The sequence below is a fragment of the Capricornis sumatraensis genome, chromosome 13 (assembly GCF_032405125.1).
Source record: "Capricornis sumatraensis isolate serow.1 chromosome 13, serow.2, whole genome shotgun sequence".
NCBI lineage: Eukaryota > Metazoa > Chordata > Mammalia > Artiodactyla > Bovidae > Capricornis > Capricornis sumatraensis.
Genome location: NC_091081.1, coordinates 74,472,300 through 74,616,478, shown reverse-complemented (window position 1 = coordinate 74,616,478; position 144,179 = coordinate 74,472,300). Strand labels below are relative to the sequence as shown.

At 44.8% G+C, this 144,179-nt stretch overlaps 1 protein-coding gene across 1 annotated transcript; it reads right to left on the bottom strand.

Moving 5' to 3' along the window:
• Positions 1 to 46,724: 46,724 nt before the first annotated feature.
• On the bottom strand, positions 46,725 to 136,363 carry PPP1R14C (protein phosphatase 1 regulatory inhibitor subunit 14C). Its single transcript, XM_068984820.1, has 4 exons — positions 136,046 to 136,363; positions 65,358 to 65,441; positions 63,974 to 64,006; positions 46,725 to 46,799 (listed from the first exon to the last, which is right to left on the bottom strand). The coding sequence occupies exons 1-4, from the start codon at positions 136,361 to 136,363 to the stop codon at positions 46,725 to 46,727; spliced, it is 510 nt and encodes a 169-aa protein (XP_068840921.1).
• Positions 136,364 to 144,179: the final 7,816 nt, after the last annotated feature.

Here is a 144,179-nt window from a genome sequence, read left to right as displayed (position 1 = left end):
CTCACCCCCATGCTGAACCCCATACTGGCCCTTGACAAGCTCTGCATAGAGTCACGTTGGCTTGGAAGGCTTTCTCTCCATATCCAAGCCCCATTGCTATCCCCTCTTGCCAACAGTCATCGCAGGGAGCCATCTCACAAATCTGATCCTCAGCCCCACGGAAGCCCAGACCAACATCTGGACTGCAGCCTCCCAACAGACCCTGAGCCAGAACCAGAGTGAGACCACCTTTGGATTCCTGACCCACAGAGGCTGTGAGATAAGAAGCTTTTGTTGCTCTAAACCACTTGATTTTAGGATCATTTGTTATGCAGCCATAGATAATAGATACTCTAGTTAAACTTTTAAGACACATACAGTGCAAATCCTAGATCTTGGCTGCCTGTTGCCTAGGGATATTACTGAGGATACCCACCCCTGCAGCGGGGTATGAAATACTTGTGTTACAGAGAAGGTCAGATATTCAGAGTGACAGCCGTGAGCGAGATGAGGGTGGGGGCTGGCATAGCATAGCTGGTGCTCTCCACCAGTTTTTACTTTCTTTTCAGAAAGGCTAATTTCCATAGCAGTTGTCAGGAAACCTCGTGGTGCTCCCTGGCAAATATATTCTTGTTCTTGTGGTGCTGGATCTCTAGCATGTATTTAAAATTTCTGGCATTTGCAGCTGACATGAAAACCTGGTCAGAGAAAGCAGCCCCAACTCCTCTCTGCCCCCATAAGTATCCCCATGATTCCTTCCCAGCCTCTCTATTGCCCAGTAAGCTGAGCAAAGTGCAAGTTTAACAGAAGAAAAGCGCATCAAAACCAACTTTCTCCCAATATATCAGGAGGAACACTTAGAATTCCTCTCTTCAGGATCTCATGAGAAAAAGAGACTTTCTTTTTCTCTCACACAACAGTAAAGTGTGAATTGTGTTGAATTATGGCAGAAGAGGTCGAGAAAGACAGCAAAAGCAACACTGAGCGTGAGGGAAGGTTCTTTTCTCCGCGTGGTGGGTGGTCTGCATGTGACAGCGGAAGGCCCTGTGCTACCACGACTACCCTGTCCCCGTCGGCCACAGCGCCTGGCGCTCCGTTCCAAGATGCATGGAGCCAGGGCGTGCTGTGTGGCTTTTTTTGTTGTCATTGGCATCAAGAGGGGCCAGAAAGACATTCCCCTGCAAAAATGTGTTTGCCAGTGCTTCCGAGGGCCTGTGATTATAAAAAACCGAAAGAGAGAAAGTGGCAGGGGAGGGAGAGCAAGAGAAGAGCTTAATAACCGGCAAGGGGAAGTTGTTTAGTCTCAGGCCAAACCCTTCAGGTCTTCTGCAGGCCTGTGCAGGGTGGAGGGTGGAGGGTGGAGGGCTGCCAGCACCAAGGACCTAACTTGGAGGTCAAGAGAGGGCCCCGGGTGGCCTACGTCATTCACACATGTCCTTGGCGAACCCCAAGAAATTTTTGCACAGAGCCTCAGACTTGTTCCCAAAGGTGACAGCTATGAACAGATGGGCCCTCACACCAAGGTACAGGCCCAAGAAAACGGTGAGAAGCAGTGAAGTCATAAAAACCTGAAAAGTACCAGCAATCATTTCAGAAAGCAGCCACCTGGCGGATCTTCTCCTGGAAGTGCCTGTGTGTACCAAGTGGACACCCGTGAAACACACACAGGTGAGGGCGTGAGAAGCTGTCAGGGTCCAGAAGCTCCTCCTGGGCCCCCATCTCCCAGTCATTGCCCTGGTCCGCACTACTCCTGGAGGCAACCGCCATCTTGACTTCTAATACCAATGTTTAGTTTACCTGTCTTCAAACTGGATACAGTATCTAATAATTTCATATATTTTCTTTGTTTCTGGCTTATTTTTTATAATATTATGTTTCTAAGATTTATTTATCATTTTTGGGTAAAGGATTGTTTGGGGCTTCCCTGATGGCTCAACAAGTAAAGAATCTGTCTGCAATTCAGGAGACATAGGAGATGCCTGTTCGATCCCTGGGTGTAGAAGATCCCCTGGAGGAGGAAACGGCAACCCACTCAAGTAATCTCGCCTGAAAAATCCCATGGACAGAGGAGCCCGGTGGGCCACAATTCATGGGGTCACATGGAGTCAGACATGACTGAACAACTAAGCGTGAGCACAATTAATTGCTTTAACAGCCATTCAGGATTCCATTGTATGAATGTGTCATCATTTATTCATTCTACTGATGATGATTGGTTATTGCTAGATAATGATACTATAATCACTCTTTGCATATCTCATTGTGTTCATAGGCACCATTTCTGTAGGGTATATACCTAGGAGTATGTATCTTCAAATTTAATAAGTTAAACTCTCCTGTAATGATGAATATATAGTTACATTCAGAATATTTTAATAATATAAAGGGGGAGCATGAATCACATATAATCTAATACAAATATTAAAAGACAAAAGTGTTAAAAATAATGGTAATTACAATATTTTTAATAGACACATAATAAAAAAGATGTACATTGTGGCACCAAGTCATAAAATGTGGGAGGGGAGTGTAAAAATGTAGAACTTTTGTATGTTTTTGAACATAACTGACTGTTATAACCATAAGATGTTTTATGTAAACCTCATGGTAACCACAAAGCAACAACCCATAGCAGATATACAAAGGATACCGGCACACAGAAGGGAATCAAGCATACCACTGGAGAATATCATCAAAGCACAAAGGAAGAGGGCAAGAGAGGAGAGGAACTACAGAAGAGCCAGAAAGCAACTAACAAGACGGCAATAGTATTTCCACACTTATCAATAATTTGTTTAAATGTGAATGGTCTAAATTCAACAATTAAAAGACACACAGTGGCTGAATGGATTTTAAAAGAAGATCCAACTGTATGTTGCTTAAAAGAGACTCATTTTAGTTTTAAGGACACACATAGGCTCAAAGTGAAGGGATGGAAAAGATATTCCATGCAAGTGGAAACTAAAAGAATGTAGCAGTAGCTATACATGCATTTTTAAAAATAGACTTTAAGACAAAAGCTGGAACCAGAGACAAAAAGGTCAACAAATAATGATAAAAGGATCAATTCCCCAAGAGGATGTCACCATTGTAAATATTTATGCACCAATATTGCAGCAAAACTGACAACCACCACCACTACCACCACCCCTAAAGAAATAAACCAACAAAATCCTCTATTCTCTAAAGAATGAACAAAGATTAGGCTTTGGCTCAATTGCCTGAGCCTAACCTTTGACTCTGCCTGGGCATCCCTGCACACCTGTGTCTTGGGATGATGCTGGTCCACACCGGGGAGGAAGTGAGTGTCACCTTTGTTTTTACTCTAGGGTGGCATCACTGACTCAATGGACTTGAGTTTGAGCAAATTGTAGGACATAGGGAAGCCTGGCGTGCTGCAGTCTATGGAGTCCCAAAGAGTTGGATATGACTTAGTGACTGAACAACGAGGTTCATTTTAAAACATTCTTCACAAGACTCAGGAACCAAAGGTGCATATAAAGAATAAATGCTCACTCTTTCTTTCTTTGTTTTTTTTTGCAATGGTTCAGATCTAGCAGGAAAATGAAATTATAATGTCAAACAAGAAAGAAAAGAGAGATTTTTGCAATGGTTCAGATCTAGCAGGAAAATGAAATTATAATGTCAAACAAGAAAGAAAAGAGAGATTTTTAAAAGTTGCTAGATCACACTACTCGAAATAAAATCTCAGTTTAATCCAAGAGTCCCTAGGTAGGGTCCCTCTTCCAATCCTGCAGACTCACTTATTCTGCTCCAAGTCCAATGCTTCCCACAGCGCCTCCTGCCCTTTATTTCTCCTTTCTTGCCAGGGAAAGCCCAACAATTAGTGGCATCCCTTCTCTCCCCTGTAAACACCTCCTCTTCTTCCCAATTCAAACACTCAAAGCTTCAAAGAAATGAAGAATTTCTCTTCCTTACAAAATAATCCTGGGAAGAACTGACCTGACACACCAAAGTGCAATAAACTTTTTCCATGAAACCTGAAGCAACCAGTAGTATTGAATCGCATTAGACCCCTTCAGGATCCCACCGGCAGGAATACATTGGGTGAGGGCATACCTGAATTCCTCCGGCTTCAAAGGAGCATGTGTGGTATGATCCAAACTCTTCCATTTCATAGCAAATATTTTATAATGTAACCCAAGTGTTTGCTTTTGAGATATTGTATTTCAAACCTTTCTCCCAGGGCTCACCCTTGCCTTTAATATCCAAGCAAAATGGCGTGATGTAATTGGAAAGGCCAGATGCCATGGAGCCCCAGCGAAATACAGGTGCTTCTGATTACTCAACAAAATGGATGCTTTTTGAGGACCTATTATGTTAAAAGTCTCAATGCTAGGTGCTTATAAAATACAGAGAGATTAAAAAAAAAAAAATAGTGATGGCCCCATCCTCAAGAGCTTTTATAATCCAGGGAGTTTTCTGTGTCCTTCACACCAGATCTTGAAACAGCACCACTCCAGGGGCAGGTGGCTGTCCATTTCCTGTAAAGTCTGGAGAGGAAAAGTGACTGTGGACAGCCGGGGGTGAATCTTCTACTAGAAGCTTGTGCCTATTTCTCAGGGTGGCCTGCGGTATAAATAATCACGCAACGCAGAGGATCAATTTTCTGCTGCTTCTGCAGGCATTTGGAACCATGTCACTTCTCTTCTCCTAGCTGTGTTTTTGTCATCACATTTTGCCCTAGTAAGAGTTGGCAAACCTATTCCGTGCAACCAAATGCTTCAGTGAAATGGGATTTAGCTCTTTAGGGCTCAGCTCCCCCATGAGAAATGATTCCCCCATCATCCCTACTAGGTCTCTCCTGTTGCCAGGCAACAGCCCTAAAGCTCCCTGAGCTTTCGGTCAGGGCTCTGACTGTGGGAATGACTTCCTTTGTCCTCATGTGTGCCTTCCTGCTTTCTAAATGTCCTCTGGTGGCTGAGGTCACCCTGCATGCGAGAATGTGTATCCTGATTTGTGTCTACTTCTGAGCTTTTTCCCCCCAAGTATCCCAAATCTTCCTCTTTATGTCATGGATGTTATACCATCTATATGCACACAGCATATATGAACACATTATACATGCAAATGGAGCTAGCTCCTTGGAAGTTCTCTGTTTCTTCCTTGCCAGCTGCCAGATTTGGCAGGCCGGCTGACACCCAGCCAGGCCATTTTATTCATCAAGGCACAAAACTGGGGTTTGGCCCCTCTCTTCCTAAGAATCACAGAATATAAAGGCTGGGAAGAGCTGGGGGTGTCCTCAATTCTCCTTTGACAACTCTGGCCCTTGCCTTGAAGCTAAATTAAACTGTTCTCCCCAGCTATTGTAAACCTATCTTCCTTATGATGGAGTACTTGTGGCTTATTCCTTGGGGAGCACTAAAGACAGTGTCTAAAGAACAGCTGGATATATAAGAAAGAGGGCAGTCTCAGCCTCTGCGGAGAGTGTCCATCAGGACCTGAGGTTTCTTTGTGGCAGGAATGTGTGTGGCATGATAAAAACCCTTCCATTTCATAGAAAACTTGTGATTCAATCCAAGTGTCTGCTTGGGATGTCAGTTCCCAAGTCTTTCTCCTGGGAGATCATTCTTTCCTTTAAGATCAAAAAAAAAAAAAAAAAAAAAGGAAGCTTGAGTACATTGCACATTCTTTATGAAGCCTGAAGCCCAGTGTCCCATGTATCCTGGGAGTCTCAGAGGGATTGTATTCTTTGCAGTGTCCTCTCTTTCTCTCTCTCCCCATCCCCACTCTCCTCCCCACTCCCTGGATTTCTCTGCCTCTCCTCTTTATCTTCCACAGAAGGTCTCTTTAATATATATGAGCTGCTGCCTCAAGCTAAGCCTTTATAGGGTAATAGAGGACATCTTTGCTAGTTAAGTATTTCCTCTGGATTAAAAATAATCCAATCAATACTTTCCCATTCAAAAGAAAAAAATGGGGCAATACATATTTTATCCCTCCATAGAGTATTTTTCTAGCTTTTGTATTAGTTGTTAATGCCCCATGTAAATTACAGCAAAATTTGGTGATTTAAAATAACATACATTTATAATCTCACAGTTTCTGTGAATCACAAAACTGGAAGTAGCTTAACTGGGTGGTTCTTGCTTGGAGTCTCTCGTGAGGTCTGTCAAGCCCAGGACTGCAGTCATCTGAGGGCTCAACTAGGGCTGAAAGATCTTTCTAGCTGGTTCACTCTCATGCCTGATGTGGAGTGGGAAATGGCAACCCACTCCAGTATTCTTGCCTGGAGAATCCCATGGACAGAGGAGCCTGGCAGGCTACTGTCCATGGGGTTGCAAAGAGTTGGACACGACTGAGCGACCAAGCATGGATGCCTGATAAGTTAGTCCTTGCTGTTGACAAGTGGTCTTACCCCTTGCACCAATTTCTCCTTGGAACTGCTTGAGTGTCCTTACAGCATGGAAGCTGGCTTCTTCTAAAATGAGTGATCCAAAAGAGAACAAGACGGAAGCAGCAAGGTCTTTTATGGGAAGTCATACTCAGTCATGTCTGTAACATCCTGTTGGCTTGCGCAGGTCAGTCTTTTTCAATGTAAGAGGCGACACACAAGGGCATGGACATCAGGAACAAGGACCATGGTGGATAAGAAGGGCACCATGAAGACTGCCTGCTGCACTGCTTACAATGAACATCAGACCTCAAAAAACACACATTTCGCCAGATCAAAAATACCATTGGCTGCAAGGTACATCTTTATTTTATGTAACAATAAGAAAGAAAAAATGGCCAATATTGGGAGACTCTCCAAATAAAGCTGACGCACCAAAGCTACACCTTCAGTTTTTGGGTAAATAATAATAAATCCACCCCACAGAAAGAAACAGCAGAAAACTTGTAAGTCTCAGTTTGCATGGAGTGAAGGTAGGGAAAAAGTACTCCCTAGAGAATTTGAACTCAAGTGGATAGGAGCCCCCAGACTGAGACAGCTTTAAATACAACCTAAAATCCCCTCTTAAGAAACTTGATCTCAATCTAGATTAACTAAATTGAAAAGACATTTGAATTTTAAACAAAGTTAAAATATGGGAAAATGTGTATCTTAAACTCAAGAAAACATAGTAAGTCACCTCAGCGAGAATTCAGATAAAATGTACAGAAATGGTTTAGAGTCAGCATTCTTTCGGGCAAAATCACAAAAATGGAATCTTATTTTTGACAAAAGAACAGAACCTCGGTCCATCTGCTGTGTTTTGTTGGCCAATGTTGTGTCTTTTTCTCACGTCAGTTTCTTAGACTCAGCTAATTAATTACAGAAGAAGATGAAGAGAAGCAGAAAGTTTATGAAGGGAATCAGCATAGAATCAGTGGAAATAAAATAAACTTTGAATTAGATCCAGGTCTAATTCGAAGTAGATTGCAGGTCTTTATAGCTGTGCGATCTTAAACAAGCTGCTTTCCCTCTCTGAGTTGTAAGAATTAAATAGCACCTACGAAACACCTAGCACAATGCTTATCATATTTGTTCAAGAATGATAAGTATTATGATAATTACCATATATTTATCAATTTCTAAAACTGCACTTCTTTTCTGAGATTGTTTTTTAAACCTCAACTAAGAGAAAGCCTAATACCCAGGGAAGACTACCTTCCTCCTGCTGCTCATTCAGTAATATCTGTCAATAACTGAACATAGGTCCTGGGCTTGAGTGTTAGTCCAGCTGCAACAGCTAGACAAGGCACGTGTGTCCACATGATTTTATCTCCTTCCCAAGGAGCCTTAAAGGAAGAGCAGTGTTTTGCCAGATTTACTGTTTTGAAGTCTTGCATTCAGGCTGAGAGCTCTGCATCTTCAGTTGTGTCCAACTCTTTGCGGCCTTATGGACCATAGACCATCAGGCCCCTCTGTCCGTGGGATTCTCCAGGCAGGACTACAGGAGTGGGTTGCCATATGCTTCTCCAGGGGATCTTCCCAACCTGGGGATCGAACCCGAGTCTCTTAGGTCTCCTGCATTGGCAGGTGAGTTCTTTACCACTAGCATCACCTGGGAAGCCCCATTGAGGTCTTAGGGGTTCACTGTATAATATCCATTTATTTTTTTTCCCTTCTCCCTTCTTCAGCTGAAGAACAAAATGCAAGAGGTAGACAAAGGAGGTCAAAAATGGCAGCTGTATTGCTGAGAAAGTCAATTAGAGAACATGGCGTTAGACCTGTGATCAAAAGAGCATGTCACAAGAAAGAGGAACTTGACAGTGAAGAAACCTGACAGAGGCTGTCTCAACCAGGTGATCAAGGTCAATATCGACAATTGTAAACCATGTAGATACAAGTACCCTTGGCATGTATGGTATGACAAGAATAACACTTTACCTCCAAGGTCTTCCTCCCCAAAACCTATAATTCTGGTCTAATCATCAGAAAAACTTCAGACAAGTTGAAAATGACGAATTTTCTACAAAATACCTGACCAGTACACCATCAATGTCCTCAAAAACAGGGAAAATCGGAAAAACTGACATAAGCCAAGAGGAGCCTAAACAGATGTGACCAAAGATTGCAATGTGATACCCTGGATGGGATGCTGGAATGGAAAAAGAGCATTAGGGAAAAGCTAAGGAAACCTAAATAAACAATGGACTTGAGTCAATAAGACTTCAGTCAATTTGGATTCTTTAATTTAACAATGAATCATACTAATATAAGATTTTAATAATAAAGGAAACAATACAGATTATACAGCTCTCTCTGTACCATCTTCTCAAATTTTCTGTAAATTTAGAACTGTTGTGAAAAACAGAGTATTGAAGAGAAAAACAGGTGGGCCATGCCAGTATACCCCAGCCCTTCATCCAAGTGTAGATGGTGGGGCAGCTACCTGGGACCGCAGAGCAGACTCCCTGCCCTAACATGGCTCCCCAGGACCGCGGACAGAGGAAACCAAATCCCCAAGACTTAAAGGCATTTCCCTGATTGACCCCATCCGACCATGGGCCACCGGCTGTGACCCCTTATCAGGTCATGAAGACAGCTGCCATGGAGGGTCAGGGAACCATTGCAAGGGGCCAGATATGTTTCCAAAGAGGCACAAGGCAAAGCAGTCAGCTTGTGGATGGATGGGCTCAGCTGTCTGAACTCAAAGCCTGGGTTTGCCACTTTCTACCTGTGTGACCCTCGCAGGTGGCTTAACATCACTGAGCCTCAGTTTTGTGATCTGTAAGATGGTGATGGTGGTGGTATCTACCTCAACGGGCTGAAGAGGATTAAATTAGATAGTATAGCAAAGTGGCTGGAACAGTCCCTGCTAAGTCACTTCAGTCGTAACTATCACTTAGATCAAGAAGTATGAATTTCTAGTACTCCATAGATCCATATACTCCCAGTCACACCTCTTCATCCCACAGACATAACTACTATTTTTAATTTTATGGGAATTACTTCTGTGCTTTTCTTTATAGATGTATCACCTAAATACGCATTCCTAAACAGTTCTATTGCTTATATTCTTTTGACTTTGTTCTTTAGCTTAACATTTTATTTGTAAAATTCATTCAGGTTAGGCACGTGACTGCAGTTCATTCATTTTTGCTGCTGAATAGTATTCTGTTTCATGCTGCTGCTGCTGCTAAGTCACTTCAGTCGTGTCCGACTCTGTGCGACCCCACAGACGGCAGCCCACCAGGCTCCCCCATCCCTGGGATTCTCCAGGCAAGAACACTGGAGTGGATTGCCATTTCCTTCTCCAATGCATGAAAATGAAAAGTGAAAGTGAAGTCACTCAGTCATGTTTGACTCTTAGTGACCCCATGGACTGCAGCCCACCAGGCTCCTCCGTCCATGGGATTTTCCAGGCAAGAGTACTGGAGTAGGCTGCCATTGCCTTCTCCAGGAACAGTCCCTAGGACATAGTAAGCGCCTGATGATTGTATGTTGTTACTATTACTCTCAGAGAAACAGAAAGCCAGGGAAAGAGGGGCCCTCCCTGACTTGGGAGTCGGCATGGGAGAGCTTTCAGGGGGCCCAGGAAGCAGCCCTTGCTGAGATAAGGAGGTGAAAGGCAGTGAAGGGAGCACGTCCATGCTGTGGCCGCAGCCCAGGGCACATGTGGGAAGAGAGGCAAGACCAGACAGGAGTGAAGATGAGTTCAGCCGTGAGGCCAAAGAGCACCAGGTTTCTGTATTTCTCTAGAGAGAGACAGGGCGCATCAGGGCTGAGGTGTGTGTGCTTAGTCGCTCGGTCATGTCCGACTCTTGTGACCCCATAGACTGTTATGTAACCTGCCAGGCTCCTCTGTCTGTGGGATTCTCCAGGCAAGAATAGTGGAGTGGGTTGCCATTTCCTTCTCCAGGAGCTGTGGTAGGCAGACTTTTTCTGTAAAAGGGCTTTACGTGCACAAAGGCAAAATCAAGGATACAGTGCATCTCTGTTATGTAACGATAAATACACACATACCTTGTGTTATTATGCTTTGCTTTGTTGCATTTTTACAAATTGAAGGTTAGGGGCAACCCTGCACTGAGTAAGTCTGTCGGAACCATTTTCCCAAGGGCATTTACTCACTTCATGTCTTTTATACAATTTGGTAATTCTCATGGCATTTCAAACGTTTTCCTTGTTATTAGACTTGTCATGGTGACCTGCCATTAGTGATCTTTGATGTTACTATTGTAACTGTTTTGGCATTTAAAATTTTTTTCTATTTTTTATATTTTTGGTTTGGTGGTACCATGCAGCAGGCAGGATTTTAGTTCCCAATCAGAGGTCGATCCCGCACCCTCTATGGTGGAAGCTAGGAGTCCTGACCACTATATCACGAGGGAAGTCCCTTGGCATTTTTTCGTTTTTACATGTAATAGCCTTCTGAAAATACCCTGATGTTGGGAAAGATTGAAGGCAGGAGGAGAAGGGGATGACAAAGGATGAGATGGTTGGATGGCATCACCAACTCAATGAATATGAGTTTGGGTAAACCCCAGGAGTTGGTGATGTACAGGGAGCCCTGGCGTGCTGCAGTGCATGGGGTCGCAAAGAGTCAGACACTACTGAGCAACTGAACTGAACTGAACTGAACTGAACATATGTACACTGATTTGTTAGACATAAGGCTATTGCACTAGACTACAGTTTAGCATTAATGTGTATATGCACTTGGAAACCAAAATCTTATGTGACTCACTCCGTTTTAATACTTGCTTTACCGCAGTTGTCTGGACCTGAAACTGCAGTGTCTCAGAGGTCTGCCTGTAAATAACTCCTGGGTGAGTCTAGTGCCATCGGATGGCTTCATTCCTCCCCATCTCAAATGCCACCCCCTCTCATACTTTAATGTGAGTATAGGCGTAAAAATTAAAACAACCAATATAAATTGCAGGATTTACTGGTCTAGAGTTGTTAGCAAGTCCATCTTCAGCAACAGTGCATTAGAACCCAGAGCTTCAGAGTCAGTCACTTCTCCTCTCTTGTTCTCCATCCCCTGAAGTTTTTGGAACAGCTGGCAATAAGAAGCAAAATGAAATGCTCTGGTATGGAAGTAGGGGTGGCTTCCCAAATATTGCTGAGTTACAACTGCGCCCCTGAGATTTGCGGTGTACAGAGCAGCAGAGCCAAGTGATGAGGTCACGATTTGGGCTCCTGGCAACGTCTCTGCAGCTATGGCAGGAAGCAAACAAAGACAACTTGCAGACCAATGGGGTGGCTGTGTTCCCATACGACTTTATTTACAGACACTGAAATTTGAGTTTCAGGTAAATTTTACATGCCACAAAATGTCATTCTTCTCTTGATTTTTTTCCAACCATCTAAAAACAGTGGCGGAGAAGGCAATGGCACCCCACTCCAGTACTCTTGCCTGGAAAATCCCATGGACAGAGGAGCCTGGTGGGCTGCAGTCCATGGGGTTGAGAAGAGTCGGACACGACTGAGCAACTTCACTTTCACTTTTCACTTCATGCATTGGAGAAGGAAATGGCAACCCACTCCAGTGTTCTTGCCTGGAGAATCCCAGGGACGGGGGAGCCTGGTGGGCTACCGTCTATGGGGTCGCACAGAGTCGGACACGACTGAAGCGACTTAGCAGCAGCAGCAGCAAAAACAGTGGAAAAAAATAGTCTTGGTTTCAAAACCCTACAAAGATAACAAGATGAATTCAGCTTTCAGGTTATAGTTTGCCCACTCCTATCTTGAAGGATGGTCCTCCCTGGTAGCTCAGTGGTAAAGCATCTGCCTGCCAGTGCAAGAGATGTGGGTTTGATCCCAGGGTCAGGAAGATCCCCTGGAGGAGGAAACGGCAATCCACTCCAGCATTCTTGCCTGAAAAATCTCATGGACAGAGGAACCTGGTGGGCAACAATCCAGGGGTTGCAAAAGAATCAGACGTGACTAAGCGACTGAGCAAGCATGAGCGTGAAGTATAAAGAATGGTTTTAAATAAAGCCTTAATTCTATAAAGTCATCAGCAAACTACAGACCTAAAGCCTCTTCTTTATATTTTCTGGGGCAAATGGTAACAACATCTCTGCAGAGAGGGTTCTCCACATCAGAGAGGCAGTTCACCTTACTCTGTTCATCTGTCTTCCTTGTTTGCAACATCTCACCCCACCTTTCCATAAGCAGTTGCTGTCTCGGACGGTAGGAGAAGGAAACTCAGAGAAACCCTTATCACTCCCAACTGGGTGATTCTGGGCTCCTGCCACCATTACAAAAAAGCTTCTTTTAGCCTCATAACTGTTGCCAGAACTGAATGAGTTCAATTCAGTTGCTATAACTCACTTCTCTGGCACCTCCCAGGCAGGCAAGGTGTTACACTAGACGGAAGCTCTTAGCTCCCAGCCTCCCGGGAAGGGTAAGCTTAGGGTATGCTTGAGAATACGACATGTAAACAACAAGGATATGGTTCAATCTAGTTGTGGTGCCTCCACAGTTAAAATAGTCTTTGGTTTTGTAATCAAGTGGCCTGCATGCTGAAACCGGAAATTTGAAATAGTAACAGTAACGGTAGGTGCTGACATTCACGTGTGGATGCAGAGTGTCAAACAGATGCTAGATGAGCAGGAGTAAAAAAAGAAAAGGAGAAAGGAAACCAGAGCTCCTTAATCAGTCCTGAGATTGCACATCTGGACCATTTTTCAGAGAAGGAGACGAGGCCACAGAGGTCATGGTTCTTCCAAGCTCACCGGCCATTTTGCGGGTACAGTGAAGGCTGGACCTCAGTGTCCCCGGCTGGGATGTTCATGTCAGGCATAGACTTCTACTAACAAATTGGCTGAAATCACAGGATTTATATCTGTTTACGCTGACAGTCTCATGTTCCTCGACTTAAGGAAGAGGGCATTAGTGTGGGCATCCAGGACAGTCTTGTGTATATTTCCATCCTGTAAGTAACAGTACCCTTTTCACTCTCAACAGTGTCTGGCTGAACAACAAATTACACGATCACTCTAGTATTTGGCTGGACAGACAGCCAGTGTCTGCCAGACTTCAGAGACTAATCAGAGGGGAAATGTTCCCTGATTCAGCTTTAGGGTGGCAGGCTCCCCTGGGATGACCAGAAGCCTATGTTCAGAGTGCTCTGATTCTCCTCACCCAGTTCTTAGCCGAGGCATCAAGTTCAAAGAGTCTTTTGTCTAGCGCACTCTGCAGGTATCTTCTTCGTGCTCTGGAGCCTGATCCTTTCAGGAGCAGGAGCCGCTCAATGCAGACATGGCCTTTCAGCACATCTGCCCCGGCCCCTCCCCTCTGAACAGCCCTGGCTCCTCCCTACCATCCCGGGAGAGCAGCCTCAGCAAACTCCAGAAAACCCTTTTACCCGGAAGGTATGGCTTCCAAGTTGGATGCCCTCTGGGAAACAGATTAGAAACTTACTTGGTGTTGAAAAACAAGTACCTAACCATCTGGGAGGGCTTCCCATGGGGAAGTCCATGGGGTCACAAAGAGTTGGACGTTACTGAGCGGCTGGCCTGAACTGAACTGAGGGCTTCCCAGGTGGTGCTAGTGGTAAAGAATCCACCTGCCAGTGCAGAAGACCTGAGAGACTCGGGTTCAATCCCTGGGTTGGAAAGATCCCCTGGAGGAGGGCATGACAGCCCACTCCAGTATTCTTGTCCGGTGAACCCTCGTGGACAGAGGAGCCTGGCGGGCTACAGTCTATGGGGTCGCAAAGAGCTGGACACAACTGAAGTGACTTAGCACTCCCACAACCTTCTGGACAAGAGAGAGTTAGAGGTAAACACCACATGGGCTGAAGAAACACAGTGTGACCCTAACCATCCTGATGTTCAGTTAACAAAGGAAGAAAGGAGGGGAGAGACTGTTTTGAGCAGGTGTCCCCCAAAGTGATCCGAGGACCCTCCTGAAGGGCGTGGTAGAAGGTGGATTCCTGACCTCCCTCCTACAGAGAAGCTGAGGACAAGGCCGTGTGTGCTAAGTTGCTTCAGTGATGTCCAACTCTTTGCGACCGCACGTACTGTAACCCTCCAGGCTCCCCTGTCCATGGGATTCTCCAGACAAGAATCCTGGAGTGGGTTGCCATGCCCTCCTCCAGGGGATCTGCCTGACCCAGGGACAAACCAGTGTCTTGTACATCTCCTGCATTGGCAGGCAGGTTCTTTACCACTAGTGCCACCTAGGAAGCCTGAGGATGAGGTCGGAGGCTGCATCTACCCAGATTCCAGATGATTCTAACGGGCACCACATGCTGGGGAGAAACTGCTTTAGAAACATGTTTCAATAAATGCACTCTGACCAATCTTCTCTCTCTGTAGCGTTTATACTGTCTTGTGGTGGCTTAACGGGCCTTTTTCCTAGAACTGAAAGGGTGAGATCCCCAAAAGACAGATTCTGATGAGAAAAGAACCAGGCAATCAATCAAAGAGGGGCAAAGGAAGCAAGAAGAGGGGAACAATCATGTGAGCATGGGTCTCTGGGAGCTTTTCCAGCTGGCCTGTGCTGAACACCCTTTCCCCTCGCCTCCCCAGGTAATACAACGTGACTGGGCTTATTAACTCAGAATGTTCCTCTAGCGTTGTGGGCTGGGTCGCTGGTCTGATTCTTCAGAGGCCAGTTTGTCCATTTACTCTGCTTTGCCATCAAGTATCTCTCTATGCATCTTGTGAGGTGAAAACAATTGGGAAGCACTGTAATTATTCCACCGCAAGCATATTTATTAGCCTTCTAATGATTGTGCACTCAAATCTAATGTGTGTGTAGGTGTATATGTGGCATGGATTCCCCACCACCAACAGATTCTCCCACACCAGCGGGGTGTTACACAATTCTGACCCTACCTACCAGGAGATAGCATCAGATCTCACAGATTAAAGAGCTCAGTCCTATAAGAATGCCCTCAACCTACTTCAAACGCTAATCACAAGCCTAGGTCGTCATCTGTGCTTCTGACTGACCAGCTATAGACCAGAAGTTCCCATGACCCCTCTCCTCGGGTTTGATTCATTTGCTTAAGTGGCTCACCGAACTCAGAGAAGCATCTTACTTACTAGATAATGGGTTTATTATAAAAGGATATAACTCAGGAACAACCAAATGAAAGAGATGCACAGGGTAAGACATGGGCAAGGGGCGCAGAGCTTCCATGCCTCTCCAGGGGCCCTACCCTCCCCAAACCTCCCCAAACCTCCCCAAACCTCCCCATGTTTACCCACCCGGAAGCTCTCTGAACCCGTTCTTCTGCGTCTCTCTGGAGGCTTCATTATATAGGCATGATCAATTAAATCATCGGCCACTGTTGATGGAGGATTCAACCCCCAGCCTCCCCCTGTCCTCTCAAATTTGGGATTGGGACTAAAAGTTCCAGCCATCTATTTACCCACTTGGTTCCCCAGGCAACCAGCCCCCATCCTTAGGTGACCCAGGGGCTTTCAAAAGTCACTTCGTTAACTTAACAAAAGACAGCTTTATCATTTCTCATCCGTTTTATTTTTTTAACCTTATACTTAATCATCACTTTTGAAAAATCCCAAGGGTTTTAGCAGTTCTGTGCCAGAAACTGGGAGGCAGACCAAATACATATCTTATTTTAATTATAAACCGCATTTTCACCCTGTCTTTTTACAGGTTTACTTGGGAAAGGGGGGTGGGGAGCAGTGATTTCAGCTTGCTTGCTATTGAACGAACGGAATGAGAATGCAACGTTGTCATATCCACGTGTCTCTATCAAAGTCCCACAGTCAGTACAGGGCTGGTTTATCCAGGAACAGCTGGAAGACTGTGCATCCCTTCAGAAAAGGCTGAAGCTCTCAGTGCTAATCTGATCAGAAAACCTCCCATCTAGGCCCTCTCCCCTCCCCTGGCTGGCTTTCTCTCTTTCCCGGTTTACTCCTTCCTCCCAGAGCTGGTGGTGTTTCTGGATGCTTCTGAAGCATCAGCAATAAAAAGGAAAAGCCAGGGGCAGAATCCCGGTGGGGAGAAGGAAAGTGCTGAGGTGACTGCTGCCCCATAGCTGGGTCATTTTACATCAAGTCATTCTCATTGAAAGATCGAGAAGGCCACTCATGTCCTTGCAACACGAATGGACGCACATGGTCTTTCCCCTGAGAGAATCACATTAAGACTGATTTGCCCTTTTAAGCTACCCAAGTGCAACTCTAGAAGGTGTGGTGAGGCTATATTTAACCTCAAACCCAAATTTGAACGTCAGCCTCCAGTGAGGGATCGTTGTTCCCCTAGGAACCAGCCAGACTGGACTTTGCTCTCACCCAGCCTTCACTCATGGGGCCAGGCCTCCTGAGGGGGGCCCTCTGGGGATCATTTACTGGCAGCCACACCACAGACACTCCTTTCCCGGAGAAAGGACTGGACCATAGCAGGCTAGACGGACACACCCCAGCCTGCCCTGCTTCACAGCAGACAGGGAAGGAAAGCCGTCCGCCAACTTCTCATGGGCTTAATAGCAGAGTCAGAACGCATGTCCAGGGACTTGCGGAGATGCTGCCCATTTAGTGAGACTTTGGTCCACACACTTTCTAGAACAAAAGCCCTTGTTAGTTCATGCATCCCTCATATCTTCTTCCCATTCCCCAGACATCTGTCAGACTCCTGACAATTCTACCAAGCAGGTTTTCTGTCTTCCGAAGGAGTCGGTGGGCCTTTCTTCATATCTTCCAGAGAGTGGGAGCCAAACGTTAACCTATCACTGTGGACCTGAGAAAATGGGCTACAACTGCACCAGTTTTAAAATTAACTATTAAAAAAAAAAGAATTTTGTACATACTGCTATATTTAAGATAGATAACCAACAAGGACTTACTGTATAGCACATGGAACTCTTGCTCACTGTTTTGTGGCAGCCTGGATGGGAGGGGAGTTTGAGGGAAAATGGATACATGTGTACGTATGGCTGAGTACATTTGCTGTTCACCTGAAACCAACACAACATTGTTAGTTGGCTATACCACAGTAGGAAATAAATAGAAAGTTTTCTTTTAAAAGAGTTTTCTGAGAGAATGGTGACTATTGAAATGAAAAGTGGTGGTGTCTCCTTGATTATATTCCTTCAAGACGAGAGAGCTCCAGCTACATGATGAAGCCCTCACTCCACTGTTTGCAGATATGCATAGACTAACTTATTTTCTTGGGTTCCTTTTAAAATCCTGTGACCTGTGGGAAAAAAAGAAAAGTGCCAAAATGTGTGGCAGACAGTGTGTGGTACAATTATAGATTCGTTTTCCCTTTCTTCCTATTGGATGTATTTTGCAGTGTTCTAGAACAAGCGTATATTATGCATCAGAAAGAAGGGGAGACACTGTCCTGGTGCTGGGACAGTCATAGGTCATACTGTGCAAATGGATTAACTTAGCGGCAGACGCTTCATGAGGGATGGGGAAGGGCTGGCACAGCGGCATCATTTCCATGAGTCATGCAGCTGGAATCCAGAGTCAAGTCTTCCACGTGGGCAGAGCTGTCCTCTCTCAGGAATATGCCCAAATCCACCTGGGCCTGCGGTTAGATTTGGAAGCAGAGATGGTTGAGGTATTTCCCACCCACCTTTATGCATGCTTGCGTGCTAAGTCACTTCAGTCATGTCCAACTCTTTGCGACCCCATGACCTGCAGCCCGCCAGGCTCCTCTGTCCATGGAATTCTCCAAGCATCCTGGAGTGGGTTGCCATGCCCTCCTCCAGGGGATCTTCCCAACCCAGGAATCAAATCCAAGTCTCTCATGTCTCCAAAATTGGCAGACGAGTTCTTTACCAATAACACCACCTAGGAAGCCCAGCAACATTTATGAAACCAGTTAAATGCCAGCTTCCAGAAACCTCTTTACAAATTTGAGAACAACAACTATGAGAGCTACCATCAGTCATCCAGGCTTGGCTAAGTGGTCCACGAGCAATGGAAAGAGAAAGAAATGAATGGACTGCTTCCGATCCATCTGACTTTGTGTCTTTGGCCCATAAAAGTGACCCTTGTCAGCAATTCTCTTGGAGCTTGCCCCAGCCTGGTTTAGCAAATCATGTCTCCAGACTTTGGTTAGCTTGAGCACAAATTGGGGTCAAGGAACAGGGTAAGTGTTTGGACTTTTCTAGGTAAATATATTAAAAATAGGGAGCAAATGAGAATTCCCCTCCTCTTGCCAGCTCCCAGCATTGATCTTTTTAATGGTATTTAAAAAAAAATTTTTTTTTTGGAGTATAGTTGGTTTACACTGTTGTGTTAGTTTTTGCCATACAGCAAACTGAATCAGTTATACATGGACGTATATCCATTCTCTTTTAGATTCTATTGGGCATTACTGCGTATGGGCATTACTGAGTATTGAGTAGAGTTTCCTGTGCTATACAATAGCTCCCAGCGTTGCTCTTTAATAGCATGCGCTGGACAAAGGACTATTCAGATACTTTCTCAGTGAGGTGGAGATGGTAGCTTGGTAGCTCTTTATCTATTCCAACCCAAGGGCTATCATATGCTGCAATCACTTTGAAGGCTTAAAAGTACAATTTTCCAGACCTTTGATGGGTCAATCCTTAAATCATGCTCTCCTGAAAATCTTTTCTGGGGACCCAGCCTAAAATCCCACATCTTTAGACCTCCCAACAATTTTGTAAGCAGCTAATGGTCTGTGTAAAATCCCTTTGTGCTTAAACTATAATGAACACTGTTATCTGCAACGGAACCCTGACTTTCAGCAAAGATGTGCTGACTGCCCCATAAGACAAGCCCTGTGCTACTTGGTGAATGCACGGACAGTAATTCATCTGTATCGAGTACCTCTTATGTGCCACAGATCACTCCAAAGTTCTTTTCCTCCAAAACCTTATTGATGATAATTACAACTGGATAAACAAATATAATTACAAGTGTACATTATGACACAGCCAGTTAATACTATAACAGGAGCTCTAAACAGAGCTATGTAACAGAGGAGAAGACAGAGATCAAGAGTTGGGTAAACTTTCAAAAGAGGGGCTCCATACTCCCTATATGTAACATGGCTATTAACTCCTAGGCTGCTCCTAAAGCCCTCTTCCTTTTCTGGCTGTCTGTCCACCTACTGAGGCTTAATACATTTCAGTCCTGCGAGGTTGGTCTCCTCATGATTTCTCACCTCATCACCTCTGTTTATTTTATCCCCCATACTTTGAGTGTTCCTCTTTGCCCATCCAATCTGACTCCTTATTCCCCTCTACTTTCTCTGAATTCCTACACCATTTCCACACTTGCTGTTTTGTGTTCAGTCTTCCTGATGTGAGGTCTGGGTAGTTTGTCATTATCACCCATCTGCTTGTCCTGCTTCAGCAGCCCTTGGAAACAAGGAACCTTACACTAAGCACATGGCAGTCGCTGGATAAGGCGCTAGATAAGGCACTGGATACATCTGATTTTTTAACAACCTCTGCTGCCTGATTCACTTGTTTACCCACATAGCCCTCACCCTTGCTGTCCTAAATGAGGTCAACACAAATCAGAACTCAAGGGAGAGGAGGAAGTGGGGTACTCAGTTTAAGAATGAAAAGAGGACAAGAAAGGCAGAAAATGGGGAAGGTAATACACCAGAAATCAAATGAAAAAAGGAAGGGAAAAAATACTTTGTCCTAAGGCTAGACAACACATTTCTATCTTCCTCCGAGTATCATCTCCATTCTTGATGATACTGATTTTCTAAGTGCTTGTTCAGATGATATGAATCATGTTAGAGTCTTCTGATGCTCATGCGAGTGTGACAATAGAGGTCAAGTTCCCAATCATGACCCCAGTCTGCCATTCACAATCCCCACCAGTTGCAATGGTGCATTTGCTTTATTTCCATCATCCAGGTACCAAACACAAAATCCTCTCCATTCTTTCCTGTCTACCATACTGCTGGGGAAACCAATCTGCTTCCCTTCTTCTAATGAACTAAAAAAAAAGCAAAATGCTTTTCCTGAGAGTAAACTAGGATTTGGAAGTTTTTGCAGTGTTTGTTTCCATCTATTTATCTTCCACTTGAGAGTAGATAGATGCATTCATCTTTATTGAGTATCTCCTATATGCCACAGATCACTCTGACATCTTTTCCCTTCAAGACCTTATTGATAATTACATTTGAGTAAACAAGCAAACCAAAAATTACAACCAGCTAGTGCTATAGCAAGAATATACCTGAGAGCAAACCAGGTTTGGAAGGCTTTACAGTGTTTATTTAATCTCTCCACCCTCCACATCTCCCCATACAGAGCAGTACATTTGACCAATGAAAAGGCTGGTCAGCAGCTGAGCTGAATACGTTATGAGCACAGATAAATACCAAACCAGCATGGGAAGATGCATGGCCCTTAAGTGGATCCAAGGTTTTTTGTTTTGTTTTGTTTTTAACTTATAGCTCAATGGCCTTTGCTATTAACACGGAGACTCTCACTCATGCTACTGCGGTTCTTCCCTAAGGACTCTTCTAGACACCATTTATTCACCTAGATGCTCCCAAGATAGAAATTACTCCCTTCGTGTCAGGCACTGAGGGCAGGCATGGTAACTCTCTGCTGCCCCGGGAGACTCGTTCATCACAGGCTGCTGATCATCCGCTTCCCAGAGCAGAGGGATGTCATGCAGGTGCATCCGGGAGCCACCTGCACAGCAGCGCTGGGCCCTGCCCCCTTCAGACTCCCAGCAGGCCTCTCCCCACCCGACACTGATATTTCCCATAGCAGGCTCACAACCTCTCTAGGCAGAGGCTCCTCTTATCTGTCTAATCATGCAAAAGGAAAAGGAAAGTCACTCAGTCATGTCTGACTCTTTGCGACCCCACGGACTGTAGCCTACCAGGCTCCTCCATCCGTGGGACTTTCCAGGCAAGGGTACTGGAGTGGGTTGCCATTTCCTTCTCCAGGGGATCTTCCCGATCCAGGGATCGAACCCAGGTCTCCCATATTGCAGGGTGACAGTTTACCGTCTGAGCCATCAGGGAAGCCCAATCATGCAAAGGAACAGACAAAATAAGCAACAACAAAACCTAGCCCCAGGTGGAGTTAATTCTTTAGCCAAGGTCACACTGCAAGATGGATTCTCAATCCTCAGGCGCTACAATGGATCCCTATGTGGATAAAGTACAAGCTGCTTAACACATGTGTGAAGCCCCTTTTGACCTGGCTTGTCAGCTCCACCCTTCCCGGCCTCAAGCTGCACCTCCAGCCCTGCTCAAATCATTCGTGTCCAGACGCTTGAACCGTGCCATTACTGCTGCTAGAACTTTCTTCTCCAGCTGCCAACCCACCACCTCCGATGCCTCCTCATACTCATCTTTACTCATCCTTAGGGTCCCAGAACCCCATTCACCCTCTCATTCAGTCGATCAACAGGCATTCTTCTAGTCCTTTCCATACGTGGTGTTGTTGGACTCCGAGGATATGACAAGGAATAAGGGGAACTGGTCCCTGCCATCCAGAGTTCACAGCCCAGTGAAGGGGCGTAAGTAAACAGGCAGTGATAAGATGCTGGGGTAGGTGGTGTGAACAGATAAGAACAGGGTGTGTATTCAAGGTTGTCCAGAGAAACAGAGCCAATAGACACTAGAAGGGATGAGTGTGCGTGCAGATCGAAATAAAGATAAAGAGATGTATTATAAACACTTGGCTCATGTGATCACAGAGGTAGGCAAGTCTCCAGTCCTGCAGGGTGGGAGTCATCAAACTGAGACCCATAAGAGCCCATTGGCTCTAATTCTAGTCCATCTCTGTAAGCTTGAGAACCAGGACAGCCAGTGGTGGAGTTCCAGTCCAAAGGCCAGCTGGCTAAAGATCCAGGAAAAACCGATGTTTCAATTTTAGCCCAAAAGCAGAAAAAGATCCGATGTCCCAGCTCACAGGCAGGCAGGCAGGAGGAACCCCGCCTCACTCAGGGCAGGGTCAGCTCTTTGTTCTATCCCAGCCTTCATCTGATTGCGTGAGGTCCACCCACACTAGGCAGGGCCGTCTGCTTTATTTGGTCCACACATTTAAATGTTAATCTCATCCAAAACACCTTCAGAGAAACACCCAGGATGATGCCTGACCTAATTATCCTGTAACCCAGCCAACCTGACACACAGAAGTAACCATCACAAGGTGCTGTGGGGACACATAGCCAGCCCCTTGACTCTGGAAGTACTCTCGTGACCACCCCCTAAGACTCCATCCAGGGTCCTTTCTCTCTGTTCCAACAGCCCTCGCTACACTCCTTACCGTAATTCTTGAGGGCTAGCATTCTCTCTCTCCTGACTGTAAAGTTCTTGACGTTGTTAAAATGCTCTTGAGATCTTGCTCTGAAGTCAGACCTACTAGGCTAAAGTCCCAACTCTTCTACTTTTAGCTGTATAGCTGGGCAATCTTTCTAACCACCTGGGCCTCAGTTTTCTTATCTGTAAAATAGGATAGCATTAGTGCCTACCAGCCACACTCACAGGAATGTTGAGAATTAAATGAAGCAATGCACAGAATGTACTGAGGGTCTGCTGACACACAGTAGGTCTCCAGAAAACAGTAGCTCTAACAGTCATTCTCTGCCTACTCCAGCACCCAGCAGGCTTCCGGCACATGACAGGTTCTTGTGGAGACCTGCACATCGCCACCTGACTCCCTCTCCTATCCTGCCAGCAGCTGCATCTGTGCCTACAAGCATCTCAGGGCCTTGTTCTTGCAGAACGCTGCTAGCATGCCTCCAGACAGGAGCGGTGGGAAGGGAAGTGTCTTGTCTTGCTGGAAAGGTGATGACAGGCTAGATGTCTGTGAAAGGTTGTAAGTGCCTGGAGCAGCTGCCCTGAGGACTATTCCCAACAGGTGACAAATGGTGGTCTTTAGTGACCGGCTTGACCTTCAGTTAACAGTAAGAATGACTTCAGTAGGGAAATTGATTTTTGGCCAATCACCTTCAAAAGATGGAGACCTCGGGACAACTCATTATCCAGTATTTGATTTCCACTTGGAGGAGAAACAGGACCCAGGGGGAATGAATTGACATTGTGCAGTTTCATTTTTCCCACCATTAAGGCCTCGCCTGTCTTTCTGGAAGCTTTTAACAAGTCCTTAGTTAATTTTTTTAAATTGAAGTATAGTTGATTTACAATATTGTGTTAGTTTCTGCTGTACAGCAAAGTGATTCAGTTACACATACATATGCATTCTTTTTATATATTCTTTTCGTTTATAGTTTTGCATAGTATACACAATACACCTCCCTGCGCTATGCCGTAGGACCTTGTTTATCTGTTCCATGTATAACAGCTTACATCTGCTAACCCCAGTCTCCCACTCCAGCCCTCCTTCAACTCCCTTCCCCTTGGAAGCCATAAATCTGTTCTCCATGTCCCTGGGTCTATTTCTGGCTCATAGATAGGTTCATCTGTGTCATATTTTAGATTCCACATAAAAATGATATCATACGATGCTTTCTCTTTCTGACTTACCTCACTTAGTACGGTAATCTCTAGTGGCATCCATGTTGCTGCAAATGGAAATATTTCATTCGTTTTTAATGGTTGAGTAATATTCCAATGTATACAAGTACCCCATCTTCTTTATCCACTCCTCTATTGATGTACATTTAGCTGGTTTCCACATCTTGGCTATTGTGTATAGTGCTGCTATGAACATAGGGTGCATGTATCTTTCAGGATTAGAGTTTGGTCTGAACCAGTCCTTTGTGTAGTGTGAACTCAGTGGTGTACAGACACAAAAGGATTTTTTAAATTAATTTATTTTTATTGAAAGATAATTGCTTTATAGAATTTTGCTGGTTTCTGTCAAACCTCAACATAAATCAGCCGTAGGTATACAAAAGGGAGGGTATAAATCCCCTCCCTTTTGAACCTCCCTCTCATCTATCTCCTCACACCCACCTAGGTTGATACACAGCCCCTGTTTGAATTTCCTAAGCCATACAGCAAACTCCCGTTGGCTGTCTATTGACATGAAAGGATTTTGCTGTCCTTCTACCAAGGTCTTCCATCTGCGGTCATGGAATCAGCCCTGGAATGGTCCTCTATCCTGGCCTGGCCTCTCACTCTCTGTGCATCTCAGTGACCACACCTGTAAAGTAGGGAGCATCACCTTCCCCACAGACTTCAGAGTGACGTCTGAGATAGGACAGATAGAGTATCTATATCAGCTGGGCGGTACTTGTGAAAAAGCCTGGGAGAGTTTGCAGTGTTAGGCACATACAGGGCAGGAGCTTACATAGGAGGAACTCAGCCTGAAGGTCTTCTGTAACCCAAACTAATTTTTCATTTCAGTTCAGTCGTTCAGTCATGTCTGACTCTTTGCGACCCCATGGACTGTAGCACGCCAGGTCTCCTATTCATCACCAACTCCTGGAGCTTGCTCAAACTCATGTCCATCGAGTTGGTGATGCCATCCAACCATCTCATCCTCTGTGGTCCTCTTTTCCTCCTACCTTCAATCTTTCCCAGCATCAGGGTCTTTTCCAACGAGTCAGTTCTTCGCACCAGGTGGCCAAAGTATTAAAGCTTCAGCTTCAGCATCAGTCCCTCCAATGAATATTCAGAACTGATTTCCTTTAGGATTGGCTGGTTTGATTTCCTTGCAGTCCAAGGGGCTCTCAACACTAGGATAAATGTAAAATGGGAGAAATATTTTCTCACAGCATGTAAGTAAAAAACCATGGAGTCGTGCTTTTTAAAAACAATATAGCTTTTTCTCTAAAACGTCCATGGTGTGTCAAGGTGTTTGGACTTCGTCATAGCTTTTTATTTCCAAATCGTTCCAACCCATCTTTCGGCATGAACACCACCAACTAAGCGAGTGCTTATGAGATACAAAAAAGATGTTAAAACGACAGGGAATATTAACAACAGCATGATGGCCCCCAACGTCACTCTGGCTGAGGTTCCTCAGCACATACCACTATGTGGCTTGAAATTGGGTATTTACTCATCAGCTAGTGACTTCACTTTCACTTTTCACTTTCATGCATTGGAGAAGGAAATGGCAAACTACTCCAGTATTCCTGCCTGGAGAATACCAGGGACAGAGGAGCCTAGTGGGCTCTATGGGGTCTCACAGAGTCGGACACGACTGAAGCGACTTAGCAGCAGCAGCAGCAGCAGAGGGCACTGCCCAGGCCAGAGCATAAGCTGATTATAATTCACTAGACCCAACACGAAAGCTGAATGTCATGAGTTTGTGTCCCCCTAAAAGATATTGAAATCCTAACCCCAATACCTGTGAATATGGTCTCACACAGTCTTCACAGATGATCGAGTTAAGATGAAGTCGTTAAGGCAGGCCCTAACCCTACATAGCTGTGTCCTTACAAGAAGTGGAAATGGACGCAGAGACAGACATGCATAGAAAGAAGACAACAGTCATGTAAAGACACAAGGAGGAGCCAGCCTTCTACAAGCCAAGGAAGAGCAGAGGCTAAGCTTCCGAACCTAGGAAAGAAGCATGGAACAGATTTTTTCCCCAGCCCTCAGAAGAAACCAATCCTGCCAATACCGGAACTTAAACTTCTCATCTAATGAACAATGAAAATATGAATTTCTGTTTAAGCCACCTGGTTTGTGGCTGTTTGTCTTAGCAGGTATATTGCTAGTATATTAGCAAACTAATATACTAAGCTACCCTTGGTTTTTTTAATTTAGAGGGACTCTCTTCCATAAGGTAATATCTTCTCAATTATTTAACTAGCACATAGCTTCCAGTGTGCAGTTAGCAGTGGTAACCTAGGAAATGTTTGAGAAAGAAGAACTTGTAGAACTCTGGCCTTCATATAAGAATGTGGAGCTCAAAGCAAAAGAATCTAGGAAGATGTACAAATAACAAAGGAAATTATAGCTAACATTTACTGGCTCTTTCTGCGTGCCAGGCACTGAGTTCAGCCCTTCACATGCATTAACTCATTTACTTTGCACAACAACCTTATGTAGTAGACACAGTCATCACCCCCATTTTTCAAATGAGGAAGTCAGTCAGAAAGGTTTAGCTACTTGCCTGAGGTGGCACAGATAGTAGGTGGGAATTTTGTGAATTTCAGTCCTTGACAGTCAGGCTCCAGAGCACACTCTAATGGCTAGAAAGAGCTGGAAGCCACCAGTTTTATAAGATATGGCTAACCCAGGGCCTTCCCTGGTGGTCCAATGGTTAAGAATCTGTGCTTCCAGTGCAGGGGGCGTGGGTTTGATCCCTGGTCTGGGAAGTAAGATACCACATGCCCTGCAGTGCAGCCAAAAAAAAAAAAAAAGATATGGTTAATTCCATCATCGGCATCTCTGAGATAATGAGGAAGTTTTAAGTACACCCCTTGAGTCCATATTCACTGACTGCCTCTCATGGCTACCCATCATTCCAGGCACTGGGAGAGCAAAGCTGAGCCTGATGCAGACCCTGCCTGCAGGGGGTGCAGGCCGTAGAGCACGGGTTAGGGCCCAAATCTTCAGTCTTATTTGCATTTCTCTGCTAACTCTTGGTTCTGCCCACCACAGAACTGAGACTTATCCTAGGAAAGATTTTTATCATATAGCTGTGATGCTTAATTTTATGTTTTAGCTTGGCTAGACCAAGGTGTGAAGCGAAGTGAAGTGAAAGTCGCTCAGTCGTGTCCGACTCTTTGCGACCCCATGGACTATACAGTCTGTGGAATTCTCCAGGCCAGAATATTGGAGTGGGTAGCCTTTTCCTTCTCCAGGGAATCTTCCCAACCCAGGGATCAAACCCAGGTCTCCCACATTGCAGGCAGATTCTTTACCAACTGAGCTATCAGGGAAGCCCCAGACTACGGTACTCAGTCATTTTATCAAACTGAGTAATCTAGGTGCTGCTGAGAAGGTATTTTGTAGATGTACATAATTTTTTCAAGTGGTTGATAGTAAATAAGGAAATTAAGCTTGATAATAAAGGTGGGCCTCATTCACTCAGCTCAAGGCTTCAAGAACAAAAACTCAAGTTTCTCAGAGAAGAGAAATTCTGCCTCAAAACTGCACCATCAACTCTTATCTGAGTTCTGAACTTCCAGTCTGCTCAACAGATTTTTGGACCTACCAGTTCCTGTAATCATGTAAAACAATCCTTAAGATAATAAAATGATAATATTAATAAATAATAATATCATAATATATAATTCTGAAACCTAATATTTTAAAAATATACAATTATATTAAAAAGAGTACATACACATAAATATAGACAGACACGTTTGTATGGGTATATGCAAATGTGTATTTGTATATGTGTATTCTGTTGGTTCTGTTTCTCTGGAGAACCGTGAGAAAATAATATTCTCATTAAAAATCACGAGATTAAGTGGAAGATTTGGGTCTGAGTCCCAGATCTATCACATACCAGCTCTGGAAATTTCAGAAATTCCTGGAAGGCTGAAAAATTCTCTTCAGAAATTCTCTTCAAGCTTTAAATTCCTTACTTATAAAATGAAAAAAATATAAATGTTTGAATAAAATTTGCTTCACCTGCTTCCTAGAGATGTGTCGAATGACACAGATTAAAAACAGTTTTGAAACAAAATGCCAAACCAGTGTCAGTTATTACATTCCAAGGGCACAATTCTTACAAGTGTAGGTGACTATTTCTTTTTCTTTCCAACTTTGCACAACTGGCCTCAAAGTGGGACAGTAAAAAGACATGCTGGGTATCAGAGGGAATGAATGGAGACAGCTGACTGGAGGTCATGGTGAGTCGGTGCCAGAAGGTGATCAACACACACTGTGGGGCATCCTTGCCGGGGGCACAGGGAGGACAGAGGCAGGCAGGACCTGCATATACTGTTGGCATGGAGACAGAGGAAGAAGGTATTTTCCATCAGCCCTGCAATCTTCTTAGGAGATGCATGACCTGGAAAATCAGCAGGCAGAGGGACTGCTCAGAGTTGTGCAGTGAAACTGCCCTCTGAAGCTTCAGCATCTTGGGTCCAGAGGTCCCTGAGTTCTAGCTGAGCAGCCCCCTGTGATATGAGAGGTGGAGGGGAAGCCCCCCTGACCCTATACAGGGCCTGGAATAAGCCTTCAGAAGCATAGAGCGTTTGGCTGGGTTAGGAGTGATACCCCTCGGAAGAGGAGCCTTCTGGTGCGTTAGACATGGGGAAGGCATGAGAGATGGGGTGCAAGGTGCCAGGGAACCCAGCAAGGGTATCATGAGAGGAGCACTCTATTTGCTGTATTCAGAAAGGTGTAGACAAGCTAGCCACCCAACAGCACCCTCCTCTCAGTGATGGGATGCCCTGCAGTTACTTCTCTGTCTACACAACAAGGATGCCATGATGCTGGTTTGGCTGAGTCCTCCCAGAAGCCCCCAGTGACTCCACCTGCTTCAGCCTCATGTATTACAGAGTGCTCAGCAGTCACCCTCTCCAGTGTTTGGGGGGCAGTCTCCATCCACCCCTTCTCTCTACTCCTCTTTAAGCCAATGACCCCAAAAGCCAAATGACACCACACCTGTAGGGTCACAGGGCCACTATTTCCTTGGTCTTTGGGGTTTTATCCAGGCCAACAAATTATTTCTGAGAACAAAATGTTTGCATCTCAAATCCAACAGAACCAACCCATTCCGCTAATACTGTAGCTCTAACTTAAAATGTGTCGAGTGTGACTGGTGTGAGCTTGTTTGATGCCTTGCAGCCCGTGGTCTGGAATATCTCCATTTTCTCAAAGCTCCTTACCATATACTTGTCATGACAAATATTGATTTTGTATTCAGCCCTCAGGATGTGTCATATTTTTCTTTTGTATTTTCAAGACTGTTCTCTGTTAGTGTTTTCTTTGTCTTCCAGAACATCATCACCATTCCCCATATGTTTTCTCCTCTAGATAATCATAAAAATTAAAAGCCTTCACTAGCATGCACCATTGATGATGCCAAGTTTTCTAAGTACGTTTATGGCTTTGCGTCCAATGAACACTGTCTTCTCCCCTTGTCCCCACGTGGCACCTGTTCTGAGGCTGTAGTTCTAGAGGCGGAAAGCATTTCCACTGTTCCCACAGTTTACCACCTGCCCCAGCCACACACCGGTTTTCAGAAGTGGGATAAACCTCAGTCTGTAAGAATTTTATAGAGGAAGAGTGACTCTGGCACTCTCCTCCTCCAAAGTAAACCTCTGAGTTCAAGCAAGAAGTTTCCATAGAAATGATAAATCATGCAACGCATAACCATACCGGAAGGAAGGAAGGAGGAAGAAAGTCTTGGACTATCAGGGAGACAGGGGAGGCGGCAGATTTTACGGCATTCCAAAGCCATCTAGTCAAGGCTATGGTTTTTCCAGTGGTCACGTATGGATGCCAGAGTTGGACTGTGAAGAAGGCTGAGTGCCGAAGAATTGATGCTTTTGAACTGTGGTGTTGGAGAAGACTCTTGAGAGTCCCTTGGACTGCAAGGAGATCCAACCAGTCCATTCTGAAGGAGATCAGCCCTGGGATTGCTTTGGAAGGAATGATGCTGAAGCTGAAACTCCAGTACTTTGGCCACCTCATGTGAAGAGTTGACTCATTGGAAAAGACTCTGATGCTGGGAGGGATTGGGGGCAGGAGGAGAAGGGGACGACAGAGGATGAGATGGCTGGATGGCATCACTGACTCGATGGACGCGAATCTGAGTGAACTCTGGGAGTTGGTGATGGACAGGGAGGCCTGGCGTGCAGTGATTCATGGGGTCGCAAAGAGTCGGACATGACTGAGCGACTGAACTGAACTGAACTGAATAGGTTTACGGACATAGGTAGCCTCATCTCAGTGGTACTCAGAGCAGGGTCAGGCACAGGCTAGTGGACCAAATCTGCCAGCATACTATAGACAGCCCTCAAATTAAGAACGGTTTTTATATTTTTTTGAGGATTGTGAAGAAGGTGGGCTGGAGGGAATTGACAGGGCCTGTCAAGAGCTTTGTCACCACAAAGCTGAAACTATTTATGATCTGGCCTTTTACAGGAAAAGTTTGCTCTAGAGTTTCCCAGACTTGCCTGATCACCTTGATTCACTTGTGAAGATTGTCACGCACACAGATCCCCTGTAATGATGAATCCATCACAGCATTGTTCATAATTACTGAAAGTCAGGGTCTAAACATCCATCCAAGAGAGAAAGGGCACACCTCCTTTAGAGTAAATGAAGTGGCCAAATTATTAATATTTACACAGGAAATCCTCACACGTGAAAAACAGGTTGCAGACAGATACATAGAATATGATGTTATTTACACGAAGTTTTTAATGTAGTATTATTTATGGATCCTTCATAAGTAGTGAAAGTATGAAGACATACATGGCAAGGATACACACCAAAGTCAGGTTCATAGTTACCACTGTAGAGAGAGGGATCAGCAGAGGGCCATAAAGAGGGCTTCGATTTATCTATGTTTCACATCTTAAGCTTAATGTCTTGTAGATATCACAGGTGATAAATATATACAGATATTTACACAGACATAGATAGATACAAGTATAAAACATATTTTAATATTCTTCCTTGGATTTTTTTATACACTATAAATATTTTGTTATAATGATTTCTTTTTTAAATTACTGCTCAGTAATTTATAGCTCTTAATAGATATCCAATACAGTGTGGAAGAAGACTCTTGAGAATCCTTTGGACTGCAAGGAGATACAACCTGTCAATCCTAAAGGAAATCAATCCTGAATATTCATTGGAAGGACAGATGCTGAAACTGAAGCTCCAATCCATTGGCCACCTGATGCCAAGAGCCAGATCGTTGGAAAAGACCCTGATGCTGGGAAAGATTGAAGGCAAAAGAAGAGGGCTGCAGAGGATGAGATGGATAGATAGCATCACTGACTCAATGGACATGAACCTGAGCAAACTCTGGGAGATAGTGAAGGACAGGGAAGCCTGGCGTGCTGCAGCCTGGCATGCTGCAGGTCACAAAGAGTCAGACAAGATTTAGTGACTCAACAACAACAACAATAGATGTTCCAGGAAGCTGAAGTATTTATTTAAGGGTCAACATGTGGATCACATGAAAGAAAGTGCACATTTTCTGTTCCCTTTTCTTTTTAGATTAATTAATTAAATGATGATTTAAAATATCAACTGAGTTTTTCTAATCATTTTAGGTGCAATGTCAGCTGGGTGGATGCTTGAGTGAGAAGGCTCTGCCACTTTGGTTTTTCTGGCTGAAGGAGGGAGCATGGCTTCCATAAGTCTCTTTCTGAAAGTAGTAAGGAATGCTGGTCAATATCTTGATTAAATACATGGACAGGTGGAGACTAATTCTAGGAAGAGCCGGGAATAAAAGTCAGTAGGGTAGCAATAGGCAGGGGGTGGTGGTTTAAGAGACAAAGCTGGCTGTGGCCTTAGCTGGGCTCACAACAAAGACACACTGGGAGAGAAAAAGAATGCAGCCTGAGGCAGCCAGGGAAGAAATCCTACAAATGCTGCTTCCAGACACAATGAAACAGATTGGAGCTGTCAGAGCACCGTGAGACCTGCAAATAAAACCTTGAGGCTGGGAGGAAGGATTCTGCTAATTGGAGTGGATAATTTAAGAGGTGAACACAGCACAAAGCCTTAGAGGGACTGATGCAGGTTTAATTAAAGATGATTTTCTATAACCTTGTTCTTGATTTAAAAAACACTGGCCCCTAGAAACACTGGGGATTTAAAAAAAAAAAAAAAAGCGTGTGCCTTGTTAGATGGATTTCACCTTCTTTGAGCCTTAGCTATGGAGGGCCATTTTCCCATCCACAATTTTGCCCCACTAGGATGACTGCTGGATTTAGGGTACTGACCCAAAGGCCATCTCCATCCCCAACCAGGTATGACCTCAAGAAGGAGAAGTGATACAAACACATTTCAGTACTAATGAGGACAAAATGTAATACACAGACAGCAAGGATCAACCCAAAGTTCTTTCAGTTCCTCCAAGCTTCTAACTACGGAATTGGAAAACCTGGAGAACCCTGGGGTTCAGATCCTTGTCCCCCATGGGCAGGTGCTCCAGCCTTGCCCCTGGAGACTCTTGATGGTGGCCTCACAGACTTAAGCTGTGCTGTCAACTCCACTGACTTCCCCTGGCTTCACCCTTGTGGTTGAACTGAATCAGATCAATAATGATAACAGATGGAGAAGGAGGAGAGAGGAGAAAAAGCAAGGGCCCTAAGGGTAATGATCATCATTTTTGAAACTGAGAATGAGCAAGAAAGATATTCTAAGTAATGACATGCATGTAATAGTAATAAGGTGCTGGGTGAGATATAAGATGTGAGAGTTGGACCATAAAAAAGGCTGTGCACTGAAGAATTGATGCTTTCAAATTGTGGTGCTGGAGAAGACTCTTAAGGGTCCCCTGGATAGCAAGGAGATCAAACCAGTCAAGCTTCCAGTAGACATTAATGCTGTGGCCGACCTTTAATGTTTATTGCTCATTCCTACTCCGCAAGATAGTTAGGGCAAATATTCTTAATTTTAAGAGGAGGAGATGGAAGCCCAGACAGAATCACTTGCCCAAAGACACCAGGCTGGGTTCTGACAGATCCAAGTGCTTTTTTCACTCTACCAACCTCCTAGGGCCCACATGGGGCCCTCAGTGAACTTTATCACAGTGAAGGCCATACCTGCCCCATCCACCCCTTTGCAAACTTATCCAAGGCCCCTCTGGTAATTTTCTGAGCTTTACCTTTCTCTGCAATATTTGCATCACATGAAACATTCTGTGGACAAAATATTCAGATCCACGTACCAGAATCACAGACTGCTTCATCTAGTACCAAGGCAGGGCCTGCCTCGATACATATTTAGTTTTGCTATTTTAGCATTTTAATTACAAGAGATGCCCTTACTTTGTTTGGTGGTGATTTAGTCACTCAGTGGTGTCCGACTCTTTGTAACCCATGGACTGTAGCCTGCCAGGCTCCTCTGTCCATGGGATTTCCCAGGCAAGAATACTGCAGTGGGTTGCCATTTCCTCCTCCAAGGGATCTTCTCGACGCAGGGGTTGAACCCAGGTCTTCTGCAATGCAGGCAGATTCTCTACTGATTGAGCCACCAGGGAAGTACTTTGTTTGGGGAGCCCTATATCACAGTGGAGGCCAAAAGACATGATGGTCCACACTTGACAAAAGCGAAGATGATTAAAGCTTAAGATCCCAGGAGTATGTGCTTAAGGTGAAGGAGAATGAATGACTGTGGGGCCTCTGATGAATTGGTAGGGGGGGTCACTGTGTGGAGGAAAACAGGGGCCCAGGGACCTTACTATGGCTGCTTAAGCCTCTTCTAGAAGGTGTGTGCTAACCCCATCCCTCTTAGTACCCCAAGCTTGCTTCCTATAAGATTCTTATAAAATCAGCAACACAGCACTAAGGGAACCATATTCAATATCTTGTGAATAACCATAATAGAAAAGAATTTTTAAAAGAATATATATTTATACATATATATGAATTCAGTTCAGTTCAGTCACTCAGTCGTGTCGGACTCTTTGCGACCCCATGAATCGCAGCATGCCAGGCCTCCCTGTCCAACAGCATCTCCCGGAGTTCAGTTCACTCAAACTCACGTCCATCGAGTTGGTGATGCCATCCAGTCATCTCATCCTCTGTCATTCCCTTCTCCTCCTGCCCTCTATCCCTCCCAGCATCAGAGTCTTTTCCAATGAGCAAACTCTTCACATGAGGTGGCCAAACTACTGGAGTTTCAGCTTTAGCATCATTCCTTCCAAAGAACACCCAGGGTTGATCTCCTTCAGAATGGACTGGTTGGATCTCCTTGCAGTCCAAGGGACTCTCAAGAGTCTTCTCCAACACCACAGTTCAAAAGCATCAATTCTTCTGCACTCAGCTTTCTTCACAGTCCAACTCTGGCATCCATACATGACCACTGGAAAAATCATATCCTTGACTAAATGGACATTTGTTGGCAAAGTAATGTCTCTGCTTTTGAATATGCTATCTAGGTTACTCATAACTTTCCTTCCAAGGAGTAAGCATCTTTTAATTTCATGGTTGCAGTCACCATCTGCAGTGATTTTGGAGCCCAAAAAAATGAAGTCTGACACTGTTTCCATTGTTTCCCCATCTATTTCCCATGAAGTGATGGGACCAGATGCCATGATCTTCGTTTTCTGAATGTTGAGCTTTAAGCCAACTTTTTCACTCTCTTCTTTCACTTTCATCAAGAGGCTCTTTAGTTCTTCTTCACTGTCTGCCATATGGGTGGTGTCATCTGCATATCTGAGGTTATTGATATTTCTCCCAGCAATCTTGATTCCAGCTTGTGCTTCTTCCAGCCCAGTGTTTCTCATATGTACTCTGCATATAAGTTAAATAAGCAGGGTGACAATATACAGCCTTGACAGACTCCTTTTCCTATTTGGAACCAGTCTGTTGTTCCATGTCCAGTTCTAACTGTTGCTTCCTGACCTGCATATAGGTTTCTCAAGAGGCAGGTCAGGTGGTCTGGCATTCCCATCTCTTTCAGAATTTTCCACAGTTTATTGTGACCCACATAGTCAAAGGCTTTGGCATAGTCAAGAAAGCAGAAATAGATGTTTTTTCTGGAACTCTCTTGCTTTTCCCATGATCCAGCGGATGTTGGCAACTTGATCTCTGGTTCCTCTGCCTTCTCTAAAACCAGCTTGAACATCTGGAAGTTCACGGTTCACATATTGCTAAAGCCTGGCTTGGAGAATTTTGAGCATTACTTCACTAGCATGTGAGATGAGTGCAATTGTGCGGTAGTTTGAGTATTCTTTGGCATTGCCTTTCTTTGCGATTGGAATGAAAACTGACCTTTTCCAGTCCTGTGGCCACTGCTGAGTTTTCCAAATTTGCTGCCATATTGAGTGCAGGACTTTCGCACATCATCTTTCAGGATTTGAAATAGCTCAACTGGAATTCCATCACCTCCACTAGCTTTGTTCATAGTGATGCTTTCTAAGGCCCACTTGACTTCACATTCCAGGATGTCTGGCTCTAGATGAGTGATCACACCATCGTGATTATCCAGGTTGTGAAGATCTTTTTTGTACAGTTCTTCTGTGTATTCTTACCATCTCTTCTTAATATCTTCTGCTTCTGTTAGATCCATACCATTTCTGTCCTTTATCGAGCCCATCTTTGCATGAAATGTTCCCTTGGTATCTCTAATTTTCTTGAAGAGATCTCTAGTCTTTCCCATTCTGTTGTTTTCCTCGATTTCTTTGCATTGATTGCTGAAGAAGGCTTTCTTATCTCGTGTTGCTATTTTTTGGAATTCTGCATTCATATGCTTATATCTTTCCTTTTCTCCTTGGCTTTTCGCTTCTCTTCTTTTCACAGCTATTTGTAAGGCCTCCTCAGACAGCCATTTTGCTTTTTTGCATTTCTTTTCCATGGTGTTGGTCTTGATCCCTGTCTCCTGTACAGTGTCACGAACCTCAGTCCATAGTTCATCAGGCACTCTATCTATCAGATCTAGGCCCTTAAATCTATTTCTCACTTCCACTGTATAATCATAAGGGGTTTGATTTAGGTCATACCTGAATGGTCTAGTGGTTTTCCCTACTTTCTTCAATTTCAGTCTGAATTTGGTAATAAGGAGCTCATGATCTGAGCCACAGTCAGCTCCCAGTCTTGTTTTTGTTGCCAGTATAGAGATTCTCCATCTTTGTCTGCAAAGAATATAATGAATCTGATTTCGGTGTTGACCATCTGGTGATGTCCATGTGTAGATTCTTCTCTTGTGTTGTTGGAAGAGGGTGTTTGCTGTGACCAGTGCATATTTTTGGCAAAACTCTATTAGTCTGCCCTGCTTCATTCCGAATTCTAAGGCCAAATTTTCCTGTTACTCCAGGTGTTTCTTGACTTCCTACTTTTGCATTCCAGTCCCCTATAATGAAAAGGACATCTTTTTTAGGTGTTAGTTCTAAAAGGTCTTGTAGGTCTTCATAGAATCGTTCAACTTCAGCTTCTTCAGTGTTGCTGGCTGGGGCATAGACTTGGATTACCATGATATTGAATGGTTTGCCTTGAAGACAAACAGAGATCATTCTGTCATTTTTGAGACTGCATCCAAGTACTGCATTTCGGACTCTTTTGTTGACCATGTTGGCTACTCCATTTCTTCTGAGGGATTCCTGCCTGCAGTAGTAGATATAATGGTCATCTGAGTTAAATTCACCCATTCCAGTCCATTTTAGTTCGCTGCTTCCTAGAATGACGACATTCTCTCTTGCCATCTCTTGTCTGACCACTTCCAATTTGCCTTGATTCATGGACCTGACATTCCAGGTTCCTAAGCAATATTGCTCTTTACAGCATCGGACCTTGGTTCTATCACCAGTCACATCCACAGATGGGTCTTGTTTTTGCTTTGACTCCATCCCTTCTAGAGTTATTTCTCCACTGATCTCCAGTAGCATATTGGGCACCTACTGACCTGGGGAGTTCCTCTTTCAGTATCCTATCATTTTGCCTTTCCATACTGTTCATGGGGTTCTCAAGGCAAGAATACTGAAGTGGTTTGCCATTCCCTTCTCCAGTGGACCACATTCTGTCAGACCTCTCCACCATGACCCGCCCATCTTGGGTGGCCCTGTGGGCATGGCTTAGTGTCATTGAGTTAGACAAGGCTGTGGTCCTAGTGTGATTAGATTGACTAGTTTTCTGTGAATATGGTTTCAGTGTGTCTGCCCTCTGATGCCCTCTTGCAACACCTACCATCTTACTTGGGTTTCTCTTACCTTTGGTGTGGGGTATCTCTTCACGGCTGCTCCAGCAAAGTGCAGCCGCTGCTCCTTACCTTGGATGAGGGGTATCTCCTCACTGTCGCCCTTCCTGACCTGCAACGTGGGATAGCTCCTCTAGGGCCTCCTGCGCCCACGCAGCCACCGCTCCTTGGACGTGGGGTTGCTCCTACCGGCCCCGCCCCTGGCCTCGCTGCAGCCGCCCACGCTCAGGGCGCCGGCCGCAGCCGCCTGCGCTTGGTTGCTCAGTCATTCCCAACTCTTTGCAACCTCATAAGCTATAGCCCCCCAGGCTCTTTTCTCCATGGAATTCTCCAGGCAAGAATACCTGAGTGGGTTGCCATTCCCTTCTCTAGGGAATCTTCCCCACTCAGGGATCAAACCCAGGTCTCCTGCACTGCAGGCAGATTCTTTGTTATCTGAGCCACCAGGGAAGCCCCACATCAGCGGCACGATAGCTTTCCTTCAGAACCACCATTTAAAGTGAAAGGGGAGACCAGAGGCCACAGCAGCATTATTGTAAAAACCTGAACCCCGTGGGGTGATGGGCAAGCTCCACCCATCTTCCTAAGGAGATGATCCCCTCTGACAGCTACAGGTAATTTAAAAGCGCTTGTGAAGCCTTGGGTGGAAAACCAACACAACTTCCAGACTCAGCCAATCCCATATAAGCATTTGAAGGGTCAGTCCTAAAGCATCCAAGGCAGACATTAACGCTTACTTTCCCAGTGACCCATAAATAGCCACCAAGGACTTCTCAAGAAAACCCTGACAACACAAACGTGATGACCCTTCAGTAATGAAGTTAGTATCTGAGGGAGTTGACTGGACTGATGATTGGTTATAATCTTAAGAGCTCTTGCTGCTGCTGCTAAATCACTTCAGTCGTGTCCGCTCCTGCTTGTTTTCCTCTGGGCGATCACCACTGAATGGACATTCTGTCTAATATTTGTTGTTGGCAATAAAATGGGAATTTCAATTCTCAAAGGGTTTCTGCCTTCAGGGTCTGGAGCGCATTAGAAATGTTGCTTTGTCTGGTTCATTCTGTACACGAATGAGTCATTCTTGATCTCAGGAGGTGGAAGGGTAAGCAACTACTTAAGCAGGGGCAAATTCTTTTCTGAAATGTGCATCCTGCTTGCAGAGTGGCTTTACGAATCATCTTTCATGTTTCCTCCGCAAAAAGATTGTAAATTAGGAAGCAACACTTTGGATTAAACGAAACTCATGATAAAACATGAGCAAGAACAATTAAGGGTTGACTTCCTCCTAGAAATTAAAAAATATTTTATGGAATTTAAATTCCCAGACCAAATATAATACAATATATTTGTATGCTTCTGGAACAACAGAAGCATATACAGAGAAGTGGTTTGCAGAAGGCCAAAGCATTATTCCTACCCTTTCTTTCCTTGCTTTTTCCCAGGGACAGGATGACAAAGTGTGGATTTTCTTCCATTCCTTCCGGTGCATGGTATACCACTATTCACAGGCTTGTTTTCATGCATTTTCTTGTTTGATGACCTAAACAAGATTCCAGAAGGGACAGGAAGGGGAGGAAAGACATTCCTCCAGGTGTTCCGTCAGCTCAGGGTATGCACTGCTGAGGCAAAGGGCACTGGCTACCGAAGCAGACCTGGGAAGCTGAGCCTGTTGGAGGTGAATCTACATCAAAAACGTGTGATCCTCAGAGCCTATGAGTGGAATTCATCCCACAAAAGCAGAAGAGGAAAGGGACATGGAGCTCACTCCTGAATAAGTCAGTGTATGTGCGTGGTGGGGGGGAGGGGCACAGGACCATCCCCAGCGGCTTCCCTGCTGGGCAGGTTGCTGTTTGCTCTGGGAGTAGCATCTCAGGGAGAAGCTAATATTCATAGAAGCAATTTAGCAAGTGGAACCTCTGAGGATGAGGTGGGAAAGACAGAAACCAGGGAATCAGGGAGGGCTGGGGCCCAGGACGGGAGGCTGGGCTTGCTCAGCTCTTCTGGAACACCCAGCAACCCTGGCTTCCTGTAGAACTATGGCCTCCAGAGCTTGGTTCTTCACCTGTTCTCAGGATGGACACTGTGGGAACCTGAAGAGAGCCTAGACCCTCTCCTGCCCGAAATGTTCCCACCTCTCTGCTCTTCCCTCTCTGAAGCAATTTATATCTCTCCTTTAGAGCACTCTCTCTCTCTCTCTGTTGCTCTGTGTGTGTCTCTATCTCTGTCTGATCTCTTGCTCTCTCTCTTACAAAGTTTCAGAGGTTTTGAAGACTCCCCTTAAGGCCACATGAGCTGTAGCTTTAAGAACTCCTAGCTTAAAGATGTGACTTTCCTGGTGGCTCAAAGGTAAAGAACCTGCCTGCCAGTGCAGGAGACATAAGACACGTGGGTTTGATCCCTGGGTCAGGAAGATCCCCTGGAGGAGGGCATGGTAACCCACTCCAGTATTCTTGCCTAAGAACCCCATGGACAGAGGAGCCTGGCAGGCTACGGTGCATGGGGCCACAAAGAGTCCTGACACGACTGAAGTGCCTTATCACAGCACGAGCTTAAGGAGATAGGCAGGGCGCTCTCAGCTCTGAAAGGAGCACGTGGGACTTCCCTGGTGGTCGGGTGGTTAAGCCTCCACACTTCCAAGGCAGGGGGTGCAGATTTGGTCCCTGGTCAGGGAACTAAATTCCCACATGCTGCGCAGCATAGCCAAAACGTAAAAAAATTTTTAAATGAAAAAAGGAGCACATGTTTGAAACAGAATAAAAGATTTAAAAACTATACTTTTTTTTTTTAAAGCAGTTTGGGAGGTTTTGTTCAACTCCTCACCCATCGTTAATTTCAGAAAGAGATGATTCTTTAAGCCTACACTATAGATTATGCATTTTGGTGCTCCATGTTGGGGTTACAGCCAAAAAGAGTGAGATGCTAAATGCTATAAAAATATTTTTTAAAATTAAGATACTTTGCCTTATTTGTCTCCTAATCCATAGCTATCAGAAAGGGGGTTTGAGTCACTAACAGCCCCCTTTACAAATCTAATCCAATTTCCTACTACTAATAAGAGGAAAACCAATCTGCAAAATCACTTACCTCAAACAACTTGTGACCCCAAGGGGTATGATGTGTGACACTTTATATGGATCACTTTGCTATCTGGGAGCACCAGGAATTCATTCCATGAGCTTGCTTTCCTATTTTCTTGTTCAGAGACCACTGGATTGACTGTGATACTGCAAATAAAGTTTACAGTCACTAAACTGCTTTTGGAGTTTAATTTGAGGATGTCAAGGTAGCATGTGATAAACTGCCACTCATATTATTTAAGTACCTATTTTAAAGAGAAAGATTCAAGACAAGAACTGCCATCTGCCTGTCTTCTCAGCTTCACTCGAGTGTCAGTTTTCTGTAAATTTGTTATGTCTCTCTTCCATCGGCCCATTTCCCCTTATCTCTACCACACAGCATCCTCCTTTTGTTGCTAACAAGGAGAGAGAGAAAAAATAGCTTTTGTGAAAGTAAAAGTAAATTCTGCCAACAGAAAATCATTTCCAGACATGAAATCTCTCTAAAGAAAATTTCTGACTCTCTATAATTGAAAACGATGGATCAGATTAGTGTCTAAACAAAAAAAAAAAGTATCTACTAGTTACACAAATGATGCAAATCATACTCAAAGAGACCAAGAAGACTGATCATTGCCAAGACTTGGGCGGCGTTTGAGATTTGACCCTATTTCCAAGTTGAAAAGTTAGCCTGCCTGAGAGCCAGGAATACATCAAAGACCCAATACTCCTGGGTCAGAGAGAGAGGACAGCTTATTATTCACAAGAATAGTAGCTAGATAAGCAGCATTTTGGAATGATGATTTTGCAAGTCCCAATTCGCACAGGGGGTTGCAAAGAAGGCTGAGTGACAACTGTACTTGCAAAGGGTTGCACTACAGAAGAAAGAACTCTGAACTTAGGGAACCCGTATCTTTTATAATAGGCAGTAAGCTTACCTATTTTTTGCTCTAGAGGGAGAAGCAATCTCTATCCTCCAACACAGTTTGCTGCACATACAATCATACTTGAAAACACTTGTGCAGCCCTAAGGCAGTGTCTGGCCACAAACACGCAGAAACACTAGAGACCCGTATATAACTGTCTCCCAACAAGGATAACACTGAATTTGTGTGCATATGTGTGTCTGTAAAATGTGACTAAGTCAACATAGCACAAACACTTTTTTAAACCCCCATATACTTGATAGGACTTTCTACCTCTAGAATCCACCATAATAAGGTGAACCCAAACCCAGCAAGGTCATTTAATACAGCCTACTTTGAAGAGCTTGAAGCTGAAGGAAATATGTACCAGAGATAAATCTGGTCTTATTTATCCAACGGACCCAACAAAAGCATCAGAAGACCAGATCTCCAGGGCCTAGTTTGCAGTTGTGGTAACAGTACTCCACTGAGATGCTCATCCAGTATGCTGTGGTGGGAACACCCACACAGCTGAGAGAGGTGAAGAACAATCCAGTCTTATACAAACCGTTCATTCCCAGGTGCACGACGCCACGGTGGCATCAGAACACTGAAGAAGTGAAGCATTTCCAGCTCTGGTGTCTGAGTCGGGGAGGAGGGGATCTCCAGGAAGTCTGGATCTTTCTTGCTCACAGAAGACTGGGAGAATCCACCTGTTTTTCACAGGCAAATTACAAACACCAAAGCTAGGTACATCCCAAACTTCAGAGAGTATGTCATCAGCTCTCAGTGATAACTCTCCAGGATCCTTTGGGTTGAAATAAATTCAAAGAAGAAGAAAACAGCAGTGGGGAGAATCACTAGGACCCCTGTCTCTGTTCAGTCTGAAACCAGCTTTCCCAAAGTTCCAGCGCCAAGTACACTGAGTTCTTTGTGTGTTTTTAGACCATAGACAAGGGGCCCCCCCACCCACAGTACTTCCCCCCACCCAAGACCACTTAGGCCTTTTCTGCCATCAAAGTGTCCTCAGGTTAGTGCCCAAAGCAGGGGTGAAAGGATGTGGGTGAGGGGGGTGGTAGGAAGCTCCCCAAAGTGTTGGCATTCAAGGAAGATCCCTAAGGAGCAGAGGGAATCACAACAACTTTAACTCAGAAGCAGAAGCGGGGTGAAGTGCAGGAGTGTCACTCAGCAGTCACACGAAGGGCTGGCTCTGAGCCCGGGTGTCTCGCCGAGCAACAGTGGAGGGACAGGAATAAGAACAAGCCCCGTGCTTGCAGGCCGGCCATGGAGCAGCACCCAGAGCAACACTAGGCACCCAGGCAAACACGTGTCTCCCACTCTGACCATGGAAAGGGATGAGGTCGCCTCCCAGATGCTCTCCCACCTGTGTCTCCAGGTGGGGGCCTGGTGCCTGCCTGGCAATCTCTCGGCATTGACCCCTTCAGCCTGTACCCCTCAGTGTGGCTCGCACAGAGCTCATGTCCCCAGCCACTTCATCTTCTTGGAAAGAACCGGAAATAATGACTTACTCATCTACTGTTGATCAACTGATTTCTGCACAGCACACAGCCTTTCATGGGGTCTCCAGTTTGTAAATGAAAATCAAACATCTGTGTGTGACAAGAGCTGGAAACCACATCACCCTGGGCTTCTCTTTCTCCTAAATTCGCCTTCTCAGGAAACTGAAGAAAGGGTGCTCTGTACTTTGCTGCCAAGGCCAAACCCAGGAGCTTTTTGTTAGGGGAGACAACAAGAAGAGCCTGGAATAGGCTGTGCCACAGCTCCAGAGCAGGCGGGGCCCTGGGTTCTGCAGTAGAAAATAAAATGAGAAACAGTGTGCTCACGTCATGGCTGCCACCTGTCACAACAGCACAAGCTGATGACCTGCCATCAGATGTGGGCTTTGGGTTATACAAGAATGGCCAATGGCCCAGGCACTCAATCGGGGGACCTTAAAAATTGCCTAAGCTCTGCTTCTACCTACAGATGGGGAGGACTGTCAGGAGGCCGAGGACCCCTCCTACCACAGAGCCTCCCCACCGCACCCACCAGCTCAGGGGCCCGGCCCACTGTAGACGCAGTGAGATACTCTGATAGATGCAGATGCAGGGGCCCTACTCCTGTGTATGGGACTGAATATCCCCCTGTAAGAGGCAGGGAAGCCTAATGGTCAGGGGCTTGAATCTCAGCTCTACAACTGTGTGATCTCAGGTAAGCTGCTTACCTTTTCTGAGTTGATTTTTTCTCACCTGTAAAATGAGAATAGCAATCCACCCCATGAGATTAATGTCAGATATAATGAGATAAGGCAGATAAACACTTAACACGGTGATCAAGAAGTGGGAGCCACTATTACGATTGCTGTAAATGGATACCACTCCATTTAAACGTGGATTTCCCAGGGTTCAAGCAATCACTGAGCCAGAAATTGGTTCCTTTGAAGTCATTCCCCAAGTGCTGACCCTTAATTGCTCTCCAGTAGAAAATAAAATGAGAAATAGTTAGCGTGCTCACATCATGGGGGCCGCCTGTCATACAGCACAAGCTGATGCCCTGCCATCAAACGTGGGCATTGGGCTACACAAGAATGGCCAGTGGCCCGGGGTACTCAACTTGGGGACCTTAAAAATGCCTAACCTCTGCTCCTACCTACAGATTCTGATTAAGTTGGTCAGGACTAGGGTCTAGGCATCAGCAGCTTTTAAAGCTTTGCAGGTGGTTCAAACATATGCTCAGGTCCAATATGCACTCTCCAAGGTGGGAAGGAGTCAGTTGAGTTTTCTTGAAGAATCATTTATAATGTTTATTCAATTGGAAAACACATATTGATCCCTCTGATGGGTCAAGCACAGAACCAGGGGCGTGATTGATAAGACCCAGTTCCAACCTCAAGAATCCTAGAGTCTAACAGATGAGACAACAGGTATACAGCCAGTAGTAACAGTGGAGACATGCCACTAGGCTGTACACACACTTAGGAAGGGTCCAACCCAGCTCTCCAGATACAGCCTGTTGGTGGAGAGGGTGTACCAGACCCAGGTAATAATTTCTGCAAAATTTCTGAGGAAAAAAAATACAGAGAACATTTCAGACACCCCAAGGAATTCAGTAGGACCAGACATCAGTCCGAAAGGCCAAAAGAGAAGGCTGGAGAGGTAGGGACCAATTCCTTGAAGAGAAGTCAGAGGGGTTTGGGTTTTAGGTAGGGGAGTGGAGTGATCAGAGCTGTTTTGGGGAAAGATTATTCTGATTACTGGGTGGAAAACAGATCAGAGGGACATAAGACAGAACACAGGGAAGTCAAATCCAAGATAGTTGTAGCAATCACGGCAAGATTTCCCTGGGACAGATTTAAGCAGTATTAACAGAGGAAAAGCTTGGTGACTATGGATGCGTTGGGACCCGGATGAAGAGGCGAGGAGAAGGTCCCAGCTTGTGGCTTGAGTGCTCCAGGGAGTCAGGTGATGCCAGGCCAAGAGCAAGGCCGCGGGGGGTGGGAGGGGGGCAGGAAGTGTGTGATGTGGTAGGCCTCAGAGGCCTTCAAAGGAAAAGTTCAAAGGAAAAGATTATAATTTGGGCTGGTCAAACCCAACAGAACTCCTGCAAGTTTTGATTTTTGTGTACTTATAGCGTGTAAGGCATTCTAACAATAACTGGAATATCTGATTAATCTGAAATCTTGAGAATATACACCAGATGGGCAAAAGGGAGTTTGAATGAAGTTGAAAGATGCATGGCCTGGGGGAGTGCTGGTGTAGAAGGCAGGCAGGGCCAAGGCACAGAGTTATTTTCTGTTTCCTGCTCAAGAGGGGATTCTGTCCCAGCTCCCCTCCTTTCACCCCCTGATGTGAAGATGCCTCAGGTGACGTCCAGGATCAAATGAACAAAAGACCTGAAAATGAAAAGCCAGGGGTGCTTGGTACCCTTGTCTGTGGCTTCTCAGTTGTAAAGAACCCACCTGCCAATGCAGGAGGTGTGGGTTCAATCCCTGGGTCTGATCCTTGGGTCAGGAAGATCCCCTGGAGGAGGGCAAGGGAGCCCACTCCAGTATTCTTGCCTGGGAAATCCCATGGACAGAGGAGCCTGGCGGGCTTCAGTCTATGGCGTCGCACAGAGTCGGACACAACTGAGCATATGCGCACACACCCTCGTCTTCAGAGCATCTGACAAAGTAAAATCACGCCCATGTTGTTTTGCAAGGCAAACGTGTAAGCAGAGTTGTAAGCAGCTTTGTTTATTTGAGTAAATAGCTTGTAAATAAATCATTGGTAAACATTACAAAATTAAATACATTTTCAAAGCTTGCCAGTGTACATAAAATTCACAAACATAGTTTTTTTAAAAAATAAAATATGTTCAGAGCACCCTTGATATAAAATGCCTGACCCCTGTCCTCTGACAGGGCCACCTAGAGACACTTTACAGTAGGGAGGGGGGTTTCTATGGGAGGCAGTGGCAGCTTCCTGGAGGACACCAAGAGTTTCTACTCTGACCTTTGACCCCACCCACATCCAGCTGCATTTTGCTCCTTCTCCAAGGAGCTGGTATAAAACTGAGAGGGGCTCAGCAGGTGCCCCAGGCTCAGCTCAAAGCAAAGGGATCAGATCAGGGTGCACAGTTAGGGCCAGAGTCCTCACCATAAGCCACTGAGAGAAGCCAGAAAGGAAATCTCTACCACACTTCCAAACCAGCCAATGCTCCTGCATCGACCTTCTCCAGAGGAGCCAAGGTTTTCTCAGTTGTACACCCACTCATCGCTCAGCTCACCCACTCTGGTCTGATGCCCCCCAGGCACAGAAGTGCCCAGATCTACTTCTAAGGAGGATGATATTGAATCTGCTCACTTCCTTATGACCTGCTTTCATGGAGAGAGAATAAATATGGTATTTGGTAGAAAGCACAGAATGAATTGCTACACGGCGCTTCCTGGTTCCACCGCCAAACACCCCTCAGATAGTGTGAACGTTTCTCGAGAAATTCAAATAGTCATTCAAAGAAAGGGTTCAGAAAACTTTAAAATACCACAAATGAGGCAATAAGTACATGACCTGGCGAAGCATCCCGATTAACAGAATAATACAAAGTCCATAAATTAAGCCCTTGACCAACTCCACACTGTCGTAGTGTAGCTCATTAAAATAACGGATACGCTGAGTTCTTTTCACTTTCGTGCAGAAAGTGAACATTGGCGGTCTCCAGCACTCACATGAGAAGACCTAGCGGCCTCTTGCAAACACACATGCCATGACCTCCAATTAAAGGATGACCACAAGTTTATTCCATCCATGTGAAATAAAACTCACATCCACATTTTAACTTAGTTGCCTGTAGATATATACAAGTACAAGAAATTGGACCTTTGTGTCAAATGTACAACTCAAGAAAAAAGTATTACCAAACTAGCTGTAAGAAAACCATCATCCCTGTATCATTAGGTCCTTAATATCTGGTTTCTCCAAGAAGATGCTGCCTGGTCCAGCCCCTCCTTGCATGTCTGCCTGATCTGATGCTCTCTGGTTGGGCTGAAGCCAGAGTCTGTGATATCCTTGCTATTAAAATATTACACCAACCAAACCTTTAAAAAGCAAAAAAGGAACACTCTTGAATAAATGTCTAATAGATATCACCCCTCCCCACCCCCAAAAAAGTTGCTCATAAGGACAACAGTTCTTTAAGAAAAGTCTTCGTGAAGTCCAAATTCCTCCCTGCTTCTCCAGCAGAGTTCCACCTGGGCTGGAATTATACAGCCTTCTTCTGTGGGGGGCTCAATTTCCTCATGCCTCTTATCCGAGAGAGCAGCTCCTTAATGAACTCCTAAAAGAGATCAGAAGAAGTTATTATGAGAGAGACACTATTCAAATAAGGGTTTAAAATCTGCTTAAGGCAGCTAACCTTAATTGATGAGCTTGGTTGGGTGTGTTAACCCAACTGGCACAGTATAGGACATTTTTTAAACAAATGAAGATACTTAAACTTCTCACCATCTTGTGTTCTCACTGCTGTACTCTCTCTAAAGAGAAAACCAAGCTGCCTTCACTCATTGACATTATCTACTTGGCCCCTGAAGGCCTATGTGGTTTAGATCAATGCTACGCAAACTTCACTACATCTTTAACACTTGCTTACAACTCACCAGGGAAATGTGTGGATTCTGAATGAATAAGTCTGGTTGGGGCTGAATATTTTGCATTTCCAACTGGCCACCAAATGATGCCAGCGTTAGTCTCTGAACCTCACTTGAAATAGCTAAACTAGACCCGTGGTTTTCAAACTTGAATGCACATCAAATCACAGGTGGGCAGGAGGGCTTATTAAACAAACTCCAGAGTCCTGGGCCCACTCCCCCAGAGTTTCTGATTCAGTAGATACAGGCTGTGGCCTGAGAACTTGCATTTCTGACAAGCTTCCAGGTGATACCTATGCTTCTGGTCTCAGGATCTTACTGAGAACCATGGGTCTAGATCATAGTAGAAGTCTCTTGACTTTTTTGGACTGCAAATCACAGTTTGAAAAGAAAAACAAGACACATTTATATTTACAATTCAGTACATACAAAAATATATCTGAAATAAAAACTTGAAGAATGAACACTTACTATGATGAAAGTGAAAGAGGAGAGTGAAAAAGTTGGCTTAAAGCTCAACATTCAGAAAACGAAGATCATGGCATCTGGTCCCATCGCTTCATGGGAAATAGATGGGGAAACAGTGGAAATAGTGTCAGACTTTATTTTGGGGGACTCCAAGATCACTGCAGATGGTGACTGCAGCCATGAAATGAAAAGACGCTTACTCCTTGAAAGAAAAGCTATGACCAACCTAGATAGCATATTGAAAAGCAGAGACATTACTTTGCCAACAAAGGTCCAGCTAGTCAAGGCTATGGTTTTTCCTGTGGTCATGTACGGATGTGACAGTTGGATTGTGAAGAAAGCTGAGTGCCAAAGAATTGATGCTTTTGAACTGTGGTGTTGGAGAAGACTCTTGAGAGTCCCTTGGACTGCAACGAGATCCAACCAGTCCATTCTGAAGGAGATCAGCCCTGGGATTTCTTTGGAGGGAATGATGCTAAAGCGGAAACTCCAGTACTTTGGCCACCTCATGCGAAGAGTTGACTCATTGGAAAAGACTCTGATGCTGGGAGGGATTGGGGGCAGGAGGAGAAGGGGACAACAGAGGATGAGATGACTGGATGGCATCACTGACTTGATGCAAGTGAGTCTGAGTGAACTCCGGGAGTTGGTGATGGACAGGGAGGCCTGGCGTGCTGCAATTCATGGGGTTGCAAAGAGTCAGACACGACTGAGCGACTGAACTGAACTGAACTGATATGCCACACACTCTTTTTTATTCCACTCTAATTTCATTTAAAACAAAATAGTGGGAAGACCTACAAAAATGATGTTGTGACTATTCATGGATCAGAACCCAAAGAACAATCTAGAATAGTTCTCAGTTCAAGCCATTAGCAATCTTTTGTTGTTGCCTTATGTATTAAAGTTTCTGGCTACTAAATAAGTCACATTTATTAGATAATAATTACTTTGTCTTCCTTTTTTTAGATTTGCTGAAACAAAGTTGACAGCCAATCAGACTTTCTGATCAGCAAGGGACAGCTACCAATTGATATAACTGTGCACAGCAGGGACATCCGAGAGCAAAAATGTTAAGACTTCCTCTCCTTTAAGACCTCTGAAAAACAGCTCTCAGACAGTCACCCACCAATTACAACCCTGAGCCATAGATCCCAGACTAAATGGTTCCTGTGCTTCTATCCAGCTCTAAAACATAATATGCTTAAACAGTTAATATATGATGAGCTGCCATGATTTCGTTTTTAATAATCTTTTTGCTAATATGAAAGTTACATGTGCTTTTTCTAGAAAACCTAGAAAATATAAACCAATAACAATTACTCCTCAGAACGAACCACTATTAACATATTTTCTTCTATGGAAATTATTTTTACCTAATTAAGATTATACTATATAAATATATCCTTTATTTGCACTTAGCAGTGTGTGTGTGTGTGAGTCACTCAGTCATGTCCAACTCTTTGTGACCCCACAGACTCTGACTCCAGCCCGCCAGGCTCCTTTGTCCTTGGAATTCTCCAGGTAAGAATACTGGAGTGGGTAGCCATTCCCTTCTCCAGGGAATCTTCCCAACCCAGTGATTGAACCCGGGTCTCCTGCATTGCAGGCAGATTCTTTATTATCTGAGCCACCAGGAAAGCCCACACTTAGCAGTATGTCAAGTCTTTTCCCCACAACATTAAATAGTTATTTTAAAAATAAATTTTAATAGTTATACAGTCCTTTATTATATGGATGTTCTACGATCTGTTTAATTCCTCCATCACTGGATATTTGGTTGGTTTCTGGCTTTTCAAAAGTATAAACAATTCCACAATTAACATCTTTGCGTATAAATCTCTGTATACAATTTGGATTATTCCCCTTGGAGAGCTATTCTGTAGTAGGTCAAAGGACATAAACATTTTAATCACCACCATTTCTGAACTTGGACAGAAAACATAAATATGGGTATGACTAGCACTGATCTAAATGGCTTTCAACTAAAAACAAAAACAAACGAAAAACCCGAAAAGTCTTGTGATCTATATAGTTATAGCAACCTAGTACAAAAAGATGCAAGACGGAAACAAAAGCTTCATATAAAAATACTATATGTAATACTATATGTAAGATATCTTCTATTCTACTCTATTTTGAAAAAATACAGATCAAGATCACGTAATGGTTAACATCTATCATTTGTAAACACAGGAATCTAGACCAAGGTTATTCAATACATTAACCCCTAACCACATGTGGCTATTTCAATTTAAACTAATTAAAATAAATAAAAATTAAAATTCACTTCCTTAGTCACACAAGCCACATTTCAAATACTCAGTCGCCACATATAATATGTTAAACTAGCTAATGGTTATCATATTGAACAGTAGGATTTTTCCATCATCTCAGAAAATTCTGTTGAACTGCTCAAGATGACAGTACTTGGAATCACAAAACTAGATGCCAAAACCTTGGAGAAAAGTGCAAATAGAGAGGAACAAAAGGCCAAAGACCAAGGGCAGAGGCTCCCTAACAAGTGAGATCTAAAGGCTTGGAGCCAGCAAAGGAGACTGAAAAAGAGGAACCAATGAAATTAGGGGAAACTCAAGAAAGTGTTCTGGTTTCATTTTATTATTTTTTAAAAATTGAAGTTTAGTTGATTTCCAATATTGCGAAGGAAGTGTGTGGTTAAGAAGCCAAAAGAAGGAATTACTGATGAGAGATTAAGTCAAAGACAAAGCTACTGAATTAGGCAAGAAAGGGGCCGTTGTGTCTTGGAGGAGAGAAATTTTAATAGAATGGTTGGGATGGAAGCTCTTAACACTGAAAGGATCCCAGGGACTTTTTTTGTAAACAGCTTCACTAAGATATAATTGATATGCCACAAAATACACATAGTTGAAGTATACAACTACTATGGGCATACTATCTGCACAGTGAATAGAATGGACATTATCTAACACCTCCAGGTGATTTTTCATTTTCCTTGTAATCCTCCCCTCCTACCTACCCCAGTTCTCCTGCCCCAGGAAAACACTGATATGTTTTTGGTCATTCTAGATTCATTTGCATTTTCTAGAGTTTTCTATAAATACAATTATAACACTCTATACTTTTTAGTCTGGCTTCTTTAACTCAGCAAAACTATTTTGAGGTTCAGTAATACTGCTGCATGTATTAACAGTTCATTCCTACTTTGTTGCCAATTGGCATATCACTTTAGAGAAGTATCACAATTTGTTTACCTAGTCACCTGTTGATGGAAATTTGAGTTATTCCCACTTTGGGGCTATTACGGATAAAATTGCTTAAAAACATAAATGTTAGAGAGAGTGTGGAGAAAAAGGAATCCCCTTGCACTGTTGGTGGGAATGTAAACTGATACAGCCAGTGTGGAGAACAGTATGGAGATTTCTTAAAAAACTAGGAGTAAAACCACCATGTGATCCAACAGTACCACTAGGCATATACCCTGAGGAAGCCATAACCGAAAAAGACACATGCACCCCCAGTGTTCACTGCAGCACTCTTTACTATAGCTAGGACATGGAAGCAACCTGGATGTTCATCAACAGATGAATGGATAAAGAAGCTTTGGTACATATATACAATGAAATATTACCCAGTCATAAAAAGGAATGCATTTGAGCCAGCTCTGATGGGGTGGATGAACCTAGAGCCTATTATATAGAGTGAAGTAAGTCAGAAAGAGAAAAATAAATATTGTACATTAATATATATGGAATTTGGAAAGATGGTACTGACGAACTTATTTGCAGAGCAGCAGGGGTGACGCAGACATAGAGAACAGACTTATGGACATGGTGGTGGAAGGAGAGGGAGGGATGAACTGAAAGAGCAACACTGAAACACTGCAGTCCCTTGGACGGCAAGGAGATCCAACCAGTCCATCCTAAAGGAAATCAGTCCTGAATATTCATTGGAAAGACTGATGCTGAAGCTGAAACTCCAATACTTTGGCCACCTGATGCGAAGAACTGACTCACTGGAAAAGATCCTGATGCTGGGAAAGATTGAAGGCAGGAGGAGAAGGGGACGTCAGAGAATGAGATGGTTGTATGGCATCACCGACTGGATGGACATGAGTTTGAGCAAGCTCCAGCAGTTGGTGATGGACAGGGAAGCCTGGCGTGCTGCAGTCCATAGGGTTGCAAGGAGCTGGACACGACTAAGTGACTGAACTGAACTGAACATTAAAACATATACACTACCATACGTAAAATAGATAGCCAGTGGGAATTTGCTGTATGATGCTGAGAGTTCAAATCCAGTGCTCTGTGACAAGCTGGAGGGGTAGGATGGGGTGGGAGGTGGAAGAGGAGGTTCAAGAGGGAGGGGACATATGTATACCTATGGCTGATTCATGTTGCTGTATGGCAGAAACTAACACAATATTGTAAAGCAATTTCAAAGATAGAAAACTACACAAATCATAAAAAAAATTGCTAAAAACATCATGTACAAGTCTTTGAATGAAATATGCTTCCTCTTATTTTGGGTAAATACCTAGGAGTAGAACAGCTGAGGCATTGATCTATTTATGTGTCTATCCTTACACCAATAAGGAAAGTGTAGATTTTTATAATAAGTCTTAAATCAGGTAATGTGAATCAGCCAAATTTATTAATTTTTTTCAAAACTATTCTAGGTCCTTTAAATTTCCTTGATAATTTTAGATGTGTTTTGTTTGTAAATGCCTACCAATGAAAACTGGCTGGGTTTTCATTGAGACTGCATTAAATCTATAGATGAATTTGGAGAGAACTGACATCTTAACAATAATAAATCTTCTCACCCATGAAAAGGGTATATCTCTGTACCCATTTAAGTCTTGTTTAAGCAACATTTTTGGTTTTCAGTGTACAAATATTACACATCTTCTGTCAGATTTATTTCTAAGTATTTAATATTGTTGATGTTATTGTGAGTGGCGTGGATTTATTTCAATTTTGATTGTTGCTAGTATATAGAAATACAATGCTGCATTTTTATATATTTATCTTGTATCCTGCAAGCTTGCTGAACTCATTATTTCTGATAACTTTTGGGTACACTCTTGGATTTTCTACATAGACAATCATGCTGTATGTTAATAAAGACAGCCTAAGTGAATAGCAGAAGAGGGGATAAATATGTTACAGTATATTGTAACATATAATGTTATTGCCTTCTTTGAGAAAGACCTGTGTTTGCGGTGCTTACATTCACTTGAGACTCCAAATAACTCGATTTGGGGAGAGAAGAGGAGCTTCACCTAACTTCTTTGCAGTTAACACTTAGTATTTGAGGGGCCTTTATTTGGCAAGGAGAGTTAGTGAGTAACACACTATTTTAGGAAGATAAGACTGGACAGTTCAAAAATGTTAAATTTTGGAATTATTTAACTCTTAAAAGTCAGCAGAGTAATAGAAAGTTCTGTTGCCAAGGTGCCCACTGAAATTCACAAGGAATTCCAGAAGACACTTGAGTAGGGGTAGAGAGACACATAAGACTATATTGTTCTATAGTATAGACCTGGGAGACCCAGAGACCTTTCTAGGTTTCCTATGAGGTGAAGACATAATGACTAAGATACTAGCCTTTTCTTTCTTTCTTTCTTTTTTACCATTCTCAGATAAACAGTAGATTTTCTAATGAGTAGAAAGCAGATGCCCATAAAAATCTAGTGTCTTAGCAAACAGATCCATGTCAGTTTTTAATGTAGTCATGAATTATAGTAAAGAGGATTATCTATATTTAAACAATGTTATTGTACAGGAAATCAATAAAAATGAATAAACTAGAGCCTTCTGTATGAGCATGGACAAATCTCAGAAGTCTCATGTTGGACACAATAAGCAGGCTGAAGAAGAAATGTTACAAAGTATTATTCATATAAAGGATTCAAGATAATCCCTGCACACTTGTCACTCCTACTTGGCTGCAAGAATCCAATTCCTTCTTGTTTTCCTAGCACGGTGCATAATACAGGAGGTGCTCAGCAAAGGTTTGTAAAGCCAAGAAATAAGTACAAAAAGCAATTAATCCACATAGCGAGGCATTAAAGTGAAGCAACAGGGAGAGAAAACATGAGAATCTTTGTATGTCAGTGGAGAAGGCTGGAACGGTGCAAAGTATCAACTGGCCCCAGCTACTCTGGAGGAAGGTTCCAGAGTTCTCCTTTCAGCTGCTGGAACACTAGGCCTCCTGGGAGAGTTAGGGAAGAGGAGGAACTCTTGGGGAAGAGTGGAGTCTAGGATGCTGGAGGTGGGGAGGGCAGCGAATGGAGGAGAGCTGTGCACAAGCACACACACAGAAGAGATCAAAGAACAAAAGAAAGAAAAGAAACATCTCCAGTGACCCTGGAAACCTGACTCAATGACAAGCGGCCACCAGATTTATGAAGAGACTCCTAGGAAAGAAAAAGCAAAGCAGGCTTCTGAGGGGACCTGGCAGCTTCGTGAAAACAGAAGGTCCCTCCTTGCTCTGGAGTTTGGGCGGTGTGGGCTGGCACGGGGCATGGCCTTGCAGTGGCCACACTCTGAGCTCTCGTTCCTAATCCCTCCTGGGCCCTGTGGCTTTCAGCTGCCACCCCCTCTCGCCTGCTGGGGTCTGTGCCAGAGGCAGCAGATGGATGCGCGTTTTGCAATTATCACCAGAGCCAGGCGTCTGCAGCCCTTCCCTAGTCGCTCAAAGTGACTCATCTGTTAGTGAAGACACTGCGCTGCTCTGGGTGGGTCCCTCGAAAAGCGGGAGAAGGAGAAATCTGGGTGTCACTACAGACCGCTGCTGTGGGCATGACTAAGCTGCACTCACTCATGTCGCTCTTTCAAGCGTTTCAAGTCATTGGAAAAGATAAACAAGATAAATGGATATTATGATGCAGCCCCTTGATGAGAAATATTTCCCGACAAACAGATTTTTCCAAAGAAATGCTTAAAACTGCCGCTTGGTGAATGATGTCACCAAGGAGAACAATCATGTGCAACATGCAAGTTCTGACAAAGGGCGCCCGGCAGAACTCTGGGGGCTTTACCTGCTTGCCAAAGAACACCACCCACCCCTTAGGTGGCATGAAGAGAAGACAGCAGGGGAGGATTCTGAAGGCTGGAACCCATGAGGATCAGCAACTTCCTGTGTGCCTCCTCTTGGTCACCCCAATCACTGCACCAAGCATTTCCTAAAAAGGCACATTCAGGGACCATCTGTCCCTGAGCCTCGCTGCCAAATGATGGCAAATCAAGTCAGCTTGCACCTGTTTCATGTAGCTACCTGACACTTCTTCCAAAAAGCCTGGCATTCAACAGATGACATGGGAATCAGGCAAGTTGTGATTGGCAGAGATGGAAGAATTTCATTTTTTTAATCGACATATAATTGACATACAACATATTAGTTTCAGGTATACGACATAATGGGGTTCCCTCATAGCTCAGTTGGTAAAGAATCTGCCTGCAATGCAGGAGACCCAGGTTTGAGTCCTAGGTTGGGAAGATCCTCTGCAGAAGGAAATGGCAACCCACTCCAGTATTCTTGCCTGGAGAATCCCATAGACAGAGGAGCCTGGCAAGCTACAGTCCATGGGATTGCAAGAGTTGGACATGACTTAGCAACTAAACCACCATATGACATAATATAAGAATATATCGCAAGATAATCAGGACAGTAAGTCTAGTTAACATCCATCACCACACAGTTACAATTTTTTCTCTTAGCAACTTTCAAATATACAAAACAGCACTGTGAACCATAGTTACCAGGCTCTATGAGAAGAATTTCAAGATCCAGCAAAGATTAGATATGTGAGAACAATGGAAGGGTAGGCAGTACGTACCTCTTCTTAAACATGATGGCAACACCTGAAAACTATTCCAAATGGCAAAATGTACCCCCTCAACAAAACAGCTAAGCATTTAAAAATCATGCTGCAGACTTTCACTGGCTTGACTATCCAGGTCACACAGGATGCCAAAGGAGCAGGCAGTGAATCAGTCCTGATGAACGTGGCTTTGGGGGCGAGCCCATCCCTGTGTGACCCTGGGATTTGCTCTCCTCAGTCACTGGCATTATTCAGCAGCACCAGTGCCTTCATCACTCATCACTGAAATACTTCACTTCTCCGTCTTTTGGGGGAGAAGAGGAGGGGAGAGGGTTTATCTTCAGAGGAGTTCATTTGCCGACAGGCCACACCAGAACTGATCCTATTTTTCATGATCTGAAGGGAGGCTTATGAATCTGTTTTGGGTGAGGGTTTGTGCCTGCTGTGCTTATAATGACTTCTGCCAACATAAATTCCTGGAGGTCTTAACTGCATTCATTTTGTCCATTAATTTCCTTGACTATCCACCATTAAAGATTAATTTGCTCTGCCGATGAGAGCAGTCTCATGAATCTATTTTAGAGATACAGACCACTGCTCTTAGATTAATTTATTTTGTATCCAAATTCTAACCTTTTTGTATATGCAGCAGAACAGTTCATTTGCCCTCACCAGATTCAACCTAACTGGCATTTAACTCTTCCTTCACTTACTAATGGGTTTCTCACATACCGTACACCTGAAATTTATACCACATAAAGTCCACATAAGTAATCCAACTCCAGTAAATAATCAGTGGACTAAACTCAGCAGAATTATAATTTCCCACTTCATAATTCCTAAGAAAACTAATTTCATCAAGGGTCCCATTATCAATGAAGGACAATATTATTTAGTACAAACACCTGAATCTTGTCTAAAGGAAAGAAATCCATTTCTAAATTGTTTGAGACTTGTGTGATTGTGACTCCCTTTGCTAAAGATACAGAAATCAAAAATCATATGTCAAATTGCCTTTAACATAGTTTTTCTCCTGCCCAGATAAATCTAAACACAAGAAGAGAACATAAAGCTGATTTTAATATAGGGTTGATCAGCTTTTAAAACATGATCATGGTGTCACATGATCACTCACTTGAATTTAATAGAAAAGGAAAAGGCCATAAAAGCACAATCAATCACTGGAAAATGCCAACTGTTTAAAGTCACTGCCCTTTAAAGCCTCTACCTCCTCCACTGAGTCTTTTATAAAATAATAATCATTAATGTCTGGGGGGAGGAGGACAGTCCAATGGAAAGATGCATGTGGTTCTTCCAGCAAAGCCAAAAAATAAAATACATAAATAAATCTACTTTAAAAATGGGTCCAAAAGTCAGCTCCAACACATGCTGGCTCTTTCTCCCTAGGCAGAAGAGGTCTGGAGCCTAAAGAGCCCCAATGAAAGTGTGTGAACAACTGACAGACTGGGACTAAAACCCTTTTGGCACTTGATAAAGCGTCCCATGTTTCTGGCCTAATAAATCTGAACTCTTTATGATCTACCCACCTAATTACTCTAACACATAATTAGCCTCTTGTAGCCAACGGCTCCAACCGCTAGAATGTTGTTCCTATCTGACTCCGGTCTTTCTTTGTAATTTCCCAATTCTCACTTTTCAGAAACATCATTCTGAAGGTGACAGTTTTCAGAGGGTAGATTTCCACTCATTAATCTCACATTCAAGTTCTACTCCTCTTCCCAGCCCCAAACAGCAGTCTCTTTTGAGGAAATCCCGTGAGAAGCCAGAAGAAAAGTTTTCCCTGCGTGCAGGCTCTCAGATCCATTAAACAAGCAAAACGGTGGCCTCCTTGGCTTTTTCCAGCAAAGTACAGATCCCCTAAAATCACTCTCCATTCATCAGTTTGATTTCTAACTTAGAGAACCATGAGATAAGCTGACACTCCAGCATTTCTGTCCTTTTATCCCTATTTAAAAATTTTTTGAGCATTGAAATTCTCACCATAGGTGGCTGTGGCCTTTAAAAAGATTGTTCTTATTTTCTATTTGTTATTTAATGTTTTTATTTATTTTGGCTGCACTGGGTCTTAGTTTCAGCATGTGCGATCTAGTTCCCTGACCAGGGATGGAACCCGGGTCCCCAGACTCTGGAGTGTGGAGTCTTAGCCACTGGACCACCAGGGAAGTCCCTAAGAGATTGTTTTTAAACTGGACACACATGTTCGCCACCCTCTCTAAGTCCCTAGATTACAGAAATCTTCTATAAATATTTGTTGAGCGGATGAACAAAGAGAATATAGCAAAACACCAAGCCAAGCCTTCTCCAGTCACTCACACCGATTCTCCTAGTTTACATTTTCTTTCTGTTGCAGTCAGCGCAGTAATCAGGGCTGGGAGTACTTCCATGTACACATAAACTGAACAATAATTAAACGACAGATTAAGATACTAAATGGTGGGTGTGAGTAGGAAGGTGACCGTGGCCGGCACCAAAACCTATCAGCAATATAAGAGTCACTGTGACATCAAAGCAAGGAAAGAGCATCTGCCTTCCTACCCACCAACACACGATGAACAACAGAGCAGGCCTGTCCTTCTGAAAACGCTAGTCAGTTCCCATTTGCAAACAGTAGTTAGACATCCTTCTTCTGTACCGTCACATGCGGCATGACATTTCCATGACCCAGCCGACTACCGGGATCAAAGATGCCTCTCACCGCCTACTCACAGACTGACTCATCCTGCGTGAACCTCTCATGCATATCAATGGACAGACTCTGATGGCTCAGAGTCGCTAAAGTCTCTGCTCCCCCCTAGCCTGGCTAATTAGCCTTGACATCCCCACCCTTGATTTCTACAAAACCCACTGCGTGCATGCTCAGTGGCTCCGTCATGTTCAACCCTTTGCAACCCCATGGACTGTAGTCCACCAGGCTCCTCTGTCTATAGGATTTTCCAGGCAAGAACACTGGAGTAGGTTGCCATTTCCTCCTCCAAGGGATCTTCCTAATCCAGAGATTGAACGTGTGTCTCCTGCATCTCCTGAATCGGCATGTAGATTCTTTACCACCGAGCCACCTGGGAAGCCCTACAAAGTCCACTGGCATACTTCAAATCCAAGTAATAACCAAAGCAAAATTACTTATTTTCTTCATGTTTTACATAGAAATATCCTTTTTCTACCTATCAGCTCTATGTTAGTATCAACTACATCAGAAATGGCTTCTACTGAAGTGGAAAAAATGAAAGCATCACTCTGACTAGTCAATCACTAATCCATTAGTGTGGGAACTTCAATTATACTGCTGTGTTTTCTAAAGTGCCCAAGTCAGGAAAGATTTAAATGTCAAGAGTCCACAGTTTGGCATATCAATCAAAATGGGCAAATACAAGTCTCTTTCTTCCTAACCAGGGAGCCACACAGGATGAAACCACGGACCCAAAGTCTGTGACAGAACAATATCACTTCTGTGAAATCAGCAGATTCTTTCAAACCTGCTCTTCAGAATATCATTATCAGTGCATTTGGGCATTTTATACAATTAATATGTAATGGAGAAATATTGCCTTATATGGAGCCAGATTCAACCAGCCATGTGGCAAGCTTCATGTTATGTGCTTTCCTACGTACCCTGACTTCTCCACTTATTAACTATGTCACCTGAGGCAATTTACACAGGCTGTTCTGTGTCTCAACTGATGATCATAGTGCCAACCTCATAACTCTGCTGTGAAGATGAAATGTATTAGATCAGTGCCTGGCATGTGCTTAGAGATGACTAAGCTATTATTATTGTTGCTATCACTGATAATATTCTCATTGCAAATAGCCCTTACTAAAACCTAAGGAGGTGGTTATTAACTACCTCCATTTTCATAAAGGAAGAAAAGGAGGCTCAGAGAGGTTGAGAAAATTGCTATAAGTCACACAAATTTGGTGCTGGTATAAGACTCTAGATTCAAAGTCCAGTCTTCTTTCCACTCCCCGGTCCCCACCCCAACCGCCAACTCATCCTTTGCAATGAGACTATAAATAGATCTGTCTGATTCAGCAAAGACGGCTTCCTTACATTTCTAACTTCAAAGAGGCATAACAATTGTATGTAAAATTCTTTTGATCAAAAAATAGTACTTCCAGAGAAGGCGACTTGAAAAGGAACATCATTAATTGTCAGGCATTTAGCTGAGATAAGTCAAAGTCCTTTAATGTCTTGCATGTCTTGCTGTGCAAGCAGCTTAGGAAGACTGGCAGGATGGAAAGAAAGAGCACAAGATCAGGTGTCAGAAACTCAAGGATAAGTCGCGGGTCTCTCTGCTCACTGCTGTGAGATCTTAGACAAGTCACCCAAATTCTCTGCTTCAAGTGATGGTTGTGAGGATTAAATAAGATAATACTTGTTCCCTCAGTGTGAACTCTAGAGCTCTCAATAACACAAGCTATTATTTTTATCATCACAATCCAGGTGCCAGTAAACTCTGTTTCTTGTACACATAAGCTTAAAGACAAAACTATCCAACCTTTTCTGAAATGATCCTTTAATACATCAATGACATTGACTGAAATTCCCAGCATTTTATACCATTTCTATTCCTAGGAACCATGAGCTAAAAAAGGGGGCAAGATAGGCTCTCTCATAAACTCCAGCACCTTTTCCCTCCTTCTTCCTTTGGGACTCCGAGGAACATTCAAATACCACATCCTCTCATCTCATAAGCCTCCTCAGAGAGACCAGCTCAGTTCAGCTGCTTAGTGTATGCGACTCTTTGGCGACCCCATGGACTGCAGCATGCCAGGCTTCCCTGTCCATCACCAACTCCCAGAGCTTACTCAAACTCATGTCCATTGTGAGTCAGTGATGCCATCCAACCATTTCATCCTTTGTTGTTCTCTTCTCTTGCCTATACCCATTCCCAGCATCAGGGTCTTTTCCAATGAGTCAGTTCTTCACATCAGATAGCCAAAGTATTGGAGTTTCAGCTTCAGCATCAGTCCTTCCAATGAATGTTCAGGACTTATTTCCTTTAGGATTGACCGGTTTGATCTCCTTGCCGTCCAAGGGACTCTCAAGAGTCTTCTCCAACACCACAGTTCAAAAGCGTCAATTCTTCTGTGCTCAGCATTCTTTTTAGTCCAATTCTCATGTCCATACATGACCACTGGAAAACTCATAGCTTTGACTATATGGACCTTTGTCGGTAATGTCTCTGCTTTAAGGAATACTATTATTGCAGGAGGAAAAGATCCTTCATCTCATTTAATTATTAGGAGTGTAAACACTTTTCTCCTTGAACATTGCAAAACCTGGGGGAAAGGGAAGGAGGCCTCTCATGCATATCCAACCTTTCTCACCTAAATACCAAAAGATGCACTTCCCCACGCAGAAGAACTGAAGAAAAAAGGGAATGATAAGTGAGTACGGGGCATGTCTACACCCACCAGTCTGCACCTACTCTCAGCAGCCGTCCCTCACCCCCACGTCACGTGTTAATTTATCGGCACAATTCATCACTTTTCCTGACTAAGATTCCACTAAGCTTGTCCAACCCTTCGCAACAATTCGATACTGCTCTCCAAATATCTAATTGTTTTAACTCTTAATTTCCCAACTATGTATAAATAAAGGAGTTCTAGTCCCCGAAGAGCTAAAGGGGGACTCACGTGCTGCCGTTCTGTCCTCACTTCGACAAAGCCTAAAGTCAGATTATCAACCCTCTGATAGGAGGTTACCGGGTCAAATCTTAAAAAAAATAAAACAGAAAAACCTAAAAACCTCTCCAGAAAGGAGATGTCCAAACAGCAACAGTGTGAGAAGCCCCCTGTTCCATATGGGTGTGTGTGTGTGTTTGCGCTCAGTCGTGTCTGACTCTCTGCAACATTATGGACTATAGTCTACCAGGCTCCTATGTCCACGGGATTCTCCAGGCAAGAATACTGGATTGGGTTGCCATTTCCTACTCCAGGGGATCTTCCTGAGCCAGGAATAGAACCTGTGTCTTCTGCATCTCTTGCATTGGCAGGCATATTCTTTACCACTGAACCACCTGGAATGCACCCCCTTCTCCATACCCACATACAATGAAAAAAAAAAATCTGATTTGCAACCTGGTCACTCCATGGTGAGACCCACCAATGGACAAATTGTGCTCATACACACATATTCCAATCAGCTTACTGAGTCCTAACATTCAAACATGAATACACTGCCCAGAATTAGCAAGGATGGACAAAGACAGAGAAAAAGGTGATTCAGAGAAAAAAGAGAAAATGCAGAGAGCAGAATAATCTTCAAAAGGAAACAAAACATTGACTGATATCCTCAAAAAGAAAAAAGAAATAAATGCATCCATAATATGAGAAGAAATACTCAAACAAAATAGTGAACAGTGATCAAGAAACAGTTCTTGAATATTAAAAATAAGACAGCTGAAATTTTAAAATATCAATAAAAAGTGTAGAAGATAAAGTCAGGGAAATCTTTCAGAAAGTAGAACAAAAAATCAAAGAGACGAAAAACAAAAGGAAAAAGATAAGAAATTAGAGGCTCCATCCAGAAGATGTAACACCTGAATAATAAGAGAACCAAAAATACAGAATATTGAGGGGAAAAATTTATAAAAATAATAAATAGTAAAAAGTTAGTTTTGAAGAGCTGAAAGGCATAAATCTTCAGACTAAAAGAGTTTACAAATTACCCAGAATATGAACAGAAAAGAACCCACCCTAAAGCATATCATTGTAAAATTCCAAAACATGGAGATAATCCAAGTTAACTGAAAGGAAAAGAATAGGTCACCTAGATTCTGAGAATGGAAAAAGCTTCAGAATTCTTCACAACCGAAGTAATACAACAATAGAATAATGCCCTTAAAATTGAGTTTTAGAAATGAATTTTATTTAGAATTCTATACCGTCCAAACTATCAATCAAGATACACTTTTATATATACAAGGATTCAAAAATTTTACCTTTTATACATCCTTTCCCAGAAAGCTATTGTAGGATGATGTACTCCAACTTAAATGAGGAAGACTGGGATTTAAGAAACAAAGCATCTGACATGGGACAGCAGTGAACAGAAGTCTCAACACAATAGCTACTCAGCAGACCCAGAGAATAACTTTTCCATATTGTTGCAAAGGGGCTCCAGGAGGAAAGCCTGGTGTAGAGTGAGTAATGATGCATTTGAGCATACAAAAAATATACTACATAGACAAAGATTCTGGAGAGTTCAACAAAAAATACCAATAGGCACTAGACAAAAACAAATGACAAGGTACTTATCAGCTCTAGGAGAAACAAACGGCTATGCAAGAAAGAAGCATTGGTAATATTTCACTGTTTGACTTATCAGTGAAAAACATTTGTTTAAATTGTAATATTATTAATCTTGATTACTGGGTTAAAACAATACTGTTATATAATTTTATTGAGGGGATGGAAGGAAATGAATTGTGTGGAGAGTAAGAGATCTATCATATTTCTCTTATGTCAAGGAGTGAAAAAAGTAGTAAATTCATACTTAGCGATATAAGAGTAAACAGCAGGGAAACAGCCAAAATTGTTGTTATATAAAGATACATAAATATAAAATATATACTCTAGGGAGGGGAACTAAGGAATGGGAAAGACATTGCTACTTTTTCATCATAAGCCTGTTTTGGGTTTTCAAAATTATAAATATGTATATCACATTGATTAAAAATATATATGTTTTGATGACTAAAATTTTTAAATCTCTATGAATACAGTATGTAATCAATATAAAGGAAAACTGGAGATTGTAAGAATAAAGCTCAAATAAGTAACTGACCTCAAGGCAAATGACCCTAAAACCTCCCATTCATTTAAATTTTACACACTCTTAAAAGCATGCTTTCCTCTCACTTTGTAGTTATACCACATCAAAAATAGAAGTCCTCTCATTATTGCTTTGATACAGTAAATTAACTTCAAAACATCTGATAGACCTTCTAATTTCTCTTACTTATCATAGGAGCAAAGGGCAAATACCTCTTTTACATATATTTTCATAAATGATCAAATCCTTAATTTGTACACTGGTCATTAGAGTATTCATTAAATGCTTTGGTCTAATCAAACTAATATCCATGTGTTTTACATTAATACTTATGCTCTTGATGAATATCCACACAAAGCATAAAATGTATCCTTCCAATAAAGGCAACCATTCAATTATGAATAACAGAATCAGCTTTAAGCTTTTTAAAAATACATACCTCTACACTAATAGAATGTATTCTCCAGTCATAAATCTAGAATTTTTGCTAAAATGATTCCAAATCTTCTTAATTTCCTTTGAAGTTTGGCTTTTATATGATATAAAAGCATGCAACACACCCAATTCTATTAGTTTTAAGTCTTCCAGAACCAGACATGTTTAGGTTTACAAATACGGAAGTCAGTGTTACTCAAACACATGCACTTCACTTATGGATATAATGGTTACTTAGTGTACACATAATCAAACCACTTATTGTGGTTCTTTCTTAAAAATAGAGAAATTGATTTAATTAAAAAAGATGAAAAAACCAGCTCAAACTTGACATTTAGGGAAAGTGATTTGCTTACCTCTGTTGGTTTGTAGCAGTCTACAAGAGCTTCCTAGAAGAAAATACACAGAAGCTTTATTTTAAAATTCAACATCATTTAAGTGAAATCATTTAATTTTTATAACATTATTAACAGGGTAAATCAATATTTCATACTGACTACCAAGAATCACACTGTATTTCACTATCTGTTAGCCCTCTGAAGACACAAAACTGTACCTTTCACTTTCACTCTTTAGAACACACACATACACATCTGTCCTTCGGGCTGCCTATGTGGTTCATAACAATCTGGGTACACTTAAGTTGAGACAGCCTGTGAGAGATGGTGACAATCACACTGGACGTGGAGAATGAGAGCCTGGCTGTGATTCAATCACAAAGCAGCTTGTCTCACCTCTGCAGGCTTTGGTTATCCTTCCCTGGGAACCAGACAGGGTGACCTGATGGCAGTTAAAGCTTCTTTCAGGTAATTACTTTTTTGATTAAAAAAAAAATTTATGTCATTACATTTTCTACAGAACTGGTGCCTGGGGTTTTTTGCTTGTTTTTGTTTTGCTTTTGTAACTTTCGTAACTGGGATGCTTTCATCTCCCAACTAATTTACCAACAAGAAATAAGAGCCTGGCTCTACCACATTAAATTGAGACACCAGTAATTATTAACACACTAAACACATTAACACATTTAAATATGTCCTTTACTTGCCTCTAGTGATCATTTGTCTTCTGTGATAACTAACAGCCATTAACAGTAATTATCAATGAACAGTGAGAACCATGGCAGGTCACAGGTTAATTGGTTTTAGAAACTCACAAATGCCGATTTTAAAATGATAGATTTGACTTCCTGTGGAAAGGGAAATAAGTATTTTTTTGCTCTGGACAAAGGAAATGGGGGAATCTCAATATCCATTATATTAGGTGAGCATGAACCAATAAAAGATATTTTATTAGAATTATGTTGTAAACAATCTTATCTAGAAATGAATTTCATGAATGGTATAATCCACAACTGCAAGACCGGAATCCTGGGTTTAGGTATTCCAGTTCTAGCTCAGCCCCTCTCCTTCTCATACAATTGTGGGACATGCCTTCCTTCTCTGGCAAATGGATCTCTGGAGGCAGAACCATCCTTCTCCCAAGAAGTTGGAGCTGAAGAAACCCATATCTGTAAGGTGTTGTAAGATCTGACTATAGTCAGGTCCTTTGGGCTGTTTTATCCCCAGATATGCAGTTTATGTGGGTGAATACTCAGCCTCCTATTGATTCCCTCTGCAAACTGCCATTGCCCAAGTGCTGGTGCCAATACCACCCGAGGGCAGGATCAGTGAGAGCCATGCTCTGGAGACCCAAGTGGATTCAAGCATTCATCAAAGAATCGAGATTTTGAATACTACTTACTCGTAATTTTAAAGCCCTCTCTTCTTCACTGTCTGCATCAAGAAGATCATCAATGTCAATTTCCACATCGGGCATTTCTTCTTCCTGGGGGACAAATATGGAAACATTCTATTTAGTAAGATACTGCATTGTATCGAACCAATGTCTTAGTAAGATACGCACTGTATCGAACAAATGTCATTGAGTCATATAGACGTGCTGACAATTAACGGGGGTGGGGGCACAGGGAAGAAACTCGGAGGAAGAGGAGGGAAAGAAGAAGGAAGGGGAAGTAGGACAGAAAGGAGGAAAGAGAAGAAAAATGAAGAAGAGGTGGGAAGGGGAAGGAGGGAAAAGGAACAGAGGGAGGAGTGGGAGCAAAGGAGACATTAGCGTCACAAAGCAGACACTAATGCTACCTCAACAATGAGGATTTCCCACTTTCTGAGAGGAAATTGCCTTTCTGAGTTTTTAATCGGGGGTTGATCAATTATAGGAAGAGTAGCGTGACTTGCAGCTTCCCACCCAACATCTACACTTCCCTTGGTGACTACTTTGTCTGTTTTTGAGGGTCGGGGGTACAGGGGGACATGGATCTGCATCTCCCTTCCTAGCTCTGGGTCTGGAAAAACCTGAGTCCACCAGGGGTTTCTGAGCCAGGGCTCTTGGGTCAGTGTCACCCCAGCCCCAGTTACAGACTCGATGCTCTTTCAACAGCAGCATCCTGGCTGGAGAGCGGGCTGAGGCAGCCCGTTACCTAGAAACTGCTGCAACCATTGTGCAATCATGAAGGGAGAGTCTGACTCATGGTGGGCAGACTGGGGAGAAGTAAGAAAAGAGGGTTCTAGAAAATGTCGCCTCTGAAGCCCACCTACATTCCAGTAGAGCCCTATTATTGTAAATCGAGTTTAATATTCCTGCAGCCAAAGACATCCCGTCCATAACAGAGGGCGAGGAAGTGCAGCGGCAGTGCAGTGATAGACCGCCTGATCTGGAATCTGACCTCCAGCGCCTGATCTGGAATCTGACCTCCAGCGCCCGGTCAACCCCGGCTCCCTCTCCTCTCTGTTACCTGATATTCCCCACGTCTCAGTCTGAGAAAGCAGAGAGAAAGATTGCATTTAGAAGAGTGCTTTAATTTCGCATTTCCCCTTCCCATGAGGAGTCACCTGCATGCCAACTCGTCCCAGCCTCAGGGAGGGCGAGGAGTATTTACAGAAGTCAGAGAGAAACTTGTGCGTGGACACCTGCGCGTCCACCTGGGCTTCACTGCTCGGTGCCAGCTGCATTGTCTGGTCCTCAAAGGCAAGGCTGACTTTCTGAGAATTTCCTTTCTAGCAAAGTGCATTTTTCACTAGCTAATGGTGCTCAACCACTCTTTTTCCTGCTCCTACACAAAAGTGAGGACCCAAGTGTTTTGAGGAAACTGAGGCAGATGATATACTACTGTGAAATAATAAGAAAATGTTTATTGCTGTCTGTATCCCAGTTCCTGACACAGAGCTCTTCAAACCCTTGTAAATAGTGAAAGTGAAAGTGAAGTCGCTCAGTCACCTCCAACTCTTTGCAACCCCATGGATTGTAGCCCACCAGGCTCCTCCGTCTATGGGATTCTCCAGGCAACAGTACTGGAGTGGGTTGCCATTTCCTTCTCCAGGGGATCTTCCCAACCCAGGGATCGAACCCAGGACTCCCACATTGTAGGCAGATGCTTTACTGTTTGAGCCACCAGGGAAATCCTTGTAAATGCTTGTAAATAGGTGACTATTGTGTGTTTTTTTTTTTTTTAACTATTATAAGATATGAAGTCGATATTGGAAAGTTCAGATAAAGCAGAAGGAAAACTGAACCCAAAGTAGAGGGGCAAGTCTAAGACGTTAGTCTTATTAAAGTTAAAATCTCTTTTTAAAATTGTTAATAATACTAACAAAAAATGGGAAGGAAAAAGCAAGTCTCCTTAGAGAAGCCAAATGACCTTAGAACTGGGGAAGAATGATTCTTGCTGGAGGGTAGGGATAGGAATAAAATTAAAACATAATCACCTGGTCTTCCAGGACATCAGAAAAGCAGTACAGGGTTGGAGGTATGTATCTGTCTATGGGAATATTTGACAGTACCTTACAGGCCCTAAGACTCAGTCTACATGAGGCAATGAACACAGCATCACTGTGCTCCGCTTAGAGCTGGCTGGGCTGCTGAGCCTTTTCCCTCCTTCCCTGGAAGCCATCCAGCCCACACTTTTATCCAGCCAGTCTGTCTCTTGGGCTGGTACAGAGCCATTCTTTCAAATGAGATAACCATTTTTAAGCCCTCCCCAGGGCTTTGGAAGCAACAGTTAGAACTGCACATGGAACAACAGACTGGTTCCAAATAGGAAAAGGAGTACGACAAGGCTGTGTATTGTCACCCTGCTTATTTAACTTCTATGCAGAGTACATCATGAGAAACGCTGGACTGGAAGAAACACAAGCTGGAATCAAGATTGCCGGGAGAAATATCAAGAACCTCAGATATGCAGATGACACCACCGTTATGGCAGAAAGTGAAGAGGAGCTAAAAAGCCTCTTGATGAAAGTGAAAGAGGAGAGTGAAAAAGTTGGCTTAAAGCTCAACATTCAGAAAATGAAGATCATGGCATCTGGTCCCATCACTTCATGGGAAATATCTGGGAAAACAGTGGAAACAGTGTCAGACTTTATTTTTTTGGGCTCCAAAATCACTGCAGATGGTGATTGCAGCCATGAAATTAAAAGATGCTTACTCCTTGGAAGGAAAGTTATGACCAACCTAGATAGCATATTGAAAAGCAGAGACATGACTTTGCAAACAAAGTCCATCTAGTCAAGTCTATGGTTTTTCCAGTAGTCATCTATGGATGTGAAAGTTGGACTGTGAAGAAAGTTGAGCACTGAAGAACTGATGCTTTTGAACTGTGGTGCTGGAGAAGACTCTTGAGAGTCCCTTGGACAGCAAGGAGATCCAACCAGACCATTCTAAAGGAAATCAGTCCTGAATATTCATCAGAAGGACTGATGCTGAAGCTGAAACTCCAATACTTTGGCCACCTGATGTGAAGAGAACAGACTCCTTGGAAAAGACCCTGATGCTTAGAAAGATTGAAGGCAAGAAGAGAAGAGGGCAACAGAGGATGAGATGGTTGGATGGCATCACTGACTCAATGGACATGAGTTTGAGTAAACTCTGGAAGATGGTGAAGGACAGGGAAGCCAGGCATGCTACAGTTCATGGGGTTGCAAAGATTTGGACATGACTGAGCAACTGAACAAAGGACAGAGCAGAGAGATGGGGACAGATGTGGCCTCTACTGGGGGAGGATGCCAGAGGACCCCAGGGCTGCACTCCACTCAGTCAGGATGCTGGGGAAGACCACACTGATGCTTCCCTGTGTGGGTGCCAGCCTCCCTGTTCATCATCTACCCTTCACACTGGTATTTTCTTGCTCCAGTGCTGCCTGTGCTGACTTCTTATATTGTGTATATTTGAAATTGTGGTTGAAAGGAAGATTGTGGGTGGAGAGGGGAGCCATTTGGGGAGCCACAAAGAGCAGTGTGGCTCTCAAGGGGCTGCCAGACTTTCCACAGTGAAAGGACTGGTGGAAACTGACACACCAACAAAGAAACTCACTAGATGACGGGACAACTGGCAGCCCATGAACACAGATTGCAGCTGGGAAGACGCAGTGTGGGATAAATGACGCCTGAACACATGGACCCTCCCTGGAGCCAGGGAAGACTGACGCCACGGCACACACGGTGCGGATATTCTAGCAAATGTGGTGCAAGATTAATTCACCTAAGCCCACAGCTCAGCACGACTTTAATAACCACCATGTAGGGGCAAAACACCCAGAGCCTGTTTCAGCTGATGCTATTCAAGAAAAACCAAGTAAAAGCAAGAACCTCACAAGTTTCAATCAGTGTAACAGTCTATACAGCCTCGCCCAAAGTTCCCTGACTCCTCTCTCAAAGCAGTCATTTGGGTTCAGTGATTAGACACGCTTTGGGTGCAAAGTATGCATTTATGTCACGGTTTAATGAAATCAAGTAGAGGAAACAGGATATAGAAACTCGTTCAAGTAATTACAGCTGAGGGGAGCTCCGTGCCTGCTCTTCTGAAAGGAAATAAAAGAATAAATGAACAATGCCCTCGTCAGCACAGCACAGCACAGGTTTCCCCGCAAACATCGTTCAGCTTTGAGGCCAAATTTGGTCAAACAAGCTTTTACTTGCACAGCGGCAGAGTCTCGCCTACAAGGCAGCGTCTGCAATTAGGTGTCCTCTCACCACGACTGTACCGGGCTCCCCAAAAGTTCTGACCTCGTATGACCCATTTCCCCCACCCTTGAGGTCTGGGCCATCCAACGTGGCCACCACATGTGGTATATATGTTTAAATTCACTAAGATGAAATAGAATTCAAAATCTGGTTCCCCAGTCACCTTAGCCACATTTTAGGGCTCAGCTACCACATGTGGCAAGTGACATGGGGTCTTTCATTTCACTGGACACCATGGCCCTAGGGTCCACTCACTCTCTGGCCCAGACAAAGCAAAGCCCCTTCCCCTCTTAAAGGAGCTTGCCAGGAATAAAGAAAACAGCCAGCATCCCAAGGTCACCGCCATGCCCCAAGGGCATATAGCTGAGAAATCCTGGGTTTGGCTTTCTAAGTGGGAAGGTTGATGCAAACCAAGTATTTACTCGTTGAGTAATTACACCGAATCACTAGGTATCAGCATTTTCTACCAACCGATGAGCTTCTCAGGACCCGCACCCGCTTCTCTCAGAAGCCAGGAGGAGGTCAGGTTGAGTGTATGGACAAGGGCAGAGCGTGGAACACAGAGCAGGGTGGATTCTGAAGGTTGGTGATACTGAAACTAAAGCCCCGGGGAGGACAGAGAGACGGGGCCACGGAGGTACAGGTGGGAAGACAAAACAGATCTAGCATCAGGCGTAGAATCCTGCATATATTTGGGGTTTAATCATTTTAATGAGGAGTGTGGACATAGTCCAAATTCAATTGATGCTCTCTTGAGCTCTATCTTCTGTGTAAAGCAGTATCAGTGAATAACCTTGGGGACAGATCAGGTCACTTACAAGGCAGAAACTCCACCCGTGACATACTCTGGTTTGCTAGAATTTAGTTGTGTTCAGAGACTTCCGTACACTAAAAATAGATATGCCAACAGGGGCTCAGGTGACAAGATATGAAACAACCTCTTCAAAGTGGCTGGGTAAGTCACTAGCTAACATCATCCCCACTGAGTCAGAGGTCTTCCTGTTGGTACCCACAGAATGAGGCCCTTGATCACGTGTGTGCATCCTTCTGGTTAAGAAAGTATCCATTGAGCGTTCACCATGCGTGAGGCTCTGTGTGTCAGCCCTGTGAGGCCATGCTCTGGAGAGGCAGCCGACACACAAAAACAAAATGATATCCAGAGGCGCCAAAAGACAGACAAACCAAAGTGCTTTATGATGAAGGAAGGGGAACACTTCCACCTGGGCCAGGGAGGGAGGGTTTCACAGAGGAGAAGCTGGCCTTGTAGAATGGCAGGATTTGGACAGGCTTAGAGGAGAGTGAAAAAGTTGGCTTAAAGCTTAACATTCAGAAAACGAAGATCACGGCATCTGGTCCCATCACCTCATGGGAAATGGATGGGGCAACAGTGGAAACAGTGTCAGACTTTATCTTTTTGGGCTCCAAAATCATTGCAGGTGGTGATTGCAGCCATGAAATTAAAAGGCGCTTACTCCTTGGAAGGAAAGTTATGACCAACCTAGATAGCATATTGAAAAGCAGAGACATTTCTTTACCAACAAAGGTCCATCTAGTCAAGGCTATGGTTTTTCCAGTAGTCATGTATGGATGTGAGAGCTGGACTGTGAAGAAAGCTGAGTGCCAAAGAATTGATGCGTTTGAACTGTGGTATTGGAGAGGACTCTTGAGAGTCCCATGGACTGCAAGGATATCCAACCAGTCCATCCTAAAGGAGATCAGTCCTGGGTGTTCATCTGAAGGACTGATGCTGAAGCTGACACTCCAATACTTTGGCCACCTCATGCAAAGAGCTGACTCATTAGAAAAGACCCTGATGCTGGGAGGGATTTGGGGGTAGCAGGAGAAGGGGATGACAGAAGCTGGATGGCATCACTGACTCGATGGATGTGAGTCTGAGTGGACTCCGGGAGTTAGTGATGGACAGGGAGGCCTGGCGTGCTGCAATTCATGGGGTTGCAAAGAGTCGGACACAACTGAGCCACTGAACTGAACTGAACTGAACTGAGAAGGGGACAGAGAGCACCCAAAAGAGACAGGATGATATACAGGAGGCAAAATACCAGAATTGTTCTAAATACCGGGTACAGAAAGGGAGTCAGACTGCTCTGGGCTGCAAATATTAATACTAATGCCTATGAAAGCCAGAAATGAGAGCTGAGGCAGGTGGGAGTATGGAGTATGAGTGCAACAGGCAAGAGAAAACATGCCCCACGGAAGAGCAGCAAAAGAAAAGAAAACAAAAACAAAAAACTCAAAACCCTCCATTCCCGACCACTGCAACCTTTTAGGAACAAATGCTCAGTGCTACCAGATTTTCCAAGTTTTCAGAAAAGTTGAAAAGATGGATTTTTTAATGTTAAAATATCCTGATTTTTTTTCCAGTTGGCTTACAAGTCCTTAAAATATTGTGAAAGACAAACAAAATCCATCCCCTTCATGTTGCCAGCCTTTCCTTGCAGACTGTAGCAACGGAGGGCTCTAGAGCAAGGGTGGGGAATAATGTTGGGAGAACTGGCCCAGCTGCGCAGTCCCAGCCCAGGGGCCCAGGGGTCCAGGGGCCCAGGGTACGGGGTAGGGTTGCTGCTGAGAGGCTGCTGCACTCATCTATGGGAGCTAACAGGGCCTGGATGCCAGTTGAGGCAAGAACGGAAAGATTTCAACAGTGATAAATAGGAAGGGGAAAGAGACGGAATTTGGAGATGAACTGGAAGTTGGAAGAGGGAAAGAGAAGATGCAGGTTTCCAGCCTGAGAGGTTTTTTGTTTGTTTTGCTTACAATTTCTTTCTTTTTTTTTTAATTTATTTTATCATTTGGTGCTGGGCCAGGTCTTTGTTGCGGCATGCAGGATCTTTAGTTGCAGCATGTGGGATCTAGTTCCCTAATCAGGGATTGAACTTGAGTTCCCTGCATTGGTAGCTCAGGATCTCAGCCACTGGACCACCAGGGAAGTCCCAAGCCTGTGCGGTTTTGAAGAAACACACAAAGACAGGGCACGACTCGGACCCTGAAGACACCTCACAAACCAAAAGGCAGTTCAGAGGGCAGCTATCTCCAGCAACCCCACCCCTAGGCAAAAGGGGGACCCCCACGCTGCTACATCCCTGTGCAGGCAGGACTCTGCAGGGCCTGTGACCACCCCCGGCTCACGCACCAGGACACAGTGATGCAACCTCATATTGTGTTCCTGAAACACAGACGGCCTGTGGGGAAAACACACACACTCATACACTGCTAACCAGAGATTTTACACCATGAACCCCGACAAGTGTGGTGTGAGCCGTTAAAAAGTACAAATGCTCGCCTCCCTCCACAACAGGGAAGGTGGCAGGAAGGAAGATGCTTAAGCAGCTTGAAAACCCTCAAGCACTTTGAAAACGGAGGATGGTTTTTAAGCTCCACCACACAGCCGGAGGGCTTCCCGAAAGTGACAGTGGCTCATTGTTCTCCACAGTCTCCGCCCAAAAATAAGGACATGAAGGGCCGTGAGGTCAGAGTGTTGTGAGCATGGTGCCAGCGAGGGAGACATGGCAGCGGGGCCGGGTGGGCACTCGCCTATTCTGATACCCGCACTCCCCACAGCTCCCCTCCACAGGCTTAAGGGGGAACTGGAGGAGGAAAAACCAAAGAAGGTCCCCATTCCCAGGGACTATGTGAGTGTTATTTATTTTCTCTGAAAATATTTACATTTCATGTTTTCATTAATGACAGCCCCAAACCATTTCTGTAAGCAAGCACATTTCTTCTAAGAATTATCTGGATGACCATCCCATACCTAGATCCAGCTCTGTGTTTATCATCAAGCAGAATTATGTTAATGGCCTAAGGAGAAAAAAGCCAACAGATGGATTTAACACTGACTCATTCACACCAAGTGAAGCCCCAAGCCACTGCTCAAAAGACTGTGCTGCCCACAACTCTGCCTTGCTGTTGAGTTAGTGGCTCAGCTGTGTCCAACTCTTTGTGACCCCATGGACTGTAGCCCACCAGGCTCCTCTGTCCATGGAATTCTCCAGGCAAAAAGACTGGAGTGGGTAGCCATCCCCTTCTCCAGGGAATCTTCCTGACCCAGGTATCAAACCCATGCCTCCTGCATTGCAGGCAGATTCTTTATCATTTGAACCACCAGGGAAGCCAACTGTGCCTAATTCCCCTTACAGAAGGAATAACATCAGCCATCTCAGTCAATTCACATTGTACATTTGAGTTGGTTGGGTACTTTATGTTTAATTTGCAGTTTTGATTTTGTAGTCAGAAGAACCACAAGCATAAAAAGTTTATGCTTGGTTTTAAGCGGCTTATATCTAAATATTATCATATTAAACCTTTAAATCACATCATAGTAAACTTTTAAAGCCCTGGAATTTGTAATAAATTTTTACTTAAAAAGGAGCCCAGCCTACCCTAAGGCACATCACTGTGAAATATCAGAACACTGGAGATGAAGCGGAGATCTGGGAAGCTTTCAGAAGGAAAACAGGTCACACACACAAGGACAGAAAATCAATGTCATCAGGCTTCCCAACAACAGTGCTGTGAGCTGGAAGCCAAGAGAACAAATGTGCCAAGATCCTAAGGGGAAACGACGCCTACATCCCCCCGGAATGTCAACTAAGAGACAGGGAAAAATCACAGACATTTTATGACACATCAGGTTTTATATCTTAATATGTTTAGCTCCTGTTTCAGGAAGAAATGCTCCAGTGAGGCAAATGAACTAAGAGAGTCATCTGTCGCTGTGGACCATGGAGGCCAGAGGGCGTACAAGGATCAGGACTGAGGAGGGGGGCATGAAGAACTGGGAAAGGATCAAGACTGAGTGGGGAGGCGTAAAGAGCTGGAAAGCTGAGTGAAAGGAGAGCAGATGAGCCTCTTTTTAATACGGGCACCAGATCCAGTCCCGGATGGGCCCACATCCACCAGGCACTTTAGAGGAGCTGGGGTAGGAGAGTCCTGTAATAGAACTCAAAGGGTTAAACGAGCACACACCATTCCAGATTCAACACTGACAATCCCATGTCACTAGCACATATCTAATACACGCTTGGTTTTTGCTGTTTTGAGTTTGTTTGTTTACATCCCCTTTTTCTTGGATTGCCTTCCCATTAGGTCACCACTGAGCACCAAATCCAGTTCCCTGTTCTATACAGTAGGTTCTCATTAGTCAGCTCTTTTATACATAGTATTGATAGTGTGTATATGTCAGTCCCAATCTCCCAATTCTTGTTTTGAAAGTTAAATAACCTTCAAAGGCTGAAGCTTGCTCCGAGCCAAACAGCAAAATCCGTCAAACTCCTCCTTTAAAAAGATTAGAACAGCCTGACTGGGCTTCACCCTGTGATAAAGCGAAGGGATGATTTAAATAATAAGCAGAGAGGTTGCCCTCCTTGCCTCCCGGTCAGACATCCCTCTATCCTGCACTCCCCACAGCTAAGGTTCATTTCTGGGGTGTCAGCGCATACACACAGCGGTGGCAGGAGAGAGCAGGAAAGCCACAGAGCAAACCCCATCCCCAGTGCCATAGGCAGCGTGTCTCCCTCTCGTCCTGCTCAAGGAAACACCGTGATACCAGTGAGCAAGACTGACGTTACTTCACAACACTTAGAATATATTTTAACTTTCTGATAGTTCACCAACTTTACTTGGTACTTTCACTATTATCATTGAATAAATTATTTGAGATACATCCTTGTGTCACAGCAATCCAGTTGAGAACTGTCACCCTGTTCTGTTCTTAGTCACTCAGTCATGTCTGACTCTTTGTGACCCCGTGGACTATAGCCCACCAGGTTCCTCTGTCCATGGGGATTCTCCAGGCAAGAACAGTGGCATGGGTTGCTATGCCCTCCTCCAGGGGATTTTCCCCATCTAGGGATCGAACCTAGGTCTCCTGCATTGCAGGCAGATTCTTTACCATCTGAGCCACCAGGGAAGCCCAATCAACAATACAAAACAGGGACTTCCCTGGAGGTCCTGTGGTTAAGACTCTGTACTTCTGGTCTTTTCAGTAGTCACATACAAATGTGACAGCTGAACCGTGAAAAAAGCTGAGCACTGAAGAAATGATACTTTCAAATTTTAGTGCTGGAAAAGACTTTTGAGAGTCCCCTGGAAAGCAAGGAGATAAAACCAGTCAATCCCAAAGGAAATCAACCCTGAATACTCTTTGGAAGGAATGATGCTAAAGCTGAAGCTCCACTATTTGGGCCACCTGACAGCTGACTCCTTGGAAAAGACCCTGATGCTGGGAAAGATTGAAGGCAGAAGGAGAAGAGGGCAGAGAGAGTTGGATGGCATCCCCAATTCAATGGACATGAACTTGGGCCAACTCCAGGAGACAGTGAGGGATAGGGAAGCCTCGTGTGCTGCAGTCCATGGGATTGGGAAGAGTCAGACATGACTGAGCGACTGAACAACAACAAGCTCCACTGAGAGGGGTGCAGGTTCCATTCTTGATCAGGGAACTAAGATCCTACATGCTGCACAAGGTGGCCAAAAAATAATAATAATAATTTTAAAATAATACAAAACAAATGCCAGCCCAGAGATATAAAGATTCACACTGCTGGTCACAGGAGGATACTCCAGATCTAGGCACATTTACACTGGGATCTAAACACCCCAGGCAAATCCATGTGACAGCCGTTAATATTTACTGAGGACCTGCTATTTGCCAAAACTTTCTAGATGCCAGGGTTAGAGAATGAATTATGGACAAAAATACTTGCTCTCAAGGAGATTGTTGGGGAAGACAGACAATAAACACCAAAGTACAATATACACGAATGGTGATAAAGGGGTTTCCCTGGTGGCTCTGGCACCCCACTCCAGTACTCTTGCCTGGAAAATCCCATGGATGGAGGAGCCTGGAAGGCTGCAGTCCATGGGGTCGCTAAGAGTCGGACATGACTGAGCGACTTCACTTTCACTTTTCACTTTCATGCATTGGAGAAGGCAATGGCAACCCACTCCAGTGTTCTTGCCTGGAGAATCCCAGGGACGGGGGAGCCTGGTGGGGTGTCGTCTATGGGGTCGCACAGAGTCGAACACAACTGAAGTGACTTAGCAGCAGCAGCTGGTGGCTCAGACAGTAAAGAATCTGCCTGCAATGCAGGAGACCTGGGTTCGTTCCCTGGGTAGGGAAGATCCTCTGGAGAAGAAAATGGCAACCCACTCCAGTATTCTTGCCTGGAGAATCCCAAGGACAGAGGAGCCTGGCAAACTACAGTCCATGGGGCCGCAAAGAGTCAGATACGACTGAGTGACTAACACTTTCACTTTTAATTCAAACCTCAAGGGGCAAAGTTCTGTACGAGCAGCTGCACGGGTTAACAAAGTGGGCTGAGCCTGAGCGCTTTTCTAGGAGCATGCATAAAGGCACCCTACTGAGCTTGGGTGGGTGTGATGGTGGCTGTGAGCCACTGGCAATGCAGGACACTTGGCGTGCGTGCCCAGGCCAGAGGCGACCTGGATACTAGGAGCTGCCCGGGGAAGCAGCAAGTCAGTGCGGAGTCAGCCGAGGGGTTGCACCCCAGGTCCCTTCCCTCCCCTCTTGGCACATTGCTCCCCCTCCACAGGGCTCTGAGGAGCTGGTCTTCCCCACCCCAAATCTCTGCCCTCTCTAAAACATTTAGCAATTCGTTTGAACAGAAGATTGTCCTTGGAGAGATAATGTAGCTCTCTAAACACAGTTTTAAAAAAGGGCTCTGAGTCAGGGCAGAAATGACATTATGTGTCCCATCCTTGGTCTCAGTGGTGATGAAAGGACATCTGGGTGACCAGGGCTCAAAAGCTGCCTCTTTCCACACAGGCCCAGGTGGCCCTGCTTCTCAGTGCAAATGAGACCCCTCCAGCAGGTGGCAGGAAGTGGCACAGGGCATCGAGTTTGGAGAGAGACAGGCCTAGGTTTAAATTCTGTTCTTGTCTCTTACAACATGCAAATCAGGCAAGATAATTCATCTCCCAACCCGGGTCCCCCACATCCATAATCCTCAGGGATGAATAAGCCGCTGGCCTGAAGGTGCCCGGCTGGGTAGCGCAAACTAACAGATGATAACATGACCTCAGAAAGTGCTCAGTTGACTGGGTGCTTCTGATGGCTGGATTTCTCTTTAAAAAATAAAGCTCAATGTGGAAGTGTCTTCCAAGGAATCCTTCATTCCTGATGCCTGAAAAGGGCAAGTGAAGACCTAACACATTACCAACTTGTTCAAAAGCACAAGGACTCAAAGGAAGAAAAAAGAAAGGAAATATAAGCAAAAATCTCCAGATGCCAAGCTTTCTCAAAACAATAGCACTTGGTTCTGCATTTCTGCATGTGAACATTAAAGATGCATGGCTGGCTGCTAACAGCACCAAACTGACAAGAAGAGGGAGGAGGGATGGCTCCTAATAAGGGATTCGAAACCAGCAATGGCTGAGGCAGATGGCAGAGATGGCAGGGACAACCTTCTCAGCCGTGGCACACCTGAGGATGGGGAGGACAGGACGTCCTAAAGGCTCCAGATACAGCAGGTGGACGGCCACCATCCTCACGCCCCCGTGCTGACCGACAGCAATGCCTCACCTCTGACCCTCACTCTCCACGGCAGCACCTATGTCACGAGGAACACCACACGTAAGCGGGTCCTGAGGGAGGTGGAAGACCCAGACATTAAGACACCATAAAAAGACAAGGGACTGGGCAGCTGCACACTACGAGCAAGGCAACTCAGCAATGACTTCAAATCAGTCCTGGACTGCAGGCAATGACTGAGGACGCTGGGGAAGAATAAAGGAGTGTTCTAGAACAGGGCTAGTGATGCCCAAAGAGAGCAAGAGGCCACAGCCATGCAGACTGTCTCTAGGAAGTCATACTTGTCTGTGTCCCATTTCTCATTTTCAGTGATTTGGCCAGAGCTGTCTTCTGATGCAAGATGGCATACACTCTCCCTTGCAACAAAACTACTTAGGTGCCAAGCCGAACTCTTTTGGCTAGAAATGCTCAATTTATCCCCAGGGTGTTACAAAGGCATTAATAACTCTAAGTCTGGTACAACCCCATTCTTAGAGAAAAGGCAGTTCTCCCATGCTACCAAAACTTTCACTGAATCGTTCAGTAGGAATATGGAGTCACTGTGGTGTCTTATTTCCTGAACACGAACACTGAATCCAATCATTTTCCAGTTCCTATCTTGGGAAGGTTCCTAAATCAGCTATGGTCAAATGTCTCCAGGGCTGAAGGTGCAGAAAAGAGCAAGATGGAGGAGAAAACGATGTGGAAATGCCACTTGGAAGAGAGGCCAGGCACCAAAAAGAAACTGTGATTCCCATATGGAGACTTCCAGGTGCAGATGGAATATGCAAGACTTGGTGAAATGAGCTACCAAGTCATGAGAAGACATGGGGGAACCTTCATGCTAAGTGAAAGCAGCCCATCTGAAAAGACTCCAACTATAGGACATGCTGGAAAAGCCAAAACTATGGAGACAGTAAAAAGACCAGTGGATATCAAAGGCTCACAGGAAAGGAGGGATGAGTGGCTGAGCACAGGCATTTTGGGAGCAGAGAAATCATTCTGAAACCGTCATGGTGGATCCATGCCATTACTGTCAAATCCCATAGAATGGACACACATTGAACCCTAATGGAAACCATGGACGTCAGTTAATAATAATGTATCAATAGTGACTCATCAACTGCAATAAGCACAACTGCATTAATAACAGGGAAAACAGGGAGGGTGGAATTGGTGAGGGGGTGTAGGGGAGCTCTGTAATTTCCGGTCAGTTTTTCATCTAATATAAAGCTGTTCTAAAAGTAAAGTCCATTGATTTTTTAAAAAATGACTATCAGATACAGAGAATAGACTGGTGATTGGCTGGGGTGGGGTGATGCGGGTAAAAAGGGGGGAGGGAGTCAAAACTTGGAAACTTCCAATTATGAATAAATAAGTCATGGGGATATAATGTCACAGCATAGCGACTACAGTTAGCAAACTGCATTGCATATTTGAAAGCTGCTAGGTTTAGAAATTCTCATCACAAGAAAGAAATTCTGTTATGGTGATGGATGTTAGGCTTATTTTGGTGATCATTTTTCAGTATATATATCAAATCATTATGTTGTGCACCTGAAACATAAGGGATGTCAACTGAACTTCAATTTTAGAATGTGCTTATAATTTTAAAAAACGACTACTGTTGTTGTGGTGACAACACAGCAATGTGACAGGCTGACCGTCTCGCTAATAGCCTTGAGAATCCTTATTATAACATATGGAAGTCTAAAACATCCTGATGCAGGGAAAGATTGAAGGCAAGAGGAAAAGGGGCAACAGAAGATGAGATGGTTGGATGGGATCACCGACTCAATGGACTTGAGTTTGAGCAAGCTCTAGGAGACGGTGAAGGACAGAGAAGCCTGGCGTGCTGCAGGCCATGAGGTTGCAAAGAGTTGGACACGACTGAGCGACTGAACAACAAAAGGTCCCGACTGCCATGGCTCAACTGCCAGGCTGAGGGAACAGTCCAGCTTCCTCTTCACCCCTCAAAAGCCATTTAACTAGAGCTTCTATGAGAACTGAGCAGACCAAAGGGAGAGAGAGCTGCTTTGTAAACAATTACCATAATAATTTGCATTTAATGAGGGCTTGCTCCAGGCAGGCAATGCGACTATTCAGAGAGGCCCTGCCCCTGAAGCCTCCTCCCCCTCTGTCCCTACCATCAAATCATCACCAAGTCTATCAATTCATGGCTTAAGTGTCTCCTGAACCTGCACTTTAACCACTTTCCAAGTCTAAGCTAATCATCTCCCCCAGGCTGGAAGCTGGTACAGGATGGATTTCCTTACAGTGCAAAAGATACGCTTGAGTCTGGAGACTTAGGTAGAGAAGGGTTCAAGGTTACAGAGGGGAAAAAAAAGCAACTGTTTCATAGAAACAATTAATTATAACCTTGATGCCATAAGGGGTGGCTGTGAGGTATTGCCTAGTCTCCCATGGCTAAAATCGAATTTCTTTAAGATCTGATATTTGGACACTTAACTGTTTTTTTTTTTTTTTTTAATGTATGTCCAGTAATTTTTTACTATTGTTCTCCTATAAAAGTGTTGGGACCTAACAAATGCCATGATAGGCTTCAGGGACTAAGGTAGGACTCACGGGAAAAGCTGAGTCATTGCCCAGTGAGGTCATCCCCGTGGATGCCAGGACTTGTCTAATCAGCATACTCCCCGTAACCTGGTTTGAGTTTATCAGGACGTAAAAGACAACCCCCTGCAGCCAATAGCCAATTAGTAAATACCAGGAAACCCCTGCAGCCAATAAAGAGTAGCCAATTAGTAAATACTAGGAAACTCCTGCAGCCAATCAGCCCTTGCCAACTCTCTGTTCTAAAACCTATAAATACTGCTGTAAATCTGGGCTCGGGGCTCCTTGCTCCACTCCACTTCGTTGGATGTGGTGGGAGCCCTAGCTCGAGCTAGAAATAAAACCCCTTCATGCTTTTGCATAGCTGTGGACGTCTTATTCTCTCAGTTTTGGGGACTCGGACTCTGGGCATAACATTTGGGGGCTCGTCCGGGATCCCTTTAACTGGGAAGAATAACACTCTCCTGGTAGAAGGGGTTTCCTTACTAGGAGGAAAGATATTTGGACACCGGTGTTAAGTCTGGTTAAGTCCAGCGTAAGGCCGAGGCCCAGCATATGCACTGGAAGGCAGCTGGCTCTTGTTAGGCCCAATCAGAGGTGAATTAGTCGTCTTAGCCAGTGTAAAACCGAGGCCCAGTGAGTGCACCTGAAGGCAACTGGCAGCCAGCATAAGACCGGGGCCCAGCATTCGCGCTGGAGGGCAGCTGGTTCTGTGAGGGATTGGGAAGGAACATCTCTCCCGACTCCGAATCTGGTGGGCAGTGGACGCCCTTCGGTGAGATAACATTGGGAAGCAAGACAACAGTAACCCGGGATAGACCTAGTTCTGTGTTTTCGGCCAATATTTGTTTGTCTTCTGTCTGGCGCCATTTTTGTTCTTTTGTGTGCTCATTGTGAGCTCCGTCATTATGGGTCAAAGCTCTTCTACCCCTTTGTAATGACTGACCATGAAGATCGGGAGAGTCAGAAGAAGCAGCCGATACTCCAGGAATCCTCTTTATATCCTAGCCTGATTGACTTAGACACTGAGATCTCACCTCCCCCATATATGCAGCCACCCTTGCCCCCGCAGGTACCGCAGGTGTCGTCCGTAGAACAAAGGAGGGACCCAGAACCCTCGGCTCCGCCATGGGAAGGGGGGCCGGCCCAAGGAACTCGTGGAAGGACTCGAAGGGGCGGAGACTTGTCTGAGGACGGAAGCGGGGAGGCTCCTTCATCCACCGTTCGGGCATTCCCGGTCCAGGTGGGGCCGGCAAATCCCGGTGGGGAGCGAACATACCAGTACTGGCCGTTTTCTACGAGTAATTTATATAACTGGAAAACTCAAACCCCTTCTTTTTCCGAAAAACCCCAAGGTCTTCAGACTACATCTGGTATACAATCTTGGACTTAAAAGATGCCTTTTTCAGTTTGCCTCTGGCCCCCCAGAGCCAAGAGATCTTCGCATTCGAATGGACTGACGAAGACAGTCAGACTGTAGGACAGCTGACCTGGACTCGCATTCCACAGGGATTTAAAAACTCGCCCACGTTGTTCAACGAGGCTCTAGGCGAGGACCTCTGTGAGTACCAGACTAGCCACCCCGACGTTGTCCTATTGCAATATGTGGATGACCTCATGCTGGCCGCTACTACCAAGGAGGTATGCCTAGAGGCCACAGGCAACCTCCTTCAGACTTTGGGGACATTGGGGTACCAGGTGAGTGCAAAGAAGGCCCAAATTGCTAAACAGGAAGTTGTTTACTTGGGGTACAAAATAAAACAGGGACAAAGAAGGTTGACTCAGGCTATGAAAGAGACTATTTTACCGATCCCCAAGCCAACGACTCCTCAGCAGGTGAGGGAGTTCTTAGGGACTGTTGGGTACTGCAGGCTATGCATCCTGGGGTTTGCTGAAAAGGCCCGGCCTCTATATGAAGGAAGTAGAGAAAATAAGAACTGGACTTGGACTGAGCCAATGAGGCGGGCGTTTCAGGAACTCCGGCGGGCGTTGCTAGAAGCCCCGGCCCTAGCTCTCCCTGACCCGGCTAAGCCATTTCAACTGTTTGTGGATGAAAAGCAGGGAGTGGGAAAGGGAGTCCTGACACAGCAATGGGGACCTTGGAGGCGGCCTGTGGCATACCTCTCTAAACGGCTGGACCCGGTAGCTGCTGGATGGCCGCCCTGTCTCCGTATCATCACGGCCACTGCTCTCCTTGTCCATGACGCCGACAAGTTGACTTATGGACAGCGCCTCCTGGTCTACACTCCCCATGCCATAGAGGGGATCCTCAAACAGTCACCGGGTAAGTGGATTTCTAACGCTCGCTTAACCCATTACCAAGCCCTGCTGTTAGATGCTCCCCGGATACACTTTCAGACACCTTGTTTTCTAAATCCTGCTACACTCTTGCCCATCCCGGAGGAGGATGGGCATCTCCATGACTGTGTTGAAGTATTGGGTGAGGTAACCGCCATACGAAGAGACCTCAGCGACATACCATTAAAGGACAGTGAGCTGATATGGTTCACAGATGGGAGCAGTTATATAAAGGATGGGCAGAGAAAAGCCAGGGCAGCCATAGTAGATGACACTGGGAGGGTCATCTGGGCCGAGGCTTTGCCCCCTGGAACATCCGCCCAAAAAGCAGAATTGATAGCTGTGATACAAGCACTAGAGAGAGCAAAAGGAAAAAAGATCACCATTTACACTGACAGCCGGTATGCATTCGGCACCGTGCATATTCAAGGCCCTATATATAAAGAACAGGGGTTCTTGACTGCAGAGGGAAAAGAGATTAAGAACCTACCTGAAATATGCAGACTCTTGGCAGTGGTCCACTTGCCCCAGGCAGTATCCATAGTACATGTCCCAGGACACCAGAAAGGAGAAGATACCAGGGCCCGAGGCAACCGTGCTGCTGATGCAGCAGCCCACAAGGTGGCCGCTGGATACTGCCAAGCTCATGTGCTGGCTGTAGGATTACCACCGCCGGGGATGGGGACTCTCCCCCCAAGCCCCATATACTCCCCCTCCGATTTAAGCTGGATGCAAGATAACACCAACCGCCCTGCGGGCAAGGACGGATGGTATCGGACCAGAATGACAACCTGTTGCTTCCTGCCAACCTAGGCAGACATCTCTGTACCCATTTACATCAAACCACCCATTTGGGAGAGAAAAAGACTTTGACGTTTCTACAAACAGCACAGCTGCGGTTTCCCCGACAAAAGAAAACCACACAGGACATAGTCCGCACCTGCAAGGCCTGTCAGATGATGAGACCGGGAAAAGGACAGCACACGGGTGTAAGATACCGGGGGGAAAGGCCGGGACCGCATTGGGAGATAGATTTTACAGAGGTAAGGCCAGGCAAGTATGGCTATCGTTACCTGTTAGTTTTGGTTGATACATTTTCTGGGTGGGTAGAAGCTTACCCCACTTAAAAGGAGACAGCAATAATAGTGGCTAAGAAGCTCCTAGAAGAGATAATACCTAGGTTTGGGCTGCTGGCATCTATTGGCTCTGATAATGGACCTGCATTTGTGAGCAAAATTGTTAAAGGACTGGTCTCAGCCCTGGGGACCAAATGGAAGCTACATTGCGAGTACAGTCCCCAGAGCTCAGGACAAGTAGAAAGAATGAATCGGACCCTAAAAGAAACCTTAGCAAAGCTGGCAATAGAGACTGGCGGAGACTGGGTAACCCTCCTTCCCTTTGCGCTTTTTCGGGCATGCAATACCCCCTATAAACTAGGTTTGACTCCCTTTGAAATTGTATATGGAAGTCCACCCCCCATTTGCTCAGTGTTTGAGGGAAAGACTAAACCATCTCTCTTGCTACGCACGTTCCAACAAGAGAGGCTGGCTCTAAGTAAAGTGCATAAACATATCTGGTCACTGATCCGAGAAGTTCATGAGGGCCAGAGTAAAGGAACGATCCCGTCCCATGATATGGGCCCGGGAGATTGGGTCTGGGTTAAGAGACAACAGTCAAAAACCTTAGAGCCAAGATGGAAGGGCCCCTATGTTGTTCTCCTTACCACCCCCACTACCCTAAAGGTGGACGGAATTGGACCCTGGGTGCACTGCAACCACGTGCATCGCGCCACCCCAGAGGAACAAGAAAAGGCCCAAAAAGAATGGAAGGCGACGCCGCATCCCACCAGCCCCTTAAAAATGAAGCTCATCTGCCAGCTGGCCCCAGACGAATCCCCCTGACTCTCCTGTTGGTGGCCCTCCTTCTGCACTCCGGAACTGCTGGTGCTAACCCACATCAACCTGCTAAGATCACCTGGACGCTTCGTAATGGACTAACCCATGAGGTACTCAATTCGACTACTGGAATCCCCCCAATACTCGGTGGCCAGATTTATTCCTCGACCTTGGACCTTTGTAAAAAGAACATATCAGTACAGTTCAAGTGATGATGCTGAGACATATCAGGCAATGTCTCAAAATGAAGAGGAGGATTCCTCTCCATGATCAAAGGACAGGAGGGAATGTTGGAACCTAACAAACACCGTGAATAGGCTTCAGGGACTAAGGTAGGACTCGCGGGAAAGGCTGAGTCATTGCCCAGTGAGGTCATCCCCGTGGATGCTAGGACTTGTCTAATCAGCATACTCCCCGTAACCTGGTTTGAGTTTATCAGGACGTAAAAGACATCCCCCTGCAGCCAACAGCCAATTAGTAAATACCAGGAAACCCCTGCAGCCAATAAAGATTAGCCAATTAGTAAATACTAGGAAACTCCTGCAGCCAATCAGCCCTTGCCAACTCTCTGTTCTAAAACCTATAAATACTGCTGTAAATCTGGGCTCGGGGCTCCTTGCTCCACTCCACTGCATTGGATGTGGTGGGAGCCTTAGCTCGAGCTAGAAATAAAACCCCTTCATGCTTTTGCATAGCTGTGGACGTCTTATTCTCTCAGTTTTGGGGACTCCGACTCTGGGCATAACAAAAAGCACTCAATTTTTAAAACGTCACCTGCTTTCAACAATGTCATTGAAAATTTAAAGTGCACTTGGAGAGAATTTTAGAGTATGCCTCAAGGACTCAATGCAGGGCAGCACAAGATATCAAAGTTTGGGAAACCGCAGGCGCAAGATGAAAGCAGGGCAAGGGCCAGAACTCCCTTCTCCAACTCTTGATTCCCCACTTGGAGAGATTTCTCACTTTTAAAAAATTTAATACTTTTTTGGCTATACCGCACAGCATGTAGAATCTTAGTTCTCCCACCAGGAATCAAACTCATGCCCCCTACAGTGGAAGTTCAGAGTCCAGTCCACCACTGGACTGCCAGGGAAGTCCTGAGAGATTTTTCCAGGGCATGTCCCAGCTAGAAGCTTGAAGGGCTCTTTCTCAAGTCATGATTCATGGAATACCTGCCTGAGAAACCCCTTGTGAAGATGCAGATTGCTGGGCACCTCCCTCAGGGTCACTGGACCCTGACACACAGGGAGGAACTCAGGACCCCCACAGGGAACCGGAGCCCAGGGGATTTAAAGTCAGTTAAAGCTTGCAGGGCTTCTCTTCCCCAGGGACTCAATGGTAAAGATCTGCCTGAAGTGTATAAGACTCGGGTTCGATTCCTGGGTCAGGAAGATCCCCTGGAGAAGGAAATTGCAACCCACTCCAGTATTCTTGCCTGGAGACTCCCATGGACAGAGGAGTCTGGCAGGTTATAGTCTGGGGTGGTAAAGAGTCGGACACGATGGAACAACTAACAACAACAAAAGCTTGCAAACCCTGCCTCAGGAGGTTCTGAGTGTCTCCTAAGACAGTGACAACAAAAAAGGGGAAAGCCATTCCGTGTGCACGATCACTGATTTCCACGGCCCTCGTAGAACCTTCATTCCGCACTGGCTGCCTACTAGGGGCTGGCCAGGGGCTGGGTACTGAAAACAACCTTCAGTAAGACAAGAGACCCACACCCATGCAGAGATGATGCTAATGGAAGCAGATGGCCATGACCCAAGGCACACTGCTGCTTGGCCAGGCACTGAGGCTCAGCTGAGTGAGTGTGGCCGCACCATCCCCATCAAATTGGGCCTGGGAGGTTGTCTCCAGGTCCAAGGCCACCATTTCTCTGCCATTGCTCAACCTCACTTCCTCCGGGACCCTCAATGAAGACATCATCTGAGTGTTCCTCACCTCCTGCTGGTAACCCTATTTTGAAAATGAGCCTCGCCTCCCATAAAAAACAAAATCTTCCTTAGCTTTTGTAATTGTGCAGGTCCTGCACACACACTGATGCACACTCAGTCAAATGCCCAGGGTGAAGGAAGCTGTGGCAGGGGACCCGAGCCATCACGCAGCTCTCACCGAGGAGCAGCCCTCCTCCCCCAGGGGTCAGAGGTCATCTGGCAACAGTGCAGCCAGAGCAGGATCCAACCCATATCCTCTTCTTCACTGACCACAGCAATCAATCAGGGGACAGATGTCACAGGCAGATTGCCACCACGTTGGAGAGTCATCCCATAACAGCCTGGAATTCAGCAATTTGCCAACCTACAAAGCAGCCCTTTAACTTTGGGGCCTCCTTCTCCCTAATTTCACAGATTCTGGGGACATGGTAAACATCAAATGCAACTCAAACACTTGGTGCCTTTAACATGCAAGCCAAGTGCCCTCCTGAGCCACTGCTGGAACGGCTTCTAGAAGCGAGTGCTGGTGAGAAGAGGTCCAGAGCGGAACTTCCTAGACAAACAACAGGAAGCAGAAAGCGGTCTTTACCTGAGTTGAACCTGCAGCGGGTCCAGATTAAATTCTCAGGTGGGGCTGAGGTCTCAGCCTGGGCTGCACTCCTGACTTTCTCCCACAAAGATACCTCCCCACCCTCACTTTGCATGGCCGGAGGAAGGCAAGTCCAGCAGATGATCCTTGTAACCCTCTGCAGCTGAATGATTCCCCCAGGTTACCTGTCAGGGAACTAAAGGGGTAGAGCAAGCAGAGAAGTTCAAGGCTTAGTGGGAGGCGAGTAGAGGGTTACTAGCATTATGTGGTGCCATTGGGAGCGGAGGGGAGGGCACACAGGCCTTCCTGAAACTTGGAAATTCTCATCTGTCTTCCATAAATGCTGCCAGCCCTGATTATGATAGAGTTTCCCCTTTATAGTAACAGCTCTGGGACTTAGACCCTAGGTGAGTCACACACAATTCCAGTAATTCTCAAAATTCTGATTCTGATTCAGCCGCAAAGCAAACTTCCGCTAGTGAGGCAGTAGGTTGCTGCCTCACGGCCACCTGTGACTTCTGCTCCTAGGACAGACACTCATTGGAGATCACAAATAGTGGCAGATGGAAGAGGAGTAGGGGCTCCATACTTTCATTTTAACAAAAGAATTGACTGAATGACAGATTTATTTTTAGAAGGAGAAAAAACGGTGATAAATAATGAGGGGGACAAATTTCTAACACTCTGATTTTACTCCCAGAAAGCTACTGAATGCTCAAATCTTTCCCTGGAGCTTCATTTATTTTGTCGTGAGCAGGGAAAAACTTTGATTGAGGATGACATATTCAAAGCCACCTGTTGTGCTCAGTCCTCAGTCATGTTCAACTCTTTGTGACCCCAAGGACTGTAGCCTGCTGGGCTCCTCTGTCCATGGGGTTTTCCAGGTAAGGATACTGGAGTGGGTTGCCATTTCCTCCTCCAGGGGTTCTCTCCCAACCCAGGGGTCGAACCCACATCTCCTGCAGTGGCAGGTGGATTCTTTACCACTGCGCCACCAAGGAAGCCCCCTCTTTTCTGTATCTGCTGCTGCTGCTACTGCTAAGTCGCTTCAGTCATGTCCGACTCCGTGCGACCCCATAGACAGAAGCCCACCAGGCTCCCCCGTCCCTGGGATTCTCCAGGCAAGAACACTGGAGTGGGTTGCCATTTCCTTCGCTAATGCATAAAAGGGAAAAGTGAAAGGGAAGTCGCTCAGTCATGTCCAACTCTTAGCGACTCCATGGACTGCAGCCTACTAGGCTCCTCCATCCAGGGATTTTCCAGGCAAGAATACTGGAGTGGGGTGCCATTGCCTTCTCCGCTTTTCTGTATAAATACTAACAAATGCCATACACCATTAAGCCTGATCCATGCTGTGCATCTCAGCACCCATGCCCTGGCATTTGCCCTGGCCATGGAAGACACCTGCATGTGCAGAGACCAATTCTGGAAGCCTCTCCCCTCAGTGCACCTTATCAAAAAATTTTTTAAGTCCTTAGAACAGAAATGAGATTCAAGAATCCAATGCCTTGCTCCTACCCTGCTAAATATTGACATAAATGAAAGAGGGACCAGAAGGGCCTCACACCTAGTGGCCACTCCATAATTATCTGCTGAGTGACTGCTTGAATGATTTATTCTGAGTCCCAGTGGGTCTTTGCTCTAGCAAGCTAACTCCAGTGTTATAAAGGCAAGAAGGATGAAGATTTATGACGGCCCAGTTGCCCCTAGGACTATAAGTCTTTGCCAGCCTCTAGCCTGCTTGAAGCAATCCAGCTAGTATTCAGCAGGCATAACGACAGTATACTGTGATGATTCCCTTCTGAAAGTCCCACTGTTACTCCTACTTAGAAAGGGAGGGTCTACTAGGATGACAGTTCTCAGGGTCTATGACACAGGACAGGGGAATCCCGTTTCTCCACTTCCTGAGACAGGTTCTTCTGCCCAGACAGTGACCAGGCCAGAGGGTCTCAATCTTCTCCCCTTGGTACCCAGTGCACATGAGGAGATGAGTGCAACCCATTCAGGCCAGTCACTGCCCATGACCGGACACTGTGTTAGCATCCGGAGTCTCCCATTCTCTGGTTGCCCACGCCCTGTGGTCCTTGGCAGATTCCATCTCCCCACAGTCACTAGCATATTAAAACCCACCAAGATGTATGTCTGCTGTCTCCACCAGCAAACTCAGAGCTCTGGGAAGGTGGGACTGTGCTTCCCTTATTCTTGTAACTTCCTCCCCTGCCCATACAGATCATGGTATCCAACTCACATACACACACAGTGACCTTTTTACAGTCAGTGAATAAATTGAAGCCCTCTCCCAAATAAAATGCTCAGGCCTCAAACTTTACCACTAAACACATTTCTAAACGATTCAAGTTAACGAGGAACCCATATAATTGCATGAGTACTTAATTTCCTCTTGAAATTGACCCAGAATTGGAGATAAGATAATCACGCAGGTTGTATAAGAGAGGCTATAAATAGTAACTCCTCTAGGTATGTAAGTAAAGCTAGTCCAAAGGGAAAGTGGGCATATATTCTTTTTATAACTCTTGCCTTTGTTGAATGATTCAACCCAGACAGAGAACCTCTTGGATCAATTGTTATATTTAGGAACTGGCTCTATCTCATCTTTAAATTCCACGTCAGTAATTAAATTCAACAAGCATCAGAGCTTAAACAAGAGGATTTCCCCTTGACTCACTGAGATGTTAAAGAACAGAAAATATCTACTGCCAAGGAGCTTAATTAAATGAAACAGGGTTTTCAATTACAGAACAAATTATATAAGAGCATCTTTTACATCTTGCAATTCACCAAGGCAGTTATTTTATCAGGTTAACAAATGCCAGAACTGTCTGAAATGTCTGGAAACTCTTGCTGTCTGACATAAAGCAAGAGTAGCCCGCCTCCTACTAAGTAAAGGGGTTAGTCGTTTCAGAGTGAGGAGAGGCCAATGCAACTTAATAAAATGTAAAATGTTTATTTTTCGCTGTGCTGGGTCTTCACGGCCCCAGGGGCTTTTCTCTAGTTGTGTCCAGCAGGGAGGGCCGCCTCTCTAGTTGCTGTGCACGGTCTTCTCACTGTGGCGGCTTCTGTTGCAGAGCGTGAGCTCTAGGGCAGGCGGGCTGCAGAAGCTGCGGTGCACAGGCTTAGCCGCTCTGCAGCATGCGGGATCTCCTTGGACCAGGGATCGAGCTCACGTCCCCTGTACTGCAAGGTGGATTCTTAACCACTGGACTATCAGGGAAGCCCCAAAAATATTTTAAATGAAAAATTGTTGTTTATTTTTCATCACTTCAAAGTAACATTCAAAAAACCATTCTAGGATAATAAAGTATTTCTTGGTAGACAGTTGGAGGGTTCTGCCTTTAATTAATGGAAAAGGAATGATATGTAATTGACATACAAATTGTAGCAGGACATTATGTGGTTCTCGTCACTAAGTTACACTTACCACTTAAAGATCAGGCCAACCGTATCCTTTTGTACACATTCTTTAAAGGGAAAACAAACAGAGGTATGCAATACAAAGGCAAATCTTGGCTCAGGTTTCATCAATCCTCAGTAGGCCTATGGATCGGTTGAGTAACTGTTTCTTGGGATAAGAGAAGGGCAATCAAAATGGAAGAGGGATGTTGAGGGAAAAGAGATAAGGGAACCATGCCCACATCAGGCATACAGTAAACATCTGCGAGGGTGAGAGGCAGGGTAAGGAGGCTTAGGATAGTGGGTTCAGGGGCTCCATCCCTGGAACAACAGTTAAAGGAAAAGGGGAATGAGTTATCATCAAGAGGAACTGTTCAAAACCAGAATGAGATGTGTCGGAAGGTATTCCAGACCTGAATCAGCAGAGGCTGATAGAGGGTGCCATTCCTCCTCCAGAATATAGTCTCCTTGTGTTTATTAATGTTGATTCTTGCACCCTTTCTCTGGCAATGTGACTGAAGCGGCTTTAGAAAGCTCCCCTGGGATGGGTGGGATGGATCAGGAGACTACTACGTACAAAATAGTCAGCAAGAACCTGCTGTACAACACAGGGAACTCCGCTCAGTGCTCTGTGGTGACCTTAATGGGAAGGAAATCCGAAAGAAGAGGGGATATATGTATACGTATGGTTCATTCACTTTGCTGTACAGCAGAAACTAACATAGACAGCAAATATTCCAATAAAAAAATAAAATATTTTGAAAAGAAGGCTCCCCTGATGACTCTGATAAGCATCAAGCTTGGGAAACACAGCCTAAAGGAAATCAGTCCTGAGTGTTCATTGGAAGGACTGATGCTGAGGCTGAAACTCCAATACTTTAGCCACGTCATGCGAAGAGTTGACTCACTGGAAAAGACCCTGATGCTGGGAGGGATTGGGGGCAGGAGGAGAAGGGGACGACAGAGGATGAGATGACTGGATGGCATCACCGGCTTGATGCACATGAATTTGGGTGAACTCCAGGAGTTGGTGATGGACAGGGAGGCCTGGCGTGCTGCCATTCATGGGGTCACAAAGAGTCGGACATGACTGAGTGAATGAACTGGACTGAACTGAACTGAAGCTCTTCTCTCTGTGAATCAAAGCCTGGCCCTTACCTGTGGTCCAGTGGCAGCCTACACAAATGATTTGTACTTTTCAGTAAAATAGGGGATTAAGAAAGGAGACATGCAGAAAATAGCAGTGAGCACTCAGAATATTTCAGGATCTCTCTCCTTCCCACTAAAAGGCTGACTAGGTTTATAACTGTGCCCATGGCATCCTGTAGGACACTCAAGTAACACTCAAGAACAACATGAACAATTCAGGCCAGGACTTAAGAGACATGTAAATTACTACACAGAGAGGCTGGCATCCAGATCAAGCCCACAGAATGGATGGGCAAAGTCAAAATGGACCAGTGCAAACTTAGTCAATCAGATCTCAAGCATTGAGTTTCTATGCTTTGGGTGGACCTGAGGCAAAGTATTCAGGACCTCTCCAAGGAGACACAGCACCTCACACACGGGGAGCTTAGAAACAGACAAAGTGATACCGCAAACCAAGTGACTCATTCTGTACACTGAGTCTGAAAGCTCCCACCTCTGTGCACATGGGTGTCCACACCTGGAATGCTCCTCTGTCTCCATATAAACCCAACTCCCAGCTTAAGATCACTGTAGTACCTGAAACCATTTCCTTCTAGAACAGCTGGCAGGGTAAGGTCTCTTTTAAAGTCTCATATCAGAATGGCTAGAAGTGAAGAGGAACTAAAGAGCCTCTTGATGAGGGTGAAAGAAGAGAGTGAAAAAGCTGGCTTAAAACTCAGCATTCAAAAAGCAAAGATCATGGCATCCAGCCTCATCACTTCATGATAAATAGAAGGAGGAAAAGTGGAAACAGTGACAAATTTTCTTTTCTTGGGCTCTAAAATCACTTTGGAAGGTGACTGCAGCCATGAAATTTTAAAAGATGTTCACTCCTCAGAAGGAAAGCTATGACAAATCTAGACAGTGTATTAAAAAGCAGAGACAACACTTTGCTGGCAAAGGTCCGTCTAGTCAAGGCTATGGTTTTTCCAGTAATCGTGTATGGATGTGAAAGTCAGACCATAAAGAATGCTGAGTGTTGAAGAATTGATGCTTTCGAATTATGGTGCTGGAGAAGACTCTTGAGAGTCCTTTGATCTGCAAAGAGATCAAACCAGTCAATCCTAAAGGAGATCAACCCTGAATATTCTTTGGAAGGACTAATGCTGAATCTGAAGCCCCGATACTTAGGCCACTTCATGCAAAGAGCCAAGTCATTGAAAAAGACCCTGATGGTGGGAAAGGCTGAAGGGAAAAGAAGGGGACAACAGCAGATAAGACAGTAAGACAGTTAGACAGCATCACCGACTCAATGGACATGAATTTGAGCAAACTCTGGGAGCTAGTGGAGGACAGAGGAGCCTGGTGTGCTACAGGCCATGGGGTTGCAAAGAGCTGACAAGACTTAGCAACTGAAAAACAATAATCAGAAGGGCACTTAAATAATGATTCTAAAAGTAGATGTGAGGCACATGTCTTTTCTTAATGGTCATCTGAGTTTAATTCACCCATTCCAGTCCATTTTAGTTCACTGATTCCTAGAATGTTGACGTTCACTCTTGCCATCTCTTGTTTGACCACTTCCAATTTGCCTTGATTCATGGACCTGACATTCCAGGTTCCTATGCAATATTGCTGTTTACAGCATCGGACCTTGTTTCTATCACCAGTCACATCCACAGCTGGGTATTGTTTTTGCTTTGGTTCCATCCCTTCATTCTTTCTGGAGTTATTTCTCCACTGATCTCCAGTAGCATATTGGGCACCTACTGACGTGGGGAGTTCCTCGTTCAGTATCCTGCAGATGGTGACTACAGCCATGAAATTAAAAGACGCTTACTCCTTGGAAGAAAAGTTATGACCAACCTAGATAGCATATTCAAAAGCAGAGACATTACTTTGCCGACTAAGGTCCGTCTAGTCAAGGCTACGGTTTTTCCAGTGGTCATGTATGGATGTGAGAGTTGGACTGTGAAGAAGGCTGAGCGCCAAAGAGTTGATGCTTTTGAACTGTGGTGTTGGAGAAGACTCTTGAGAGTCCCTTGGACTGCAAGGAGATCCAACCAGTCCATTCTGAAGGAGATCAGCCCTGGGATTTCTTTGGAAGGAATGATGCTAAAGCTGAAACTCCAGTACTTTGGCCACCTCATGCGAAGAGTGGACTCATTGGAAAAGACTCTGATGCGGGGAGGGATTGGGGGCAGGAGGAGAAGGGGATGACAGAGGATGAGATGGCTGGATGGCATCACTGACTTGATGGACGCGAGTCTGAGTGAACTCCGGGAGTTGGTGATGGCCAGGGAGGCCTGGCGTGCTGCGATTCATGGGGTCGCAAAGAGTTGGACACGACTGAGCCACTGAACTGAACTGATCGGGAACACTCTGAGAGTATTATACACACCTAATTTATTTTTGTGTCCCTCCCATTTCTAAGCACTGTTCTTTGCACATTGTGATAATAACCAAACATTTGGCAGATAAATTCATTCTGCAGATATTTATTGAGCACCTACTATAGGCAAGGCCTTGTTCTAGGTACTAGGAAGAGAGCAGGAAACAAAATTTACAAAATTCTACCCTCCAGGGACATAAGTATGCAAAATAATGTTGAATGGACGCAAGCGCCATAAGGAAAATTAGAGCAGGCAAGAGAGGCAGGAAGGATTGGGGTATTGCAATTCCCCAGATGTTGAGGCTTCATAGTGAGTAAAGCTCTGAAGGCAGTGAGGGACGGAACTGTGAAGATGTCCAGGGGAAGAATGTTTTGAGCAGAGGAAGAGCAAGTTGCAAAACCCTAAAGAGGAAACACAGATGGCTTGGAAAATGAGGACACCAGTGTGAGAGAGCAAAGTCAGTGCAGGGAAATGAAGGGGAAGATCAGAAAGGTAAGGCCTGGGGGCCAGAACACAGATCTCATAGATGAGTATAAGGACATATACATAATCTGAATTACAGTAATGAGATCACTCTAGCTCCTGTGTTGAGGATGAAGGGGGAGGAGGCAAAGGAGGAAGAAAGGAGAGCAGTAGAGCTAAAGTAATCCAGGCAAGTGAAGTGGGTGACACAGACCACAGAGGAGGAGGTCAGCTCTGGGATACTTGGAAAGCAGAGCCAATGGGGTCTGTTGACCAACGGAATATAGGATGCAAGGACAGAATGGCTCGAAGGTTTCTGACTTGAGGAACCATTCAGATGGGCTGCCAGGTCTTAGCTGAGCAAGATGGGCTGGAAGGGCAGGTGGGGGTGGGGGCGATGGAGCTGCAGATGGAGCTTGCTTTTGGATATACTGAGGCTGAGCCACCTTCTAGGCATCTAAGTGTTGATGTAGTAGATGCTGTTGGATATGGAAGGATAAACTCTGATGGAGAGGTCCAGGCTAGAGACAGAAATTTGGGGTTCACAAGTGTATAGATGATATTTTAAGCCATGAGACCAAATAAGAACCCCAAGAGATGGGATGTAGAAAGAGAAGAGGTCTGAGGGCTAATCCCCGAGGCCTCGAATGTGCAGAAATTAGAAAGATGTCAGAGGACCAGCAGAGGGAGTGGGAAGAGAACAGTGTCTGGAAAACCAGCGGAGGGGAACAAGTTTTAGGGAGAAGGGCTGATCAGCTGCATCAGCCCCCCAAGTGAGACTGGGCCACTGCCCTGAGCGCCATGGATGTGACAGCTTCCTGACAAGAACGGCCTTGGTGCAGTGCTGGAGGCAGAAGCCCCAGCTGAACACAGTAAAGCAGGCTCCTTTTCAGTGGACCTCACACATCACTTCGCACACTGTTGACACTCCATTCAATATTTGCGCCCAACAGAATATTCTCAAACTCAACATCACCTGCACCGTCAAGCCATAACGGCCTTTCAGAACAGACAGTAGAGCCAAGCAGACCAAGGTGTGGGTCCTGGCGCTGCCAGTTACAGGCTGTGCAACTTAACCTCTCTGCTCCTTAGTCTCCTCATCCATAAGATGGGAATAAGGACGAGAGAGCCTACCTCACTGGGCTGTTTCAAGGATTCAATGGCATGTCCTTTGCTTAACACAATGCCTGCTGTATAGCAGGCACTTCTCCAACAAGAGCTTCTGTGAGTCTGAGGAAGTCAACCGTGGACCCAGGCCAGAGAAAAGATTAGTCTCGATTCAAATTCTTTATCATATCTGAGTGATGCTTTTGTTTACAGAGTTCAAAACATTTTATTATGCAGCTTTACAGGGCGACTGGCCTCTGTCCAGAAGACTGCTTAGCAAACACTGCATCTATAGCCTCTGAGAATCCCAGAGTACAGACTATTACATCCACTGATTAAAAAGGCAAAGTCCTGAAGCACAAATCAGCTATGAATCAGTAACTTACAGCCTACGTGTCTTTTTTTCAAGAAATTTGGGTAAAGCACACACCATCACAAAGCATAGTCCTGGGTCTGGTGGAGTAGTGCAAAACTAAATAAGGTAGTCCTCTTTTTTTTTTTTCCCCCTAAAGAATAATCACTAATATTTACCAATACCTCTGTGCCAGGCACTGTGCCTATAACTTTTACAGTCAAGAGCTTAATCACTTCTCATCTCAACCTAATTGTAGGTGCTCATATGACAAATGAGGAAATAAAGACTTTCAGAGGTTACAAGATTTGTCCTGGGTCAGGCAGCTTGACTGAAAGGTGATTTGACCAAAAATATCTTTTACCTCTCGTAACCTGCAAGTGGGATGGGGACTCAAAGCCAGAGGTGAGAAGGCCTTGTTGGGCAGTCACCGACTTGGCCTTCACCTTCCTGGAGATGGTCGGTTTTGGGGGGCAGTGGGAGGTTACAATCCAGAAAAGATCTGTGTGACTCCACAGATTCCAAAGATGAGCAGGAAGGGGGTTAAACTCAGTGCAGAATCAGCCAGGATTAAGATTCCAAACCATGGTTGTTGGTGTTAAGATGTCTACAACTTTTAAACTCTACCCAGAGGTGGAGGTATGCTTGATGACAAAGCATTCCCTATGTAAACATCTTGAGAGTCCCTTAGACTGCGAGGGGATCAAACCAGTCAATCCTCAAGGAAATCAATCCTGAATATTCATTGGAAAGACCGATGCTAAAACTGAGCTCCAGGAGATGGTGAAGACAGGGAAGCCTGGCGTGCTGTAGTCCATGGGGTCACAATGAGTCAGACAGGACTGAGCGACTGAACAACAACAAATATGTAAACATCAGTTTTAAAGCTTCCAATGGGAGTAGCCCTCGAAACTAAGGTGAGAAAACATTCCCTCTGAAAAAAGAAAAAAAAAAAAAAAAAACTATGACAAATTAACATCCACATGATGAGCTTGGCCATCCCCAGAAATCCCTCCCAGGTAAAAGACAGCGTGATGACATAGGGTGAGGGAGTTAGAGAAGGCGAGGCTCAGGAAGAAAAAAAAAAAGAGAGACCAGCACTTTACAGGAACAGATCACCTTCAATGAGGTGAGAAGGGGCAGCAGGCAGACTAGTGGGCTGCTGCGCTAAGTCAAGGAGAGAGTAGGTATATACAGAAAACATATGTATGTGGAGATACATTGTTTTAAGGAGGTCTGTTTTTCCTCATGATTATTTTTGATCAGTTAGCTTTCGACAACTGGGGTAAGGCATTCCTGAGACCAGCTGGAGACTGGGATCCGCTGGGAGCTGAACATAATCAATCCTAATGTCCATTTCTTTCTTCGGGGGAGAAAGTTCTTTATTCTGTATAGAATGGTGAGGAGGACCTGGAGGGGAGTTTTAACTCCAGGCTATTTTGAGCTGTGTAGCTTTCCTTCAGATGATGATACATTGCGGACGAGACTCAGGTATTTCCTCAGTCCTCCACAAGACTACCGGAACACCCAAATTCGATCAGGGACACACAGGTATCTTCCTTATCCAATCAAGAGACCAGAGTCTCCCTCAAACCCAATAACAGTGACCATGAAAAATGGGACAAGGATGTCAATTAAGTCATCAGAGAACACTGTGTTCTGCGCTATTGCATTCCGACCTCCATCTGAGCTGGCACTGTGTCAACAGAAGGAAATCCATTAAGAAGCACAGGGGTGGGGAACGGGGACACAAACATGCCAACTGTATCATTCTTCATCTGGCATTCTGGAGGGAGAGGGATGGCACTGACCCTCAAGGACTGATTTCAGTTACATCCATGAAAAATAACTCAAAGGAGCGAGAACTTAGAGATTGAACAGGGGCAAAGAAAACACCTGCTGTGAAGGTAGTTCCCTTTGTTCTGTTCAACACCAATCTTCTGATGTCCCTCCTCAGTTCCCAGGTGCCCTGCCCTCCTGGAGAGCTGCCCTGAGCAAATGACCACTGTCACCTTCCTGCTACACACCAGCCATCCACGGGCGAGTCCCGTCAATCTCACCTCCGGGGAGCATCTGTACCCACCCCATTCACCGCTCCCCGCCCTCCATCCCCTTGGTCCAGGCCACACACCCCCTCCCGCCTCCTAACTCTCTCTGGCCTTCAGCCCTGGGTACTCGGCCTGTTCTACCCACAGCAACCACACCGGTTTTCTCCAAATTCTAATCTGCCTTCAAACATTTAGAAACAGAACTTACCATTTAAGAGTGTGTCGGATAAATATTTGTCTGACCATCTAATTAAACCCTTAACCAAAAGAAGAAAGATTCAAGTAGATTATCCCACCATAAAACCAGAAGTAGATTAATCTGTTCTAAATTAGAAACAATGTTCTAAGAACACACAAAGTTAAATTTTCACAAGACAACAAATGGTAGCCATCATCTAATAAGATAAATAAATGTTGATAATAAACAGATCTCTCTCCACTGTAATTGAATCTGAGAATATAATATACTCCCTCGGTCTTTTCACATAGTTGAAATTTCTGTGTGAGTGAAAAATACTGGAAAAGATGAGATTTAAATGTGGTTATCTGGTGTAAAGGGCTTCCCAGGTGGCGCTAGCAGTAAAGAACCCACTTGCCAATGCAGGAGACACAAGAGACATGGGTTCGATCCCTGGGTCAGGAAGATCCCCTGAAGAAGAGAATGGCAACCTATTCCAGTATACTTGCTTGGGAAATCCCATGGACAGAGAATCCTGGCACACTACAGTCCAAAGGGCCTCAAAGCATCAGACACTACTGAAGTAACTTAACAAACACACACACACATTCGGTGTAAAATAAAACTTTAGGTTTAAGACAGCAATATTGTGAAGAGTCATTAGTTGTGGAAATAGAAATCATACCAAGAAATGAAGCATGTGAAACAAAAATTCATGAATAAATCCAGAACAACTTTTAAAAATATCCAACCTGACCATCTCACTCCATTGATTGCTTCAATGTCTGACTAAACTCAAAATTCTGACTCCTTGACTTGCCTACAATGCTCTCCTGGTCTGACTCCACCAGCTTCATTAAAGTGCCAGTCCCCCATTCACCGCAGGCCAACTGGCTTCACAGCCTCCCAATCAGCGCCTGGGAGAGGCCTGATCTGCCCACTGCCTCCAGGGCCCAACCCTCCCTTTATTCATCAGCCCAGGGCTTCCCTCTGCTGCTTCTCTCAAACCGTTGTGTTTATGAGTCACATAACCATAGAATACTATGAGATTATTAATGCAGGCTTACTTGATGTGGCGTTTCTCCATACAATGACAAGCCCACTTGGTCGTCATGATGAAAGGCCATTTAAACAATCCCTGGCAAAAGCCTGATGAAATAGCTGAGTTAATTCAGTTCAGTCACTCAGTCGTGTGGACCCTTTTGTGACCCCATAGGGGCTTTTCCTGTAAAACAGTCCCCTTGAAGCTTGGTTCTAGATTACAGAGGACACACGCTCTTCACACTGCAGAGTGATTTCCTTCAATAAGGATGGGAAGGCTGTCCCAAGAGCCCCGGAAGACCCTCCCAAAGGAAAACCCCGTGTGTAAAGCTTCCTGGGATTAGTTTTTCTCCTTGACTACATTAAATAATGATTTAATATGAGGGTAGAGATGTAGCAGGAGCAATCCCTTTGAGGAGTGACAGTAACACTCCATGTATCAGCAAAATCTCTCCGGTTGCAAATATTCTGGTAGCTCCTTCCTGGTATAGGGCGGGTCTGCACTTTGCTGCTCCCTCTGAAGTTGGCGGTGGGGAGTGACTCGTTAGGGCCAATAAACTGGGCGGGGACGTGCTGTGCACCCTGTCTGCGAGAAGCTCTAAGAGCCATGGATGACTCACATGCCACTGGATATGTTTGTTAATCGTGTCCAAGGGGGAGCCCCATCGGCCTGGGCCCGAGTGACAGTGAGGAGCAGAACCCCCGCATCAGCCAACACTGGACACACCGCACGAGTGAGAGCTATGATTTGTTGTTTCAGACCACTGAAATTTGGGGTCACATCTGATTGCTTCTTGGCAATCACATCATGGTGGCACTCATGATAAAGAGCCCCGCCTCCCAGTGCAGGAGACATAAGAAACATGGGTTCCATCCCTGGGCCGGGAAGATTCCCCTGGAGGAGGGCATGGCAAAGCACTCCAGTATGCTTGCCTGGAGAACATCATGGACAGAGGAGCTGGGCGGGCTATAGTCCATGGGGTCTCAAAGAGTCAGACATGACTGAGCACAGCAGCAAAAGCAAGCTGATTGCAACATAACCTAACCTATCTTGACAGATAACGCTGATTTGTCACTGACTGTTGGAATTAAAACTGTCGTCAGTTTCCTATTACAGACTAAGAGTCTGCAGAACTGTTATGCAGTAGCAGCCTTCAGACTGGGAAGCCCTGAGCCCCACACCCAGCAGGGGACTCGGCAGGGAACCTCAGCTTCCTTCAATCAACAATTACTTACTGATACACATTGTCAGACCCTGGGCTAAATGCAGGGGTACCATTGACTATTGCTGGAAAACTGTTCTGGTGGCTGTGGGGAGGGTCCCCATGGCAAGTTGGACAAAGTTGGGAAAACAGTGAGGTAGCTGGCAGGGCCAAGAGCAAAGGACAAGAACAGTGAGGTAGCTGGCAGAGCCAAGAGCAAAGGCCAAGAAGCCTGGGGCCTCAGTCAGAGCAGCTTAGCATGTGTCTGTGACAATGAGAGTGACTGTGGGTGATTAGAGCTGACTATGGCCAGGCACTTTCTAAGTACTTCACACCATTAACTCCTCTCAACCTCTCAGCCAGCCTATCAGATAGGCAGAAACCACAGTTGTCATTTCACAGATAAGGAAAGTGATAAGGAAAGAAGTTCAACAACTCACCCTAGGCGATCCAGTGAGGCTGAGAGGTAGGGATGTGGGAATGCAGACATAAGAAATTAGCTATCTTAATAATACTCTGAAATTAAAAGGGGAAGAGATCTGTAACAGAATGTGACAGCTAAGATCCAACCACAGATGGTACGGTTAGCCAAGAGAAGGCCCTGACTGCTCACCCAGAAATCAAGGGAAAAAAGAGAGAATTAGTCTTCCTCTCCCCCAAAGGATGAGTCACGACCAAAACCTCTCTTGATTGTATCTCAGCCAGGCCATGTGGGCCAGCTGAGGTCTGCTCAAAGACATAGTTCATTAATTCACCGACTCATTCACAGATCTTTTGGGGCGCCTGCCATGCACAAGGAACTGTTGGACATTCAAATATACAATCATGAGTGACCCATGTAGTGGCTGCACTCCAAGAGCCTTTCCTCCAATGAAGAAGACAAACTGGGAGTGAGGACTCCCCTGGGCAAAACAGAGGTCACTTATCCAGATCTTTGGCAAAGAGAAGCTCTAAACATGCCAGAAAGTAACGTCCCCCAAATTGCAAGAGATGGCAAATCACACACATGGCCGTAAAGGGAATGCGGTAGGGATGGGAACAAAGAGTCGGGCATCCACGTTTCCCTGGAGGAGGTGGGGTCTGCCCAGCCAGGAGAAGGCAGGTTGCCCGCTAACAGGAGGAGGTGTCAGTGAGTGCAAGAGCCCCTCTGTGCTCCACACGAGAGTCACCGCAGTTCAAAGACATGTCGGGCCCAGTGCTAAGCCTCTCTTGCAAGAAAGAGCATCACATTCTACCTGGGAAAGATGTTCACCAGGTGCAGCATTTACTGTACTCAGACAGGTGACGACACCTGCAGATTAGCTCATGGAGAGCCCAGACAGTAACTTCTGATCCGCCTATGACAAAGAAGACGATGTTCTTTAACCTGCCCGATTCAGTGGTGCATCAAGTTTTGACAACAAACCCTTCTTCAAAAGCTGGATGAATCACCGACCTGACACTCAAAGTGACTACTCAGAACTTGAGAAACCTTTGAACGGTCAAAAGGAGAGCCTCACACCAGAACACGTCTCTTCTGCTTTTCTCAGATGTTCAAAGTAAACAGACTTAGTAACGCCTGCACCAGTGTGAGATTTCACATAATCACTGAAACTTTTCTACCTTTTACTCACTCAAGAAATTTCCCAGTTTAGTGACACAGGTAGAAACCAACACTCAGATGCTCAGCCATAGGTTTGTAAGAACTCTCCATGTCCTATGACATTTGGAAGGATTTTTCTGAACACTGAACTTCCCTGAAGTCCTAAGACAAAATACATTTTATGTTTCATTCTATTTCCATTCTGTGGAGAAAGACAGAATTTATAAGCCCATTTTCACCAACTTGTTTTCCTTTCTAGGGATAGCTGTAATATAGAAAATTCAAGTGAAATTTATGACTAACATTAGCTAGAGTTGCTTGCTAATAATCCAAGATAACTCATTTTAAAAAAATCACTCCCACTGAAATGTAAAAAGTCTCAACTGTACAGCAGTTATGAAAAGGATAATCCACAGACCAGCAGAATATTTGCACCTTAAATGGGCATTTATGAATTTCTACAGTGATAGCGTGCTTACTTGGTGACAGGCACTATACCGTGTACCTTACATATTATATATCATCTCATTTAATCCTCACACTGATCCTATAAAGTAGGTATACACCTTTATTATCCTCACTTTATAGTTAAGCAAACAAAGAGGCTGAGTAACTGGCCCCAAGGCACACAGCTTGAAAATGACAGAGCCAGATTCAAACCCAGGAGGTCTGAATGTTGAGAATGCTCCCTAGGCCATACCAAACTAAAAGTGCTCTGTTACTGACCCTAATCAATTTGATAAAAATGGCTCAGTTTAGTCAAATGACAAGACTGTTTTATTTTCCTTTAATAGCATTTATACCCAAGCTAGTTAGCTGCATGGTCCATGTCAAGCCCAGCATTTTTAAAAAATGGATTCTTATTCTACCTCTTGCATCCAATTTCCCACTGCTTCTAGCAGCTGCTATGGAAGAAAAAGAAGAAAGGGGTAAACATACTGCAAACTATTTACTGCACAAGGTAATTTTATTTCGAGCCTCAAATTAGAGGAGCAATGAAAAAGAAAACCTGTCAGAGCCCCAACTCAAAAATAATCATCACATTAAAGAAAGATCTTAACAAAGATGCTCACAAAGGGTGCGTGTTTGTCAGGTACATGGCTCACACAGACTCAGAGCAACCTCTCTCTCCAGAGAGCTCCAGTTAAGGCGAAGCACAAACCATCTTATTATGTTTAGAAACAAGAGGGCTAGGCTCCTATGTGACATTTTTTCCTAATTAAGGCATAACCCAGGAAACCATTATGTGCAAGAAACCTTTTTTTTTTTTTTTTTTTTTTAAATTTGAGAAGTGCCACATCTGGGGAAACAGGAAACCGCAAAAGTGACGAGCCAGGGCAACAGAGAAGAACATGAATGACTAACAGTTACTCAAGTCAAGATTGTTTAAAGGTTCAACCATACTATTAACATCTCTCCTCTAAGGACAGTCTACATCCTACAGCAGAAAGGAAGGGAAAATGCCCACCAGTGCCTCCCCTCACTGAAAAGTACCCTCGAATGAGAGGAGCCGATTGCCCACCAGGCTGAGCAATCCTTATCAAAACGATCTCAATGGTCAGCCTCACCGGAAGCAGTGGGCCACTCATTGATTAACAGGCAAGCAGAGAGAACAAAAACTGCGGTTCTGAGGACAGGCCTCATTGATTCCACTTTTAAAAAGATACATATCACTTACTGCTGCTGCTAAGCCGCTTCAGTCGTGTCCGACTCCGTGCGATCCCACAGACGGCAGCCCACCAGGCTCCCCCGTCCCTGGGATTCTCCAGGCAAGAACACTGGAGTGGGTTGCCATTTCCTTCTCCAATGCATGAAAGTGAAAAGTGAAAGTGAAGTCGCTCAGTCTGTCCTACTCTTAGCGACCCCATGGAACTGCAGCCTGCCAGGCTCCTCTGCCCATGGGATTTTCCAGGCAAGAGTACTGGAGTGGGTTGCCATTGCCTTCTCCACATATCACTTACTACTAAATTTAAATCTGACCATGAGTTCCTAAGGGAGAAGCTATAGTTGGTCGACCTTCCTCTCCCCCAAATAAACCTAAACTTTGACAGTCTGTCCTTACTTTGGAGGCACTGTGACAAAAATGTGGACGTTAATTTTTCTAGTGATGATGCAGATTGGCACTGAGTCATTTATTATTTCAAGCAGAGCCCCTCTGAGACGGGATGATACAGTTCAGTATCAGCACTGGGCCCTTCCAACTGCACACAGGCTTCCTTCAAGTTCAATCAAGCCTGTGGTTTTTACACTCACCCGCCCCTCCTGCCAGTCACACTGTTCGGCAACAGTCCCAAATCTCTGCAAAATCACCCAATTGCACTCTGATCTCCATATCACATGTGCTTTAGGAGCTCATACTGATGCTTCCTCCTGCATCTCCCACTGAAGTGACCCTAGGGAGGTCCTCCAAACACGCACTCAAAGCATCATTTCCGAAAAGGGTTTGTATGGCTGTGGCAAGATTTACATCAGAGAAAACCAAAGGCAAAATGAGGAGCTTTTGAGATTTTCCTGAATGTGTGGATTCCTTTCTGCAATTCTGGATGAAATATTAAACTACCACACCTGACAGTCCCAAGTACTTACATGTCATTAAAGCACTTTCCCCAAATGCTGTTACACATTGCTCCAGTGACAGCTCTTTCATATAAGTGGGAACTAATTTCCCATTTCATGATGAAGAAACTGAGGCTCAGAGAAAGGTTATTTGCCTGCAGTCACACAACCAGAACCTTGTATCAGTTTATGCTGCTGCTGCTGCTGCGAAGTTGCTTCAGTCATGTCCGACTCTGTGCGACCCCTTAGGCGGCAGCCCACCAGGCTCCCCCGTCCATGGACTGCAGCCTACCAGGCTCCTCCGTCCATGGGATTTTCCAGTCAAGAGTACTGGAGTGGGGTGCCATTGCCTTCTCCAAGTTTATGCTATTCAACCTCAAATATAATAATAGCTGACATTTACTGAGAGCCTAGTATCTATTAGACCCCATGAGTGCTCAGTTGCTAAGTCAGATCTGACTCTGTGCAACCCTATGGACTGTAGCCTGCCAGGCTCCTCTGTCCATGGGGTTTTCCAGGCTAGAATATTGAAGTGGGTTGCCATTTCCCCCTCCAGGGAATCTTACTGACCCAGGGATTGAACCCGTGTCTCTTGCATTTCCTGCATTGGCAGGTAGATTTCTTTACCACTGGGCCACCTGGGCGCTTTATTACCTAAATCATCTCAATTCATTCTCACAACATCCTTCGCATGACTCTCAGTTTTACAGATGAGAAAACCAAGGAGCAGGAAGGCTGATTTCCCCAAGGCTGTACAGTCACTATGTGGCCCAGCTGGGACTCAAACTTTCCTCTTCCTTACTCATTCTATGCATGATATTACCCTTCAGTTTCATCACAAACACACCAAAAATAATCAGACAGATGTTTCTTTACCCTAATATAAAATCATCATCATGAATAATGACAATTATTTTAATAGCTCATGAACCAACAACTGAGTTTTAACACGAGATGTGTATTTGGGGATTCAGATTCTAATAAAGGGCAAAACTGCTGGGTTAGTTTCCACTTAAGAAGACAGGCCAGTGCTTAGGCCTCCTTACTGGGCTCTTCAGCCCCCCGGGGGCCATTTCCCTCACTGAGGATGAAGGCCCCAAGGCTGGAAGTCTCTTCCCTCCCTGGGCCCCTCCCCAGACCTCCCCACTCTGAGGATGGCAGACACCACAGGCCTCCCTTCCTCCTCAGAGGAAGTGGGCTTGGAGAGGAACTTGGGAAGTAGAACAGGGCTTTGAAGGGGACTTGTCCACTCAGAGTGATGCAGACAGTCTCGGAAGTCAATGAGCAGAGTTGGTGGGCTTTCCTTGGAGAACGTGCTATGCCTGCAACACCCAACAGGTACACAGATCTTCTCTTCAATCCTCTCTGTGGATGGAGAGACAAGTCAGCTGTGAGAGCTTAAAATTTGCATATCAGGGATCCCAGAAGCCTCCGGATCTCCTCAGGCTGGCTCAGAGTCAATGGGCGCTTCATCTCAGATTATCGCTTCCACGCATAGTAACACAACAACCAATGGCATAAAGATCCTCTTCAGTGTTCCTGACCCAGGATTTTGTAGCGTTGTGACTGTTCCGACAGCCAAGGGTAAGTTTGATTCCAAAAAATGAAAGTAGAAACCAAGCCATCACGGTAATGAGTCTATGACTGGGCTTTCCTCAGACACGCAGTCATCTCTTGGGTTGAGACACTCTTCCAGCAGGTCTATCCACCTGTCATGCTGACCGTGCTAACTCTGAAGAACTGAACTTCAAGGGCTGGTCATGCATAAAAGGAAAATGACAAATCTCCACCTGCTGCACCCCCTTCCCCCTCCAATCAGAGCCCGAGTCTCCTGAGATTTCTCCAGCCAGCCTTGCCCCTCTCTGTCAGCCCCCTTAAGGGCTTCACTGTCCTCATGGCCCCCAACATGCTCCTCTGCCCACACTTGGGTTTTTCTCCAGTCTTCCACACGGGCCGCATTATCAGACAGACGAGACCCTTCATCCTGACCTCCCATCACTGTTCCCAGGTGTGCCCAAGACAGGTCTCCAAGAGCCTTCCCAGGGGGTGTCAGACTAGGAGGGCACAGAGCCTCCTCAGGGTACCTGTGTTCGGAGGGCACCAGAGGGCCCAAAACATCTACAACAAACCCAGCAAGTCATCTGTCAGGAACGAAGGTGAAGTTTACAGGCTGGGAACACAGATATCAGAATTTCTGGTGAAAGGAAAACAGCAAACAGGACATGGAGTCAGGAACTTGAGAAACCAGAAGGTAGAGGGACAGGGCAAATGACACACAGAGTGTGGCCTGATCACTGGCCTGGGGTGGCATCTACCTTAAATAATTCCCATAGCGGGCGGCGGCGTGGAGCCCTGAGTACCAGGGAACACACAGGAACCCTGCTGGGAAATGATGTCACAACCCACAGCCTTGTGGGGAAAGTGTGTTCATGACCGAGATAAAACCTTAAACTGATGAGCAACTGAACAAAGATCGTCCCACAGCCTAGGCCAGAAGCAAAGAGGAAGGACACAGACAGCCAAGAGAAGCACATCTTCCTCACCCGAGACAGGGCCTTGACGATGAGGTCCATCCCATCTACCTGCTGGGAGGGCCACTGGGCCACCCTGGCTGCTGGTGTTTGGATGTAGGTCCAGTTGGTGCAATTACAGTAACTCTGCCTCACCCGCCCTCTGCCTTCATCTACAGGAGAAGAAGATACGCCAGCAGGATGGAAAGAAGAGGGCACCGGGGGGCTACCGCATCCCTGCAGTGGAATCACCACAGCTCCTGATAGCCTCTCAGACACGCCTCACATGACCCGGTTTCCCTTCTTTGCTGTCAACAGACAGGGTCCAGGCCTCGGACACACGACAAGGATTTTTACCTCTTATCTACCAAGATGGTTCCCTTCCCAATATAGGCTTGACCTGAAAGCGCCACTAAGACCCACACATGGACCCAAACGATCACTTTGGTTTCCTCCTCTTCTCCCAGATCCCTTTGCAGAAACAATGGATACAGAGCAGTGCACCTTAGTTTCTCTGGAACTATCCAGATGCTTCTCCTGAAAGCACTTCCCCCTCGGCCAATCCACAGTGCAAGGACAGGGCCTGAGTTCCCTGCTGATGGTCAAGACGGGGCTTAACTGTGTTCAGAGGGCACCAGAGGGCCTGAAACATCCGCAAGAAAAGCCAGCAAGTCATCTGTCAGGAACTAGGGTCACGTTTGCAGGCTGGGAACACGGATATTAGAATTCCTGGTAAAAAAGGAAGGCAGCAAACAGGACGTGGAGTCAGGAACTTGGGAAGCCAGACAGTAGAGAGACGGGGCAGCTGACACACGGTGCGCCTGGGGCACTTGCCTGGGGTGGCACTTGCCTTAAATAATTCCTGCAGCTCTTTCATCCCACTTCCTTGAGGGGCCTCATCAGTCAGCATAAAACCCACTGCCTCGCCCCCAGGGTCCCCCACACAGCAAACAGGATTCTCCCGATTCAGACTCCCCTCCAAGTGCTCTGCTGAACCCAGACACCTGCACAGTGGCAGGGACCTGCCTGACACGCGCCTGACCACTAGGAACAGCTGGAAAGAGAAATCTCACTTCTCTGACCCGAAAGGCTTTTGTTTGAATGTGGACTACTTGAAGATGATCATAAGAGCTCTACTGGCTCCCACGACACCAATCCACTAATCTTCTGAAATATCCATAGAAAGATATAGAGTGCAAATTAGACAAAGAACAACTTCTTCACAAGAGCTAAGGAAGTTCTCGCATCTGTGGAGCCTGAACTTGGTACTTTAAGTGTCTGCACCGACGGAAACAGGATGCTGCTTTTCTGTCATCCCTTTGGCACTAAGACTGATAATCAAGGGGAAAGTTCAGTTTAAGCCAAAAGATACTGTCTTGAAACAGGAAACAAGAGGTACTTGCCCCAAGGGAGGCAGACACAAACTGTACCATAAGCATCCTTCTTTATCCTTGATTATTTTTGGGGGGAGGGGAGAGCGCCACCCCAAGTGGCACGTGAGATCTTAGTTCTTTGACCAGGGATCAAACCTGGGGCCCCTGCAATAGTGGAAGCACGGAGTCCTAACTACAAGGCTTCCAGGGAATTTCCCAAGCTTGATTTTTAGGAACCATTTCTGGTTTTGTAACTCAAGGAGGCCATGGGTGCCCCTTGGGACTTCCCAAGGTGGCTCAGATGGTAAAGAAGCTGCCTGCAATGCAGGAGACCTGGGTTCAATCCCTGGAGAAGGAAATGGCAACCTACTCCTGTATTCTTGCCTGGAGAATTCCAGGGACAGAGGAGCCTGGCAGGTTACAGCCCTTGGGGTCACAAAGAGTCAGACATGACTGAAGCGACTTAGCATGGGTGCCCCTTAGAGACGGAGACAGCCTCCAGGGTGGCTTATCCAAACTGGTCATCAGGTGACTGTCAGTGTCATACCCCAGCCCCACACTCCATCACCTAGTGGTCCAACAAGGACCCTCTTGTTCATCCCAATCATGAGAACTCTTTCCCCCCTACCCTCAAACCAGGTAACCCAATCAAAGGATAAACCCACAAGAAAGGGCGGGACCCCCACAGGCCATGACAGGCTAGAGCACCAAATATTTCCAGAGGGGTTTTAAATTCTTTCTTAGAGTAACTAGTGACTTACATGCAGATGGTTTAGAAATCCTGTTATCAAAGGGAGAACTTCAGAAAGTTCAAGACCCACTGGAGCAAACCAAATGGTGATTAAAATACCACAAGTTTTTTTTTTTTTGAGCCTGTGGTACAAACTGCTCTTCCCAAACACACTGGTGGTAAGACATCTGAGTTTTACTTTAACCGTTTCTGCTGAAATAAACAATCAGCCTGAAACCTCGTAGTGTCAAAAGCTGTGTGTTATGGTTACCCAGTAACGCAGGGTTTGGATGCTGTAAAATGATTAAGCATTAGAACAAACAAACTGCACAAAGTAAGAGTTCTGGTAACTGCCTACATTCCTGTTGGGGGAACCACCACCCAGGAAATGTCAGAGTGACTTTCTTGCAGTGAGAAATGCCCACAAATACAGAGCTAGGGAGCTCACCTTTGTTTGTGCTTTTTATGGTTGAAGTAATGTTTTACATGGAAATTACTGTGCAGTCATGAAGAGAGAGGAGTTAAATATTTATAAAGACCCACAATATAAACAAACTCACTTTCTCCAAACTATGCTCAATGTATCAAGTTTCTGTATCCTTAGTACAAGATCACTCTGATCTCAGGAAAAGAGGAGGTGGGTTCTGTGACGCCTGCTGGCAAAGACCCCAGTGAATCAGATCCAAGAGATCCACAGGGGACAAGCCTTCCCACCCCACCAGCGGTTCTGCAGCCCTCGGTAAGTTACTGACTCTCTCTGTGCCTGGTTTCCAGCTTTTTAAAAACAGGACCAGTGATACTATCCAGGGGCTTCCCAGGTGGTACTAGTGGTAAAAGAAACCTGCCTGCCAATGCAGGAGGCATAAGAGACACAAGTGCCATCCCTGGGCTGGGAAGATCGAAGGTAGGAGTGCATGGCAACCCACTCCAGTATTCTTGTTTGGAGAATCCCAAGGACAAAGGAGCCTGGTGGGCTACAATCCATGGGGTCGCAGCGTCGGACACGACTCAAGCAACTTAGCATTCTCACACAACTCATGGGTTTGTTAAGAGGATAAAGAGTTAATATGAAGAAGACTCAATGTTGTTTGGGCTTTATTATTTGCTCAATAGGGATTAAATGCCATAGTAGCACCATTAGCAACATTCAAAACATTCATGGTATGTTTCAAGTACCATGAGACCAAAAAGACAAATCCTTCATTATTTATCATCATGTGACATTCCAGGAAATCACACTTACTTATTAAAGCACATGTGTTCAACAAAGAAATGGAGTAGCCATCATGGTCAACAAAAGAGTCCGAAATGCAGTACTTGGATGCAATTTCAAAAATGACAGAATGATCTCTGTTTGTTTCCAAGGCAAAACATTCAATATCACAGTAATCTAAGTCTATGCCCCAACCAGTAACACTGAAGAAGTTGAAGTTGAATGGTTCTATGAAGACCTACAAGACCTTTTAGAACTAACACCCAAAAAAGATGTCCTTTTCATTACAGGGGACTGGAACGCAAAAGTAGGAAGTGAAGAAACACCTGGAGTAACAGGAAAATTTGGCCTTGGAATCCAGAATGAAGCAGGGCCAAGGCTACTTGAGTTTTGCCAAGAGAATGCACTGGTCATAGCAAACACCCTCTTCCAACCACACAAGAGAAGACTCTACATATGGACATCACCAGATGGTCAACACCGAAATCAGATTGATTATATTCTTTGCAGACAAAGATGGAGAATCTCTATACTGGCAACAAAAACAAGACTGGGAGCTGACTGTGGCTCAGATCATGAGCTCCTTATTACCAAATTCAGACTTAAATTGAAGAAAGTAGGGAAAACCGCTAGACCATTCAGGTATGACCTAAATCAAACCCCTTATGATTATACAGTGGAAGTGAGAAATAGATTTAAGGGCCTAGATCTGATAGATAGAGTGCCTGATGAACTATGGACTGAGGTTCGTGACACTGTATAGGAGACAGGGATCAAGCCATCCCCATGGAAAAGAAATGGAAAACAGCAAAATGGCTGTCTGGGGAGGTCTTACAAATAGCTGTGAAAAGATGAGAAGCAAAAAGCAAAGGAGAAAAGGAAAGATATAAGCATATGAATGCAGAGTTCCAAAGAATAGCAAGAAGAGATAAGAAAGCCTTCCTAAAAAAAAAGAAAGAAAGAAAGAAAGCCTTCCTCAGTGATCAATGCAAAGAAATCGAGGAAAACAACAGAATGGGAAAGACAGAGATCTCTTCAAGAAAATTAGAGATACCAAGGGAACATTTTATGCAAAGATGGGCTTGATAAAGGACAGAAATGGTATGGACCTAACAGAAGCAAAAGATAAGAAGAGGTGGCAAGAATACACAGAAGAACTGTACGAAAGAGAGCTTCACAACCCAGATAATCACGATGGTGTGATCACTCACCTAGAGCCAGACATCCTGGAATGTGAAGTCAAGTGGGCCTTAGAAAGCATCACTATGAATAAACTAGTGGAGGTGATGGCATTCCAGTTGAGCTAGTTCAAATCCTAAAAGATGATGCTGTCAAAGTGCTGCACTCAATATGACAGCAAATTTGGAAAACTCAGCAGTGGCCACAGGACTGGAAAAGGTCAGTTTTCATTCCAAACCCAAAGAACGGCAATGCCAAAGAATGCTCAAACTACCACACAATTGCACTCATCTCACATGCTAGTAAAGTAATGCTCAAAATTCTCCAAGCCAGGCTTCAGCAATATGTGAACCGTGAACTTCCAGATGTTCAAGCTGGTTTTAGAAAAGGCAGAGGAACCAGAGATAAAGTTGCCAACACCTTCTGGATCATCAAAAAAGGAAGAGAGTTCCAGAAAAACATCTATTTCTGCTTTATTGACTATGCCAAAGCCTTTGACTGTGTGGATCACAAGAAACTGTGGAAAATTCTGCAAGAGATGGGAATACCAGACCACCTGACCTGCCTCTTGAGAAACCTATATGCAGGTCAGAAAGCAACAGTTAGAACTGGACATGGAACAACAGACTGGTTCCAAATAGGAAAAGGAGTCCATCAAGGCTGTATATTGTCACCCTGCTTATTTAAATTCTATGCAGAGTATATCATGAGAAATGCTGGGCTGGAAGAAGCACAAGCTGGCATCAAGATTGCCGGGAAAAATATCAGTCACCTCAGATACGCAGATGATACCACCCTTATGGCAGAAAGTGAAGAGGAACTAAGAAGTCTCTTGATGAAAGTGAAAGAGAAGAGTGAAAAAGTTGGCTTAAAGCTCAACATTCAGAAAACGAAGATCATGGCATTCAGTCCCATCACTTCATGGGAAATAGATGGGTAAACAGTGGAAACAGTGGTTGACTTTATTTTTCGGGGCTCCAAAATCACTGCAGTTGGTGACTGCAGCCATAAAATTAAAAGATGCTTACTTACTCCTTGGAAGAAAAATTATGACCAAACTAGACAGCATATTGAAAAGCAAAGTAATGAAAACATTACTTTGCCAACAAAGGTTCATCTAGTCAAGGCTATGGTTTTTCCTGTGGTCATGTATGGATGTGAGAGTTGGACTGTGAAGAAAGCAGAGCACCGAAGAAATGATGCTTTTGAACTGTGGTGTTGGAGAAGACTCCTGAGAGTCCCTTGGACTGCAAGGAGATCCAACCAGTCCATTCTAAAGGAGGGTTGTTCTGGGTGTTCTTTGGAAGGAATGATGCTAAAGCTGAAACTCCAGTACTTTGGCCACCTCATGTGAAGAGTTGACTCATTGGAAAAGACTTTGATGCTGGGAGGGATTGGGGGCAGGAGGAGAAGGGGACTACAGAGGACAAGATGGCTGGATGGCATCACTGACTCGATGGACATGAGTGAGTGAACTCTGGGAGTTGGTGATGGACAGGGAGGCCTAATGTGCTACGATTCATGGGGTTGCAAAGAGTCGGACACGACTGAGCGACTGAACTTAACTGAACTGAACTGATTCAACAGAGAACATTTGCTGGACTTTTTGGAGGACCTAATATGTTATTAACCAACGTCCCTACCCCCTAGGAGCTTAGAGACAAATTAGGAAGATAAGATAGATATACATAAGAAACCACACCACAGGCAGCATATGGGAAGTGCCAGCTGAGCAATGCTATCACATTTATTTTTGATTGGCTTATAAATACTAAGATGTTTTGGGTCGAGGGTGTGTGTGTGTGTGTTACTTGCTCAGTTGTGTCTGACTCTTTGCAACCCCATGGACTGAAGCACACCAAGTTCCCCTGTCCTTTACTATCTCCCAGAGTTTGCTCAAACTCATGTCCATGAGTTGGTGATGCCATCCAACCATCTCATCCTCTATGGGCTTCCCTAGTGGCTCCTGGTGGAGGAGACGTCAAAAACAAACTCCACTAGATACAGTGAAATATTCTAGATTAGGTTTTGGAAGAGAAAAAGGACGTAATCTAGGGGGAAAACAACAACAACAGCAAGGAAATCTGAATAAAGACTGTAGTTCAGCTAACAGCATTAATATTACACTGAGGTTGATTTCTTAGTTTGGCTATATGTACTAGATTACAAGATGTTAGCATCAGAGGAAGCTGAGTGAATGTGGATATGAGAAAAATTAATACTATCTTTGCAGTTCTATCCATCCAAGTTGTGCTGGGGGGTAGGGTAAGGTGATGGGGAGAGAGAGAGTGTGGAAGCGAAGAGGAAGCAGAAAGAGGAGATGGGAGGAGGAAGACAAGGGGAGAGGAAGGGGCAGAGAAAGGGTGGGAAGAAGGCAAGAAGGGGGCTAAGGAAGAGGGGAGGATGGAGGGGGAGAGACCAGAAGACAGAGAGAGAAAGAGGAGTATTTTATCCATTTAGTGTCCTGAGGAAAACAGTGGCTCTACATGTATAAGCAAATTATTTCAGATAACCAATATTGACATTCTTTTCCTTAAAATTTGCTCTAAATGCACCTGCCTTCTGAGGCAGAGGCTATCGATAGCATTGACCATTTTCTTGATAACTCAGGTCAGATGTCCTATGCGTTGCGCTGCCACCCTCCAGGCCAGCGACACGCACACAGTTCTTTGTCTTCTGGGAAGACGGTGCCAATCTCCTGAGCTTTTTATAGCTTCCCTGTCAACCCCCTACTGTCAGGCTGTCAGCTGTCACTTCGAGACAGTACTTACATCTCCCAGTACTTACATCTAGCAGCCTACTTTGTGGCTTCTAAATCAGAATAACTAAGAAATCAAGCCTGTTAGAACCGCGGCTAAAGGAAGAGGAAACAAGCTCCTCCAAAGAAGAAAGAACAGACTCTCCAGGGCAGCTCCTTCGCTTCCCAAATCTCCTCCTTCTGCTTTCTTCCAGGTCCATCTCTGTATTCCAAATGAGTGACCTCCAGAGAGGTAAGGTTTCACTCAGTAGGTGAAAACATTCAATGGAGACAAACTTAGAAAATAAAACTTAAAAGCCAGCGGTCACTACGTAAGAGAGGGAATCAAAGCCCTGTCTGTAAGGGATAGTGGAGCGCATGGACACTCAGCTCTCTGGCCAGTCTCTGTCTCTTGCCTGAAGCAGAGGACAGAGCCAGCCCTGGCCCAGCCGCAGGGCTGCCTGTCCCAGTGTCCACAAAGGGCTCCGAGCAGCTGGAACTGGAAACCACCAGAAACAGGAGCAGTGGCCAAGAAAATGCTGGCAGAAGCGGCCCCACCTTCCAGCAGCTACTGCGGGGCGGGGCGGGGTGGGGCGAGCGAACTGGCTCCAGCTTCCAGCATCTGCTGAACACACCCCACCTCGTTCACGTCCCTGGAGGAGGGAGGCACGGGGCAGAGAGGCCCTGGGACATGAACCGCGGCCCCAGCATCACGGAGCAAGATGGCGGCCACGGGGAAGCCACCGACTAACAGGCCGCCAGCGGACAGGTATGAGGAGCGGCACTCGCGTGAGACCCGCCTGCTTTGCAACGCCAATTCCCGCTCCTAGGCACAGTGCCAACCTCCTGAAAAGGCGCGTCTCTACTCCCCTGAATGTGGTCTCTGCACTGGCACTGAATTCTGAAAATAAGAAATATATTTCACTGCTCACTAAATTCACTGGATGAAATAATGTGCTTTAAAACGTTTTTGTTTACTCTCTTTTCCTCTGTAGAGTTTTGTTTTAAAATATTCTGATAGCAACATAAAAGCTCTAATTCATAGGCTTGTGGCCTGTTTACCCAAACTGTCACACACACACAAAAAATTTTAAATAGCTATAATAGAACAACAAAGCTACCCCAGAAATAGAAAATTCCAAAAATTACCCTCCTCACACTGGAATGTTTAACTTACAAAGAAAGAAACAAATGCTCTAAAATAAAAAACAGAAACTCTGGAAAGAATCCCATAATTTCATAGTTCTACTTCAGGCCTGACACACAGTAGGCCCATAACAAATATTGATCAGATGGTGACTGGATGGTTGAATAGATGAAGTCCTACTGACTAGTCTGAAGCTACCTGGCCTTTCTTAGGACTGTGGCCAATAGGACTTGTCTAAAACCATATTTGGACCTGTTGAAGAAATATAATTAAGTTGTCAAGGCAAGTCTTCTCTAAAATCAAATCTGAGAACCTTCTCTTTGAGTCTGAACCTAGGGATTTCACATACTCTTGCTGAAAAGGCAAGTTCAGACCTGACCATCAACCAGCTGATACCCACTGACCATTTCCTGTCTGTAGGCCATTGTGCCAGGAATGGAAGACAGAGTATAGTAAACACAATGGGAAGATCCCACCCGGCAAGAAAACACACCATCAGAATCTAAAACAAGGTCCTTGTTTCTTGACTATAGCACGGTAGGGAAGAGGATGAGCTTTTCAAAGAATGGGGCTGGGTCAACTGGATGTCCCCAGGGGAAAAAAAAATGAATCTTGAGGTCTATAGTATACCATCAATTTCAGGTAGATTATAGATCTAATTATAAAAACTAAAACAATGAAGGATCCAAAAGATAACATTGGAGAACATCTTCATGACCTTAGGGGAGACTAAGATTTCTTAAACAGGATGCAAAATACACTAAGTATAAATGAAAAAACTGGTAAACAGGACAACATCAACATTAAGAACTTCTGTTCATCAAAAACACTTAGACATCACAATAGTGGAAAAGGCAACTTACAAAGTGGGAGAAAATACATACACTACGTATTTCTGACAAATGACTGACATCTAGGATGCATAAAAGATTAGTATCCAGGATACATAAAAATCAGTAAGACAACTCAATCAAAAGTTTATTTTTTAATGGGCAAAAGAGTTGAACAGGTACTTCACAAAGAGAATACCCTGAGGGTCAATAAACATAAAAAAGGACTAAACTTCATGAAAAATGCAGATAAAACCACAATGTGAAAGCACTGCATACTTAACAGACAGTTAAAGTGAAAGAGAGAAAATACCAAGTGATGGCAAGGATGTGAAACAACTGGAACTTTCCCATACTCTAGTGGGAACGTAAGTCACTGTCATTGCTTTGGAACATTGTCTGGGAATATCTAGCAAAGCTGAGCATATGTATGCCCCGTAAGCCAGCAATTTCACTGCCGTGTATACCACCCAACAAAAATGCAGACATATGTTCACCAAAAGATGCACGCAATAATGTTCACAGCAGTTCACTTCAGAATAATTCCAAACTGGAAACCTCCCCAATGCCCATCAAAAGCAGAACACTGCTTAAAAAACAACTGAGATGTATTCAGACACCAAGCACTGTACAGGAACTCAAGTGGATAAACCTCGATGGCGTGCACTGACTTGGACATGTTTAACACAATGCTGAACCAAAGACATGAAAGTTACTTAAAAAGGCCATCACCCTTGCAGGCGAGGCTGGGGGGTATACTAACGATGGAAAGAGGGTACAACAGGGACTCGTGTGGTACTAGCAATGTTCCGTTGCTTGATCTGGATGAATCGTGGCAGATTCAATTTGAGACAATTCATCAACCCGTCCACTTAGGATTTGTGTACCCTGTCTGTTATACTACAAGAAAAAGTTTTTTTTTTTTAAATGCTCTCACTCATGATCTCATCTCACAATTTTTTCTGTCTCTAGTCCCTTGATTATGTCAAGGTCCATCCTGCCTCGGGGTCTCAGCATTAACTGAATCCTACTGCAGAAAAACTCATCCTCTCCCGTCTTTGCGCAGCTGATGTCAACTCTCATTGTGGAGGTCCTGGTCCAGATGCAATGAACTTCCCCAGAGAGGCCGCCCCTGGTGCCAGCAGCTAGGCACGCTCATTCAGTCTTTATTCCCTTAGTCTGTTTTATTTCTCCCACAGCACTTCTCACGGGCTGAAACCATTTTGTTTTACTCTCGGGTATTTGGTTCCAGAGTACAAGGATTTCGTCTCTCTGGTTTACTGCTGTGTCCCTACTACCCGTATCTCTAACATTCAAAACTACATCTGGCTTATTTACTCAAATAATTTTAAGTTTATATCCACTCAAGAGCCTGTGAGCGAATGTCTATGCCAGGTTTATTTATAATTGCCCCTAAACTTGAAGCAACCAAGATACCCTTCAATAGCTGAATGGACAAATTGTGGTACACAAAGCAATATTATTTAGCTATAAAAAGAAATGAGCTATCAAGTCATGAAAAGATGTAAATGAATCTTAAATACATGTTGCTAACCATAAAGAAAACTGAGTGCTGAAGAGTTGATGCTTTTGAACTGCGGCATTAGAGAAAATTCTTGAGAGTCCCTTGGACAGCAAGGAGATCAAATCAGTCAATCCTAAAAGAAATCAATCCTAAATAATCATTGGAAGGACTGAAGCTGAAGCTCCAATCCGTTGGCCACCTGATGCAAAGAACTGACTCACTGGAAAAGACCCTGATGTGGGAAAGATTGAAGGCAGAAGGCAGAGGGAATGACAGAAGATAAGATGGTTGGATGGCATCACCGACTTGGATGGACATGAGTTTGGGTAAGCTCCAGGAGTTGGTGAAGGACAGGGAAGCCTGTCGTGCTGCAGTCCATGGGGTCTCAGAGTCGGACACGACTGATCGACTGAACTGAAGTGAAACAAGCCAGATTGAAAAGGCTATATACTACATGGTTCCAATTATGTGACACCTAGGAAAGACAAAACTGTGGCAATGGTGAAAACATCAGTGGTTGTCAGGAGCTCAGGGGGAAGTAGGAAAGGTTGAATGAGTAAATTATGGGAGATTTTTCAGCACGATGAAGCCATTCTATAGGATACTGTAAGGATGAATACATGACATCATGTATTTGTCAAAACACAAAGTACTTTACAGCACAAAGGACAATTTAGGATGTGCAAGTTTCAAGAAAAATTTTTAAGGAAATTCTTTGACGGTCCAGTGGTTAGAACTCCAGGCTTCCACTGCAGGAAGCACAAGTTCAATCCCTGGTCAGGGAGCTAAGATCCTGCAAGTTGCATGGTATGTCCAAAATAATAATAATAAAATAAATAATCACTTAAGAGTTTGGGCGATCCCAAAATGGAATGCAGAATATGGCAAAATCAATCTAACTATATTACAAATGTATGAAACAACATCACTTAAAGAGGTATGGGGAAGAGGTGCTGACCTAAGTACCTGGAAATGAGTAGAGTCTATAACACTAAACGCAAAGTGAACTGTGCACAAACACTGCACTCCCGTTGATAAAGCTATTTCCCACAGGGGTATGGGTAACAGTTCTGATAACTGCTGTACATGTACCCCACAACTGCACAGTTAAGTGAATGGATGGCAAGTGGTGGGAACCTCAAGTTTCTCATCGATGGAATAAAAATTTACGGATGAGCAAGAGAAAGAGGCTAGAATAATGCACATGGTAATGGATTAGAGTGGGAGACATCACCTTGAACTCATGTTTGGCTTAATATAGAGAGTGATGGTTGGTTACCTATAGAAATATTTACAGATATATGTATATATCATAGTTATTCACACATCCCTTTCTTCACTCTGACAGCTGACAGACCCTAGAAGCAATGACCCTGGTAGCCACACCGAACATCCATGTCCTGGTTTCTAATACCATTCTTTTACAAAAAGAACTAAATCTCCTTGTAGAAATGGCTGACTCTATGCCTAGGGCAAAAAGTGCACGAGATGAACTTGGAATATCTTGTAGAACCAGAGAGTAAAGAAGTATTAAACACACACAAACACACACGGGCAAACACACACACACACATACAATGATGAGAGTATGTCAAACATACAAACAAAGGAGCCAATTGAAACAGCTTCCAAAGTTGGAACAATTCGGGCAATAAAATAAATACAGAAGGAACAAATTTTAACCCAAAGTACATAATAAATACCCACAGCCCACAAAGATTTAAATAAATTATTGGCTAAATAAACAAGTGGGAGAGAGGAGACGAATGTCTCACGCAGAAGAATTCCATTTAACTTATGTAGAAATATAAGGAGTTGGAGCGTAAGTCCCCCCTCCTTAGGTGTGATGGAACCTGGAAGACACTATGCCAGCCAGGTGATCAAGACTGACATCAACAGTGATAAGTCCTGATGATAAGAAGTCCCTTGACAGGATGTGATGAGAACTACCCTTCACCTCTGCGATTTTCCTCGCCCAAACTCATAATCCCAGTCTAATTATAAGAAAAACATCACACAAGTCCCATTTGAGGGGCGTTCTACAAAATAGCTAACAGTACCTCACACAACTGTCAAAGTTATGAAAAACGAGAGGCATCGGAGAAACCACCACAGTCAAGAGGAATCTAAGGAGATGTGACAACTAAATTTAACACGGTATCTTGGGTGAATTCTGGAACAGAAAAAAAGACGCTGGATAAAAACCAGGGAAACTGAATAAAGTATAAATTCTAGTTAAAATAACGTACTGATCTTGGTTCATTAATTGTAACAAATGTACCATACTAATTTAAGATGTTGCTAATAGGTAAAACTTGTTGCAGAGTACATGGAGTTCAGCTCAGTTCAGTCACTGTCATATCTGACTCTTTGCGACACCATGGACTGCAGCATGCCAGGCTTCCCTGTCCTTCAGCATCTCCCAGAGTATCCTCAGACTCATGTCCATCGAGTCAGTGATGCCATCCAACCATCTCATCCTCTGTCATCCCCTTCTCCTCCTGCCTTCAATCTTTCCCAGCATCAGGGTCTTTTCCAAAGACTTGACTCTTCACATCAGGTGGCCAACATATTGGAGCTTTAGCATCAGTCCTTCCAGTGAATAGTCAGGGTTGATTTCCTTTAGGATTGACTGGTTTAATCTCCACGCAGTCCAAGGGACTGTCAAGAGTCTTCTCCAACAGCACAGTTCAAAAGCATTGATTCTTCCGTGCTTAGCCTTCTTTATGGTCCAATTCTCACATTCACACTTGACTACTGGAAAAATCATAGCTTTGACTAGACAGACCTTTTTCAGCAAAGTGATGTCTCTGCTTTTTAATATGCTCTTTTGGTTTGCCATAGCTTTTATTCCAAGGAGCAAGCGTCTTTTAATTTCATGGCTGCAGATCTCCGCAGTGATTTTGGAGACCAAGAAAATAGAGTCTGTCAACTTAGTTTGGAATACTACATTCATAATTTTTCTGTAAATCTATAAACTTTTTTTTTAAGTGGGCCCAGCAGAAGGTGATTGCAGGACTGGTAGATGGATATTGGAAAGAGGGAGAGATGGATGGCAAAATGACTGATGGGAGGATGGGCGGAGGGTAAGATGGCTGATGGATGGATCATGGGTTGAGTGGCTCCAGAAAGCAGGGCAGACAACCACTGCTGAGAGCACAGAAGACGAGAAATGAGATGGGCATGAGGGTCTCGGCACCCGGGAGGGCGTGAGCCCCATCCGTGGAGAGGAGAGACAGCCACACGGCAATGGGCTGAGGGTGAGCAGAAGGTGTAGACAAGCTCCCTGCTGTGTATGCTTCCGACTCTATGCAACTCCATAGACTGTAGTCCACCAGGCTCCTCTGTCCATGGAATTCTCCAGGCAATAATACTGGAGTGGGTAGCCATGCCCTTCTCCAGGGGACCTTAGATCTGGGCAAAGAGAGGAAGAAACAGGGAGAGTCTTCTGTGTATGCGTGTCTGGCACTTTACTGAGGCATCATTTCCAAACGATGAAATGCACAGATTTTCAGTGTCCTGCTCTGTGACTTCTGAAGGAAAGGCTCAAGATGAAGAAGTAAGTCCCTCCTTGAGCAGCAGGATGGAGGCTCCTGAGAGGAGGTAAGAGTGTTGCTCACTCACACTCACACCCACCAGGGCTGCTCAGAACTCAAGCTGGTACCGTAGAGGCAGCTGAGTAGGATAGTGTCTTAGTCATAACGGTTGGCTTGAGAATTTGGATTGCACTTTGCGTGCTTTGTATGTTCTCCGCATCTCATTCTTTGCCCTCCTTGACTGCTCTAAATTGCTTTAAGCAAGGCAATTTATAGTACAGTGTCAAGGATAAATAAACTAGCTCCTCTTTAGAATGAGTGAACTCAACTGACAGATCTTCCACGTATTAAAGGTGGCCTACTATCCCTCTCTGAAGTTTAACGTGGGAATAGTCCAGGAGTTTGAGACGTGACTGTCAACTAAATGCTTTTAAAGTCTCAGGCTAGTTTGGGTGATGGTCTGTTTACCTCGATACATACACACACCTGTGCACACACACACACACACACACACACTTTCATTATCTAAACATCCATCCATATAAACTGCTTCTGGCATAAGATTACTAAATATTGAACCATCTGGGTTTGATGAAGAAATGGAATATTTTAGCTTAACAAAAGACACTTGTCTACCAGAGATAATACATGTTATTTATTTTAGTTGTAATATTTGGAGAGTGTTATCATTATAGCAAGCATAATCATGTTTTAGCACCCAATCAATGACTCATTTTCTTTCAACTTGTTAAAGAGCTGCCACACCCCATCACAAACAGGAGAAAAACCAGTTGACTAATTAGAACTGTTATGTGCAATATTAGCTCATGAGAACAGGAAAGTCATCTTTACCAGTCTGAAAATGCAGCACCTTACCTGCTTGCCTTGAAACAATTAATATTTGCAGAAATGAATAAAGCAGCTCTGTCAGTAGTACTACTGACAAAGAAAACATAAAAGATATTAACAGATGGTTGACCACAAAGCTCGGGACAAAAATAGTCTTCAGCAGAAGCAAAAGATATTGTTTAGGATTTTTCATATTTTATTTGGAAGAAGAATTATTTCTTTACTTCACATCAAAGATAATATTTGGGATTTTCAAATATGAAGGATAAAATACCTACTCTGTATCCTATGGCTTATTTAAAGAGAGTTTCCAACTTTTTACTTCAAAACTCCATTTGAGCAGATAAATGGAGAACATAAGAACCCCAATACTAACTACTCATGCAAACCTGGCAAAACGAAATAAGTAATACACTTAACTGTGATATACACTTGAAAACTAATGGATTTGAATTTTTCTAAAGAAACAGCTGAATCTGATAAATGATTCATCTGAAAAACAACAGAATGCTATAAACTGTTCAACTAAGATGCAGAATATTTGAAAGTATATAAAATAAATTAAGCTGAAAAGTTTTGCCTGATATATTGGTCAAAAATGCTAGAATACATGGAAATGATCAGGGGTGAAGGTGAAACTGATGTTCACAGTTTCCAAGAACTGCTTCTGAGTCTGAGTCTTGTTCTTCTTACTGGCAGTTTAAACTTGGGCATGTTACTAAGCTCTTCTGAGACTCAATTTTCTCATTTAGAAATAGGATGACTACTTACATCACAGAGCTTTTGCATAGATTGAATGGGATTATCTGATGGGGCTTTATGGATCCTATCATAAAACAAAATAAACTAGTATTATAAGGAGCAATCAATTCTGCTTTCCAGTTTCTACCAGAACTGTCTATGAAAAATTTTAATTTCGTTTTTCTGTCCTGTTATGTTAGTTCTAAATCTAACTATAAAGTGACATTCCAGGAATAAATTCCCCAGTGGAAATTAATTTGTTGAGTACAGATTTCTTCAGCCTCTTATTTAGGCTAATTTATGCTCCTCGCCTTTTTAAAAATTTATTTCCTAAATCTGCCGCACTTTTCTCTCTCGAATGCTCATTTTATATCTCAACACAAATCCTCCTCAAGTTAAAATAAATACCACCATTAGTTAATTATGAGCTGCCAAGATAAAGGACAAATAATTAGAACTGGAAAAGTCCCTAACAGCCAATATTAAAAATTATATGCCTAAAAGCTTTAAGTCAGATACGCCAGCTCTTCTTAAAGGTTAGCCCAATTAAATGCAAAAAAAAAAAAAAAAAAAAAAGGCAGATAAGAGTAGCTCTGAGTATCTGCACTTTTAGATTTCAAATTCAACTTGGAAGTCAATGGTAGGGGGAAAGTACTAGAGGGGGAAAGAGTGTTTTTCTCTTTTTAAAAAGCCTTCTCAATTTGATCCTTCCCATCCAAGTGGCATCACACAAGAGATTATGAAAGGGAAGGGTGGAGACACTCACTTTAGCTACTGAAATGACTATGGAAATCAGATGATCTTTGAGTGAACTAGTCTAATTGTCTCAGGTTTGCCTTGAAAGGAAAGCCCCTCTATTACTGCTTACAGCATCACCCTCCCTTTAATAAATCTCCTTTTCTCCAGTGCGCATCCAGATTTATTATAGAACCTCTAAAGATCATTCAAGGAAGCCTTAGACTTCCTCCCCCTTTTTTAAGATGAGGAAAGAAAACCTGAAAACAAAAGCCTGTCATGAATATGATAGGTCGTCTGGCTGGTAAGCGGGCTGCCCACTAGAACAGAGGCCAGGTCATTCCCACAGCATCATATTAGAAACAGATTTTGAGTCATAGATTTCATAGACACCAACAAGGTCCCACAGCCCATAAACGATATAGCCTGCCCTGTTTATTCATTCCTGAAGTTCAGTTATTAAATGATGACTTTCTCTTACTTAAGACTTTACTTCCTATTAAAATGAAAGATAACATGTTTTTAATCATTTACATTATAACGTCAATGAATTTAAGGTAATCTTCCTGAAAACAGGCTTAGGGTAAAGGAAGAAGGACACAACCACTAGGCAGTACATTTGTTGTCATTGTTCAGTTGTTAAGTCGTGTCTGACTCTTTGTGATCCCACGAACTGCAGGACATCAAGCTTCCCTGTCTTTCACCATCTCCCAGAGTTTGCTCTTGTGTCCATTAAGGCAGTGATGCCATCCAACCATCTCATCCTCCGTTGTCCCCTTCTCCTCCTGCCCTCAATCTTTTCCAATGAGTTGGCCCTTTGTATCAAGTGGTCAAAGTATTGGAGCTTTAGCTGCAGCATCAGTCCTTCCAATGAGTATTCAGGATTGACTGGTTGGATCTTCTTGCAGTCCAAGGGACTCTCAAAAGTCTTCTCCAGTACCACAGTTCAAAAGCATCAATTCTTTGGGCCTCAGCCTTCTTTATGGTCCAGCTCTCACATCTATACGTGACTACTGGAAAAACCATAGCTCTGACTAGACAGACCTTTGTCAGCAATGTAGTGTCTCTGCTTTTTAATATGCTGTCTAGGTTTGTCACAGCTTTCCTTCCAAAGGGCAAGTGTCTTTTAATTTCATGGCTGCAGTCACTTTATGCAGTGATTTTGGAGGCCAAGGAAACAGTCTGCCACTGTTTTCATTGTTTCCCCATCTATTTGCCATGAAGTGATGGGACTGGATGCCATGATCTTGGCTTTTTGAATGTTGTGTTTTAAGCCAGCTTTTTCACTCCCCTGTTTCACCTTCATCAAGAAGCTCTTTAGTTTCTCTTCACTTTCTGCCATAAGGGTGGCAGAAAATTGGTTCAAAATTGGGGAAGGAGTATGTCAAGGCTCTATATTGTCATCCTGCTTATTTAACTTATATGCAGAGTACATCATGGGAAATGCCAGGCTGGATGAAGCACAAGCTGGAATCAAGATTGCCAGGAGAAATATCAACAATCTCAGATATGCAGATGACACCACCCTTATGACAGACAGAAAAAGCAACAACTATAATTCTACAGCCTCCAGAATGAAAACCACAATCACAGAAACTAATCAAAATTATCACATGGATCACAGCCTTGTGTAACTCAAGGAAGCTATGAGCCACGCTGTGCAGGGCCACCCAAGATGGATGGGTGGAGAGTTCTGACAAAACGTGGTCCACTGGAAAAGGGAATGGCAAACCATTTCAGTATTCTTGCCTCAAGAATCCCATAAGCAGTATGAAAAGACAGTAAAGAAATGTATGGAAAACACATATTCAACTGCAAACAGGAGAGAGTTGCTGCCATCAAAGGACTTCCAACTATGTGGATGCCTCCGTTCTCCTCCTATAATGGACAAGTTTCCTTTACTTTCTCTTTTTCTCTTACCTAATTTAAATGGATGATGGCATCTTATTCCTCTTTCCCCATCTATGCAAATGTCTGTTGGAATGAATGAATAAATGAATATTCTTGCCCTCCACAAGTCTTTCCACAGTTTGCCCCCAGGGTTCTTTCAAAAAGGAAAAACCCTTGTGATCATTTTATCTTCAACCATAAAGTGATGCTTTAGAGACTAAATCACACTCTGGTCTCCTTTTTTCTCAGCTTTTATGCAGTGGAACAGATTTCCAAAATGCCAGTGCTGACTAAGAAAAACCTGGTGAGAATTTATTGGCCTGAACTTTTAAGCAGAGGCAGGAATCCTGGCTTTCATTCCTTGTTCCATCAAGACATGTGTGAGCCTGTCGCTCTGAATGTTATCTGCTGCTGGAAAAGCCCTCACCTCTTCCCAGTACAGCAAGCATCTCCATTCCCAAAGAAGTGAACAATTACTGTGCAAACAAAGTAATATTCTTGTCCATAATAAAAAATTAAAATTACAGAGAAGAATGGCAGTAATGTGTGATTACTCCCTTTGAAGACTTTTATGACCCAGGCATCAATGCCTTATTCCATCATGATACTCTTTTAATTCACAGTCTCAAAAAACTGTGTGCTGGGTTGCTCAGTCATGTCCAACTCTTTGTGGCCCCGTGGACTATAGCCTGCCAGCCTCCTCTGCTCAAGGAATTTTCCAGGCCAAAAAAAAAAAATAATAATAACTACATGGATATAATTCCTAACCATGAAAAAGAATCAAAACTTCATCAATGATGGAAGTTTTTTTTTTTTTTTTTGCCATGCTGCATGCTGTATGTGGGATCTGAGTTCCCTCACTAGGGATTGAACCTGAGTCCCCTGCAGTGGAAGAGAGGAGTCTTAATCTCTGGACCACTAGGGAAGTCCCAAGAAGAGCAGGTTTTTAATACAGGCAGATCATACTCCATTAATGCACTTAATTTGGGTTATGTACTTCTGAAATGCACGGCACCAGATGATGCTGCCAACTGGTCTACAGGGCCAGTCTGTGCATCACTCACTTGACAGCCAAGTCCTGGACCCCTGAGTGCAGACAGGACGAAGAGGCCACCCAGGCTGCAGAGACCACAAGATTCCACCCTGATGAAGCTGGCAGCAAGGCCAGGGGACAGGACTACAGAAAGGTGCTGAGACACGGGTAGGCACAAGCCGGCAAAGGCCTGTCGGCCAGCTTGCCAGGGACAGCACCTGCCACAGAGGCTTCCTGGAGGAGAACAGGTAAGAGGTAGACAGGTGAGGAGGAGAAGGAAGAAAGAGGTGACGCTGGCAGAAGGAGAAAGCAAGGGGGATGGGGTTCCCGCCTCACCTGCTCTGGGATCTCGGTTGATAACTGAAGAAGCAGGGGTGGGGTGGGGACAAGAGATGGGACCAGAGAGGGGACCCCTGAGCTTTGTCATAGCCCCAGAGGCTATGGGGGTGACTAGATCGGGTCGGGATTTTGGAAACACTCCAGCCACGTGGATGGGGCTCCGAAGCTCCCGTGGGGAGGGAGAGCTGGAGGTGAGGGATCAGAGGAGAAGACCCCATCCCAGGAACTGGAGACAGGGCTTCGCTCCAGCCTCACCACTTGAGACGATATTACCTCTGAATGAGACCTGTGGCTCAAGATCTCTGTACTGCAGTCTCTCGACCTTCCTTCCCGACTTACTGCAAGGACTGAACTCCAGCTCAGCAAGGATCGGGTGTGCAGTAAGAACTTGAGACAAGCAGCTGATGGGAGCAATAGCAGCATGGAGGCTGTGTGACTTTGGGAGTCACCGTGACCTTGGACAGGGACAAGGAGCAACTTCTCTGACCTCAGTTTCTTCCTCTGTAATGTGAAGCAATGAAGACAATACTTCCCACCCCATAAAGTTACTGCCAGGATTGGCTGTTGGAGATAAAATGTCTACATCACCCGGCCCTTGACCGAGAGCTATTTGAGTAGCAGAAGTAGTAACACCAGCAGCACTAGTGGAGGGACTGTAGTAGTACCAGTACTCGTAGTAGCAGGAATTTGAGGGACAGGAGACCAAAGTGTCTGGTGCTATAATACAGGTGAGACGTTGTAAGGTGCTGGACTAAAGGGGTGGCAGTGAGAAGCCACGCAGTCAGACTCCAGGGCTTGAAGGCGCAGGCATCAACAAGGTCTCCTGACTGCTGGGTGTGACCCGCAGGGAGAGGTCAGAGAAAGGAGCCAGCGTGATTTGGGCTGGACACCTGCAGACAGCGTGCCCTCCGCCCACCGAGGCAACTGAGGAAGAGGGCGGGTTTGCAGAGGATGACAAGAAACTCAGCTTCAGAGCAGCTGAAGGTGAAGCTCCCACCCGGCATCTGAATATGTCTGGTACTCCGAAAACAGATCAGGGCTAAAAATGGAGATCGAAGAGTTGTCAGTGTGTGAACAGTGACTGAAGCCACGGGAATATTCATATCACCCAGAAAGAGGATGTAGCAGTGGTAAGAAAAATAGAGAGAATAGAGTAGAGACCCAAGAGGAAGACAGAGGAAGAAAACGCAGAGAGGAGGCTGGAAGAGTCACTAGTGATAAGGATGAGACCCAGGAGAGATCTGCTTAGAGCAAAGGGGTTCCCAAGGAAATGCAGAAGGGCACCAAAGGCCTCGGAAGGTCAATGAAATAGAGACCCAAACAAACCCACTGGATTGAGCAACAGGGAGATCCTCAGGGAAACTGTGGCAGAAGCCGACATCAGATGGTGATGGATAAACAGTGGTGTCATGGAGGAGAAAGATTTGGAAAAATAGTAAGGGAAGGAGAAGATAGGGCCACAATCAAAGGAAGTACAGGATTGAAAAAGGAAAGCATTTTTGTGGTAGGGGGTTGTTGGTAACAAAAAGAAACACTGCAACTTGTGTGTGTGCTGGGGTGAAAAGGGGAGGCTGAAAAAGCAGCCCAGATAGGAGAGTAATTAAGAGCCTGCTTGGGAGGGCAGTTGGCCTGGCTTGAACACGGGAGGCTGCGAGGGGCAGTTCAGGTAACAAGAAAGGTACCCTGCAAAGCCAGGTGAAGGTGTGAAATAGCCAAGCGCAGGAGACAAGAGACAGGATAGCAGACCGCAAGACGCAGTTATGCACATGGTGTGCAGACCAGAAGGAAGATGAAAACAGACTTCACTGCGCCCTCCATCTAGAAAGAGGACAGCTGTGAGGTGAGCAAGGGCACCCTAGGAAGCCAGGTTGTTTCAATGGTGGGAGAAGAACAGAAGATCCTGGAAGCCAAGAGTTGCCAGAGACGAGAAGGGCAGGTAGGTTAGTGTGGCGAGGGGCACAGTAGAAGCAAACGAAAAGAGTGAACAGGACACTGGAGGAAGAAGTTCAATTGTCAAAGAATTCTCTCAATCTAAGCTTAAAAATCAACTAGCTGCAGCTACTGTCTTTAAGTTCCTATTTCAAGCAAATAAGTCAACGAAGGTAGGCGTATATCCAAAAATGTTGAAATCAAACAGTGAAGATGCAAGAGCTTGATATTGATGACTGTTTACCAAAACCCTAGATTAGTATTTTGCCATAGCCAGGAGTAGGATAAAGGAGCATCGCTAAAAATAATCCAGGACTAAAACAACAAGGACTTTTCAAAAGTTTTCTGAAGGTTGATTCTTTTTCATTCATTCACGCTATTGCTTCATGTTTGAGCCCTACTAGGGACACAGACGAAGAAAATTAAAATCAACCCTGCCTTCAAACTGTTGATGCCTAAGACCCTGATGCTGAGAAAGACTGAAGACAAAGGGAGACACGGGCAGCAGAGGATGAGATGGCTAGGTAGCATCACCGACTTAACAGACATGAATTTGAGCAAACTCAGAGAGAGAGTGGAGGACAGAGGATCCTGGCATGCTGCAGTCCATGCTGCAGTCACAAAGAGTCGAGCACGACTTAGTGGCTGAACAATAGCAAGGTCTCTCCACACAAATGAAAATTCACAAGCACTTCCAGAATAAGGAAGGCGCTAGAAAAAAGGGGGAGGGGGATGATATTTGCTCATGTTCAAGTTCAGAGACACACCAACACCTCTGACCTCATATCCATCTCCAAACTCTACCAACAACTAGGTATGAAGACTTCATTTTCTTCCCCACTTCTGCCCTCCTGTATCATAGAGAATGACCAACAGTTAGTGGCTGGTTATGGTTCCAACTGGGGCTTCCCAGGAGGCTCAGTGGTAAAGAATCCATCTTCCAATGGAGGAGACGCAGTGGGAAGATCCCCTGGAAGAGGAAATGGCAACCCACCCCAGTATTCTTGGGTGGAAAATCCCATGGACAGAGGAGCCTGGCGAGGTACAGTCCTTGGGGTCACAGAGAGTCAGACACAACTGACTGACCAAGCACGCACGCATGAGTGGTTCAGATTACACCCACTAAGTTCCAGCTCCGTGGTCTGACCCATGCAGAACTCATAACGACCCCGCCAAGGGGCCAGGATGATTCCCTTAAACGCAGGGGAAAGTGGGGCTCAGAAGTTAATAAGGAAGATGCCCCATCTCAGCACTACTCAATGCAGGGGCCAGTGTAGCTTTCAGGTTCCCTCACTTCAAAGCATTTACTCTTTTACCTGCTGCCTCCGCGTCAGATTTCCCTAACCATTGCTCCAAAGGGAACTTGTTAAGCACAGTTTCCTTTTCAGCCTTTGGCAATTTCGAGTTCTTTTATTCATAGAATTTTAAACATGTTTAATTTATTCCATAATATTTTACAGATTGAGTTTATGGTGTTTTCTTTAAGCAGTTCTTTTTTTTTTAGTTGGAGTATAGTTGTGTTACAGTGCTGTGTTAGTTTCTGCTGCACAGCAAAGTGAAACCAGTTGCATGGATACATATAGCCCCTGTCCTTGGATTTCCTTCCCATTTAGGTGACCAGAGCACTGAGTGGAGTTCCCCGTGCTACACAGTAGATTCTCATTAGTGGTCTATTTTATACATTAGGGGCTTCCCTGGTGGCTCAGACAGTAAAGAATCTGCCTGCAACACGGGAGACCCAGGTTTGACCCCTGGGTCAGGAAGATCCCCTGGAGAAGGGAACGGCAACCCGCTTCATAGTAGGGTATATTTGTCAATCCCAATCTCCCAATTCATCCCATCCCCCTTCCTCCTTGGTATCCATTTTAAGCAGTTTTGTTGAAAAGCCGATTCATTCTCAAATAGCTACCAAAATGGGGATTCGCCACATTATCCACAAACCATCTTATAGACAGCAGTTTCTACCTTCCAGCAAAGCAGGCTAATTTGATGTTGTAGAGTGGGAGTTGAGAACAAAGTAAGGACCTGAACTGAAAAGGCAGCCTGATCCAAGAACAAACCCACAGACATCTGTGTCCCTCTACATGCAACATCAGTCTACCCAAAAGTTATCACAGCTGCATCCAGGAGCAGGTAACCTACAGGGTTCACAGAGACTGCCAGGCACTGTTCCATCTCAGGAACCAGTGGTTAGGGTACATCTGGCTTTCTGCACACAGCCCTGCTCCACTGTGTTCCAGCTGAGGGGCCTCAGGCAACTTCTAGACTTCTCTGAGCCTCAGTTTCCACATCCACGGGACTATCAGAGGTTGTTACTACGATTACATGAGTCATACCTGATAGAGAAAGTACTTAATAAATTTTAGCTTTGTCTCTTAAATATGTTTAAGTGTTTCCCTTTCTGGAGCAGTACATTTTTAATGGCAGGTCACAACCCCCAAATGTGTGATGAAATCAATTTAGAGAGTCACAGCCAGCAATTCTGGTAAATTAAATAGAACAGAATATTGTATTTAAATATTAATAAAGTCATATTTTATATTAGGGGCTTCCCAGATGGTGCTAGTGGTAAAGAACCTGCCTGCCAATGCAGGAGACTTAAGAGATGTGGGTTCGATTCTTATGTCAGGTAGATCCCCTGGAAGAGGGCATGGCAACCCAGTCTAGTACTCTTGCTTGGAGAATCCCATGGACAGAGGAGCTTGGCAGGCTATAGTCTATGGGGCTGCAAAGAGTCAGACACGACTGAAGCAACTTGGCATGTATGCATTCATTTTAGATTAACTTGGTAATTTTTCTTTTGCGTACATGGTAACATTAACTGATCTTTGTGAATCTCTGCATCCATCCATGTGTCAGTGTAGGTATCAGGAGGCAAGGGAATTTCTTTCTAGGGCCACAATCAAAATATTTTGAGAACCACTGATTTACAGAATGAAGATGGTAGGGAGTAAGGGAAGATGAAAAAGTGTAATATGCCAGAAACCACTTTTTAAAACACAGACATCATGTTGAAGTTTGACAGAAAACAACAAAATTCTGTAAAGCCATTATCCTTCAATTAAAAAAATAAATAAAATTTTTAAAAATGCAGACTGATGCTGGAAAAGGAAAGTCCTTCTGAATGGACAGTCAGGATCCCAGGGGATGCCCTCTGTGTGCAAGTCTGTTTATGCCTAGGCTGCTGTGGGGGTTTCAGTAATCTGAGATTAACGACGGGCTTTTATTTCCAAAGCAAATCAAATTGCAAAACTGGAAGTACCGATGTTATCTTGATGCTGGGCAAGATGAGAAAACTTGACATGACTTATCCAGTAAGTCCTCTTGCAATACTTGTCAAAGTAGAATTATGCCAGATATCAAGTGCTCTTTAAAACCATCAGGATTTGGGAGAGATATGAAAATGTCTTAAAACAGAAATCCTTACATGCTGATGCAGAGTTAACCTTGCAGTTCCAGGATAATCAAATTCCTAGGTGAAAATGTAACTACCTGTACAAGTAGATGAAATGGAAAATAACTATAAACATAACCATTTTAGAATCTATAAAGACATTTATTTTTATATCCAAAAGGCTATGCTGTTTAACGATACTATGCTTAGACTGTGTAAGAGGGGTCACAGCCCTGGGCCACTCCTGCCACAGGCATTTTCCTGCAGAGTACCAGGTAGACATCCTCATCCAGGACCGGTAAGCCTCCATCTGGTTTTAGGCTACACTTCAAGTCCCCAGCATCCCCTGATCAAATATGCAGACACTTCCAAGGCATGAACCAGCTCTTCCCAGGTCTGGCCTCCTTGGTTGGAGCCAGAGGCATGGTTAGGGGGTGGCGGAGGGTGTGGATAGACTGGACATGCAAGTGGACACAATGCCCTTCACCAGGTAGGATGGTATCACAGGTGAACAGCCAAAGGAAGCAGGCCCTGGGCCAGGGAACGGTTCTTTTGATCAGTTCTGAGCTTTGGGAGATCTGGGAATTCATGGTTCAAATCTCCCTTTCTGGGTCATTATGAAGATACAGTTGTCAAGGTAGGAGGATAGAATACATTTTAAAGAGACACTTTTAAATATTCAGACGCATGCTGTGAGGCCTCCACCTGTTTTCTTACACAGGACGCTGCAGAGTTAGAAGCAGGTTTGGTGGTTGGAACATGGACTCAGAGTGCATGCCATCCACCCAGTGCCATCCACCAGCTACGGAGCTTGGGAAAGCCTTTTAATTCTGCTGTGTCTGAGAGGATAACAGCACCCTGTTCATATGGGTTGTTGTAAAGACTAATGAGTCAGTGTACACAAAGGGCCTAGAACAACACCTGGGACCTAACACAAGTACTTACTCCATAAATTCTCTTTGTGTTATTCTCTATACGAAACTGGCCACTGCAAACTTCTAGATAAAACCATAGCTGGGAAGTTATTCTGTGTATTTCTTTATCCCCACTCCTTTCTAATTTAAAATATCACACTTTATAGCACTCTAAAAGACCACTATTTCCTATTCTGAAAAGGATAGATCATCTAACTGCTGACCTGCCTGATGCAAGTTTTTCTGAAATTACATCTAGAAGGCACCCAACCTAGAAGACAGCTCAAGCCTCTGGCCGAGCTGAAGTCTGGCAAGTTGGCTTTCCATGTCAATTTCACACACACACCATTTGGACATTTACTAACCTTCATATTCAGGAGATTCAGAGCTACAAACCAGCTAGGTCCTTCTCAATTTACACACCAGAGGCTGAAATACTTGAAACTATCAGCGAGGAGAGGCTATCAGACCAGAGAGCTGAAACTAAAAATAGAGCCGTACTAGTGGAGAAAGAGATGGAAGAAGACAGTCCTTTATATGGCTACTTACTAGTCCACAGGCTTTTTATTATTCAGTGAAGGTGTAGCATCAGCATAGTATTTATAAATTGCCAACATGACTTATAGCTCTTCAACCTAACATGACAGAACAAGCAACTTGAATAGAAATACCTGCCACATTTTAATAACAAGCCGGCAGCATATAGCATCTTGTGTCATTTAACCACAAAACCTCTCCGATTTTTAGCTGTTTGCTATATGTGGAGGTCTGAAATGTGAGAAGCATAAGGAAAAGATTCAAGGTCATCTTTACCCTTTAAAATAGGTACCTAATCTACATGTTTAATACAATGAGCATTCAATCTTCCTTTTTTTTTTTTTTTTTTTTTTTACCAGTTAGGAGAATTTTGAAAATACATGATTTACCAACCTTGCTAAGAGGCTGGAACTCTTTCCCAAGCTACATGTAATTGGTCTGCCATAAAAGGAGCATTACTAAAGCATAATTTCAACAGTAGTTTCTCTATTAACCCAAATCTTCTCTAAACCCAAAATGGAGCATAAAGACTACTATGAAATAAATGAAAACTAATTGGATTCTACAGAGGCAAGACTGAGTCTTCCATCCACCCCCACAGTAATCCCATCGAAATCAAATATATTGTTTCTTTAAAGAGTTTTGCCAACTTCCTACTTAAAAAAACACCATAAACACTTTCGATTTGGGCCAGTTTTTATTTATGCAATTAAAATGCTTTTATAAGAGCTGGGCTGGAGGAAATTTACAAGCCCATTAGTCATATAGTCAAGCTTCATTATATCATAATCATTCATCAGGAGTCCGTAATGAGAATGCTGTTTCCTCGCTCGATGAGAATATTAAGGAAAATAGGTGTTCACAATAGGCCATAAAATGTGTGAAATCCAAACCAGAGGAAAAGCCAGTGGGTTCATCTGGCTTTCATTTTTGCTGAAGAGGGTAACAGCCGGATGAACGCAAACTCAGCTTTAACTCAGAAGCCATATCCTTAATTATTAACCCTCTTCATCCTTCCACCCTTTCCAAACTCCACTCCCTTAAGAGAAGTAGAATACTTCATTTACAATCACTGCCATTAAAAAGTCTCCTGGGAGAGCATTTTAGCTTCGGTCCTTTTTCGGTAAGCACAGTTTTGTTACAGTTTGTTCTTAATATTTCTCCAAAAACACATCAACCATTTCTCCTTATGCGGCAGGTTTGCGTACAGGCTTAGCCCCTGAACTGTGGGAAGTAAATATCGCGGCGGAGTGGGAGCCGGGGAATTCCCAGCACACCCGCAGGCTCCCTTCCTCCACCCCGAACCCTTCCAGGTTGCCCAAGGCTCTCATTCTGCTCCCATCAACGGGAGTAACTGAAACTGGGCAGGAAGAAAGAAACCTGCTTCAACAAAGCTCAATGCGTGCAGCTTTGGTAAGGCAAGGACAAATCGTGGAGACACGCGTCGGGGCTGGCTGGAACAGGGAACGCGTCCAGCTTACGGTTTTGTGATATTATTTCAAGAACGCAGGGGGCCTCTGGGATCCCCAGAACCTCTCCTCTCGGTGAAGCGGGTTTCAGTCTCTTCCCTGCTCCCTCTCCATAAAACTCGGGGTTGCCAGGATCCTAGCAGGGAGTCCTGTTCTTGCGCGCAGCTGGGTGAGCCCCTCCGAGCCCCACTTTGGGAAGATGCAGCTGAAGCCGAGGAGAGCCCAGAGTTGGGAGCGCTGAGCAAGACCCGACCTCCCCACGATCATCAAGGGGCCCCCAGCTCTCTGGGCACCCGGCAGCTGAACCTAAGCAGGGTGAGCCCTGGCACCAGAGGGCACCCTGGGGAGAGAACGCGCCGCGTCTCGCTCCCAGCCCTCGGTCCCCAGGAACCAGGGCGGCGCGCAGCCGGGAGCCAGAGCCGTGGAGAATTCCTGTGTTAGCACAACCCGGTGCGCGAGTCTGCCCCCCGCCCCGCGACCCTTCCGACCCCGCGCCCAGGTACCTCGCAGCCATACAGCTGTCCCAGCTGCTCCACGATCCACTCCTCCAGCACGAGCCGTTTCCGAAGCTCCTTGCGATCGTATTTTACCGTCACTTTTCCCTGCTGGTGGCGCCGCTGCTGCTGCTGCTGCTGCTGCTGCTGAACGTGCCCGGCGGGAGCCGCGGTGGCCACGGGCGCCGAGTCCTCCCGGGAGGAGCCCGAGCCGCTGCTCGAGCCCGGGCTGCCGCCGGCACCGCCCCGGGGACTCTGGAAGAAAACCCGCGCACCGCTGCCCGCGGCTCCGCCGGCCGCCTCGCTGCTGCCCGTCGCCACCGACATGTCCCCGCGCGCGTAGGAGCCGAAGTGCGGCCCGGAGGAGGGCAGGCGGAGCGCCGGGCGCCGCTACCACCTCGGGCCGGGCAGCGGCATGCGAAGGCTTCGCCGGCACCTGCTCCTCGCCGCCGCCAGCTCCAGGGAGGTCTGGAGAAGCGAGGGCGGGGGAGAGCGGGGAGGAGGCAGGGGCGGGGACGCAGCCTTAAAGACGCCGCCGACGACCCTCACGGTCCAACCGGGGAGGCGGATCCGTCGCCGGGCAGGCAGCAGCCAGGGGCGTGGGAGCTGCGTGCGGCGGAGCGAATGTGGGCGCGCAGAAGACGCGGGCGCCGGGGTGTGGACACCGGGAGGACTGGTGAGGGTCTGCCGCCAGGGATGGTCCTCTGCGCGGATGACCGTGCTCTGTGCCCCGGGACACACGGATTGCTCTTCTCCCGCCGTCCCGAAGCGCAGGAAACCCACCGCCGCCAGCGGCCTTGGCCAGCGCTACCGGGGGACTGGCGATCGCCGGGGGGAGTGGGGGGGGGAGTGGGCAGGCGACGCGGAAAGGGACGGAGCCGCAGGTCCCTGGCAAAGGTTTTTCCACTTCCTCCTGCCTCCTGGGAGGGCGGGGACGTGTCTCCTCCCCTCCTGGCCCCACCCCACCGCTCCAAACACCCATCCCTATTCATACAGCTTTCTCCCTCGGTTTGTGAGAAAATTGACTAGGCGACGTTTGTGCCATGAGGCAATCCCGCCCTTGAAAAATACTCTCCAGACCAGTTTTTCTCCTCTTACACCGTGTCTTGTTTCTTCATAGACAGAGCATGAAGGTATCTTTATTTTTTATTTATTATTATTTTTTTTACCTTATTTTACTTTACAATACTGTATTGGTTTTGCCATACATTAACATGAATCCACCACGGGTGTACATGCGTTCCCAAACATGAACCCCCCTCCCACCTCCCTCCCCGTAACATCCCTCTGGGTCATCCCCATGCACCAGCCCCAAGCATGCTGTATCCTGCGTCGGACATAGACTGGCGATTCGATTCTTACATGATAGTATACACGTTACAATGCCATTCTCCCAAATCATCCCACTCTCTCCCTCTCCCTCTGAGTCCAAAAGTCCGTTATACACATCTGTGTCTCTTTTGCTGTCTTGCATACAGGGTCGTCATTGCCATCTTTCTAAATTCCATATATATGTGTTAGTATACTGTATTCGTGTTTTTCTTTCTGGCTTACTTCACTCTGTATAATCGGCTCCAGTTTCATCCATCTCATCAGAACTGATTCAAATGTATTCTTTTTAATGGCTGAGTAATACTCCATTGTGTATATGTACCACAGCTTTCTTATCCATTCATCTGCTGATGGACATCTAGGTTGTTTCCCTGTCCTGGCTATTATAAACAGTGCTGCGATGAACATTGGGGTACATGTGTCTCTTTCAATTCTGGTTTCCTCGGTGTGTATGCCCTGCAGTGGGATTGCTGGGTCATACGGTAGTTAAAGGGCAGAAGACTCTCTGTCTCTTGGGCCAGAGACTGGGGATGCAAATCTTTCTCTGTGAGTCCCTGCTGGTTCCCGGTCTTCCATTTCTGGTATTGTAGTATTCCCGGCACGGCCGCCTTTCCTCTCTCAATACCATTGCCAGACAACTTCTTTTTAGCTAGGAAAATAACAGCAGAGACTACTTTTAAAACTTTCTACAGCCAGTTCAGTTCCATCACTCAGTTGTGTCCGACTCTTTGTGACCCCATGGACCGCAGCACACCAGGCCTCCCTGTCCATCGCCAGCTCCTGGAGTCCACCCAAACTCATGCCGATTGAGTCGGTGATACCATCCAACCGTCTCATCCTCTGTCGTCCCCTTCTCCTCCTGCTCTCAATCTTTCCCATCATCAGTGTCTTTTCAAAAGAGTCAGCTCTTTGCATCAGGTGGCCAAAGTACTGGAGTTTCAGTTTCAACATCAGTCCTTCCAATGAATACCCAGGACTGATCTCCTTTAGGATGGACTGGTTGGATCTCCTTGCAGTCCAAGGGACTCTCAAGAGTCTTCTCCAACACCACAGTTCAACAGCATCAATTCTTCGGTGTTCAGTTTTCTTCACAGCCCAACTCTCACATCCATACATGACCACTGGGTAAACCATAGCCTTGACTAGATGGACCTTTGTTAATAAAGTAATGTCTCTGCTTTTTAATATGCTGTCTAGGTTGGCGAGGAAGGAAAGTTATGACCAACCTATACAGCCAGGAAAAGTTATAAATGAATGAGTTTCTTATAAGGTTTAGGGCAAGGAGATGGAGCAGAAGTTATAAGCAGAAAACTGCATGTTTATGTGTATAAAATTATTGGGAGACATATATTTATGTAGTATTGGTACATAACAATACATTTATGTTCAGACCATTGAAAGAAATCATAAAGATACTCAAACACAAGTAAGCTGCTTGTACGAAATTCTTTTAAATGCTACTGGGCACTTATCAAGGTGGCTCAGTGGTAGAGAACCTGGCTGCCAATGCAGGAGACTAAGGAAACTTGGGTTCAGTCCCTGGGCTGGGGAGATCCCCTGGAGGAGGAAATGACAACCCACTCAAGTATGCTTGCCTGAAAAATCTCATGGACAGAGGAGCCTGGTGGACTACAGTCCATTGGGCCACAAAGAGTCAGACAGCACAGCAGCAAAGGTTACTAGCAGCTACCCGAGTTTCTCAGAGATAAACAATCAAGTCAGTTTCCTCTGAACACTTTGTTCAATGGAGAGGATTCTAGCTGGGCCCTTAGACTCACAGCTATAAAGACATAAAGACACTGGATATAAAAGTGGCCAGAGGTTTGTTCTGACTCTTCTGGCTTTGCATCTGGTTCCCTGGTTTCTTCTACCCAGGTTTGTGTCTGCTTTATTCTTTCATTTGGGGTTTTCCAGCCGGAACATGACTGTGAATGGGATTTTCCTAAAGCGTTCCATGCCCGATGTTCATCATGGGGACATGTCTGGCCTTGCAGAATGAAAGGAAAGATCTAGTGGGGATTGTGTGGGGAAAAAAAAGTGGCTGGTATAGGTCTTGGTGCATGCATGCTCAGTCGCTTCAGTTCTGTCCAACTCTTCGACCCCACGGACTGTGGTCTGCCAGGCTCCTCTGTCCATGGGATTATCTGGTCAAGAATATTAGAGTGGGTTGCTATTTCCTCTTCCAGGGATCTTTCCAACCCAAGGATTGAAACTGCATCTCCTGCTTCTCCTTCATTGGCAGGGGGATTCTTTACCACTGTGCCACCTGGGAAGTCCCTAGGTCTTGGACCCTTCTCATAATTAGAAGGGGTTGAGGCTAAAATCCCTGCCCCCTGGAAGAGGCCAGCTGTCCTTAAGGTGGTAGGTTTCCTACCCAGCTACTCATGGAGAAGGGAGACAAAACTATCCTGACTTGCTCCTGAGAGACTGATGTGAATTCTCCCCATGACCTCCACCCCCACCTGCCTTAGGGGGTAGATCATTTTAAACCCTGTGCTCATAACCAAGAGGGCAAGCACATCAACAAAAAGGAGCTTTGTCAGCCAGGCTGAGGAGGCAGAGGAGGATAGGCAGTGATCAACAAGACTCTCCCCCCAACCCAGAGAGAGACTAAGCTTGTCTCCTTCTAGACATCTGGCACTTATTCAAGTTAGCTAGCACCAGCTTTAACCAACTGGACTAACCAAGAGAATTTTGTTAAAAACAAAAACAGCTAAAATTGTACTTCATGAGGGAGAAACTATATAAAACCTCAGCCTCATTCTGGCACTGGGGCCTGGCTATTCCCATTTATTTTGAAAACTATGCCTGGGATCCAGGAGTGTGGCAAAGAGTGGGAAATTCTAACTCCCTATTTTGAGTCTTTGGACAATGAATTCAGTCATTCGAGAATAACTTCAAAGGATTTATAAAAATTCACTAAGTTCTTTCTGAGAATTTCTTGTGCCAGTTTTTTCTCACTGTATAAGATGCTTTTTCCTTTATGCTTAAAATTCAGCTTTCACTTTCATGACTTCAAAAGTGACAAGTACCAAGAGACATTTAAGAAGAAATTTAGAGTTTTTGCATCCTAACTTGTAGAAAAATAGCCAGGGAGGAGTCAGCCTCCTTCCAGAGGTACACTGACCTTTAGATGCCCAAATGAGTCACCTTGACTTGGAATTATAAGTTGAACTAAACAAGAGTCCCCTCTTCCTATAAATCCCATAGCTCCACCCAGAACATAATTTACCTTTTTTGTTTTTAACTGAAGAATATACCATGGACATCTTTTTGTTGTTGTTGTTGTTTTGCCACACTGTGGGCCACATGAGATCTTAATTCCCTGCCTAGGAATTAAATCTGTATCCTCTGCATTGAGAGCTGGAAGTCTTAACCATTGGACTTCCGGGGAAGTGAAACATTCAATGTGAACTGCACAGCCTCATTCCCACCACAATACACACACACACACACACACACACACACACACACACACAACTCCCCATGTTTGAATAATCAAAACTCAATGTTCAAATCTTGATGGATCATAGAATTACTGTGTTTTGCAGACTTCAGATACTGAAGACAAAGTATTTGGGAGCAAGGGCTAGAAACCATTTACACAGATGAATATTTAAATTCAGTAAAACCAAAGATATTTCTTATCTATAAGATTTATGTGTAAATTTGTTCAGTGCAAACCCTTTCTTTTCTACTTTAAATAATTTTTTAATGGCAGTTAATCAAAAACAATTAATCAGTTCAGTTCAGTCTCTCAGTCGTGTCCGACTCTTTGCAACCCCATGGACCACAGCACGCCAGGCCTCCCTGTTCATCACCAACTTCCTGGGAGCTTACTCAAACTCATGTGCATCAAGTCAATGAGGCCATCCAACCATCTCATCCTCTGCTGTCCTCTTCTCCTCCTGCCCTCAATCTTTTCCAGCATCAAGGTCTTTTCAAATGAGTCAGTTCTTTGCATCAGGTGGCCAAAGTATTGGAGCTTCAGCTTCAGCGTCAATCCTTTCAATGAACATTCAGGACTGATTTCCTTTAGGAGTGACTGGTTGGGTCTCCTCACAGTCCAAGGGACTCTCAAGAGTCTTCTCCAAACCACAATTCAAAAGCATCAATTCTTTGGGGCTCAACTTTCTTTGTAGTCCAAATCACACATCCATACATGACTACTGGAAAAATCCTAGCTAAAGGTTGTTAGAAAACGGTGAAAATCAAGAGTTCCAGGGCTTTCTTCATTCCTGGAGGAAAGAAGGGCTAAAATACAAATGTTCATACTTAGACCCAATTTCCTTACTTTTTAAAGGCTAATTGTCGCCATAATTATGCAACACTTGGGAATCTACCTTGAGACTGTGATAATTACAGTCCCCAAAGCTACAGACCTCAACAGAGAATTCTTATCTTGACTCATACAGGTCAGTGATAAGGTGCCTGCCCCTGATTTCTCTCAAAGATGCGATGAAGCAAATAGACAAACAAAAAGTAACTTAATAAGTCTGTTTTTCATTATAAAAGTAGAGAAAATATTCTCTGTTCTTTGGGATTCTATCAACTGTTCACAGTATTTTTAGTTTTCAGAATACAGTACATTATTTCATTATTCTTTATGGAGTGAGAAAAGTGATATTGTTAACCTGTATCAGTGTAGTTTCCTTTTGGCTACTACTTCATCTCCTCTTCCCTCACTGACTTTTTTTTCCTCCTTCTTAGTTCTGGGCATTTGATTGTATTATGTACTACAATTTAAAATCATAATTCCTAAATGAACTTAGCCACTATTTGCATAAATAACCAGAATCAACAGCTGTCACTGTCACAGTTCTTTGTCTTAGCAATTAACAGAAATTCTTATGTGACAGTTCAGAGATGATGAAAAACAGGGGGAGAAACCCATAGCTTCATTGCATCCCTTCTAACAAAGATTAAGTATCCCTGTGGCTTCCTGTAAGCCTCGTTTATAAAATATTTTGTCTTTTTCTATGATGAAAGTGAAACAGGAGAGTGAAAAAGTTGGCTTAAAGCTCAACATTCAGAAAACGAAGATCATGGCATCTGGTCCCATCACTTCATGGGAAATAGATGGGGAAACAGTGGAAACAGTGTCAGACTTTATTTTTTTGGGCTCCAAAATCACTGCAGATGGTGACTGCAGCCATGAAATTGAAAGACGCTTACTCCTTGGAAGGAAAGTTATGACCAACCTAGACAGTATATTCAAAAGCTGAGACATTACTTTGCCGACTAAGGTCCGTCTAGTCAAGGCTATGGTTTTTCCTGTGGTCACGTATGGATGTGAGAGCTGGACTGTGAAGAAGGCTGAGTGCCAAAGAATTGATGCTTTTGAACTGTGGTGTTGGAGAAGACTCTTGAGAGTCCCTTGGACTGCAAGAAGATCCAACCAGTCCATTCTGAAGATCAACCCTGGGATTTCTTTAGAAGGAATGATGCTAAAGCTGAAGCTCCAGTACTTTGGCCACCTCATGCGAAGAGTTGACTCATTGGAAAAGACTGACGCTGGGAGGGATTGGGGGCAGGAGGAGAAGGGGACGACCGAGGATGAGATGGCTGGATGGCATCACGGGCTCGATGGACGTGAGTCTGAGTGAACTCCGGGGGTTGGTGATGGACAGGGAGGCCTGGCGTGCTGCGATTCATGGGGTCGCAAAGAGTCAGACACGACTGAGCAATTGAACTGAACTGAAACTCTGGAGAGAAGCCGATTCTCCCCTGTCCAGCCAATGGCCTCCTGCCCTTCCTCCTTCACTGTCCAGTGTTCTGGAAGAGTTGTCCATTCCCCGGCATCTCTGTCTTCACTCACACTCAGCCCTCTGCAGTGTGACTGCCATTGCTGCCAAGCAAAGCCTTCATGTGGCTCAATTCAGTCTGTGCTTTTTCAGCTCTTCTCTACTTTGAACTCCTGCCGCACTTGACAATCTTGAATCTCTCCTGGCCAGCATCCTCCTGCTCTTGCTCCCACCTCTGTCTATTCCATCACCATGCATCCATGCATGCTAAGTCACTTCAGTTGTGTCCGAGTCTTTGTGACCAGGCTGCTCTGTCCTTGGGACTCTCCTGACAAGAATACTGGAGTGAGTTGCCATGCCCTCCTCCAGGGGATCTTCCAGACCCAGGAGTCAAACCCATGTCTCTTTGTCTCTTACATCATAGGCAGGTTCTTCCCTGGTGGCTCAGCTGGTAAAGAATCCACCTGCCATTCGGGAGACCTGGGTTCAATCCCTGGGTTGGAAAGATCCCCTGGAGAAGGGAAAGGCTACCCACTCCAGTATTCTGGCCTGGAGAACTCCATGGACTGTATAGTCTTTGGGGTCTCAAAGAGTCAGACATGACTGAGCGACTTTCACTTTCACTTTCTTTACCACTCACGCCACCTGGGAAGCCCATCACAGTGATTCTGGTGAACTCCTTTTCCTTCATCTCCACCTTCAAGATAAGTGGTTCTCCAGGGTTCTTCCCTCTGCTTCTTTATTCATTCATACGCTCACTCAAGGTGACTCTGTCTCCTAATGACTCTTCTACTTTGACAACCCACCCTCCACCTGTCACAGACTCTCCAGATGAACAATCTCCAGCAGAATTCTGATCCAAGCTTTGTATTTACAGGTACGTCACCTTTAGTGCCCAAGCACTATGCAAGTGTGTTTACTGTTAAAGTACACAGATTCAGGGGGCTTCCCTGGTGGTTCAGTGGCAAAGAACCTGGGAAATCCCATGGACAGAGGACCCCAGTGGGCTACAGTCTATGGGGTCACAAACAGTTGGACTTGAGTTAGCAACTAAGTAACAACAACAC

Bases quoted from the DNA above. Each gene is read 5' to 3' on its own strand.
- PPP1R14C (XM_068984820.1), bottom strand. From the start codon at position 136,363: ATGTCGGTGGCGACGGGCAGCAGCGAGGCGGCCGGCGGAGCCGCGGGC. The intron at 65,442-136,045 runs GTACCTGGGCGC...TTTGTCCCCCAG, and splicing joins GACAGCTGTATGGCTGCGAG to GAAGAAGAAATGCCCGATGT. The intron at 64,007-65,357 runs GTAAGTAGTATT...ATTTTCTTCTAG, and splicing joins AGAGGGCTTTAAAATTACGA to GAAGCTCTTGTAGACTGCTA.